At 45.4% G+C, this 130,050-nt stretch overlaps 4 protein-coding genes across 5 annotated transcripts; 3 read left to right on the forward strand and 1 right to left on the reverse strand.

Moving 5' to 3' along the window:
* Positions 10,263-53,392, reverse strand: LOC100522942 (zinc finger protein 398). 2 transcript variants are annotated; one of them, XM_005667768.3, is made up of 6 exons: positions 53,289-53,392; positions 35,440-35,835; positions 28,463-28,589; positions 27,807-27,917; positions 17,652-17,765; positions 10,263-15,594 (listed from the first exon to the last, which is right to left on the reverse strand). In XM_005667768.3, the coding sequence occupies exons 3-6, from the start codon at positions 28,494-28,496 to the stop codon at positions 14,462-14,464; spliced, it is 1,392 nt and encodes a 463-aa protein (XP_005667825.1). In that variant the 5' UTR covers positions 28,497-28,589; positions 35,440-35,835; positions 53,289-53,392; the 3' UTR covers positions 10,263-14,461. The 2 variants fall into 2 exon arrangements, with proteins under 2 accessions (XP_005667825.1, XP_003130329.3); XM_003130281.6 differs by lacking the exon at positions 53,289-53,392 and adding an exon at positions 39,147-39,450.
* ZNF425 (zinc finger protein 425) lies at positions 51,995-66,996 on the forward strand. Its single transcript, XM_021063965.1, is given in 8 exon segments — positions 51,995-52,150; positions 53,481-53,540; positions 57,214-57,340; positions 60,404-60,553; positions 64,256-64,668; positions 64,956-65,727; positions 65,730-65,809; positions 65,811-66,996. Coding segments are annotated over 8 exon segments (2,289 nt in total). The 3' UTR covers positions 66,342-66,996.
* ZNF786 (zinc finger protein 786) lies at positions 72,094-85,632 on the forward strand. The gene is made up of 4 exons (XM_005667769.3): positions 72,094-72,269; positions 76,752-76,878; positions 81,704-81,856; positions 83,300-85,632. Exons 1-4 carry the CDS (start codon positions 72,252-72,254, stop codon positions 85,174-85,176), a joined length of 2,175 nt encoding a protein of 724 aa, XP_005667826.1. The 5' UTR covers positions 72,094-72,251; the 3' UTR covers positions 85,177-85,632.
* Positions 99,482-118,888, forward strand: PDIA4 (protein disulfide isomerase family A member 4). Its single transcript, NM_001267834.1, is given in 10 exon segments — positions 99,482-99,693; positions 105,988-106,171; positions 107,224-107,429; positions 109,277-109,415; positions 111,573-111,778; positions 111,883-112,041; positions 113,821-113,972; positions 116,251-116,407; positions 116,686-116,919; positions 117,679-118,888. Coding segments are annotated over 10 exon segments (1,941 nt in total). The 5' UTR covers positions 99,482-99,605; the 3' UTR covers positions 118,095-118,888.

Genomic DNA, 130,050 nt, shown 5'->3' on the forward strand with positions numbered 1-130,050 from the left:
GGAAAGGAGCATGAATTCTCAATTTCAAGAAGGGCCCACCGGAGGGCAATGGGCATGCCTCAAGCATCTCTGACCAGCGTGCTTTCAGGTCTGTCTCCAGCCACGTTCAGGTGAGCATACACAAAGATAACCAGTGACAAAGGGTCATCTGCAGGTGCCCAGGGGAAAACCCAAGCATGAAAAGCTATAAAAATTTGCAGACGCCCAGACACCTCAGGGGGGACTGGGAACAGTGACAGCAAAGGCTCCCAGACAGAACCTGTGGGCTCTGTGGAAATAGGTGGAGATCAGCCTCATTGCAGTGGAACATTCCAGACAAGGTTGTTAAAGTGGCTTCAGCCTTTGAGGGGACACTGAGGATGGGCAACAGGGAGCCAGCTATGTTCGTGAGAAGGCCTGATGAAACAAAATCAACCGCTTTGTTTCCAGGTGCTTGTCTTCACCACCAGACTTAATGTTGAACTCTAGAGCTGCCCAGTATTGGCTGCTTCAAAGTAAAACTTTTCCTACCAGTTATCTGCCCCTAATCTTCCAAGCAATCTCTAAGCAGGTTGGGGCAAGAATGATGATCTCGGAGTTCCTGTCGTGGCACAGTGGTTAACGAATCCGACTAGGAACCATGAGGTCACGGGTTCGATCTCTGCCCTTGCTCAGTGAGTTAATGATCCGGCGTTGCCGTGAGCTGTGGTGTAGGATGCAGACGTGGCTCGGATCCCGCATTGCTGTGGCTCTGGTGTAGGCCGGGGGCTGCAGCTCTGATTCGACCCCTAGCCTGGGAACCTCCATATGCCGCGGGAGCGGCCCAAAGAAATAGCAAAAAAGACAAAAAAAAAAAAGAAAAAAAAGAATGATGATCTCTCTGTGCTTTAAAAATGATGAAATAGGAGTTCCCATCATGGCACAGTGGTTAACGAATCTGACTAGGAACCATAAGGTTGCAGGTTTGATCCCTAGCCTCACTCAACGGGTTAACGATCTGGCGTTGCCATGAGCTGTGGTGTAGGTCACAGATGTGGCTCAGATCCCGAGTTGCTCTGGCTGTGGTGTAGGCCGGCGGCTACAGCTCCGATTAGACCCCTAGCCTGGGAACCTCCATATGCCACAGGTGCGCCCTAGAAAAGACCCCAAAAAAATTCAATTAAAAAAAAAAGGATGATGAAATAGAGGCATAGAGAAGCATTCTCTGGCATCTCAAGGTACTGCCAACTGGAGCAGTTCTAGGTGCTGCAGGTAACAAAAAAACAGAGTTCAGGTAACTGCTGCTGCCATCCTTCCCAGCAGGATGGTAGCCAAGGGAGATACAGGGAGCCTGAATAAGACAGCTGATGAGCAGCCTTTTCTCCCTGTGCAATTACATATTCATATTTTATGAAATAAAATGGGTCTGCCAAAAAGTGCCATTCACTGAGAAGGGCAGAAGGGGACATTACCTAAGAGGAAGAGGAAGCCTCATAGCCCCCTCCTGCTCCCTGGGGGAGGAGTTCCCAAAGGCCCGGGCCTTCCAGTACCTCCCAGCTCTAGGTCCTCACCCTAGAAGACAAGACCTCATGGGTATAAAGTAGGAGCCAAGCTCTATGACCAAGAGAGGATGGTCCTAGTACACTGGTGACCTGGAAACTGGCCCCATACTATACCAGCACCCAGGGCTGGTTGGACAACAGTAGGGCTGATAGTGGCCTCTCCTTTCTATGTGGGACAGGAGGAGGCATCACCTCCTGTTCTATTGCTGCTGAAAAGGCTGTCAGGCTGGGCAAAGTGGAGACCTATTACTTAGAGGTGAGCTGGACAGGTGGGGACAGGCATGCTAACTGCCCTCTCTAACTCAGAGCAGCTGTGACAGCCAGGGAGGGACATCACACAGCTTCCAGGGAATCATTCCTGACATGGGAGAAAGGGCAGGGCTGAGGACCCAGACCGTGATCTGTAAGAGGTGGCAGTAATCCCAGCACGGCCATGCAATGGGGGTCATCCGGGTGTCACTCCAGCCTGGCCCAAAGAAGGGGACAAGGGCTGAAAGTGGAAGTTCAAAAAGTCACTGGGCCCAGTTTACTTTTCGCAGACGCTGAGGAAGAAAAATTTTCCTTTTACCCTTCTGGGTTCTATAGCTGGTCTAATAGTCAATCTGACATAAGACAGATTAACATAAGAAAAATAAAGTCTAATAACATGTATACCTCCTGAATACATGGGAGAGAGCCAGGAAAACTGAGTTACTCACCAAAAAGGCCTGAGGTCCCACCTTAAATACCACCTTCTGCTAAAGACAAAAGATGGGGAGTTCCCATTGTGGCTCAGCAGTAATGAACCCAACTAGTACCCATGAGGACACAGGTTTGATCCCTGGCCTCAATCAGTGGATTAAGGATCTGGCATTGCTGTGAGCCACAGATGTAGCTCAGATCTGGCGTTGCTGTGGCTGTGGCAGAGGCTGGCAGCTACGGCTCTGAATCAACGCCTACCCTGGGAACTTCCATGTGCTGCAGGTGTGGTCCTAAAAAAATATACATACATACATACATACATACAGGGAGTTCCCATTGTGGTGTAATGGAAACAAACCCATCTAGTATCCACGAGGATGCAGGTTCAATCCCTAGCTTCACTCAGTGGGTTAAGGATCCAGTGTTGCCATGAGCTGTGGTGTAGGCTGGCAGCTGCAGCTCCGATTCAACCCCTAGCCTGGGAACTTCCATATGCTGCCGGTGAAGCCCTAAAAAGCAAAAGTAATAATAATAATAAAAATAAAAGATGATGGTGGGGTTGGTCAGTTATGGGAAATTACCAGCAAAACGACAGCATAAAAGGGTAAGACTATTATGTGATATAAATCTTTGCCTTCTCCATTGATGAGAGTTTTTAGAGATCGAGTCATCCCCCTCTCCCTGGTACAGCGGTGGAGACTTCCTTTTACAAAGGGTAACTCTTACTTGGTTTTCAGAGCTTCTTCTGTGCATGCAGTTTCTTTAAAAGAACCATCTTAATCCTTGTACCAAAGAGGCTATCTGGGGGCCACAAATTCTGCTCCCCTTCACAGGTTTGGAGACCGAAGGCTGAAAAATGATCAAACATGGAGTTCCCCTAGTGGTGCAATGTAAACGAATCTGACTAGGAACCATGAGGTTGTGGATTTGATCCCTGGCCTCGATCAGTGGGTTAAGAATATGGCGTTGCCATGAGCTGTGGTGTAGGTCACAGACACGGGCTCGGATCCCACATTGCTGTGGCTGTGGCGTGGGCCAGCAGCTATAGTTCCAATTGGACCCCTAGCCTGGGAATCTCAATATGCCATGGGTGTAGCCCTAAAAAGCAAACAAAACAAAAAACAAAAAAAAAAAATCAAACATAACACAGCAACTCCTGGCAGACTTGTCAGAACCAGGCCAAGGACAGAGTGGACCTCTGCAGGGTCCAGCCCATGGTCAGCTCCCACACTCTCCTCCAGGCAAAGCCATACAGGCCTTTCTCAGCATCATGTCTTCGTGAGTTTTTTTGTTTCTGTTTTGTCTTTTTAGGGCTGAACCCATGGCATATGGAGGTTCCCAGGTTAGGGATCCAATCAGAGCTGTAGATGCTGACCTACACCACAGCCACAGCAACGCTGGATCTGAGCCGCCTGTGCGACCTATACCACAGCTCATGGCAACACTGGATCCTTAACCCCCTGAGCGAGGCCAGGGATGGACCCTGCATCCCCATGGATACCAGCTGGGTTTGTTAACAGCTGAGCCACAACAGGAATTCCATGTCCTCTTGTTTTATACACAGCTCTGGAGCACTAGCTCTCAAACTCATCTGCACCCTGAGATCCTTATGGACCTTTCAGAAATGAGTGCTGCCTACTCTGCACCCCAGAGACGAGGATGCTGATTTAACCAGGTCAGGACCAGGCTTGGCCGTCAGGAGGCTTCAAAGCTGCTCAGGTGATTCTAATGTGAGGCCAAGTTTGCCCACCGCTGGAAAGAAGGCAAAGTCACCTTTCATTGGCCCCTTCCCTCCATCACACCTGGTGCAAGGGAAATGTGAATCTCTCGTTGTACTTGGTGAAAGATGGCAATACAACATAAAAAATCTTTCCGCCCAAGTGGCTGCAGTGTAACATGATGAGGTGTCCCGAGCACACACATCCCCAGCCTGGCTGGCTGGCGCTGAGGTATGAGGTAGGTGGGCCCCTGGGCTGAGAACAGCTGGGACTTGTTAGGTCAAGTAAATTGGGCCTTGCTTCACTTTGACACCTGAAAGAAAAAGTTAATTGAGGAGCTGAGCTCAGTTGGAGTAAAAAGATAAGATGACCACTTCAATCACTCCCGGGGTCAAGGAGATCTCCACAAACACAAGTGCGCAGTAAGACTCCTAGGGTCAAAAAAGGGAGGGGGTGCCAGGCTATAAATTTTAAATCCTGATACTATTCCGGCATCCTTTGCTTTGGAATTCATCTTTGCCAAAAGATGCACGCGCCTATTGAGGAGGGTCCTGTGTCCATTCATGTGTGAAAAAATAAAACAAGATAAGTGGCTAAACTTAAACAAAGGTCCTGGTGTGCGCCTCACCCCCCACCTGAACTCCTCTTTAGGGTGTGTATTACTCTTTGCTTCTGACTTAAAGGACTTCTCTGTGCGCTCTAACTGCTGTACTCTGACTCTAAACTTTATACCTGTTTTCGCAGTCTTTGCCTCCTTGAAACATTCTTACTTTCAACAGGGGTCAAGAATCAGGGCAATTATGCGTCTAGCCTCTAGTTAGTCTAGTGCCCAGGATTCCTGGTTTTCAACCAGGCTGCCCAGGTTCAATTCCCGAGCAGAAAACTGAGATCTCTCTCCAAGCCATCACTCACCTCTCTCGTTGAGATCAGCAGGAGTGCCTCCAGCCACCCCTTCGGCGGACTGACGCGCAGGCCAGCCAGCTGGGGTTGGAGACACGGTCACGGTTGGGCCAGGGTCCCGGGACTGCGCGTTCTTGGCCAGCGCCCCTCCTCCCCTGGCTCCAGCTCCAGCTCCCAGCCTCGCCAAAAGGCAGGCAGGTGGCCTGCCTCCCCGATGCGCCGGCGAGGCCTGCGAGACCGTCTGAAGAGCCTACCAGGCCAGCCTGCCCGTGCCCCGGCCAACCCGGCCTGCATTTCAGCCCAGCGCGGGTGGGCTCCCCAGTCAGCCCCCGCCCCACCCTGACGGCAGGCGGACAGCCAAGGCGCCAGGCGGGGGCAATTACCTGCATGGGGCGGCATTCCCTCGACCATTTCCCCGCGCAGCGCCGGTCTTGGTGGCAGACCTCCTCCTGGGGCAGAGCCTGCGCCCAGCTCCAGCTCCCACTGTCCAGCCCCAGACCCTGGATACCCAGCTGCCGAGATTGTGGCCATGTTGAGACACAAACTGCATCCTGGGAGCGCTGTTCCCAGCTCGCGGGCCAGGGAGGTTTTTTCTAGGCGCCTTCCCCCTCGCCTGCCCGACAGCTCCATCTACAGCCCAAAGGTGCGAACAATCCCCTTCTGCTGCGCTCCCGCCCCTCCGCCGCCAGCGGGCCAGCCAATGGCCTCAGAGCTCCCGTCCGCTGGGGGTACCAGCGGGGCCACTCCCCCGCCAGGGAAGCCATCGCCGCTTCTAAAGTGGCTCTGTGTGACTGCGCTCGGTTGAGCCCCTCAGTCTGGGATGGCCTACCCTAAAGTCCTAAACAATTCAGGGTCCTGAGCCATGGGCTGTTTCTATCAATTCTGCTAATATGTATTGAGCATCCCAAAGGACCTGATCTTTGCAATTTGCAAGGGTCTCCAGACAAACTCGTCTCTTTGTTCTGGCCTCTTCTCTTCCCTCATGCCTTTGCAGGTTTCACCTCCCCACTCTTCCCTCTTCCAACCCAAATTTACCTAGACCAACTCCAGGCCTTTGTACTGGTGTGGATAACAGAAAAATGACCTGGGTGGGGTCAGAAGAGGGCTGAGCTATTCTTCCCAAGTAAGATGCCCTGCATTGTAACAACAGCCTCTTCCAGAACCTTCAAATGCTGGTCAACTCACTTTGAAATGTCAGGCCAAGTCGGAGGAGTATCTGGGAGGGGACAAGGTAGGCTGATGGAGAAGGTAAGTGAAGAGGGAAAAGCAGTCATTCAGTCCACAGATATTTACTGAGCACCTACCAGGTGCCAAATGCCCCTTAGACAGCAGGTGGGCTTCACAGTTGGATATACCTGGGTTTAAATGCCAAATCACCATTTACTAGCTGTGACTGTGAGCAATTTCACTTCTCTGGGCGTCACTCGGTCTTTTCATATATAAATGAAGAAAATAATGCCTATTCCACAATTATAAAATCAAATGAGATAAGAACAGTGCTTACAGGCACTCAACAAAGGTAATTACCCTCAAAAGGTAAGTCCTTGTAATTATCCTCAAAATAGTGTCTCCTCTATCTTCCTAAATGACTAGTCCCCATCTTGGTGAGACAGAGATCTCCAACGCTTATTTATCACTCCGTGTGGAAGCAGACCTGCCAAAGAACCCCCCACCCCAGACTAGTACTCTTTTGTTCCACTGCACTTAGTGAAATAAAAGGCATTATCAGCCCAAGTGAGACATGTGCTTAGAGCACCATATTCAGAACGATTGTCAGGTACTTTCTCCATCAGGCCTACTTCCAGGATACAAAATAGGTATCTCACAGAGTTAATACTACCCTCAAGGAGCTTACAGGTTAGCAAAGGTTATGTCCCAGAAGTTAGTGATTTCCTTCCCTATGGTCCCTGGCCATCCCCTGATTCTAAACATCACATCACTATTATCAGGGAACCAGGCAAGTGGAGTCTGAAAAGCTTCAGGTAAATTCATTTCCACCAGTGAGACACATTTCAGAGCACACATTCTGACCTATACATCGCCAACATCTTCCCTCTTTCCTGGAGGTGGAAGAGAGGCAAGGTTAGTCCCAAGGGCTTAAGCTATCTTTTCAGTAAAAAGCAGTTAAAACTACTCCCCTTTCTAAGCCTTAAACTAATAATGATAATTACCTCCTTTTTTACACAATAAGATACCACACAGGACATCCACTTTATATTACTCCTTCATGGAGGGTGCATTTTCACACAGGCATCACACTTTCACCCCTGGTGGCTAGTTCACTGCCATGAGATATGAGCAAAGCTACAGAATGTGCAGGAAAATGTAAATTCACAGGCTTCAGGGTACCAGCATTATTTTATAACAGCCAACCCTGGCAACCACAGGTCATAGGACACACTAGTGGATATAGCAGATGGGTGGTGAATGCAGGGGATAAGGGGACATTTCCCCAAAGAAAAACAAGGTTAGGGAAAGGTGGCCACTGCAGCATCACAGGCGATGGACCTATGGACTCCTGTGATCAATGGGCTGATGGGGCTGAGATGCCAGAGCGGGAGAGAACCTTACTGGAAGTGGCGTCCAATTGTCACACTTGCTTCTGTGAATCACTGAGTAACTACGAGGGAGTTATCGAACTTATTGGGAACAGAATGAGCAACAGGATGAAGTGGATCCTAGATGTCAATTATCATTGTTAACAGTTCCTGTGGAGTTCCTGCCTTAGCACAGTGGGTTAAGAATCCAACTGCAGAGGGTCGAGTCACTTCGGAGGCAGGGGTTCAATCCCCAACCAGTCACAGTGGGTTAAAGGATTCCGAGTTGCTTCATAAGTTGCAGCTGCAACCCAGATTCAACCCCTGGCCCAGGAACTTCCATATGCCATGAGTGTGGCCAGTTTTAAATTTTTTTCTCGTAATGGAAGGACCCAAAGCTAGTCCCTCAGTCTCTCAGGTGGGACTTGACTGCTTATCTCCTCACCCAGGAATTAGACAGCTTCTGCTCTAATGTTATGGACAGGGTATTTGAAGTGATAGATGCTGAAAGAAAAGATATAGGAGAGGCCAAAGGAGAGGGAATTCAAAAATGCCAAAATGTATGCGTTGCGATGGTTGATTTTACATATCAATTTAACTGAGCCAAGAGATGCCCAGTTAGCTGGTAAAAACATCATTTATGGGTATGTCTGTGAGGGTGTTTTCAGAAGAAATTAGTATTTAATCAGAAACTGATTAAAGAAGATCACCCTCACCAAGATTAAAGAAGAGGCATCATCCCATCTACTGAGGGTTTGAATCGAACAGAAAGGCACTGGAAGGACAAGTTTGCTTTCTTCTTGAGCTGGGACATTCATCTCTCTGCCTTTGGACATCAGCAGTGCTCCCGGTTCTTGGGGCCTTGGACTCAGAATGCATTACACCACTGCTGTCCTGGTTTTCCAGCTTGCAGATGGCAGATCATGGGACTTCTTAGCCTCCATAATTGCTTGTCTTAATTCCTATGATAAATCTCCTCTTAGGTATCTCTGTATACCATCTTGGCTCTATTTCTCTGGAGAACTTTGGTACTATTCCCTAAGAATTCCTGGTACCCTCTATGCATTGTGTCCTTTCAACAACTACAACCTTTATTTGAGGAGGAAAACTTGTAGATTTGCTCTTGTGAAGAGGATTAGCAGACTTGCCCTTCTTAGTATCTCTCCATGCTTCAAGCAGGCTAAAGGATTACAGTGTAATCAGTGGGATAGGGCAAAGAGGTCAGCCTCAGATACTGAAGCCCCCTCACTCAGTGACTTGTCCATGGTTACAACTTCCTATCTTTAGGACACTGTCCCCAGTTACACCAACCCCCAAGGAAAGATAACACCTTAGGTTTCCACGTCATTGGCATCCCAAGTACGAGTGAAAATAAGGCAAGATTGCAGGAAAGGGCCAGTGGCTAGGGTAAGGTGACAGAGCACCAAGACTACTTAGAAGAGGCAGAAAGGGTTAATGTGGGGATTATAGTCAAATATTTTGTAGTATCAAATTTTAAGGTCAATTTTCTCTTGCTAATGAATTTTTAATATCCTTGCCTTCTTCCCTTATGCGAACATATTAATTCAAATTTAATTGCCCAAACACACACACATACACATACACAAGATCTGCCTCTCTCCCTGTCTCAGTAACTTCTGGATGTTTCTGCTTTATACTTATGCAAGTTTGGAGAAAATACCTTTTTCCTTCTGGATTTTATTCTCAGCCTACTTTGAATAGGCATTTCATCACTTTCTTTAAAGTCCTGACCCAGTAGTTGGGTAACGTTCATTGGCTTCTCTTCAGTTCTTAATGACTCTCTGGTATTTCCCTCAATATGTGATTGCTTGGTGACTAAGCTACTCAGAAGTCCTGACACACAGGCACTTGAGGCTTGGAAACCCTTCATGTAGAAGACGTGTTTAAGGTAAATTTTTTTTTTTGTCTTTTTGCTATTTCTTGGATAGAAGACATGTTTTATGTTGGTGATAATTGCAGTACATTCTCTTGAATCTTTTCAACAGGCAAGGTTTCAACTTCTAAATGTGGGCTGATTATTTAAAATGGTCAAAATTCGGAGTTCCCGCTGAGGCACAACAGGATTGGCGGTGTCTCTGCAGCCCTAGGATGCAGGTTCGATCCCTGGCCCTGCACAGTGGGTTAAAGGATCCAGTGTGGCCACAGCTGCTGTGTAGGTCACGCTGCAGCTTGACCTGGCCCAGAAACTCCATATGCCATAAAACAAAAGGTCAAAATTCATTCAAAATCAAGTCCAGCTGGGTTGTGCAGAATAACACTTTTTCTAAACACCACAAATCAGGTATTTAAACTGCATGTTGTTAAATCTGAGCTGGTAATGATGTCAGCACAGTCCCTTCTGGTTCTTCAGCAAACTGCTCTTAGAAAGAGGGGCTCACCTCACCACGACAGAGATTAGGGAGATTTGCGGTGCAGGCACTGGTATCATTTCCATCTGTACTCATCCACCTGTCTGAGGTATTCCTTCTGCCATGTCAAAGCATCACTCAATGCGGCAGAATCTGGGGAAAAGCCCAACAAGGAAAACGGACCAGGAAGTAAAATCTTAAATTCTATGATTTTAAGTTGGAAGGGACCTTGCATTACCACCTCGTTCAACCTGCCCACTAGACTTAGAGAAAGGAGATCTACACGACTTAGGTGGCTTGCTCCATACCAAGGAGAACATCCAGCTATGACCAGAGTCATTTTTAACACCTATGAGGCAGTCTTCCCACTGCACAGTTATCTGTCAAGCACCCACATCCCTGACAGCATGTGGTACCAGGTGGAATACAATATAAGATACAGCCTCAATTCTTGGGTAGCTTAATTTCAGATCAGCTTCAAGATTTTACAGGAAATACTGGGTTTGCCTATAGCAAACACAAAGCCACATAGCCAAATGAGGTTTTACCAGATATTTTATTTGAAATGTAACCTGGCAATCTTAAGAGCATTGCAGCACAGTGCTTTGAGGCCTCTCTGATTTGACTGCATCTCTCTGCATTCTTTAGTGGATGGTGGGTCCTAAAGGGTGAAATAATTGAAGAGGCAATTTGACCAAGTTGACAAGCGTCACTGTGTATATGTGTATAGGATTATGGCCAGAGTTACATATTTAAAAAGAACTGTGGAGCAGGGCGAGAAAGAAGGAATGACACCCAAAAAAGTAACAACTTCCTTTTGCAAGATACAGAAACAGCACCTTCTAGGCCCTTTACGCAAGAGACCATGAGCTCTGGCCTACAACAGAGCCGATGAAGCAGAAGTCTCTCAAGGAACCCAGACCCAGGAGAAACAGATTCTTCTTCTCCTGGCAGTAATGGAAACGCCACACTGTGCCGCCATTTGGCCATTCTCAAGTGAGTCTACCAGGCCCGCAGCTCCTGCGCAGGGCTCCTAGGACCTTCCTTCCTGACTGCAGCTTTCAGAACCAAGATGAGCCTGTCACCCAAGGGCAGCCAGTCCAAGGGCGGGCTGGAAACTTCTGCAGCCTGGTATAGAAAGAGGAGCTGGACCAGATCCCACACTCTAGAATCTAAAGAAAAGTCAAGAGAATCAGAGACACATGGTGTCATGGCACTCAGAAACTTTGGGAGCCAGAAGATACAGACAAGATAGAGTAAAAGAACAGCAATGGAAGCAAACAATAGTAGGCAAAAGCTAAGCCACTGAGCAACCACGAGCTTCTGCAGCGCAGCCTCAGTTCTCCACACTTTCCCCTCTCCGGTTTGTCCTACACCTTTCCCGAGGGCGGTCACCCTGAAACCTCCGTGTGCCAAGCTCACTCACAGGCTCCCCTAAACCCTGACATCTCTGAGATCAGTATCATTTTATTTTACAGATATGGAAACTAGGCTCATGATGGTTAAATAATGTAAGTTATGTTACTTCTTATGATGTCAGGACTTGAATCTAGGTCTCAGAGGCCATGCACTAAACCACTAGGCTATGCTAATCCACATGACATGTCCTTATAAGGCCTGAGCACTCAGTACCCATCTCCTACCAGTGTGACCTAACGTGAGGATTTTGCTTCAAAGAGCCTGACACTTCCCAAGTCAAAGGACATCCTCCATTTAAAACACTCTGAGAAGACTGCTTCCTTTGTAGAGTGGAGGACAGGGTCAAAGGTATCCACTGAGCACAGAAAGAACATAGCTCTTGGAGGTAACAGAGCTCCTGGTCTGTGAGAAGCTTGAGGGAGACCCACTTTTCCTCGTGGCTTCTGAGCAGCCCTCAGGCAGCTGAGGAGGATGCTTTTCGTTGTCTCAGAAGCGACAATATGGGATGTGGGGGTGGAATAGTGTCCTGCCCTTCCTCAAGAGGAAGTCTGAGCAGAAATTTAGAGTCTCCATCCCATTTGAAATAAACAGATAAAGGAACTTGGGTCCTTCATTTTTTTTTTTTTAAACCAACAACACTTTTGCTGATTGAGGCAATGAACAGTTTTTACTCCCTAGTAAGCCATAGGGTCTAGTCCTGGTTAAGATAGACATGGACACCCAAATATTTTAAAATGCTCCAAAAAGAAGGCCGGCAGAGTCCCCCAACAGGAACGCTACAGACTCTTATTAGCAATGAGGTAAGTTATGTTAAGCACTGCTAGGAAATGAAGTAAGGTAACTAAAGCCCAGCTATGGTGTCCCAATAACAAATATCCAACAGAAAAGATGAGTCATTTTCTTTCACTTTCTAGAGAGTCAACTCCAAGTATGTTCATCTTACAGTGACATCAAAAAATCTAGTAAGAAGAGAGTGAAGCTGGTTACTGCCAACAGCTGGAGCCGCTCCAAGGAGACGGTGCCTGTTTACGTGTGATAGGACAGACCCATTAGCCCAGAGGGCACACTGATGAAGAGCACATTCAAGGTTTTCCTCTTCCCTAATGGGTCTGGTCATGATGACCAATCCTCAGGTACTGTTAAATACCCCAGGAGCCTTTGATGGACCCATTTTCTCCACACACTGGAACCCTTCTGTTGGACTTATTCTTTCCACTGCTCTATTTTACCCACTTTTGAATCTCAAACAAACTCTGAAGACACCACAAAGACACTGCTTTGATTCTCCCCCCATTTTCATTAGGTAGATCAAGATACAAACCAAAGCTGACTTCACACTCAAGTTCCTAGTGGGTCACCAGTGAAGCTAGAATCCTGGGCTTGGGACCCCCGGTACCCCAATTTCCCATGGTTTGGCTCCAAATCCTATAGAAAACTCTTAACCCCAATGTGCCAGGGTTCTGTTTGTCACCTCTCTTGGTCTGTTCTATACCTTTACCTTCAGACTGACTATAGGTTACAAGGTTGACAGTAGAATAGATCACATGCACGTTTCTTAGGACTCCCATGATCCCTGGGGTTGTGAATATCACAGAGCAGATATTTTATAAGTGCAATTATCCTAAACAGCAGCATGTTCAGACAGAGGCTTCCCAGGAGCAAAGCTAGCTGGGGTAACACTTTTTCATAGTGTGGTTACACAGAACTAGGCAGGGTGACGTTTGGGCTGGGTGATCGGGTGGAGAGTGGGTCCTTCCCTTATCACTTCATCAAAATCATGTCTGAACACTCACAGGCCTTATCACAGCCATCTCAGGAGATTCGGGGGAAAGAAGAGGGCACAGAACAAACAACTCTTCTGCCCAAGACTTAGGGCTTCTGCATTCCCTGTCTTCTACCACAGTCTCCAAGCAAGAATGAAACAACAGATCAAATGGATTTCAGTCACATTTCAGCAGGAATGTCTCTGCTTTGATTTTGCTATCTTACTTGGCTTTGCCTGGATAAAAGCTAGAGACAGAGATAGGATTTTTGGCAGGAGAAGGAATGCATCACAAGATTTTTTTTTTTTAATTCTAAGAATTCACCTTTTTTCCCTTCACCAGCCTCATTTTGCAGAGGAAAATCTGAGATCTGTAAAGGGAGATGCAGCCCCAGTGCAAAGCCACTAAGGAGTGGGGCCAGGCTCAGATGCTCCCAGGTAACTGACTGACCCTGACAGAAGGACATGTGGTGGTCAAAGTCCCCAGGAGCAAGGCCAGCAGGAAGAGGCTGTCCTCCTCTGCACTCTCAGGGGTCCCAGAAGCCCCTCAAATTGTCCATCGCCAGGGGGCGAACACTCTACCAGCTCAAGAAAGCTGCATTGTAACTGTCATCTTGCTACAGAGGAAGTAAAAGCTGAGAGTTACTGGCACTTTCTGAAACCCTGTAAAGCTTCTGGAAAGTGCCGTGACCTTTTCCGCTGATGATTGTCAGAATATCAGACACCAGAAATGGAAAAGCCAGCTTACTAGCTTGGAAAAGAAAAGAGTCTGACATAAGTTGATACAAGAAACATAGTTCAGGCACAAATTCTAGGCTGCTCTGTCATTTCTCTGGGATCTCTAGCTTTTAAAGCTGGGGCTGAGAACAGTGCTCCCAATTTTTAACCAGGAGGCCAAAATGATTTCCAGCAGTTTAAATGCCAGTAAAAGCCTGAATGCTTCCAACCAAGCCAGCGAAAGAACTGTTCTCCTTAAGAAGCCTTTAAAGTCAGATTTCTTGCTCACTCAATCTTAAACACAATCATTAGAACAGATCTAGGAGAGCTTGGAAGGCAGTCCTGAGTCCTCATTTCTGGAGAGGCAGTACCTAGCAGACTGTAGTTGCTGGCTGGGAGGAGAAGGAGCTGGGGCCCAGGCTCGAGCACTTTCTTCCAGCCACCACCTTACCATGGAGGAAGTAATGAAAGGCTCAGTTAAATGTTCTCTGCCTCACCGTGGGCTTCAATCCTTGGAGGCTCTTCCAAGCACCTGATTCTACCTGGAGCTCAACCATTATCGACCTATTACCCTGTTTGTGATGGATCACCTGAGGACAAACCTTGCTTTCCAACCTCTCTGCAACATTCTGATAACTTCTGCTTAGGTAATAATTTTGAAAAGATGGGAAAGCTGAGCTTTTTTCCAGGTCTTCCTGGGTTTCAAACGTGGTGCTCTTGTGAAGTTCCAAACACGAGTATGTCTCCAGTCAAGCACACAGGACCCCACATCCATCGATGGGCCAGGCAGTCACTACTGCAGGGGTGGAGGGGCTCCAGGGCTTTCCTCCTGCCAGATTTACAAAACTCCGCCTCCACTCCCTTCCCCATACCACTGATTGGCCTCTAGACCTTCAGTGCTAACCCCCAGGCCGGAGGTGTCCAGCCCAGTTAGGAGGGGCCCCGGGGGGTCCGGTGGCTGTCCCGAGGGGTCGCTATTACCCCCGCAGGCTCCACCGTGGCCTGAGCGCAGGTGGTCCTTGAGCGTCTGCTTGTAGCGGAAGCTGCGGCCACAGGAGGCGCAGGGGTAGGGCCGCTCGCCCGTATGGATGCGCTGGTGCTTCATGAGGTGGTGCTTTCGGATGAAGCTCTTGCCGCAGTGTGCGCAGCTAAAGGGCCGCTCTCCGGTGTGCAGCCGCCGATGGTTGAGCAGGTGCTCCTTGCGCATGAAGCTCTTGCTGCAGTCCGGGCACGGGTAGGGCCGCTCACCTGTGTGGATCATCTGGTGGCGGATCAGGGCCGAGTGGCCATTGAAGTCGATGCCACATTGCGGGCAGGAGAAGGGCCGCTCCTGTGCGTGACCCCGCTGGTGGAGCAGCAGGCTAAGCTTCAGGCTGAAGCTCCGGCCACACTGCGAGCAGCGGAAGGGCCGTTCGCTGGCGTGTGCCCGCCGGTGGCTAGCCAGACGCGCCTGGTCAGCGAAGCGCTTGGGACAGTCAGGGCAAGGGAAGGGGCGCTCAGCGCTGTTGTGGACCCGCAGGTGGTAGGTGAGTCTCGATGGGTGCGTAAAAGTCCGGGCGCAGTGCGGGCAGGTGGGGGGCGTCTCGCCGGCAGGGGACTGCTGGGGCAGGTGCTTAGGGCACTGGGCGCAGGGCCCCGGAGGCTCAGCCGGGGGGCCGCACTCGTGGCTCAGCAGCGTATCCTGGCTGAGGGTCTTGCCGCAGTGGTGGCAGGAGAACACCTGTTCCCCGGCCGGGGGTGGGAGGGGGTAGCTGCCCAGCTGCGTGAAAGTCACCTGTCCCTCTGAGGCTTCGGCCAGGTCAGTGGCTGGACGTCCAAAGGGCGTCATGGGCGCCGGCTGCTGGCTTTTGAAAGCCACATCTGGAAAAGGATCCTTAGCTGCTGCTGCTGGCGGAGAAGAGAAGGGGACAGGAACCTCGGGGCACAAGGACGCTGTGGCAAGGCCCTCAGCTTTGATGACAAGCTCCTCATCTGAAAGAAAAGACTCAGAGTCACACCTGTCAGCTCTCCTGTACCCTGCCCAGCTCCAACAGACTGCCGCGGAGCTCTTCCCTGGCTGGGACAAGAAAGTCTGATGGCTGAGATCATCATCAGAGCATTTACTACTGAACCTCTTCAATGCTCCCAGTTTGGAAAAGGACAAATCCTAACATCCATCTCCCCAGCATTACTTTCATTATGTTTCTCCTCGGCTTTGAAACATTCTCTGTTGCCTATTATGACAAGGCCTAAAATCATGCATTTATCTAATCTCATTCCTTTTTATTCTGCCAGGTAAGTCCTTTGCTATAGTTTGCTGTCTCTTTACTTTTCTGAAAAATAAAGGACACATTTCTGCTTATATGGCTCATTCCGCCCTCCTTTTGGAGAATGCATCTCTTCCCATCTTCCCAAATTATACCCAACCACATCATACCAATTTTCTAAGGCCAATTCTAGCTTCGCATCCTTCACTAGGCCTTACCTAAATATCTAAACTAAAACTGATATAATGTTCTCCAAACTTATTTCTTGTATGTGAGTCATCCACCCCATTCACCCTTGACATTCAATAAAAGGCATGCCTAGTGTTGATCTGTGTGTTCCCAATATAAACTTCTTGAAGGAGTTCCCATTGTGGCAGAGTAGAAAAGAACTTGACTAGTATCCATGAGGACACAGGTTCGATCCCTGGCCTCACTCAGTGGGTTAAGGATCCAGCACTGCCATGAGCTGTGGTGTAGGTCACAGAAGCAGCTTGGAGCCAACATTGCTGTGGCTGTGGTGCAGGCCAGCAGCTGCAGCTCCGATTCCACCCTAGCCTGGGAACTTCCATATGCCACAGGTGCGGCCCTAAAAGAGAAAAAAAAAAGATAAACATTCTTAAAGAGAGAAACTGTCTTATTTTTCTTAATTTTTATTTTCCAGGGTCTAAACACAGAGCGTAGATGATAAACAAGTTGCATAAGTGATCATGTCTCTTCTGACCTTAAGATTCTCTTCTGTTCAGATGGCAAAATACAGATGGTGCTAAATGTCTTAGAAACAGTCTCTTGGAGTTCCCGTCGTGGCGCAGTGGTTAACGAATCCGACTAGGAACCATGAGGTTGCGGGTTCGGTCCCTGCCCTTGCTCAGTGGGTTGGCGATCCGGCGTTGCCATGAGCTGTGGTGTAGGTTGCAGACGTGGCTCGGATCCCGCGTTGCTGTGGCTCTGGCGTAGGCCGGTGGCTACAGCTCCGATTCAACCCCCAGCCTGGGAACCTCCATATGCTGCGGGAGCGGCCCAAGAAATAGCAACAATAACAACAACAACAACCAAAAAGACAAAAGACAAAAAAAAAAAAAAAGAAACAGTCTCTTCTATCACTGTTTTTCTGAGGGAGAGCTCCTCACTAACATCCCCATTTGCACCTCTCCAATGACACTGTCATCTCCATTGCTTGTCTCTCCACCCCACCCCCACTTTCACTCTGTCCTTTCTGCATGATCTTTGAATGTTCTCCTGTCTTTCCCCATCCTTATACTTTTGGTCCATCTGTGGCACTTCTTTTTCTTCTCCTGACAATTCTAATTTGTCTTTACACTTAAGAATGTTTTCTCAGGAGTTCCCATCGTGGCGCAGTGGTTAACGAATCTGACTAGCAACCATGAGGGCGGGTTCGATCCCTGGCCTTGCTCAGTGGGTTAAGGATCCAGCGTTGCCATGAGCTGTGGTGTGGGTTGCAGACGAGGCTCGGATCCCGTGTTGCTGTGGCTCTGGCGTAGGCCGGCGGCTACAGCTCCGATTCAACCCCTAGCCTGGGAACCTCCATATGCCCCAGAAGTGGCCCTAGAAATGGCAAAAAAGACAAAAAAAAAAAAAAGTGTTTTCTCAGTTAAAATTTATCTTAGTTGGATTTCAGGTGCACTTCTAACTTACGTGAACATGTCTTTTTTTCCCCCTTTTCCTCAATCATCACCCACTTCCTTGCCTCCACAACCCCACTTCCTCTGTGGTTTCTTCTCAGTGGTCCCTAAATAAGCTGGCTCTGGGCGGTTCAGTACTCACCAGCATAGGTGCCCTTGCACATATCACTCTCCTTGGGCTCCTGTGGGGCACCAACCTGGGTCTCTTCCTCTTGTTTAATCCAAGACAGAATATCCGATGTTGAAATACTGGGGTCTATTTGTAGGGAAAGAAAATGGCCTTTAGGGCTTGACTCAAAAAGTGGAAATAATGTTAGTCTGCTAAATACTACATTTTGTCCAAATATTTATCTCTAATTAACTAAAACAACAAAACAAAACCAGCCTTTAAAAAAAAGGATATAACATCTAAATAATCAGTTCAAAATGAAACCAATTTTTTTTTTTTTTTTTTTTTTTTTTTGGCTGTGCCCACGGCATATGAAAGTTCCCGGACCAGGGATTGAATCCAAGCTGCAGCTGTAACCTGTGGATCCTTAACCCATGGCACTGGGCCTGAGATCAAACCGACACCATCACAGAAACACCACCAGATCCTTAACCCACTGCACCACAGTGGGAATGCCAAAATGAAACCAATTTATGAATTTTTACATGATAGACTCAACTTGATTCAGTATTTTTGGTGGGCCCCTTTCAAAACAAATCAATTTTTTATTTTGGAGATGACACCCTGAAAATCCAAAATCAAGAGTACCTTTCATTTCATTAGCACACTTACTTTCAATGTGTTCTTACCTCTTTCTTTCGCAGCTTTTTTATGAAAAAATGAAGCAGGGAATATTTTCTCCATTTAAGTAGAGAGAACCCACAGAGGTAAAGTAAATTACCATTAAGGAAGTATTTACAGTGAAATACCATATTATCAAAGATTTGCTTTAAAATACAGCAACACTGACCAAAAACTTTTATAAATGTTAATTTTAAAACATAGGGGATTTCTCATTTTGGCACAGCTGAAACAAATCCAACTAGTATCTATGAGGATGTGTGTTCAATCCCTCCCTTGTTCAGTGGGTTGGGGATCCGGCGTTGCCGTGAACTGATGTGTAGGTCGCAGACGCACTCAGATCTGGCATTGCTGTGGCTGTGGTGTAGGCTAGTGGCTATAGCTCCAATTCGACCCCTAGCCTGGGAACTTCCATATGCCACAGGTGCAGACCTAAAAAGCAAACAAACAAACAAACAAAAACACACATGGGAGTTCCCTGGTGGTCTAGGGGTTAGGATATGGCACTTGCACTGCTGAGGCCTGGATTCAATCTCTGATCTAGGAACTGAGAACCCACATCAAGCGGCTGCACACAAAAACAAATACAAAAAAAGACAAATACATTACCAGAATTACAAAGTTAGGTCAGTTTAAACACAGATCTGACTGCTCAGAAATATTTTTCAGGTTTCCAATTCTTGATTCTTTCCATAAGATACTACCTTTGTCTATCAAATGATACATATTTTTGTTTCCTGAACCCTGGATGTGAGGAGAAGAATATTTGCAAGTCCCTCAGGCCATGGGTATTCTTTTGGAAAGAAAAAAAGAATGGCCTCTAAAAGCTTTGCACATAACATGCCTCATTTGATCTGTACAGAAACAGCTGTGCTTGGAGTTCCTGCCATGGCTCAGTGGTAACAAATAAGACTAGTATCCATGAGGATGTGTGTTCAATCTCAGGCCTTGCTCAGTGGGTTAAGGATTTGGTGTTGCCGTAAGCTGTGGTGTAGGTCATGGATGGCCTGGATCCAGCGTTGCTGTGGCTGTGGCATAGGCTGGCAGCTGTAGTTCATATTCAATCCATAACCTAGAAACTTCCATAGGGTAACTTTTTCTTAGGGCAAGTGCAGCCCTAAAAAAAAAAAAAAAAAAAAAAGACAAAAAGAAAAACAGATGTAGTTCATATTCAATCCATAACCTAGAAACTTCCATAGGGAAACTTTTTTTTAGGGCAAGTGCGGCCCTAAAAAAAAGACAAAAAGAAAAACAGCTGTGCTTGCTATTCCAGCCAAAGCCTATATATAACCTTTTTTAGCCTAAAAGGACAAGCTCAAACACTGACAGTGTCTCAAGAGTAAATTCAATCTCTCTATAGTGTTTATCAAAAAAGCCTTATAGGCAGGTTATGGTTTTACTTCTAGAAAATGAACAGAAATGTTTTGCTCAATTCCTTTTAAATCAATTAGGGAGTACTGAAATCTAAAGGTGTACCCAAAGCAGAAATAAGAGGCTGGTCAAGACTAAGGCCCAAAGACTGTTAGTTTATGCAGACAGATGGGAAAATACAGGTTTTAGGGCACATGGCAAGTTGCCTTTCCACCTTCCTATTTTGAACTCTAAGGCAGTAACGTATTAACCACAGTCCAACCTTATCATTTTTTTCTATAAGACTTTATAAACACACACATATACATAGAAAAAAAAAAAACAGGCAGGGAGAGACTGGATATAAGGACATGGATCTTTTAAAAGATATCCATAGGATGAACTTTCTATCATCAAAAATATGAGACTTTTGGAGTTCCTGTTGCAGCTCAGAGGTAACAAACCCAACTAGTATCCGTGAGGATGTGGGTTCAATCCCAGGCCCTGCTCAGTGGGTTAGGGATCTGTCATTGCCATGAGCTGCAGTACAGGTCAAAGATGCAGCTCGGATCTGGTGTTGCTGTGGCTGTGGTGTAGTCTGACAGCTGCAGCTCCGATTAGACCCCTAGCCCGGGAACTTCCATGTGCCACAGGTGCTGTGGTAAAAAGAAAAATTAAAAAAAAAATAAAACATAAAATAAAATGCTTAATTGTTTCATTCATCAATTTTCTGAATAATGAGTTAGTGCTCTAGAAGTTCCAAACGTGATTCAAGTGGTTTTGAATGTTTTTGGTTTACCATTATGATAAGCTCCACCCCTTTCTCATTTGCTAATTATAAGTTTGTTTTCTATGTCTGTGAGTTTGTTTTGTAACTTAGTTCAAGTAATTATTCTTTTTATCATTCAATTTGCCGTTTTTGGCCAGCGACAGCTCCTTCAGATCAGCTCTGTCTTTTCACATGATCAAAACATCTAATTTCCTTCATTTCTGGTATGACAGAGTGGACCGTGTTCATCTTATACATTTCCTGCTCCAAGCACACACTCAGTAATCACTCTGAGAAACAGAATTGAGAGACCACAACCTGGAAGACGAGGATGTGAATTGCTAATAGTTTGTCACTGCTTCTAAGTTCTTTCAATGGACAGAGCTATAAAATAACACACCTCTCAGAAAAGTGTTATGAGTTTATATTAATATTTATGATTCACATTTAAGACTACAGGATTTTAATTAAGTCCTTTCATTTTATATTTGTATCTTTTCTCCCTTATCCTAAGAATCTTGGTTCCTAATGACATTAATCTTTCCTTTATCTGAATGTGTATTTCAAAACTATATCAATATTATTAACAAAAATATTAACTCAAGATTTCTTTGTGTTTCTTTTTCTTAGGATATATTCCTCTAGGGATAAACTGTTAAAATATATATTTTAAATTTTGTATTGAAATATATTTACAATATTGTTTAATTCCTACTATACAGAAAAGTGATTCCCAGTATATATACATATTCTTTTTTGTGTTTTGTCTTTTTAGGGCCACACCACAGCATATGGAGGTTCCCAGGCTAGGGGTCAAATCAGAGCTGTAGCTGCTGGCCTATGCCATAACCACAGCAATGCCAGATCCAAGCCACATCTGTGACCTACACCACAGCTCATGGCAACACCGGATCCTTAACCCAGTGAGCAAAACCAGGGATCAAAGCTGCGTCCTCATGTGTAATAGTCAGATTCGTTTCCTCTGAGCCACAATGGGAACTCCAGGTACACATATATATTCTTTTTCATATTCTTTTCCATTATGGTTTACCACAGGATATTGAACATAGTTCTTTGTGCTATACAATAGGACCTTATTGTTTATCCACTCTACATATACTAGTTTGCATCTGCTTATCCCAAACTCCCAATCCTTCCCTCCATTACCCTCTTGGCTACCACAAGACTGTTCTCTGTGAGTCTGTTTCTATTTCACAGATAAGTTCATCTGTGTCATATTTTAGACCAAATACAAGTGATATCATATGGTACTTTTCTTTCTCTTTCTGATTTAACTTCATTTAATATGATAATCTCTAGGTCTATCTACATTGCTGCTAATGGCATTATGTCATTCTTATTTATGGCTGAGTAGTACTCCATTGTGGGGGTGTGTGTGTGTGTGTGTGTACGAACACGACATCTTCTTTATTCATGCTTCTGTCGATAAAGACATTTAGGTTGTTTCCGTGTCATGGCTATTATGAACAGTGCTACTACGAACACAGGGGTGCACCTATCTTTTTAAATTATAGTTTTATCTGAATATATTCCCAGGAGTGGGATTGCTGGATCATATAGCAACTCTATTTTTAGTTGTTTTTTGTTTCTTTTTTTAGAGCTGCACCTGCGGCATATGGAAGTTCTCAGGCTAGGGGTCGAATTGGAGCTGTAGCCACTGGCCTACACCACAGCCACAGCAACACCAGATCCGAGCCGCGTCTGCAACCTATACCACAGCTCATAACAACACCAGATCCTTAACCCACTGAGCAAGGCCAGGGATTGAGCCCTCATTCTAAAGGATACCAGTCAGATTCATTAACCACTGAGCCACAATAGGAACTCCTATTTTCAGTTTTTTGAGGAAACACCATACTATTTCCCATAGTAGCTGCACCAATTTACATCCATACCAACAGTGAGGGTGGGTTCCCTTTTCTCTACACCTTCTCTAGCATTTGTTATTGGTAGACTTTTTAATGATGGCCATTCTGACCAATGTGAAGTGGTACCTCATCGCAGTTTTGATTTGCATATCATATTTTAACATCATTTGAGAGAAATCCACTATATGTATTTATGTCAGCAACATGATATATAGTCTAGTTATTTCAGAATGTTTTTATTTCATTTTTTAAGTTATTTAAAATATTTAGAAGTCTTCAAAATCAAAACTATAAAATAAGGTACAATCAGAAAGGTCTGGCTTCCATCTCTAATCTCTCTCTCCCTGTATAGGTAGCCATTCTTGTTGGTTTTGTTTTAATCTTTTATTGTTTCTTTGTGAAAATATAAGCAAACAGGTATACATCTTTATCTTTTCCTTCTGTATGTAGCATACTACACAAACTGTTCTGTGCTCTGTGATTTTTCACTTAACAATATATTCTGGACATCTGTCCATAGCAGTATACAGAGCTCTTTCTCATTCCTTTTTGTAGCTGTGCCATTGTTTATTCAAGAGTCTCCTAATGATGGGCATTTGGATTCTTTCCAATCTTTTGTTAGAATATTAGTCAGCAGCCAACCATAAACTCTATGGAGAGCTGAAATAATAAGACAGTTCTCCAGAAATGTGAGTGGCCACTGTTATCACAGCCATGGGCTCAGTATGTCTTTCCTGAACCTGGTGAACCTCAGGAAGTAACCCTTCTTTTTTGGCTACACCCATGGCATATGGAAGTTCCTGAGTGAGGGATCAAATCCAAGCCACAGCTGCAGCATATGCCACAGCAGTAGCAACACCAGAGCCTTAACATGCTGTGCCAATGGTAACCATTCTGTTTGAATAATAATGATAATGTTCCTCTGGTCATTTAACTATCTCAGTACAACGAAGTACATATTTATTTATTAAATAATTGGGTCTTAGCACTGTTGTCACTGACAACATGTAATATGGTTGTGCCTACACTTGGTGGGAGTGGTAGAAGGATATAGCTGAGGTCCCTCTGGAGGATCTGGAGTACTGGAAGGCTAAGGCGGTCTGATGCAGTCACCCGCCTGGTGATAGTAGGGCAACTGCTGGCCCAGTTACCACAAGAGCACTCAGCGTACATTCCTCGCAGGCCTGAGGAATCCCAAAAGTGGACACTTAAAAAGACAAAAATGAAAGGAAAATCATTGGCTCATGCAAGCAGTAGGCTGTGGAGAAAGCCAGAAAAGAGAGAAAAACTGAATACTGATCAGGTAAGAGAAAGCTGCTAAATGCTGAGGTTTTAGGTCTGAGAGGTAGTTAAAATAGAAATGCTGATCACAGGAAAATATAAAATTGTAATGTCTACACTGGCTGAATGCTATTTTAATGACAAGGAAATCTTTTTTTTGGGGGGGGGCCTTTTTTTTTTAAGGGCTGCATATGGAGGTTCCCAGGGTAGGGGTCTAATCAGAGCTGTAGCTTCCAGCCTATACCACAGCACAGCAACTTGGGATCTGAGCCGCATCTGCCACCTACACCACAGCTCACAGCAAAGCCGGATCCTTAACCCACTGAGCGAGGCCAGGGATCTAACCTGCATCCTCATGAATACTAGCCGGGTTCTTTACTGCTGAGCCACAACAGGAACTCTGAGGAAATCTTACTGTGTGTTTAAGTGTATGTTTTAAACAGGTAAGGGCCCACATTGTCTGAAAAGAAGCTGGAACCTTGAGTTTGTGATGTGTATAAAGGTATTATGAACTAAGTTGGATAAAATTGGTGCTGAGATCTGAATTCCTTTTTAATGAAAATATAGTTGATTTGCAATGCCGTGCCAATTTCTGCTGTACAGCAAAATGACTCAGTCATATGTATATACACTTTTTTAAATATTATTTTCCATCATGGTCTATCCAAGCCAAGATTTGAATTCTTTTTTTTTTTTTTTTTTTTGTCTTTTTTTTTAGCTATTTCTTGGGCCGCTTCTGCGGCATGTGAAGGTTCCCAGGCTAGGAGTCGAATCGGAGCTGTAGCCACTGGCCTACGCCAGAGCCACAGCAACGCGGGATCCGAGCCACGTCTGCAACCTACACCACAGCTCATGGCAACACCGGATCGTTAACCCACTGAGCAAGGGCAGGGACTGAACCCGCAACCTCATGGTTCCTAGTCGGATTCGTTAACCACTGCGCCACAACGGGAACTCCCAAGATTTGAATTCTTAAGCAGACAATAAAAACACCTGGCACATGAAAGTACCATTGGTAAAGAGAGAAAAACGTTTTTTACAACGTTTGTGAAACAGGTATGGAACTGTAACATAGTAGGTGAATGTGTTGGATATTAGTGTAATAAGTTACAACTTCTAAGTTTTATTTCCAAGATAATTCTTGTCTGCAAACGGACTAAAATAAAAGGAATATATTGGGCTGTGCCTTAGTTTCCAATTTTGTTTAAGAAAAGGTAGCCTTGCTTGACAAGAGTGAACGATGAGTGATAAAGGAGATGAGGGTGATGCAACTGAGACAATGATGATCAAGGAGTCTCCCCAGCACTATCGGGCTTGGGAATGAATTTATTTCACTTTTAGGGCATTCTAGGATCTTGGCTCTAGTCCACAGCTTCCAAGCTAGAAGAAGGGCTAGATAAAGGTTTTGATAATTATTCCACCTGAACTTCTTAGTTAAGGCTTTTCTCCAAAGAATCCCAAAAAACTGGAGTTCAATATTAAAACTATTGCTGACCAAGTAATGGCCACACGCACAGAGCTGGTCCACATTTGGGCCCTAGTAATAACGTTAAAGAAGAATCTCAGGGAGTTCCTGTCGTGGCGCAGTGGTTAACGAATCCGACTAGGAACCATGAGGTTGCGGGTTCAGTCCCTGCCCTTGCTCAGTGGGTTAACGATCCGGCGTTGCCGTGAGCTGTGGTGTAGGTTGCAGACGTGGCTCGGATCCCGCGTTGCTGTGGCTCTGGCGTAGGCCAGTGGCTACAGCTCCGATTCGACCCCTAGCCTGGGAACCTCCATATGCCGCGGGAGCGGCCCAAAGAAATAGCAAAAAGACAAAAAAAAAAAAAAAAAGAAGAAAAAGAAGAACTTCAGGAGTTCCGGCTGTGGTGCAGCAGCTTAAGGATTGGGAGTTGTCTCTGTAGGAGCTCAGACCACCTCAAATGTGCAGCTTCCATCCTCTAGCAGGCACAGTGGGTTAAGCATCCAGCCTTGCTGCAGCTGCAGCTCACATTCAATCCCTGGCCTGAAACTTCCATATGCCGTGGGTAGGGCCAAAAAAAGAATTTCAGAAAATCTCAGGTGTGTATTTTTTGTATTCTCCCATTCACAACTAACTTCTACCAATTGTAAACAATCTTATCTAAGATACTAGGTTTCAATGACTATTCTCTAGGAGGAATAATTTCTCTTTTCCTTCATCAGATTCACATGATGTTGATGGAGATAAAGTATAAAATTAATCCCAAGATATTTGGACATAAAAAGGAGAAGGTGCCACATGGTACCATTACTATCCCCAAGTCTATTTATTCTACCTATGTATATTTTTATTTAATTATAATGCACAATTCTTCCTAAAGCTCTAGAATGAAATATAATAATAAATTATGGGTTTTATTTTAGAAAACTGTTTCTAAAAGCATATCTATATTTTAATATAAACACACTGGTCTAACAACAAATTACAAGTTGTGTTAAAATTAATTTTAAAAAGATGATGTTAAAGAAGAGAGAAACTGCTTGCTCAAAAAAAGTTTTGATTCTTTTTTTCTAAAAGAACAAGCTGGGAAAAATGATATAAATAGTTAGAGTTAAAAATAACCTCTGAATAGGAGTTCCTGTAGTAGCACAGCAGAAATGAATCTGACTAGGAACAATGAGGTTGTGGGTTCGGTCCCTGGCCTCACTCAGTGGGTTAAGGATCTGGGGTTGCCATGAGCTGTGGTGTAAGTCACAGATATGGCTAGGATCAGGCGTTGCTGTGGCTGTGGTGTAAGCCGGCAGCTGTAGCTCTGATTAGACCCCGAGCCTGGGAACCTCCATATGCCATGGGTATGGCCCTAGAAAGAAAAAAAAAAATCTGTGAAAAAGACATTAGTTCTGTCGCTAAAGCGGTCCAGCATTAGTGTGGAACAGTCTATTATGCACCTCAATGGCCAGATGGTTTAATACTATTCTCTACTGAAAGGAACCAGGATTTTTTTTTTTAATGTGTCAGGAGAAGGAAAATCTAATACAGGCCTGTATTAGCACAGCAGACTGAGACAGCCTATTCTGAGAAAGCCTGCTTGCAAGGTTGGCACTTGGCTGGCAAATAGTTCCCTGTGCTGACATCAAACTTTGCTCATTGTTAAGAGTGCCTCACGGTGCCTAAATTTTTTGTACAGTGGGGCTCATGCTGAACATCCACTTTCCTTCTGGGAGTCTGGGATCTTGGTACATGCCAGACACAGGGTGCCTATGTGACGAGCCCAGGACACTGAGTGTCCAGCAAGCAGGCTTCTCTGGGAGACAGCACTCTGCACGTGTTGTCACAGCTCATGCTGGAGGAATCGTGTCCTATGGGACTCTACTGAAAGGGGACTCTACTGAAAGGGGACTCTACTGAAAGGGGACTCTGGAATCCTGCCCCTGGTTTTCTCTAGACTTTGTCCTGAACACCTTTTATCTTTGCTGATTCCTCTTTGTGTCTTTCTGCTGTAATAAATCTCAGCCCTGAGTTCCCACTGTGGCTCCGTGTTAACAAACTTGACTAGCATCCAGGAGGATCTGGGTTTGATCCCCAGTCTTGCTTAGTGGGCTAAGGATCTGGCATTGCCATGAGCTGTGGTATAGGTTGCAGACACCTCTCGGATCCAGCCTTGCTGTGGCTGTGGTGTAGGCTGGCAGCTGCAGCTCTGATTCTACCCCTAGCCTGGGAACTTCCATATGCCACAGGTGCAGCCTTTAAAAAAAACTCAGCCCTGGAGTTCCCGTCATGGCGCAGTGGTTAACGAATCCAACTAGGAACCATGAGGTTGCGGGTTTGATCCCTGGCCTTGCTCAGTGGGTTGGGGATCCAGCGTTGCTGTGGGCCGTGGTGTAGGTTGCAGACGCAGCTCAGACCCTGCATTGCTGTGGCCCTGGCATAGGCTTGGCAGCTGCAGCTCTGATTGGACCCCTAGCCTGGGAACCTCCATATGCCGCGAGTGCGGCCCTAAAAAAGACAAAAAAAAAAAAAAAAAAAAAAAAACTCAGCTCTGAGCATGACTATATGCCAGGTCCTGTGTGTCCTCCTAGCCAATTACTGAGCCAAGGAGTAGTCTTAGAAACTCTCCTGTAATAAATTATATGGAAAGAATATCCATATGTATAACTGAATCACTTTGCTGTATAGCCCTGCTTACCTTAGTTCTGAGCCATCGTCTCTGATCAGGACAGGGAGACAAGGAATGGAGAATCTCTTCTCCCACTTACCTTCACTGGGATCTGTGGGAATCTCACTTTCCTCTGGCCCTGCCTGGTCCTCTGTCTGGCCTCCTTCTGGCTGGATCTGAGATAAGACATCAGGTTGATTCATGGCATAATCTAAGAGAGGAAAATGGGAAAGAGGGGATGACAAAGAGATAAATGAGAATGACAACTAATGGCCATCAAAGCTGAAATGAAGGCTCTGAGGTCCAGAGTCCCAAGGAATTCCTCTGAGTCTAAATCAATTCTCCCCATCCACTCACCTCCAACTATGTATGGAACCTACTAGGAAGACAGGTAAGAGGAGAGGTGAGGTGTGGGAAAGGTACACGTGCTACATGAGCACCGTCTCCCTGCTTCCATCGGCTAAGAGTGCATGTGTCTGCAGGAGGGGCAAGGCCCATTCGAAGTGAAGGATACCATGGAAACCACCATGGCTGGCACACCCATAACCCCGAACTGCCTCCTCTCTCTCATGATTTGGCAGAAGGAGAGATCATGATTTCCTATTTTGCAGGGGTGAACTGGAGTTTTTGGCTTGGAACCAGGATCTGAAGTTTGTGAGGGCAAAGTGGAACTGAGGACCTTGGAAGACAGGGGACCAATCTAAGACCGCTTGGAGCTTCTGTCACTTCCTTCAAAAGGTGCCAACTTAGCCTCACCCATGGAGATGAGAGACTCGTAGTTGCCCTTCATGATATTCTTGTAAAGTTCTTTTTGCCATTCTTCTAATTTTTCCCACTCTGGGGTGGAGAAGTAGATGGATATGTCATCAAATGTCACAGGCACCTGAAATCACAATACACTGGGGTTAGTTTCTCCCACTGCAATTCAATCATTCAAGAGCTCTCTACTAAGTGCCTGCTAGTCACCAAAAAAACCCTATGTGAGGTACTGAAAGGATACAGGCAAAACTTAAGATGCAGATCTGACCCCAAGACTTGATAATGTTTTCATTGTGATATACTTCAGGGCTATGAGTTTTAGGAGGGTGGAGGACATTGCTTATAAAGAGTCACTCAATACAAAGCAGTATTTAATTCACAGAACACAACATGTTGTGACTATCCACCAAGTACAAGGCTTATCATAGGCACCAAGAATATATACACGATTTCTGCTTAAAAGGAGCATGTGATTATATTCAAATTAATGACATGGACAAGAAATTTTGAAGATAGAGCTGGAATGGGGCTGGAATGGGTTTAGAAAAAAATGGGACTTTGGCTAGTCCTAAAAGACAGGTAGGTTATAAAAAGGCCAAATGAGAATGAGAAAAACATTTAAGCATGGAAAATTGGAGAATGCATTCAGAGAACAATTATGGATTCAACCTAGCTGGGAGTTGGAGGGAACAGTTATATACAGAACAGAATCGCCCCACCTTCCAGCATGGCTTCATATAAAGCTAGGAGCTTATCCATAGGCAAAAACTGGAATGTTTTTCTATAAATAAGTACAAGAGTTGCCTGGGGAATTAAGGTACCAAGTGTGGGCACTATCCCCTAGTGTAAAGCTTTTCTTTCTGCCATCCTCATAATAATGGCTAGCTCTTCCGTTTCCCACCCAACAGCTTTTATTATTAAATATGAGCTAACTTCTAAGTATCAGTGACCATTTAGAGAAATCTGGCTGCATGATCAAAAAAGACTAAAATAAAAGGAGGGGAAAATGACTGTGGAAAAAACAGAAATCGATTTTTTAAAGCCTTAATTAGTAATTCCATAAAGATTTCAGAGATATTAATCCATAAAATAAAAAGAGGATGCTATAGAAAAAGCAAAGTCAGAAACATGAAAGACTCCTGTTAACTAATACATATACATGTACTTTTCCCCAAAAAATTAAAAATTCAATAAAAAGGTACTCATCTTCATAAACTTAACATACCCTTTAAAATTCAAAGATCTACACAGTTCTATGAGGCAATTAATTTTCTCCCGAATTTCATTTGTGTCATCTTTTTTCTTCCCCAAGCAGAAATTTTGTTCCTTTGGAGCTAGAACCATAGATTACTCATTTTACATCCTGCTCAGCATCTAAAATCAGCAGTAACAATGATGAATTCTTAAACGCTAGGATATCAGGGAAGTCCTCAACAGTTAATTTTTACCTAACCTCACTACACAAAAGATTTGTGATAGCTTACAAGGAAACACATATGATAAAACAATGACAAAAATAAAGGATCAGGATGGCCTTCTGGTTCAAGATTGTGTACTAAACGCACATGAACGTCCCAGCCACCCAGGGTTCCACTGAATTGACAGTAAATAAAATCAGGAAGGACGAAATAACAGCACCAAGAATGAGAAGGAGCCCATCAGTAGATCAGAATTTCTGATGAGTTTCTCAATGACCCAGAGGATGTGCCTGTGCTGGGGTCTGAGGGGACAAGGACGCTACACCTCGGACAACACACAGGAAAGGACTGAGGTGAGGAATCCAGAGAATGCCAAGCTCAGAGCTGGCAGAGACACTGAGTAGGAGTAAAAGTGGTTATAAACTGCAGTTTGAAGGTCTATCTTTGGAACAGTAAGGGCCCCCTCCCTTGTCCTCATCAGGCCTGTAAAGCAGCATTTACCCCAAAGGTGAAACCCAGACCTCATCTCTAAAGAAATTTAAAAACCTGCCTGGAGACAACATGGGGTCCCAGTGTGATGCTGACAACTTAGAGTACCACCTTACCCTGACGTCTGCACTGTTTGCTCCCTGCACGGCACCTTAAAGTGAAACCTACCTGTATCGGGCACCTATGGAGAGAGTCTCTCCTGCAAAGGAAAGACCCTTTGCTTAAACATTCACATGGTAGCAGAGAAAACATGACAGCTTCCTCTAATTAACCTACTAGTCAAATCCTTCACCTACAAATATGAATAAATAACCAAAGCTTACTCAACATTTAAACAGTACAATAGAATCAAGACGAACACATACTACAAACAATACTAAAGGATAAAAAAGAAAAATCAAACAAAGCTCTAATACATATTCCTAGGGACACTCAAGTAGATACTGCACCCATTTTTTTAAAATTCAGGCTGCTTTTTAAAAAAGCAGGTGTTCCCATTAAAAATAGGTGTTCCCACTGTGGCTCAGCAGGTTAAGAACCCAACATAGGTGTGGGTTAGATCCCTGGCCTCACTCAGTGGGTTAAGGATCCAGCGTTGCTGTGAGCTGTGGTCTTGTTTGCAGAGGAGGCTCAGATCTGGCATTACTGTGGCTGTGGCATAGGCTGGCAGCTGCAGCTCCAATTGGACCCCTGGCCCAGGAACTTCCGTATGCCACAGGTGACCCTGAAAAAAAAGAAAATAGAAAAAAAAAAAAAAAAAAAACGGTCTTAATTTTAAAAAGGAGAAAATAAATATTTTTGAAAATTAAACATATAATTGTTAAAAATCAGAAAGGCTGAAAGGTCATAGAACTCTCATTCAAAGGGTGAAAAATATGAAAAAAAAGTTAAAGAAACAAATAATCCCTTAACTGTCAAAAGTAATTCAAGAAAGAACATTATAAAAATGTGTAAGGATGGAGTGGAAACAAATCCAACTAGGAACCATGAGGTTGTATGTTTGATCCCTGCCCTCGCTCAGTGGGTTAAGGATCTGGCATTGCTGTGAGCTGTGGTGTAGGTCACAGACGAGGCTTAGATCTAGCGTTGCTGTGGTGTAAGCCGGCAGCTGTAGCTCTGATTAGACCCCTAGCCTGGGAACCTCCACATGCTGTGGGTGCTGCCCTGAAAAGACAAAAGACAAAAAAAAAAAAAAAAGTGTAAGGAGGAATAAAAAAACTATAAAAATAGAATCTGAGAAGAAAATTTCCCAGAGCAAAAAAGACATCAATCTTCTGATTGAAAGGTCACATCAAGCACCCCCAAAAATTTAAAAAGACCCATACCCAGATATAACCTAAACAAATTTTAGAAAAAGAAGTACAAATAGAAAAAAGCTTCCAGAGAAGAAAAAAAGATTTCTTAGAAACAAATGAGAATCGATTTTGAACCTTTCATCAATGGCATTTGGTGTTATTGAAAAAAAGGACTTTTAAAATTGTGAGAGAAATCAGAGTTCCCATCTTAGCTCAGGGGAAATGAATCTGACTGAGGATGCAGGTTTGATCCCTGGCCTTGCTCAGTGGGTTAAGGATCTGGCACTGCTGTGAGCTGTGGTGTAGGCTGCAGACGTATCTCGGATCTGACACTGCTATGGCTGTGGTATAGGCCAGCAGCTACAGCTCCAATTCTACCCCTAGCCTGGGAACCACCATATGCCGTGGATGTGGCCCTAAAAAGACAAAAAATAAAAATAAAATAAAATAAAACTGTAAGAGAAATCGAGTCTTATTCAGCCTTAAAAAGGAAGGCAATTCTGACACCTGCTCCAACATGCATGAACCTGGAGGATGTCATGCTGAATGAAACACACTGGGGCAGATACGGTGTGATCCCACCTGTATGAGGACCTAATGGAGTCAGATTCACAGAGATAGAAAGCAAAATGGGGGCTGCCGGGGCTGAGGGAGGGGGAATGGGAGTTGTGCAGTTTGGGAAGTTTTGGAGATGGATGGTAATGATGGTTGCACGACAACGTGAAGGTACTTAATGCCACTGAAATGTACGCTTAAAATGGTTAAACTGTTAAATACTTTTTTCCCTTTCCCGTACCCTTAAAATGATAAAATTTATGTTACATAAATTTTGCCACAACTTTAAAAATTAAAATCAAGAAAAGAATTCTGAGGGAAGATTACTTTGAACTTGGCTTTCAAAAGAAATGGCAAAATAAGAGCATTTAATCTTTGAAAGAAATCACAACATTATTTTATATATAATTTTGGAGTTTAAGACAGATGGTTTAAATGTTACACATTTATCCAGATAAGACAATAAGTAACTCCCCCCCACCTCCACTGCCCTGAGGCACATGGAGTTCCCAGGCCAGGGATCAGATCCAGGCTATAATCACAACCTATACCCCAGGTGCAACAACGCCAGATCCTTTAACCCACCATGCCTGGGATTGAACCTGTGTCCTGGCACTGCAGAGATGCTGCTGATCCCGTTGTGCCACATCAGGAACTCTAACAGTAAGTAACTTTAACTTACTTTTCTGCTATTCTTATGGCAAATACTAAGTTTAAATTATCCCAAATCACAGCAGAAATTGACACAGCATTGTAAATCAACTATACTTTAATAAAGTAATTAGTTAATTAAAATAAAATAAAGTACCCAGGAGTTCCCATCGTGGCTCAGTGGTTAACGAATCCAACTAGGAACCATGAGGTTGTGGGTTTGATCCCTGGCCTTGCTCAGTGGGTTGAGGATCCGGCATTGCCATGAGCTGTGGTGTAGGCTGCAGATGCCGCTCGGATCCCGCGTTGCTATGGCCACGGTCCGGCGGCTACAGCTCTGATTAGACCTCTAGCCTGGACCCTCCATATGCTGCAGAAGCGGCCCAAGAAATGGCAAAAAGACTAAAATAAAATAAAATGCCAAAGACCTTCAGGAGGCACTACCAATACACAAACAAAACATGGTGGGGAAGGTTCTTTCTCAGATGCTGACTCTGACCCCTGTGGCTCCCTGCAGGTACCCCTGCTCGTGGGGCTCCCCTCCCCTGCAAACCTTGATGAGGTCTCCAACTTCCCTCTTCCCATTCACTCTGCGACCCACTCCACTTGGCCTTCTGCCCCCGCACCCCCCCCCCCGCCCCGCCAACCAATTGCACTAAAACAACTCTCACGAGGTCACCAGCACCGCTCTCTTGCCAAGCTACCTTCACTACTCTCATCTTTCTAGACCTCTCAGCACCACATCAACCCTCTCCTTCGACCCTGTGACCCACACACTCACCAGCCGCCACTACCACCCACGGCATTTAGTCCTTAGATTCTTTCTCCTGCTTTTTCACATTCTCTGCCAAAGTAATCACTTCCACCCTTGTGACTTACAATACACTCTGGATGTCTACAATTCTCAAATATTTCCCACCTCTGAGCTTCAGAGACCACTTAACATTTCTCCTGAACATATCCCAGGTGTCTCAAACCTAACATTGCTGAAGGAGCATCCCCACCTCTGTAAGTGTAACACCATTCATCCAGTCCTTCAAGTCTAAGGCCCAAGAGTCGGTAGTTAAGAACATATGCTCTGGAGCCAAGTGGATCACAGTACAACTCTGTCATTTTCTTGGGTAAGTTAACATCCTTATGAAAGTAAAGAGTACTTACAACAGTAAATGCTAAGTAAATCAGCACACAGTAAATTTACAATTATTGTTGTTCTGAATTCTTCATTCCCTAATTCCCGTCAGTAATTTGACCATCGAAATATCCTGAAGCTGTCCACTTGTCTCCATCTCCACTGCTGCTACCCTCATCCAAGCCACCCTTGGCCACCTACTATTCAAACTGCCTTATTGTTTTCTCCCTCCTGGTTCTTAACCCCATAATCCATTCTCCACATAGCAGCCAAAGTGACTCTTCCAAAATGTAAAACAGATATAGCTCCTCTGCATTAAACCCTCCAATCTTCCCAGTATCCCTAACATAAAGTCCAAATTCCTTACCTTGGTCTCCAATGCCCTGCGTCCATGGTTCACAACCCTAGTCACAGGTTAGACTCGTCTATGGAGTTTTAAGATTCTGAACCTGTTAAGTCAGAACCTGTAGGTGTGATGCTCATCAAAACTTAAAAAGCCCTTCAGGAGCTCAGGTTGTGGCTCAGTGGAAACAAATCCAACTAGTATCCATGAGGATGTGGGTTCCATTCCTGGCCTTGCTCAGTGGGTTAAGGATCCAGTGTTGCTGTGAGCTGTAGTATAGGTCAAAGACATGGCTTTGGATCTGGCATGGCTATGGCTGTGGTGTAGGACAGCAGCTATAGCTCCAGTTAGACTCCGTAGCCCGGGAACTTCCATATGCTGTGGGTGTGGCCCTAAAAAAAATTTTTTTTAATTTAAAAAAATTTTTAAAAAGCCCTCCAGGTGATACCCATGTACAGCCATGGCTGAAAAACACCACCCTAAATGAGCAGCTCCCACTTCTCCAGTTGCGGTCCTACTTATTCCCTACAGAACAGCTTTTCTTTCTCCTTCCCTCAGCGTCCCAAGTTTGTGCCTTTAGGACTCTGCGCTTGGTGTTTTCTGCCTGGAAAGCTCTTCCTCAGATCTCACAGTAGGGTCCTTCCTATCATTTAGTCTCAGCCTAAATATTAGCTCCTCTCTGAGAATTTCTCTGACATCCAATCTAAAGTAAATCACCAGAGGAGTTCCCTCCTGTCTCAGCGGGTTAAGGATCCAGCTGAATTGTCGACAAAGTCAAATTGACTGAGTTAAAGGACATTTAATTTTGCTTCCAACCAAGTTGTGGCAGACAGGTTAATAAAGAAAAAGTGACATGGGGCGAGTAATGAGGAGAAGCAAGCAAAAGAGAAAAAAAATCCAACTGCCAGATAGGTGACTTTAGACTGGAAAGAGTGATCTTCGCATGATCACTGAATTGAACCGGGAATGCTTCCCAAATAGACAAACACAAAACAACTTCACAGTTCCTTCAACCAAACTGACTCACCAAGACTACCCCTGACTGACAGCTAAGGACTTCTGGTTCCACCTCCCAGTAGAAGTGAAAGTATTACCTTTGGGATATCTCCTTTAATACCCGGGGGCAGCCGCAGGATCCAGAAGTTCCGGTTCCTCAGCAGGTTCTCCAAGTTCTCCAGGCGCCTCTGCAGCAGCCCGTACTCCTGCAGCAGGGTCCCCAGCACCGCCCACTTGCCCTCCAGCTGGTTCCCCAGATCCGCCACTGTCTTTTCACAGCTAGCCAGCTTCTTCTCTGCGGTCCCTGTCCGTCCTTCCAGGTGCAGGAGTCGCCGGCTATGGACCTCCACCTTTCTCTCTATAGCCTGCACGGCTGCCACCACGGTCCACAGGGAGATGGCTGCTGTCTGCAGGTGCGCTTCGTTTGCCGCCGGGGCTGTGGGAAGAGGCAGAGCCTGCAGGGATGTGAGGCATTCGGAGTCCCATTCGGAAGTCTGTGGGCAACGGAGAGACGAGACAAGACGTGGAGTGTTAGGAGGAGCCCTAATCCAAACTAAAACCAGATAAGGAGTACTTAAGTGGCTGACTGAGATTAATCTAAATATAGTTTAGTACTGCCTGCATAAGGCTTATCTTCAGGGAGCTCATTGGCATCAAAAACCAAGAGGATGGTTTGGGTGATTCAGGGATGGATTAAGTAAGAGAGTGAATAGGTGAAACCAGATCAAGAAGCAGCTGACACATTCCCTGGGCTGTAGGGTGCTCTAGCCAGTCACCTAGAGGCTCAGGTTGCTGTTGTATCCTCTGTCTCTCGAAGAAGCTTAAGTACACCAGGATCTTTCCAGGTTTCACTGAGCTCACTGCCCTCTGATGAACCCCTTACTGACAGAGGCTCTGGTCTGGGCCACCACCCTGCTGACAAACCACAACCATATTACTCAGTAGTGGTTGAATAAGCTGAGAATGTCTAGTCTGGAGAAGACATCACGGCTATTTTCAAATATTTGAGGCTTATAAAACAGAAAGCTGAACAGACTTGTTTAATCCTATACTGTGTTATTCCAGAGGGCAGAACTAGAACCGGCATGGAATTTTCAGGAAGGCAAACTTTGGCCTATATACATAAGCTAGATCTTTCCAAGAAAATAACAGGTTGCCCCCTCATTGAACATATTTTGAAATAGAGTGTATAAAAAAATTCCTACAACAAATAGGAGGTTGAACGAGGATAACCTCTACAGTTTTTAACTATGAATCTGAAAACCTGCTCTCTGGCCACTACCTCCTGTCTCTCCAGCTCTCTCACTACCTTATTCTCATTTCACCTGCTCTGCAATTCCACTGAACCCTTGACCCTTCCATTTGCTCCTGGCTTATCAGCCTGCTTCAAGCTTTGATTTCAGCCAACTCTAACCTCTTCACTTATCTGTTTTTCTGCCTCACCTGCTCAGTTAACCTCCAGCTTTGAATCAGTTCAACTGTTCTCATTCTCTGCTCCTGCAGGTAGGCTGGTAAGCCTACAGAATGAAGTCACACCACTGGGTAAACTGGTGTCGCCACACACCAATGGTCTCTGAGCTCAGCAGGAATCAAACACTTCCTGGCACCACCCATGCTACGTTTCCCATCCCACAGAGGGCACACACCACAGCCCCTGGCACTCTCCTCCAACTTTCAGCACAGCACTTCTCAAACTAATGTGCATAAGCACCACCTGGAGACCCTGTTAAAATGCGGATTTCAATTCAGTGGGTCTGGGAGGAAAACTGAGGGTCTGAATTTTAAAAAACCTCCCGGGTAAAGCTGAAGTCACTGGTTCAGGGGAAGCCGCTGCTCTCAGGAGATAACTCGTCCTCCACTTGAAGAAGATGAGAGTAATTACATCTCACCTCTGTTTCTTTGCCCACCTTTCACTTCGAACTCATCAGTAACTTAGTCCATGCTTTCTTCCTTTCTTCCCTCAGGAAAAAGGTTTTTCCTAATTAAAAGTAATCTCTCCACTTCCTGCTCTGAATGTCAACCCCTTCCACATTTTTAGGTTCACTGAGCTTTTCTCTTTTTTATGGTCAATATTTCAATCTCTCCTGATTCTTCTCCGTGAGGTAGCTCTGCCCTGTTCAATATGGTAGCCATGTGTAGCTATTGAATTTGAAATGTTATTTGCATTGAGATGTGTCAGGAGTATAAAACACATGCTAGATTTTGAAAACTTAGTATGGGGAGAAAATTTTAAACTTCATCAATAATTTCTTAACAGTAATTACAACTATTAGTAACTGAAATATTTTATAGGCACTGGATTAAATAAAGCATATTGTTAAAATTAATTTCATCTACTTTTTTTCATCTACTATTACATTTACTTTTTTCTTTTTAGGCCAAACCTGTGGTATATGGAAGTTCCCCAGCTAGGGGTTGAATCAGAGCTGCAGCTGCCAGCCTATGCCACAGCCACAGCAACAAGATCCAAGCTGCATCTGCAACCTACTCCACAGCTTTGGGCAATGCCAGATCCTTAACCCACTGAGCAGGGCCAGGGAGGGAACTCGCATCCTAATGGACACTAGTCGGATTCTTAACCCGCTGAGCTGCAACTGGAACTCCTCTCTTTACTTTTAAAATATGAACTCCTTCCCTGGTGGCTCAGTGGGTTAACGATCCAGCCCTTGTCACAGCTGTGGCTTGGGTCATTGCTGCGGCAGCAGGTTCAATCCTTAGCCCACAGAACTTCTGCATGCCACCGGGCGGCCCCCCAAAAATAAAAATAAAAAAATGTGACTCAGAAACTGTAAGGCTCTATATTGGCTTCCATTACATTTCTATTGGACAGGGGGGCAGAGACACATGATCACCTCTACCATATTGAAAAACAAGATTGGAAAGGGAAAAACAGGTCCAAAGGCAGAGACAGCATTCCCTCTGCTCTATTCCCCACCCCATTGCTGCTGCTCCCTCTTCTTCCTCGTCCTCTCACAGTCTGGCTCTTGACCCACTACAATGGCTCTCCTTGGGGTGAGCAAAGGCTTCTTAGCTGGCACATCCAAGGCATCGTTTGGGGTTCTATTACTTGACAAGACTGGGGTTCTGCAGGGGTCGTGTGTGCTGTCTTGGTCAGCTCTGCAGGCTTAGCAACTGATAGAGGTTTGGCACACTGCAGCCTGCAGTAAACATCCGTTTAAGGAATAAACACGCAGAAGGTAATCCCGCCCTCGGAACCTGCACCAGTCGTTCAGTCCGCAGCCCCGACAGAGGGCCTCCTGCGTGTCTGGCATGGTCATGGGAGGGGCACTGGGGATCCCTTTCCTCCCGCAGTCCTTCCACACACCTCATCTGTGGCTGTGCGAGGCTCCGGGGGAGCTGCACAGAGGCCGATTTTGTGAGGTCGGCTCCCAGGGCTGGAGAATGGCCGATGAAAACACCAAGCCAAGCCAACCCCAGTGCCCCGCGTCTGGAGCGGGGCTGACGCCAGGCAGAAGGATCTCCTCTTCACTCCTTCCCTTGCCACTGGCCTAACAGGCTCTCTCCAAACAGGATGAGGGAGCGGAACCTCACTCCCAGGCGCAGGGACCGCACGAAGGGAGAGGGGGCGAGCGGTGCCTTGGGGGTCCTATGAAGGCCTTTCCCCTGCCGGCGGGACCCCGGGGGATGTCTGCGCTCGGCCGCCGGGGCTGCGCCCTGCTCCGGGGCCCCGCGCCTGACAGGCCGGGCTCCCCGCCCTCCTCCCTTCCTTCGGGTCAGGGTCGCAGAACCCGAGGCGTCCCGACCCTTCCGGGCTCGCTGCGCTTGGCGCGCGGGCCGCCCTTACCGGAGCCGGGGCCGCCTCGGCCATGGTCCTGAGCTCTCCGGCCCGGGCCGGAGTTGCCGCCGCGCCACCCCACGCAGGCCGTCCCCCGGCCTCTCAGCGAAAGCGCCCGCCTGGCCCTGCCTTCCCCCAGGGCTCTCGCACGGCCGTCGGACCCGGCTGCTCCGGTCGCAGGGACGCGGCAGAGGGGCGGGGCGGCCGACCGCTGGAGCTCGGGTGGCGGGCAGACTCAGCAGCGCTCCGCCCGCAGCGGCCCCTCAGCTGGCGCTTTGTGGGCACCGAGCGCACCCCGGGGACGGCTCCGGCCTAGACGCGCCGCCCGCCCGCCGCGGCAGCGCGCCCCCTGCCGGCTCCGGCGGCCACTTGCGCCCCGCCCGCCGCCTGGGCTCCGCTGGTGTGCGATTTATTCTACCGATCCAAGTGGGGTCTGTTTTCGCACAAACTCAGATTGGTGCTTAGGGCCCAGCTACAAACCAGGACTCATTCTGGGGAGTGTTTTTCTTCCTGGAGGTGCAATCGGCCGGCCCTGCCGAAAGGGAGGCTCCAAGGGACGGGCAGCCCGAGGTAGGAAGGTGGAAATGGGCGGAGAGGACCAGGTGCCTGGCAGAGCGTAGGGAGCCAGTGGGTAAGAATGAGGGACCAAGAGGCACCGATCTGTAACGAAGACGAAGTTCACCATGTGCAGAAACTGCAAACGTGGCTGCCAAGGTAAAGCGGTTCGCATCTCGTGTGGCCGGTGTTAGGACCAAAACTTACTGTACAGTGGTCTTTACATTTCGGATTATTGGAGTTTTGTTTCCCTGGGTCTCTGCTCACAGACAGCAAAGAACCACTTGTTATCTACGGAGGCTAAGTGTTTCAGGCAGACAGAGCGTGTATTACAGTAAGAAAACCACATAACGCCCTTATCTCAAACATACCGGTCATGAGCCACAGTTCTCCCGAAACTGAATTTCAGCAAATGAATCAAGTCAGTGCCCATGCAACAGTCCGAGTATCTATAAATCACAAAAGTATGAGAACCGTCCTATTGGAGCACCGGCTCTTGAGCCTAAGTATGTAATTTGCAGTATGTAATTTGAGGTCTACTTCAAATTAATATATATTTTGGTCAAATGGTGAGTGATGGTTAAAAATGGCTGTTCTCTGAATCAGAATATCACCATAACAGAATGAACTTCGGCGGGGGGGGGGGGAGATTTGAATTTTCTTAGAAAGGAAATTCATTTATGTAATTTTATTATTAAAAATTATAGTACTATCAACTATACTCCAATATAAAATAAAAATTAAATTAAATTGAAAAAAGATATTGGTAAAAAATGTAGTAGTTAAAAGTTTAAAATTTGAATTTATAAGAATGGCAATTGCTAGCCTGTCAACTGCTGAACACTCCATGACCATTAAACAGGGACATATATTACTAAATAAGACACTTTCAACTGAGATTTTGGAGCATAAGGCTAGTTCTGCCAGCATAATATGGTAACATCACTAATAAATGTTCTTTCCTTTCATAGGAGCTTATTAAGGTAAAGACTTTTTTTAAATTCTTGTCCTTGAAAATATGGGGAGATAGCGATGGCATTTCATGCAAGCAATTTCACTGACTCAAGTTTTATGCACCATTTCAAGAAAATCCACGGTATTTTCAGAAGCAGATTTAAGATGGTTGTACTAATATTTTATTTCTAATTTCTAACTTTTCTCCCCAAACCGATGGTATGTGGAAGTTTCCTGGCCAGGGATTGAATCCGAGCAGATAACTTCAACCTATGCCACAGCTGGCAACACAGGATCCTTAACCTACTGTGCTGGCCCCAGGGATCAAACCCTTGCCTCAGCAGCCACCCAAGCCAATGCAGATGCAATGCTGGATCCTTAACCTGCTGCACCACAGCAGGAACTCCTAATTTCTAACATTTTTGTCTGTCTGGCCACTTTAAATAATTACTGGAGAAAATTTTGTTCTTAAAGTTTGGATCTAGATATGAGTCAAGGGAGCAATTTAATAGATTTTCATCTGCATCTTAGCTTTCCTTGTACACCTACCAGTTTCAGCATCTTCCCTGGAGTAGAATCAAAGGGAAATCTTCTCAACAGCAATCGTGGAGAAAGTACTTGCATTCTGAAGGCACATCAATTTATTCAGCAAGTTCCAGCAACTGCTTTCTATGCAAACAACTATTGATCATTAGTAAGTCTCGCTATGTTAGTAATGTTCTCTGGAAAATATAAAATTAAGGCCATCTTTATTCTATAAGCTTTCGAAGGATTTAATCACTGCCGATCCGTGTTGCTTAAATATCTTGCATGTGTCCATGACAAGATAATTTCAAGGAGTTCCCGTCGTGGCGCAGTGGTTAACGAATCCGACTAGGAACCATGAGGTTGCGGGTTCAGTCCCTGCCCTTGTTCAGTGGGTTAACGATCCGGCGTTGCTGTGAGCTGTGGTGTAGGTTGCAGACGCGGCTCGGATCCCGCGTTGCTGTGGCTCTGGCGTAGGCCAGTGGCTACAGCTCCGATTCGACCCCCAGCCTGGGAACCTCCATATGCCGCGGGAGCGGCCCAAGAAATGGCAAAAAGACAAAAAAAAAAGAAAAAGATAATTTCAAAAGTCCTTGTGTAGCATATAATTTGTTATTCGCTGAAGAAAAATTGTGGAAATGGTCTACAATCTTTCTGCTTGAAGCCAGTTATTTGCTATTACAACTTTTTTTTTTTTTTTTTTTTTTTTGGTCTGTTGTTGTTGTTGCTATTTCTTGGGCCGCTCCCGCGGCATATGGAGATTCCCAGGCTAGGGGTCGGGGTCGAATCGGAGCTGTAGCCACAGGCCTACGCCAGAGCCACAGCAACGCGGGATCCGAGCCGCGTCTGCAACCTACACCACAGCTCACGGCAACGCCGGATCGTTAACCCACTGAGCAAGGGCAGGGACCGAACCCGTAACCTCATGGTTCCTAGTCGGATTCGTTAACCACTGCGCCACGACGGGAACTCCTGCTATTACAACTTTTAAAGCTATAATCGGAGTTCCCGCCGCGGCGCAGTGGTTAACAAATCCGACTAGGAACCATGAGGTTACGGGTTCGGTCCCTGCCCTTGCTCAGTGGGTTAAGGATCCGGCATTGCCATGAGCGGCTCGGATCTGGCGTTGCTGGGGCTCTGGTGTAGGCCGGCGGCTACAGCTCTGATTGGACCCCTAGACTGGGAGCCTCCATATGCTGCAGGAGCAGCCCTAGAAAAGGCAAAAAAAAAAAAAAAAAAAAAAAATTAAAGCTATAACCATTTTTGGAATATAGAACTGAAGGGCGTAAACAAATTATAGTATGCTGTGCCTTCATCATACTTATAATCAACGATTTTGTGCATATCTCTTTACAGATTTTACATTCCATAAATATTTCTCAGAGTCAGAATCACTATGTGTGTGATACCTCGGAATCTTTCAAGTAAGGAAAGAAGAAACATAGTTGAATTAATCATTAATCCTCTATGTTGCCAAACCTAAAAAAATTAAAGTTGATTTTTCATATCCATTTGTCACACATACCAGATATGTACTGTGATAGCGTACTTAATAATTTCAATAACATTTTGTGCACAGGAAAATATAAATTGGGAAAAAAATTAGGAATGTTCTCTAAAATAATTGAATATTTAGAATTCACAGCTTGGGCAAATCTCAAAAATCCTTTCTCTTCAACTGCTGAAAATGGTTAACAGTCGGAGTTCCCATCGTGGCTCAGTGGTTAAGAACCCAACTAGTATCTATGAGGATTTGGGTTTGATTCCTGGCCTCGCTCAATGGGTTAAGGATCCAGCATTGCGGCATAGGTGGCTTCTATCCCACATTGCTGTGGCTGTGGTGTAGGCTGGCAGCTGCAGCTCCAATTCAACCCCTAACCTGAGAACTTCCATATGCTGCAGATGTGGCCCTAAAAATGGGAAAAAAAAGTACCCTTCAGGAGCCCTCCTACACTATTTTAGGAATGTAAGTTGGTGCAGCCACTGTGGAAAACAGTATGGAGGTTCCTCAAAAAACTAAAAATAGAGTTGCCATATGATCCAGCAAGCCCACTCCTAGGCATACGTCTGGACATAAATACTGTTTGGCGGAGTTCCCATCGTGGCGCAGTGGTTAATGAATCCGACTAGGAACCATGAGGTTGTGGGTTCGGTCCCTGCCCTTGATCAGTGGGTTAACGATCCAGTGTTGCGGTGAGCTGTGGTGTAGGTCGCAGACACGGCTTGGATCCCCAGTTGCTGTGCTCTTGCGTAGGATGGCAGCTACAGCTCCGATTAGATCCCTAGCCTGGGAACCTCCATATGCCGCGGGAGTGGCCCAAAAAATGGCAAAAAGACAAAAAAAAAAAAAATACTGTTTGGCAAGCTACCTTTATTATTTGATATGCCTGAATATCTTCTTTAGCATTAAATAGTCTTCTAAAACATAAGTGTTTACATGTTATTTCATTGTACAGGTGTTTATCTATTTATACATTTAGGTTCTAATTTTTCAGCACTTCATATATTTAAGATGACTCTGCTTGTCCATAAGTCTTTTTTTTTTAATTTTATGTCCACACCCTCTGCATATGGATGTTCCCAGGCCAAGGACTGAATCCGAACCACAGCTGCAACCTTTGCTACAGCAACACCAGATCCTTCAACCCACTTCGCCAACCTGGGGATCAAACCCACACTTCTGCAGCAACCTGGGCCACTGCAGTCTGATTCTTAAACCACTGAGCAATAGCAGGAACTCCTCCAAAAATCTTTATAAGCTTTTTTGGTTGTTTCCTTAGATACAGTTTCCATCAGTGGAAAGGATATGATTATTTTAGACTCTTGAGACATATGGTTAAATTACTATCCAGAGAAGTTCTGCCAGGAGTTCCTGTTGTGGCTCAGCAAGCTAAGAACCTGACTAGTACCCATGAGGATGGTGGTTCAATCCCTGGCCTCACTCACTGGGTTAAAAGATCCAGCCATGGCCATGAGCTTCAGTGTAGGCTTAGATCTGGCGTAGCTGTGGCTGTGGTGTAGGGTGTGGTGTAGGCTTAGATCTGGTGTAGCTGTGGCTGTGGTGTAGGTTGACAGCTGCACCTTCGATTCGACCCCTACTACAGGAACTTCCATATGCCACATTGTGTCCCTAAAGAAAAAAAAAATTATACCAATTTTTATTTCCACCAGCAATATACAACTCTCATTTTCTTTTTCTTTTTCTTTTTTTTTTTTTTTTTTTTTTTTTTTTTTTTTGTCTTTTCTTTAGGGCCACACCCACGGCATATGGAGGTTCCCAGGCTAGGGGTCAAATTGGAGCTGTTGCCGCTGGCCTACACCAGAGCCACAGCAACACCAGATCCGAGCTGCATCTGTGACCTACCCCACAGCTCACAGCAACGCCGGATCCTGAACCCACTGAGTGAGGCCGGATCGAACCCAAAACCTCATGGTTCCGAGTCGGATTCGTTTCCACTACACCACAATGGGAACTCCTCATTTTCATTTGTTGTTGTTGTTGTTTTTGTGTCTTTCAATGTTCCAACGCTTATTTTTATGTAGTCAAATCTGTCAGCATTATCCTTATGCCTTCTAAATTTGTGTTTTGCCCCCTTATTCTGAAACTATAAAAATATTCTAACATTGTCTTTTAGCTGTAGAAAAAAATATCTTAAAGTATTTTTCCATTGCAATCTGTTTATAGCAATAGCTGCTAACATTTATTGAATACCAAATGCCAGGGACCATGCTATGCTCACATGTATTATGTGATCTAATCTTCTCAACTGTTCTATAATGGAGATAACATGCCCTAAAGATTAAATAATTTGTGGAGTTCCCCTCGTGGCGCAGCGGAAATGAATCTGACTAGGAACCATGAGGTTGCGTGTTCAATCCCTGGTGTCAATCAGTGGGTTAAGGATCCAGTGTTGCTGTGAGCTGTGACGTAGGTCACAGACCAAGCTCGGAGCCTGCATTGCTGTGGCTGTGGTATGGGCCGGCCGCTGTAGCCCCGATTCAACCCCTAGTCTGGGAACCTCCATATGCTGTGAGTGTGGCCCTAAAAAGCAAAAAACAAATCAAAAAAAATGATTAAGTAATTTGCTCGAGGTCACAAGATTAAGAAGTAAGTCAGGATTCAAATGTAAGATCCTTTGACTTCACAGCCCACGCTCTTGACCGAGAACTCTGCTGCACGCCTTGAAACCAAATGTTAATGTGAAATTGTTAACTGAATGAGGTAAGGAGAAAAAGCCCACCAAGCAGAGGTGGCTGAAGATAGGTATAAAGAGAAGACATTACCATTTGAAATATTCAATGATATCCAAAATTGTCTTTTCACTGCCAAGTGAACCACTTTTGGGTTTTGGAAAAGTCATCAACAATCACTGACACAATAACATTTCTTTTAGGTTTCACTGTCACTTATGAGTGCCTCCATGTGCCAGATATTGTACAGGGGCTAAAGAATAGAATAAGACAAACACTTTTTTCTTTCCTAAAGCTATGGCTTTACTTAGGAATGGAGATCGCAAGAACGCAAATAATTCCTGTTTTTAAATTTTCTTATTAAAGTATAGTTGTTTACAATGTTCTGTCAATTTCTGCTGTACAGCAAAGTAACCCAATCATACATACACCTACATTTCTTTCCCGCATAGTATCTTCCCACCATGTTCTATCACAATTGATTAGATACAGTTCCCTCCCTGTGCTATACAGCAGGGCCTCATTGCTTATCCTCTTTAAACGTGAGAGTTAAGAAAGCAAATAGTTTCACCTCAATGCATAATGTGTAGTGATGTCATCCTGTATCTGTTTCCTAGGGCTACCACAACAAAGTGGCATAAGCTGGGGAGCTTAAAACAACAGAAATTTAGTTTCCTACAATTCTGGAGGCTGTAATTCTGAAATTAAGGGGTCAGCAGGGCCTTGCTCCCTCTGAGCTGTTGGGGAAGGGCCTTCCTTGCTCCCATCCAACTTCTGGGGTTTGCTAGCAATCCTTGGTGTTCTTGACTTGTAGAGGTACCACTCTACAAGCTAAATGAATTGTAGAAACTTGACAAAAATTAAAAACAGCAAATAACCAAGTAGGTAAGAAAACTAACCAAAAACTATATATATCATTGAACTAGAGATTGTTATTTGGGGGGCACTTTATGCAACCCTCTGATCTAACCCTTGCATCAACCACATGATGTAGATTTTTTTTTTCTTGGCTGCCCTGCAGCACATGGAATTCCCAGGCTAGGGATCAAATCCCAGCTGCAGTTGCCACCAAGTGCAGCTGCGGCAGTGATGAATTCTTTAACCCACTGTGCCCAGCCAGGGATCGAACCTGCATCCTGGCCCTGAAGAGATACCACTGATCCCGTTGCGCCAGAGCAGGAACTCCTGCAGATGTTTTTTTACTCCATACTTGATGTGAATCTTGGTGGACAATTCTCCACAGTGTTTTTCCATGTCTTGGGGCAGTTTTTATCCTGAACTGGCTTTTCAAGGGTACTTGTATGGCAGACAACCTGGATAGACAGACATAGCATCTCCACTGAGAGGCAGTAAGCAGATTTTTTTTTTTTTTTTTTTTGTCTTTTTGTCTTTTTGCCATTTCTTGGGCCACTCCTGTGACATATGGAGGTTCCCAGGCTAGGGGTCTAACCGGAGCTATAGCTGCCAGCCTACGCCAGAGCCACAGCAACGCAGGATCCGAGCCGCGTCTTCGACCTACACCACAGCTCACGGCAACACCAGATCCTTAACCCACTGAGCAAGGGCAGGGACCGAACCCGCAACCTCATGGTTCCTAGTCGGATTCGTTAACCACTGCGCCACGACGGGAATGCCCCAGATTTATTTCTTGACCAGTATAGTAAAGATATTGTCCCACCCCAGGTCAGAGTTTGGACAAGTATTTTAACATCCCCCTTAAAAGACTAGGATAGGATTGCTAGATGAAATATAGGAGGCCCAGGGAAATGTGAATGTCAAGTAAGCAAGATGTAATTTTTAATGTTAATGTGCCCTGTGCAATATCTATATTAAAATTATTTATTTGAAATTCAAACTTCACTGCATGTCTGTATTTTTACTTGCTAAATCTGGCAGCCCTAGGTTAGGGGTTCCTAAACTCGCTGTTCCTTGGCACAGATCCACTGTGCTGGGCCATATTCTTTCACCCCCAGGGGTGAACTGACAGAAACATGAAGCTCATGCTTCCTGCTGCTCTCTGAGTAATAAACTCCTCTGTCTCTGAGCCAGGAATCTCTTGTCTTATCCAGCATCTATGGAAACTATGACAAGTTAACTTGTGAACTTGCAAGTAGAATAAAACCCTTGGTAGTTCCTTACTTGACACCAATCCTCTATTGAGGGACACAGATTTTTTTCTTTTTTCCTTTTAAGTATAAAATGTTCATTTTTTAAAAAAAAGGTTTTTTGAAGTATAATTGATTTACAATGCTGTGATAATTTCTTCTGTACAGTAAAGTAATTCAGTTACACATGTACACACATCCATTCTCCTTCAGATTCTTTTTCCACATAAATTACCACAGAATATTGGGAAGAGTTCCCTGTGTTTTACAGCAGGTCCCTGTTGACCAATCATTTCATATACTACAGTGTACATATGAAAGTCTCAAACCCTCAGTCCACCCCTCTCCACTCCCCCACCCCTGCCATCTGTCCCCTTTGGTTGTGGTGAGTTTGTTTTCAATGTCTGTAAGTCTATTTCTGTTCTGCAAATAAGTTCATTTTATACTTTTTTTAGATTCCTCATATAAGTGATATCATATGATGTTTGTCTTTCACTGTCTAACTTCATTTAGTATGATAATTTCTAGGTCCATCCATGCTGCTGCAAATTCTTTTTATGGCTGAGTAATATTCCATTTTATTTATATACCACATGTTCTTCATCCATTCCTCTGTCCATGTACATTTAGGTTGCCATTTAGATTTTTTCTAGTCTAATTAGATAATATTGCTATTATAAGCAATATTGTAACAAATATCCTAGAACATTATTCTTTGTGCATAGGTTTAAAAAAAATCTGTTGGAAAAATTCCTAGAAGTGGAATTGCTGAGTCACAATGTATGTACATTTAAAATGTTGAATTATATCAATGAATTGTTTGGCATAGAACTCTCACTGAGGTATAGGAGAGTACCTGTTTTCTCCCACACTTGCAGCCCAATGTATTATGAATTTTTTCTTATCTTTGCTAACCTGATAAGTAAAAAATGGAATCTTATTTAGTTTTACTTTTTATTTATTTTATTATGAGTAAAATTGAACATTTTAAGCTTAAAAGTGTTGTGAATTCCCTTCTCTGTGAACTGTAAACTTTTAAAATGTCACTTTTCAGAGTTCTCTTTTGGTTCGATAGGTTAAGAATCCAGCATGTCACTGCAGCAGCTTGGGTCACTGCTGTGGTGAAGGTTTGATTCCTGGCCTGGTAACTTCCACGTGGCCTGGATGTGGAAAAAAAAAAAAAAAAATAGGAGTTCCCGTCGCGGCACAGCAGAAATGAATCCAACTAGTAACCATGAGGTTGCAGGTTCGATCCCTGGCCTCGCTCATGGGTTAAGGATCTGGAGTTGCTGTGAGCTGTGGTGTAGGTCGCAGACGTGGCTCGGATCTGGCTGGCAGCAACAGCTCTGATTAGACCCCTAGCCTGGGAACCTCCATATGCTGTGGGTATGGCCCTAAAAAGGATAAATATATATACAATTTTTCTGTTTTGTTCATATTTTCTTACTGAGTTATATAGCACAGAAATTTTTCACTTATTATGTATACATTCCCTAGTTTGATATTTGGCATTTCACATCTTGCCAAACAGAAATTTTTAGTTTTTATATAATTGACATTTTTGGTCTTTTCTTTTATGATATTTGGGTTGGTGCCTTGCTTGGAAAGTCCTCTCTCTTCTCATGAGTTTTTTCTCCTTTTTTTAATCCCTCACATTTTGGGAAGAAGTCTTCATAAAGGAAACAGTAAGTCAAAACTTGAGCCTCACTTTCAAGGCATTTTGCCCTCATCTCTGGGGGACGTTGGTTCATGGACACTTTCACAGCATAAAGCATTCACTAAGGTGCACACTTGTGGACCTTCTCAGCATGGGCACAGCAGAGGCTGCTTTGAGATTCATCTTGAATTTGGATACTGGTTATTTTTTATGGATAGTAAACCCAATTTTATATTCTATAATGCAAACAGGTACTTGTTTCTAAATAAAACTGTTTACATTTAAAAAAAAAAAAAAAAAGCTCTATGTCCCAGGGGAGCGCTCTCTCTTTCTAAAGTGAGAACTTGACACTGGATTTCTCCAAGTTTCATTCCCAAAGAGAGTTTTTCACCACCATCAAAGCACAGTATAAGCACAACAACAAAATTCATTTAATTGTGACAAGACAGTGAAGAAACAACAGGGTCCCATGGCTAGTTCATCCAAATCCACATTTTATAAATTTATTAGATGCCTCTGAAGGGAGTTATTTCAGGCACTCTCTATCTGTGTCGTTATATTTTTTCCAACTGTTACAGGTAGAGAGCCTTAATTGACATATTTGACATATTTTTCCCCACTGTTCCCTACAGCTCATGGAAAAATTTTGTCAGTGCAAGACTAAGAATGCCAGGAGTTCCCACCATAATGCGATGTGTTGAGAATCTGACTGCCACAGCTTAGGTCCTGCAGAGGGTTAACAGACCTGGCATTGCTAAGGTGGTGGTCACAGCTGTGGCTCAGATTCAATCCCTGGCCTTCCATATGCTGCAGGTGAAGCCATAAAATTAAAAAACAAAAACAAAAACAAAAAAGACTAAGAGAACCAGATCTTTAGAAGGGAAGTGCTAATCTGACTGTTAGGGATGAATATGCACGTGGGCACAGCTAGTGTGATTCCCAAATGACACTCTATGCCAATGGTCTGTTTTTTTGTTTGTTTGTTTGTTTGCTTTTTAGGGCTGCAGCCACAGCACATGGAGGTTCCCAGGCTAGGCATCAAATCAGAGCTGTAGTCACTGGCCTACACCACAGCCACAGCAATGCCAGATCCAAGTCAAGTCTGTGACCTACACCACAGCCCATGGCAATGCCAGATCCTTAACCCACTGAACAAGGCCAGGGATCAAACCCGCAACCTCATGGTTACTAGTTGGATTTGTTTCTGCTGCGCCACACCAGGAACTCAGCCAGGGGTCTGTTAATATGCAGCTGGGGACCAGACTGCCACATTCGCCTCAAATTCCCAGATTCAACACAGACTCCCCCATTCATTTCTGATTGGAAAACAAGATTTTGCCTCCTGCTTATTAAGGAGAAAATATCAGTGTTTGCCTGTAAATAGTGATTCAAATCAGAGTTCAAACCTGACAAATGCAATGTTACAATCTAAGCTGCAATTTAGGATGTGGTTTCTCTTCGGGGGTTGACAGGCAGTTTCTTCATTTCTAGCACCCACCAGAGGTAAGAGCAATGAAAAGGGAATCTTAGTAATTTAAACAGATCCTGGCTTAGCCCCTGAAAAGAAAAAGTAAAAAAAAAAAACAACAACCCACTATTATAGGTAAAGTTCTTCCTCCATGTGTGTGTGTTTGTGTGTGTGTGTATGAGTGAGACAGAGAGAGAGGGAGAGGGAGAGAGAGAGAGATTTTTCAGAATCCTGTGTTTCTTCTAACCAGATATTTAAAAGAACTGGTCATATACTTTTATGTAAGTGTATATGATGTCTCTCAATGAAATAAGAAAGGCAGTTTTCTATCTGGGATTCTATCCTGGGATTTTAGATCCTTTATCTGCTTCTTTTAAAGAAGATGATAGAAGCAGTTGATGCAAATTGAGCGCTTACTATGTGCCAAACTGTGCTCCAAGGAGCACGTTGTAGCTTTTAGTTTTTACAGCGCCCCCAAGTGGCAGATACTTCTCATGTCACATCAGATACTTCTCATGCCACATCCTGTTGCCTCCAGTAAGTGCTTAGCGGAGGGAGCTAAACAATAAATGAATCTATTGACTGAGGAAACGTTATAGAGGTTTAGTTATTATTAATGTGGAATGGAGGAGGCCCAGCAGACATGCAGCAACACTTTCGATTTCCCTACTCATTGGTTCACCACCCCCAGATGTTCCATGACTATCTTAGAGGCAGAATATTTTGCATGTGCAGACATCTGTAACTGGACTTCCTTTTTTTTCTTCCTCTGGTCTAAATCACTGGTTCTGAAACATTAGAGTGTATACAGAGTTGTATAAAATCATGTATACAATGATTAGCAGCAAGTTAGAAGGTGTGAAGGTAATTTTGACTATATATGATTTTTGCCTAATATGCTTTAGGCTGAATTGTTTGCAGGGAAACAACACAGGATTGGGAGGTTCAGGCTAGGAGAGAAAATACGACTCAAGAGAAGAGAGCCAAAGAGACTTCCAGGTTGGGCAAAGGAAGCACTTTTTTGCAGACCAGGTCGAGGGAGGTGGGAGAGGGGCAAGGCCAGGAGGAATGAGTGCCAGATACTGTGGTAAAACTGCCTTATCTATGTCCTTTCACTTAATTATTATTATAGAAACTCCTCAGATATGAAACTAAGGTTCCAAGTGTTCAAATGTCCTGCCTGGTGTCACAAAGATGGTCGAAGTAAAGCCAATATCCAAAACCAGCTCTTTCTCACTCTAACGAAGTGAAAAAGCTCTCTCCACTGTAGCTGGCTTCCTTGTGGGACAGAAGTTGCTGAAGTCAGCCAGAAAGAACTCTGGGGGAAATGGACATGTCCAAAGGGTTTGGGGTGGCCTAAAACTTGAGGCAAAACTGTAATCACTTGGAAAAAAAAAAAACTATGCCCCCCAACTCTGAGGACCCAGAAGCAGCTTTAGAAGAAATAGCCAATGGCTACCCCAACAACTGTGGAGACAAAGAGCCAACACTGACACACTTGTTGGTGGCAGCAGAAGGGATGGCACTGGAGACACTACAAGAGCCGCTAAGGAAGTTGGTGAGCCCTCCAAATGTACCTAAAGATGAAGGCTCATAAACCATACAAGTTAAGGGCGCAAAGTAAATTTGAATTTCACTGGAATAGAGCAAAGGCTGTCCAGGGAATACAAATGGATATTAGAATAATAAGAACTACTTTAGATTCATATCTAACACCATAAACTGGATAGTTTTATATAGTCAAAGAGTTTATTCAAAGAAAATAAATTTGTATCTATTACTTACTGTGTATATAAATTCTAAATACCAAAGAAGCACTGGATTATATCAAAAACCAAAATGAGTGAATCTGCATAGATACATTTTAAAAATCTGATAAGGAGCTCCCTTGTGGTCTCAGTGGGTTAAGGATCAGGCTTTATCACTGCATTGGCTCTGGTTGCTGCTGTGGCCAAGGTTGGATCCCTGGCCTGAGAACTTCCACTGGGCTGTGGGTCATGGCCAAAAAAAAAAAAAAAAAATCTGATAAGTCAAGCTACTGAGTAAGAAATATATGACAGGGGTTCTCATTGTAGCTGGGTGGGTTAAGAACCCAGCTAGTACCATGAGGATGCAGGTCTGATCTCTGACTTTGCTCAAGGGATTAAAGACCCGCGTTGCTATGAGCTATGGTGTAGGTCACAGTCGCTGATGGGATCTGGCATTGCTGTTGCTGTGGGTAGACCAGCAGCTGCAGCTCCAATTGTACTCCTAGCCTGGAAACTTCCTATGCCACAGGTGTGGCTCTAAAAAGAAAAAAAAAAAGAAGAAATATATGACAAGCATCATTGGATTATGTGATGTGAATGTGATGCAATGTGATATGAAATTTATATAAATACCTAAGATCATTTTCTAGTATCAAATAGGGAATGAAGAAAGAGTTGCAAAAGAGGAAAAACAAATTAATTCGTAGAAAATCCTATATCCCCATAGAACTAAATGCGCACACACACAAATGAGTACAAATAAAACATGGGACCTCTCTGCATTACTTCTCATAACTGTGTATGTCTACAATTATCTCAAATTTTCCAGTTTAGAAAGTCTATAGCCTCAACAGTCATTAAAGAAATGCAAATGAAAACAAAATTAAAATAAGATTACAAGACATGAAGAGACATTTCACCGAAAGGGGTCTGTAGGTAAGAACTCACGAGAAAGGGCTCTGGACCGCTTCTCCCGTCAGCGCAGAGGGCGTCTTCTACCGAGGATGCTGGCGCCGCTGTGGGGGCGGGGCGGCCACGAGTCCCAGCGTGCACCGCGCCCAGGCTGGGTCTATGGATCCCGGCGGAGCTCGGTGTCGCCGTGGGGAGGATGCCGCGGGGTTGTGCGGCCGCTGGGAGTAGGGGGAGACGGGGCCGGGCGGGACCGCAGAGGGCCAAGGCGGAGCCGGCTTTGGTAAGAAGGTCGGTGGAAAATGCACGTTCTGCCGTGTCTCCGGTCCTTGTCGCCATCTGGACTGGGTCCCAGCTCTGGGCGTGAGGCGGTGGGAGCCCCGGCCGGGGGATTGTCCGTGACCCGGACTGTGCTCCCAGCCCGGGCGGGAGAAGGTGCGGTTTGGGCGCTCGAGTTGTCCTGCAGTCGATCTGGAAGAAAGGAACCCCGTGGAGAAACCAAGGGTCTCGACCATGGTCTGCTCAGGTCCATCGCTGTCCCCACACTGTTCTGGGCCTCTTTGAACGTCCTGGGTCCTCTTGGGCTCACGTTCTGAACTCTGCTGATGGATGTAATGTGGCCTCAGAGAAGCACATACCCATCAGCAAGTGAGTTAGGAGAAATGGCTGGAGACTGCTTCCTCTAGGAAAGGACAGAAAATGCGTAACCAGTATGGGTGGTTATCCTAATTCATATTTACCAGAATACCGGTTTTAATGGAAAACTTAAACACTGGTTTTAGAGTTTGAAAGGCACATCCTGAGCCTAATCCAGGAAAAGACATTCCTAAACTACCTACCTAAATATGCAAGTTTTCCTTGTATCCCCACTGAGATTTCTTATCTAATAATCTGACTAATGGAATGCAGTTTCTTCCCTTCTGCTTCTCCCCTCTCTCCCCCAGCATTCTTTGGCAGGTACAAATTCTGTTTAGATTTCTTCAAAACTTGTGTCTTCGACCTCCTGGAATATCCCTCTCTGTTCTGTGAACAGTGGTTTGTGGTAGTTCTTCTCTGGCTCGAAATTTCGGTCCACAGGGGAAGCTCAAACAATGTCAGCTTTTTGGGGTAGGCACAGAGAAATAGCATTTTCTGGTAGATTTCCTCTTCCTTGGAGCAGTTTGGTGCTAATTATGAGTGTATTCACAGAAAAGTCTTTTGTAGGTAGCATGTGGGTGAGTTGCAGGTAAATAGTAAAGGAACTTCTTTAAAAGCCCCACCTTATAAAAACAAGTTTACCTGATGGGAGGGGGAGGGAATGGGAGGGATCGGGAGCTTGGGCTTATCAGTCACAACCTAGAATAGATTTACAAGGAGATCCCGCTGAATAGCATTGAGAACTATGTCTAGATACTCATGTTGCAACAGAAGAAATGGTGGGGGAAAAACTGTAATTGTAATGTATACATGTAAGGATAACCTGACCCCCTTGCTGTACAGTGGGAAAATAAAATTAAAAAAAAAAAAAGAATAAAAGAGTCTGAGAATCAAAAAAAAAAAACAAGTTTAAATTTGCTATACTACTGGAAACTTCAGCTTTGGGGGCCTGTAACAGGTTTTGTTTCATCTATGGCCTCATCTTCAGCATATTGAAGTTTCCAGGCCAGGGACTAAAATCAAGCTGCAGCTGCAGCAAGCTGGGATCCTTTAATCCACTGTTACAGGCCAGGGATCGAATCTGAACCTCCCAGCAACCCCAGCTGCCGAAGTCAGATTCTTAACCCACTGTACCATGGCAGGAACTCTGGGCCTGTAATAGTTTTGATGATGGCATTTTATCTCTGCAGCTTTTCTCTCCAGAATCCTGAGTGTCAAATAGCCTTGGTTATCAAGTTTCTTAGATTCCTTGGGAGAGTTTACTGTGTAGCATTTGGGACCAACATTTTTCATATACTGGGGAAGGGCCCTAGCTGTCTTGTGAGTTGTCCAGCACTTGCCTTTTAGGCTCTCATCTACATTTGCAGAACAGAATCTGAAAGGAGTGAAGTGGGATTTTCATAAGTTAAATTATATACCTTCTCTTCCTTCCCCATTGTCACAGTGCATCTGACCTTAGAACCTCCAGGAAGAGCAGCCCTGTTTAGTCAGCCCGTATTAGAGATTGTAGATTAAAGGTTCATGAGCCAATTGTGGCTTCAAGATGTGTGTTTGGGGGTTTTGTATTTTTGTTTAACCATCCCTTGTTAAAATTGTGAGATTTAGTTGCCAAGATCTACAAATCAGGAGAGCTCATATAAAATATGAAAATTTCCAATATTCCTTTAAAAACTCTCACATCCAAATGTAAAATGTTAAGCTATAAAACCTATAGAAGGATAAAAACTTTTGGGACCTAGGGCTTGGTAAAAAGTTCGTGGATGTCACACCAAAAACAAATCTATAGAAGAAAAAAAATGTTAAGTTGGATGTCATCAAAATTAAAAACATTTTCTCTGGGAAAGATTTTATTAAAAGAGTGAAAAGACAAGCTACAGGTGTGAGGGGGTGCGTCTTTGAAAACCACATATCTGACAGGATTTAAATCTAGAATATATAAAGACTTCCTAAAACTCTACAGTGAAAACAACAGCAAAGAATCCAATTAGAAAATGGGCAAAAAACAAGAAGAGACATTTCACCAAAGACAATGTGTGGATGAGAAATAAGCAAATGAAATGATGCTTGTCATCATTATCTGTTAGAGAAGTGCAAACTCAAACCACAATGAAATCACTGCGCAACTATTAAAATAGTGAAAATTAAAAATAGCAACATTACCAGGTACTGGTGTCGATGCTGAGAGATGCTCCTCAGGTACCGCTGTAGGAATGTAAAATACTTTCTTAAAAAACTAAACATATACTTCTCACATGACCCAGCAGTTGTAGTTCTGGTTGTATTCCCTTCCTCCCCAGTGAAAATATATCCCCACTCCAAAACTTGTACATAATTGTTGGCAGCTTTTTTGGCAAGAGCCAAAAAACTAGAAACAATTAAAGTGTCCCTTAGTAGCTAATGTTTAACCAAACTGTGGTCCATCCATGCCACTGAATACTTACTACTCAGCAATAGAAAGAAATGAAATATTGATAAACCATAAACACAACCTGGATGGATCTCAAGAGCATTACGATGACAGAGAAAAAAAGTCAATTTCAAAAGGTTGCATACTATGACTTCATTTTTATAACAGTCTTGAAATAAAGTTATAAAATGGATAATAGATTAGTGGATGTGATTATGAAGGTGTAGCCCAAAGGTGATCTCTGGTGATGGAGTAGTTTTGTTTGTGATTGTAGGATAGTCACATGAATCTGTACATGTGATGAAATCACATAGAATTATAAACACACTGTCAGTTCATGGTTTTGATAGTGTACTGTCATGATGTACCTCATGACCATTGGGGTAAACAATGTGAAGGGTACAAGGAACCCTTCAGTACTACCTTTGCATCTTCCTGTGAATCTATAATTATTTCAAAATAAGTTTTCTTAAAAATGGACACATCTAAGGAGTTCCCACTGTGGAACAGTGGGTTAATGATTCAGCTTGTCTCTCTGGAGGCTCAGGTTAGATCCTCTGGCACAGGTGATTTAAGGATCCAGCATTGCTGCAGCTATGGTATAGATCACAGGCACAGGTGTGGCCAAAAAGGAAAAAAAGAAAAAGAAAAGGCACATCTAGCAACACGTGCCCAGACTTGCATAGCAATAATTGGTTGCTGCTAAGTAAAGGACCCATCTTTGAGCACTTGGTACAAGTGCTCAAAGGCCTGCTATTCATTCATTCACTTTACATAGTTCTAATAGAACTGTTTATTGTGTTCATGGCCCCATCCAGAGATAACTACCTTAATATTGCTTCTTCCTGTCTCTTAAAGACATGAACATTGAAAAATACAGCATCCTTAAAGAATATATATATGTCCTGTTTGTGATTTCAGTTAACCATGGCATTTGAAGATGAGGCCTTCTACTTTTCGGAGCAAGAGTGGGAAATGCTGGAGAAGTGGCAGAAGGAGCTGTATCAGCAAGAAGTGAAGACCAATTATGAGACCCTTGATTCCCTGGGTAAGACAGGTTTCTAAGGAATTGCTTCTTGGGAACCATCCTAATACTATTAGGCTTTCCTCCCTTTATTGTCTGTTGGCTGCTTGAATATGATACTGTGCCCAGTTCACATTCAGAATGTCACCTTAACTTCCTCTTATGACCTGGGAATATTGTCCCTTTTAATCCAATGATATCTGTGCCCTGCAGCCTTATTAACACTGAATTCTCTATCTCCTTCTCCACCCTTTCCCCGTTTCTCCCACAGTTAGAATTGCTTCTATTTTAAGCATGTTTTACTTCTTTAACTGATACTTTAATACCTGCTTATGTTGCCTGAATACAATGCATCCTTATAAGAACTATGGCTCTTATGAAGGGTAGATATAATATAGTTATTATATTAGAATAAGCTGAGGCCCCGGCACACTTTGCAGTGTGGATACAGCAGGGAAGGAAGTTCTCTGGTAGAGAGAGAGAGAAGAGAGCAGTGGGATGGGATACTTAGTACCTCCAGGGAGGTACTCAGGGAGTAGATTGAAAGAGAAATTTGGATAAATTGTACCTTGCTGCTTACCCATCTTGCTCTGATTCAGCCTTGTATCAAGATCATTTCTCCTCTTATCAATTTAATAGGTGATCTTAGTATAACCTGAAGGATTCTTTCCCTCTTTGGGGGTTTATAACTTATTCTGGCTGAGATATGAATGACAGGAGTCAACCACGTGAAATCAGGGGAAAGAAGTGTCTAAGTATGGGGAAAACTAGTGCAAAGGCCCAAAGGTTGCAATGAATGAATTCAGTACGTAGTAGGAACCACAGCGACGCCATCATGGCGCATGCGCAGAGGGTTAGCACGAGAGCGCAATAAGGTGAGCACGGAAAGGTCGGTGATGGCCACGGTGAGAGGCTTCTAGGCTGAGACGTGGGATTGGATTTTGTCCTAAAGACAAAAGGAAGATGATAGAGGGATTTAAATAGAGGAGTAATATATCTTTAAAAAACCAAACAAAACAATGACTGGTGTTGCTCATGGAGAATGAATTGTAGTGTGTGGAATTAGAGGAGAGACTCGCCCCAAGAACCTAGGCAGTACTGGTGAGTCTTTATGGCAACTGACCAGGTAGGTAGTGATGAAGATAGAGAGCAGTAGGCAGTCTCCAGATATGTTTTGGAGGTAGCATCCCAGATTTTGCCTGTGCCTTCCGTATGAAATCTAACTGTGAAAGTAGAAGCAGTCTCTAGATTTTTTTTTTGGGGGGGGTCTCTTTAGGGCCGCACCCTCTGCATATGGAGGTTCTCAGGCTAGGGGTCTAATCGGAGCTGTAGCCGCCAGCCTATGCCACAGCAACAGCAACAGCAACACCAGATCCAAGCCACATCTGCGACCTGCATCAGCTCACGGCACTGCCAGATCCTTAACCCACTGACCAAGGCCAGGGATCGAACCTGCAACCTCCTGGTTCCTAGTCGGATTCGTTTCCACTGCGCCACAATGGAAACTCCAGTCTCTAGGTTTTTGACTTGAGGTTCTTAATGGCACTGGTTTTATTCACTGACATGAGGAAGGCTTGGAAGAGAGTAGATTTGGGCCACATTAAGTTTGAGATGCTTATTAAACATTTATGTGGAAATATAAAGTAGGTAATTGAGTATGTGGGACTACAATTCCAGTTGAAGATCAGGACTGGATTCACACATTTGGGGTCATTGTATAGATGATATTTAAACCATAGGGCTGGCTGGGATCATCTAGAGAGAATATATGGCTAGGACAGAGCCCCAGGGAACCCCAAATTTGGGGTCAAACTAAGGAGACTGAGCCTGTAGGATGGAGAAACTAGACCCCTGTGCTGAACTAGTGTTGAGTTTTGAGTTATTGCAATTAGTGTCCTTGGGCTTGGAGAATGCAGTCTGATTTTCCCAAATTTTAAAAACCAAACAGTATTAGACAAAGGGATTAAGAAGATGTGGTACATATATACAATGGAATTCTAATCAGCCATAGAAAAGAATGAAATAATCCCATTCACAGCAACACGGATGCAACTGGAGATTATCATACTAAGTGAAATGTCAGAAAGAGGACAAATACCAAATAATATCCCTTATGTGTAGAATCTAAAAGATGGCATAAATGAACCTATCTACAAAACAGAAACAGACCCACAGACATGGAGAACAGACTTATGGTTGCCAAGGGTGGGAGGAGGGAGTGGGATGGACAGGAAGTTCAGGGTTAATAGATGCAAACTTCTTAGAATGGATGAGTAATGAGTCCTACTGTACAGCACAGGGAACTATATCCAATCTCCTGGGATAGACCATGATGGAAAATAATATTTTTAAAAAGAATATATATAAATGTATGAGTGGGTCACTTTGCTATAGCAGAAATTGGCACAACATTGTAAATCAGCTATAATTTTTTAAAGTATTGTTTGCAAATGATTTTCTTTACAAGATGTCCAGATTCCAACCCCAGGGATAAAGATTTAGCAGGTCCAGGCTGGAGCCCAGGAACCTACATTTTTAACAAGTACTTCCAGTACTGCTAATACTGGTGGTACACAGTTCAATTCAAGAAAGGATGATTCGAGGACTGAGCTATAGGTGACACCACTGCAATGTAGTTGGTGCATCTCCTAAAACCCTCCACTGCTCTGTAACAGTCCTTCTTCCCTTCAGGCTGATGTCATGAGACACATTACTCTCTACCTCTTTATAGTCACTGTCATTTATTAGTTTCCTTGGATGTGAAGGGTCTAATCAGAAAAGTTTAGTCACCTGGGTTCCCTCATTGACCATCCCCTACCCCCTGCTGCTTTTTATTCTACTCACATTATTCTCATAATGATCTCTTTTGAATACTTTCTGTATTCCCCCAACCCCTCCGATGCCTTTAATTTTGTGAAATTTTGCCAGAACATTTGAGCTAAAACAGTCATTCATGTAATTTCAAGGGTTTCCATTTTTTTTAACTTAACTTTGAACTCATGTCTCCAGGAATATTCCGTGGTGAAAATCATTTTTAGTTAAGTACTCTGGAAACCCGAACTGTGTCTGTGTTGTGTCTCTTTGCAGGCTATGTTTTTTCCAAGCCAGATTTGATCACCTGGATGGAACAAGGAAGAATGCTGTTAATCAGAGACCAAGGACACTTAGAGAAACCACGAATGACATTTAGCCCTTCTACTGAGCAGTTGGACTTGAATGGCAAGTTGCCATGTGTTGGTGAGTAGATGGATATGGGGACTGAGTCATTTCATTCTCCTAACCTTGTTTGCTGATCTTTCTGCAGAATCAGCAGAATGTATTGAGTAAGAAATATTATTTTTGGGGAATTCCCGTCGTGGTTCAGTGGTTAGCGAATCTGACTAGGAACCATGAGGTTGCGGGTTCGGTCCCTGCCCTTGCTCAGTGGGTTAAGGATCCGGCGTTGCTGTGAGCTGTGGTGTAGGTTGCAGACGCGGCTCGGATCCCGCGTTGCTGTGGCTCTGGCGTAGGCTGGTGGCTACAGCTCCGATTCAACCCCTAGCCTGGGAACCTCCATATGCCGCGGGAGCGGCCCAAGAAATGGCAAAAAGACAAAAATATATATATATATATTATTTTGATGGATAATTTTTTTTTATTCAAGCTGGTAGCAAAAATAAGAATATATTGCTTTTTAAGAAGGAAGTTGTATGTATTTCATTAAAAAAAAAATACTACAACCCCCAGGAGTTCCTGCTATGGTACAGTGGAATGGACAGTGTCTCTGCAGTGGCAGGGATGTGGATTAGATTCCTCAGCCCAGTGGGTTAAGGAGCTGGCATTACTGCAGCTGTAGCATAGGTCACAACTCCTGCTCAGATGTGATCCCTCGTCCAGGAACTCCACATGCTGTGGGTTAGCCAAAAAAGAAAGAAGAGTTTAAGAAACAAAAACCTACAACTCCAGAAGAATTCCCTATAAGAGAACAGTAAATGAAATTGGCACAACATTGTAAATCAACTATAATTTTAAAAATTAATTTAAAAAGAAAAACAGAAGTTCCCGTGGTTGTTCAGTGGCTAACGAATCTGACTAGGAACCATGAGGTTGTGGGTTCAATTCCTGGCCTTGCTCAGTGAGTTAAGAATCCAGCGTTGCCGTGAGCTGTGGTGTAGGTCGCAGATGCGGCTCGGATCCCGTGTTGCTGTGGCTGTGGCGTAGGCCGGAGGCTACAGCTCTGATTGGACCCCTAGCCTGGGAACCTCCATATGCTGCGGGTGCAGCCCTAGAAAAGGCAAAAAGACAAAAAAAAAAGAGAAACAGTAAATGATCCCCTTGTCTGGCCCCAAGGAAGACCACCTTCCCCAGCACATCATAATGTCCATTTGATTTTAAGGAAATGAGAAGCCTCCCAGTTTTGTACAGTATTTTTTTTTTTTATTGTACAGATTTTTAGAACCTGGGATTTCTTAAATTCCTTTTGGAGGATTACTTTCTAAATTCCTTGTATCACAAGGAAAACATTAGAAACATTAACATTTTAAGTATTTAAGGCAATGTACCATTTTTTAGAGTATGTGAATGCTTTACTAAATGGAGCGCTGCTGAGTCCCTGGGACTAAAGGACTTTCCTGAAGAAGAGGGGATTTAAACCTAGGGAACCCCTGTGGCTTGCTCCATCAGAGGATAAAAGAATTCCCCAGGGCTTCATTTCATTGCTACTATCTATTAATTCACTCATCTAACCAGGAGTCATTACCATGTTCATAGGACTCCGTTACCTTTTTTTTTTTTTTTCTTTTTTTGTCCTTTTGCCATTTCTTGGGCCACTCCCGCAACATATGGAGATTCCCAAGCTGGGGTCGAATCGGAGCTGTAGCCACCGGCCTGCACCAGAGCCACAGCAACGCGGGATCCGAGCCGCATCTGCGACCTACACCACAGCTCACGGCAACGCCGGATCCTTAACCCACTGAGCAAGGGCAGGGACCGAACCCGCAACCTCATGGTTCCTAGTCGGATTCGTTAACCACTGCACCACAATGGGAACTCCTCTTACCTATTTCTTAAGCCAGGGTTTGGAGGGAGTGGGAGGCAGAGGAGTTGGTGGGGTACGTATACATATACAAACAACATTCTAACAGTTTACTGTGTTCCTGACCTACTGAATGGCAGTTACGTTAGTCAATTATATTGTACTGGATTAGTCAACTATAAAATAAGACTGTTTACAACTTATAAATAATAAATGGCAGTGCTAATAAGCGCTACAGGGATTTAGAGGAGGAAGAGCAGAGGAGAGATAGCAGTATCCCAGGAGGGCTTCTAAAGGAATCAGGTGCAGCTCAGGTTGCTGCTGTGGCGTGGGTTCGATCCCTGGCCTGGGAACTTGCTCATGCCCCCGGTTCAGCCAAATATAAATAAATAAATAAAGGAATTAGGATTTAAATAGCAGAGAATGGGCAGATGTAGTTAGGCAAACAAGATTCAACTAGGGTTGGGGTGCGGGTCATACATGAGCTGAGGCTCAGAGGTGGGAACAAGCCTGTCATACTTAGAAAATGGAAGACATCAAGTACAGCTGAATGTTATGTTCCACTGGGACATAGTGGAAGATGGGGGGGGGTGATTAACTGAGGCAAAAATGCCAAAGTGAGAGTGAAACCTCATCCCTTAGGAAGGGCCTGGAAAGGTTTTTGAATACAAAAGAATGAATGACTTTGGTGGCTGTCTTTAAAAACAATTGTTCCCTTTGTACCAGGTGGTACTCACCCAACAGTTACTCCCCTGCTTGGGGTAAATAGTAAGTGACAAGAAAGAGGATTCAAGTGACAGGCAGGGATTTCCCTTCTGGCGTGGCTCTGCGGTTAACGAACCTGACTAGGATCCATGAAGATGCCGGTTCAATCTCTGGCCTTGCTCAGTGGGTTAAGGATCCACTGTCGCAGTGAGCTATGGTGTAGGTCACAGACTGCGATTCAACCCCTATCCTGGAAACCTCCACAGGCCGAGGGTGTGGCCCTAAAAAGCAAAAAAAAAAAAAAAAAAGAGAGAGAGAGAGAGAGACAGGCAGTATGCTTTTGTCATGATCCAGGCAAAAGCTATGGGGCGCTAACTTAGTAAATGATGTCATCCAGCTGGAAACATAACCTATGTTATTGTTGAGATGACCTCAGAGCATAATCAGAATCTTGCTCTGGGGGCAGGCCTGATAGGTGAGGTTTCCTCTTGTTAAGAGATTAAAAATGGAGAGTCTGGTGACCCAGTTCAACAGGATCTGAAAGAAAAAGAGCTTCTGAACTGTAGCAGCTCAGGTGAGCATAGGGAATTGTCCTCTCCAGGTGTAGTAGGTGAAAATAAGGTGCTAACTCAGCTCCCTCTCTTCTCTGTAGTTGGGGCTTCTACTTTGGGAACAGTAGTGACTTTCTTATAATTCACAGTTCCCCCAGGAAAGGGAATTATTCCTCAGTGTTCTTTGTGAATTCAGTAAATTGCCATTTTGACATTCCTAAGAAGATACTTCCTACTAGCATTTTTTCCAGAAAACCTTTCCAGAAGTCAGTGGTAGAAGAGGGCAACAAAATGACCCAAAGCCTTCCTACTTAAATACTGTACTTTTATTTCACATATTTAAGGAAATGTTATGATGAAATGGTCAGATTCTCAGAGTAACTTATTTTCTTCCAACTTCTGCTTACCCTCTGAGGGTCCTCATAGGTTCACAAGATGTGTTTGTGAATACATATAAACATGCTAAGCTGTTTCTTAACACATGATGAAAGGATTTGTTCATCAAAGTTAAACTTCAGTACAATTCACCTGTGGCAGGCAGAGTCACAAAGTCATTGGGACAATGAGATTCCCTTTCCCACATTCTTAGTGATGGGAAGACAGTCCTTGACCCACCTTTACCCCACAGACATCACTGATGAGGGTGGATCTTCTTTTTTATCACTTCAGGTGACCAGGGAACTCACTGGGCAAACAAGGAGGAATGTCATTTAAATGATCTCCAAGACTGGGGTTCTTGTAGTCCCTTAACCAAGGAGGAAAGGAAGACTTTTTCAGATGAAAGAGCTGCTTTACAACATCCAAGCCTCCAGGAAACAGGGATTTTATATAAAAACCTCGACATCACAGCATCTAATCTGGACAAGAACCATCGAGGGCATACGCTGATGGGAATCCTGGGTCACCTGGAAATTCCACCAGGGCAGAGGTTTTATTCCTGCCCTGACTGGACCGTCTTCTGGGGAAAGAGAGACCTGGTGAAGCACAGAAGCAACCACTCCAAAAACCCATCTGGGAGTTCCCGTCGTGGCGCAGTGCATGAGGTTGCGGGTCGGTCCCTGCCCTTGCTCAGTGGGTTAACGATCCGGCGTTGCCATGAGCTGTGGTGTAGGTTGCAGACGCGGCTCGGATCCCGCGTTGCTGTGGCTCTGGCGTAGGCCGGTGGCTACAGCTCCGATTGGACCCCTAGCCTGGGAACCTCCATATGTTGCGGGAGCGGCCCAAGAAATAGCAACAACAACAACGACAAAAAGACAAAAAAAAAAAAAAAAAAAAAAAAAAAAAAAAACCCATCTGGCCGGTGTCCAAAGCAAGAAAACGAGCCCAGAGGGAACGCTGAATCCAGGTGGCTCCAGCTGCCCGAGTGTAAGAAGCCTTTGCAGAGAGGCGGGTTCGAGAAGAGCTGCTGTCTCCAGGGCAGCCTGCTCCCTCCCTCAGGGGCTCACACGCAGCAGGGGCCCTTGCGGTGCCCCGGTACGCCGTTTTCCTGCGAGGCTTGTGCCAGGGGTTTCACCCAGCAGTGCAAGCTGGCCGAGCACCTCGGAATGCAAACGGAGGAGAATCCCTTCCTGGGCTCGCAGTGCGGTCAGAGAGCTTTGCCGGGAAGGCGGCGGCCAAGGCCCAACGGCGGGCCCATAGTGGCAAGAAGCCCTTTCCCCGTGAGCACTGCGATAGGAGGTTCACCCACAGGGCCAAGCTCACCGAACATGCCAGAGCTCACGCTGGGAAGAAGTGCTTCCAGTGCCCTGAGTGTCAGAGGAGCTTCCGCCTCCAGAGCAACCTGCGGGCCCATCTCTTTCAACGCAGCGGGCAGAAGCCCTTCCGCTGCCCAGACTGCGGCCGGCACTTCTCCCGGTGGAACGTCCTGAGGACGCACGAGCGGCTGCACGGCCGGGAGAGGCCCTTCTCCAGCGGGCGGTGCGGCCGAGGCTTCATGCGGCGCTCAAGGCTGGGGCGCCACGGCCGGGTCCACGCCCGGCAGAGCGAGTTCGCCTGCGAGCGGTGCGCCAGGACCTTCCCCCGACGGTCAAGGCTGACCCAGCACCTCAAGGTCCATGCCAGGGAGAAGCCCTTGCCCTGCACCCAGTGTGGCCGGAGCTTCAGCCGCCGCGCGCACCTCGCTGAGCACAGGAGGCAGCACCCGTGGCCGAGCCCCTCCGCTGCCGCGAGTGCGACAAGAGCTTCTTCTGGAAGGCCTCCCTGAAGCTCCACCAGCGGCTGCACCCGGGGTGAGAAGCCTTTCGCGTGCGGGGAGTGCGGCAAGGCCTACCCTCAGCCATCCCAGCTCACAGAGCACCGGAGGATCCACAGTGGCGAGAAACCCTTCCAGTGCCCCGAGTGTGGCCAGAGTTTCCGTCTCAAAGGAACCGTGAAGAGTCACCTGCTCCATCACAGCGGCCACAAGCCTTTCTCCTGTGCAAAGTGCGAGAAAAGTTTCACCCAGCAGTACAGGCTCACGGAGCACATCCGCGTTCATAGTGGCGAGAAGCCCTTCCAGTGCCCGCAGTGTGACAAGAGCTGCTGCATCAGGGAAAGTCTGAAGGTGCACCTGCATACGCATAGTGGGGAGAAGCCCTTCAGGTGTCCCAAGTGTGGCAAGAGCTTTCTCCAGAAGAGAAGTCTGAAGACTCATCTGCACCATTACCGAGAGGAGAGGCCCTTTGTTTGTACCAAGTGTGGAAGGAGCTTCACGTACATGGGGGCACTCAGCACCCACCTCGCAGCGCATGCCAAGGAGCAGCCCTTTAGGCCCTAGGTCACACCTCACAGAAAGCAGTGCCATCCTTGAGGTGGAGCCAGCAGCCCTGACAGAGGCAGAGTGAAGAAATCATCCAACAGGCTTCACATGCACTGGCCAGGTAGCAGGCAGGCTGCATCAGTTTCTTGACAAGAGGTTCCAGATAGTTCAGGCATAAGGCAAAGAGACACCTCCCCTCTAATGCTCATGGGCAAGTCTTGCCAGTCACAGGGGAAACATTTCATTCTGTTCTCTTATTTCATGAGTTTTTTTCAGTGTCGTCCAAGAGCATGGTGATCCGTTTCTTAAATTCTGAAACCACAGACCGATGGAAGAAATGTTACAGACTGAATTGTTTCCCCTAAAACACACCAGTCTGCCTTCCATGACCAGGCCTCCTTATTTAAATTTGTGTTGAGGGAGTTCCCTTCCTGGCTCAGTGTAAGGAACCTGACTACTATCCATGAGGATGTGGGTTCGATCCCTGGCCCTGCTCAATGGGTTAAGGATCCGGGGTTGCCCTGAACTGTAGTGTAGTCACAGAAGCCGCCTAGATCCTGCATTGCTGTGGCTGTGGTATAGGCCGGCAGCTGCAGCTCTGACTGGATGCCTAGCCTGGGAACTTCCATAGTCTGTACCTGCAGCCCTTAAAAACAAACAAACAAACAAACAAACAAACAGGAGTTCCCATCGTGGTGCAGTGGTTAACGAATCTGACTAGGAACCATGAGGTTGCAGGTTCGATCCCTGCCCTTGCTCAGTGGATTAAGGATCCATCGTTGCCTTGAGCTGTGGTGTAGATCGCAGACGCAGCTCAGATCCCGCGTTGCTATGGCTGTGGCGCAGGCCAGAGGCTACAGCTCCCGATTCCACCCCTAGCCTGGGAACCTCCGTATGTGGAGGGTGTGGCCCTAGCAACACAAAAAGACAAAAAGTGGGGGGGACTATACTGTGTATAATCTGCAACATGCTTTTTCCCTCACCATTATGTTAATTCTGTTCATTCATGCTGCTTTTAGCTATACTCCATTAATTTTTACTGCTAGTTTTCAGTGTATGGGGAAGAGACCCAAAGATATCCATCCCCTAGGTGACTGGGCTTTTATTTTCACTTTTACTCTTAAAATGATGCTGCTTAAGAGATTCTAGGATATGGCTCTTGTGTAAATATGCAAATATAGCTCCAAGATAAGTGCTGGATAACAGGATATGCACTTCTTCATAAGCAGATGTTGCATTTCCCTGACTCACGATGAGATGGAACCTTTCTTGTGGGTATTTTTTTGCCTGTTTTTTTCCCTTTCTGTGAATTCATAATTTTGAACATTTTCCCTTAGGGTAGTCTGTGATTTTTAGGTTATTTATATGCTATTCCTTGTAAATATCTTTTCCCAATCTGTGACCTATTTTTGGCTATTCTATCATATCCTTTTTTTTTTTTTTGATGGCACCTGTGGATCAGGGATGGAACCTGCACCACAGCAGTGACCCAAGCTGCTGCAGTAGCAATGCCAGATCCTTAACTCGATGCGCCATAAGAGAACTCCCCCTATCATGTCTTTGATGCAAAAAAAAAAAAAAAAACTTTTAAATCTTTTTTTTCCAATTGAAGTACAGTTGATTTATAATACTGTATTGGTTTCACATGTACAACATAATGGTTCTTATTTTTATGGATTATACTCCATTTTAAGTTTTTACAAAATGTTTCCCATATGCACAATATATCCTTGTTGCTTATTTATTTTATTTTTTGCTTTTTTTTTAGGGCCACACCTGCAGCACATGGAGGTTCCCAGGCCAGGGGTCCAATCGGAGCTATAGCTGCCAGCCTATGCCACAGCCACAGCAATGCTGCTTTGCCGAACCGCGTCTGCAACCTACACCATAGCTCAGGGCAACGCTGGATCTTTAACCCACTGAGCTAAGCCAGGGATTGAACCCAAAACATTAGCATTCCTAGTCGGATTTGTTTCTGCTGTGTCATGATGGGAACTCCTGTTTCTTATTTATTTTATATGTAGTAGTTTATACCTCTTAATCCCCTACCCCTCTGTTGCCCCTTCCCCCTTCCCTGTTCCCATTGGTAACCACTAGTTTGTTCTCTGTGTCAATGAGACTGTTTCTGTTTTGTTATATACATTCGTTTATTTTATTTTTTAGATTCCACATATAAGTGATAAAAGAGGGTATTTGTTTTTCTCCGTCTGACCCATTTCAGTAAAGATAATACCATACCTCTAGGTCTATGCACACTGCTGCAGATGGCAAAATCTCATTATATTTTACAGCTAAGTAGTATTCTATTGTGTAAATATACCACTTTTACTTGATCCATTTATCTACTGGAGAACAGTTAGATTGGTTCTATATCTTAGCTTTTGTAAATAATGCTGCTATGAACATTGGGGTTCATGTATCTTTTCAAATTAGTGCTTTCATATTCTTTAGATATACACCCAATAGTGGAATGGCTGAATCATATGGTAGTTCTATTTTTAATATTTTGTGGAATCTTTGTATTGTTTCCCACAGTGACTGCACCAATTTATATTCCCACCAGCAGTGTACAGGTGTTCTCCTATCGCTGTGTCCTTGCCAACAATTGTTATTTGCTGTCTTTTTGATGATAGCCATTCTGACACATGTGAGGTAATATCTAATCGTGGTTTTTATTTGTATTTCTCTGATAATAATCTAATAATGATACAGATTTTCTGTCTGGATGATCTGTCCATTGATGTAAGTGGTCTGTTACAGTCTCCTGCTGTTGTTGTATTACTGCCAATTTCTCCCATTTTATCTGCTAATATTTGCTTTATATATTTAGGTGTCCCTTACTGGGTACCTGTATGTTAATGAGTGTTTTATCCTCTTGTATTGATCTCTTTATTATTATGTAATACCCTCCTTTGTCCTTTGAAATAGACTTTGTTTTAAAGTATTTTTTCTAGTATCAGTATTGTTACCCCCTACTTTCTTATTGTTCCTATTTGCTTGATATGTTTTTTTTTCCATCTCCTCACATTCAGTCTGTGTGTTTCTTTTTCTTTTTTTTTTTTTTTCTTTTGTCTTTTTGCCATTTCTTGGGCCGCTCATGCGGCATATGGAGTTTCCCAGGCTAGGGGTCAAATCGAGCTGTAGCCACCAGCCTATGCCAGAGCCACAGCAACGTGGGACCCGAGCCGCGTCTGCAACCTACACCACAACTCACGGCAACGCCGGATCCTTTAACCCACTGAGCAAGGCCAGGGACTGAACACACAACCTCATGGTTCCTAGTTGGATTCATTAACCACTGCGCCACGATGGAACTCCTGTGTGTTTCTTTAGTTCTGAAGTGAATCTCTTGTACGCAACATATAGATGAGTCTTGTTTTTTATACCGTCAGTTACCTTCTGTCTTTTGATTGGAGTATTTAGTCCATTGATATTTTAAGAAATTATTGATAACTACATATTTACTGCCATTTTGTTGCTCATTTTCCAGGTGTTTTGTAGTTTTCTGTTCTTCTTTTATTATCTCCCTTTGAGTTTGACAATTTTCTTTAATGGTATGCTTGTGTTCCTTTCTCTCTAGTTTTTGTGTATCTATAGGTTTTTGATTTGTGGTTACATGGGGTTCATATATGTTGACCTATATTTGTTTTAAACATGTAGTCATTTAAGTTCAAACACATTCAAGATCTACATTTTTTTCTCCCTTCCCACAAATTTTATGTTTTGATATCTTTTACATTTCCATCTTTATCCCTTTACTGATTATTATAGTTATAATTAGTTTCACAATTTTTTGTCTTTTAATCTTTGTACTAGCTTATTTAAGTGTTTGATCCTCAGCCTTTACTAGTGGTATTTGTGTCTTAACTAATGGGATTTTTTCCTTTCCTATAGATTCTTCTTGTTATAGACTTTTCCACTTGGAGCAGACTCTTTAACAGTTCTTTTAGGGTAGGTTTACTATTGATGAACTCGCAGTTTTTGCTTATCTGAGAAGTTCTTTAATGCTCCTTCAATTCTAAATGATAATCTTGCTGAGTAGAGTATCCTAAATTGCAGGTTTTCCCTTTCAGCAAAAAATTAAAAATCTTAAACGAATTGAATGTATTGGTCTATCCTTTGCACTTTGTACTTTTTGTATCTTAAAACTATGTGTATGATAGACAAAAAGACCAAAAAAAAAATGGTGCAGAGGAAACAAATCCAACTAGAAATCATGAGGTTGCGGGTTTGATCCCTGGCCTCACCTGGTGGGTTAAGGATCTGGCACTGCTGTGAGCTGTGTTGTAGGCCGGCAGCTACAGCTCTGATTGGACCCCTAGCCTGGGAACCAACATGTGCCACAGGTGCGGCCCTAAAAAGACAAAAAAAAAAAGAAAAGAAAAAAGACTACATGTATGAATACATTCAAGCAAATTATTTATGGCCACAAATTTTTTAACTACCCCTAAATATCTGACACTCCTATACCTGTTATGGGCTGAATTTTGTTTTCCAAAAATTCATATGTTGAAGTCCTGACCCTCAGTACTTCAGAATGTGACTATATTTAGAGATAGGGCTTTTAAAGAGGTAATGAGGCATTATGGGTGAGCCCTAATCCAATATAAATGGTGTCCTCATAAGTGGAGATTGGGACCTAGAACACCCAGACCAAGGGACAACCATGGGAGGACACAGGGAGAAGGCAGCCATCTGCAAGCCAAGGAGAATCCTCAGAGGAAATCAACCCTGCTGACACCTTGATGCTCTGGCCTCCACAACTATAAGAAAATTTCTGTTGTTTATATGCCTAGTCCATGGTACTTTGTTATGGCAGCCCTAGCAGATTAATACACTACCTTAAATCACAGCCATTTAAGAGTGTAATTATGAGTTATGAGAAACATGAAAAACTGATGTGGCAAGTCAAAACAAAAGAAAAAGACACAAAATGATGTGTATCTCTGAACCATGCAAAAGGAGATGTCTGTGGACAGAGGCTGGAAGTCTATATGAAGCAAAATTGAACATTTATTTAGAGTACCAGAATTATGAACAACTTTCATGTCTTTTAAAATCTGCTTTATTGTTAAATTATATACATATTGTGTTTAAAAATTTATTAAGGTAGGGATAGCAATTACATATATCTAAGCAATTCAACCATTCTGACGGCTTAAGAGTGAAAGGCATGTAAATTTAAGATCCATTTCATATTTAGGCTATATGTCATTTCTCATGCTTTACAGACTAGGAGTCATGTTCCTTATTTAACTCCATGGGGTCAACGGTCCCATTCCTCTGCCTGACTTCCTGAGGATGAATACCCAGCCTCCTCGCCCTTGCCAGGACCATCGTGAGGGGTGGTCTGCACCCTCTCAGAGTCCCCAGCAGGATGGACTCCCCCCTCCCATTTGCCCACGGGTTAGGGGAACATGTTCAATAATGCCCCTCACCTCTTTCACTTGATTCCTGGTATCAGGACATAGATGACCCCTCCAGCCTAATCCTTCTGGGGTCGGCTCTGGAGAGGATCCAAACCCCTGCATGCCCTCTCACTGTCTCCATCTCAGTGAAGAGCGCGTCTCCTCTCCATCCGTTTGCAGCTGACTCTGCATTTCCCTCTCTTTCCGTCTCCACCTCTGCCTCCTTGCCCTGGATTTCCTGAGAGGGCGAGGATGGGTCACCACCTTCAGCTGCTGCTTCCTGAGCTGGTGCCCGCCCTCACTGCGTAGGCAGCTCCTGCGGGCGCCGCTCCCTCCTCCCGGTCGCAGGGGGCGCTGTGGGGCGAAGTGGACGCAAGTGCCAGCAAGCACCGTGCCCAGGCTGGACCTGCGGGTCACCGGGGAGCGCTAGACGGCCGCGGGGAAGGTGACCGTACGCCTGGTCGCGGGGCGTGGAGGTATCCCGGGCCGGAGCCGGGGCCGGGCGGGATTTCAAAGAGCCATGGCCAAGCAGGCTCCGGTAAGAGGGCCTCCCTCTCAGGACCGGTCCTCGGGTTCCGGCTCAGCAGGCCGGCATCCTGGGGTCCTCGCGGGGCGGTGGCGGACGGATGGGGCAAGGTCGTGAGGGTCGCGTTAGGCTCCGGGTATGGGGTCTGGACGCTGACGGAGCCGGTGACCGCCGCTCCTGGGGCTCGTCGATAGCCAAAGCCCTAAACAAAGCCGAACACAGAACTGGCCAAGTCAGGCGGGGGCGGGCGTGCGAGGGAAAGGATCAGAATTGGTCTGGGGCCGGCTATGGGTGTTACAGTTTAACCAGTTTTACGTTATGGTTTTTGAATTTAGGACAAGTGTTTTAAAAGATTTAAGATCACGAATGGTTGAATGATGGTTGGCATAAGATTAAATGTTAGAATTTAATGCTAAAGGGTTGAAATTTGTGTTGAGTGTAAGAAGGAAGGAGACTATGTTGGAAAGCTAGGAGAGGATATGAAAATCTAAATGGGTAAACATTATTTGATTATTTCATGTTTTGTTGAAATCGAAGTTTTATGTTTTTCTGCATTTTATAAACCTAGATATTGAGTCTTTGTGCAGGTTACTAAATGAATTCATGAGATCATCACTTTTAAGTTACCTTTAACAGTCAACAAAAATAATAATTCCTATGCCCAAATAAATAAAAGATATGTAAGAATTTTATAGCAAAAATTATAAATGCAGGCATATCTCGGGGGTATTTGGGGTTTGGTTCCAGATCACTGCAATAAAGCAAATATCACAGTAAAGGGAGTCACCAACTTTTTGGTTTCCCAGTGCCTCTAAAAGTTATGTTTACACTGTACTATAGTTTATTCAAGTTTGCAATAGCATTATGTCTTAAGAAGCAATGTACATCCTTAATTAAAAATACTTTATGGGAGTTCCTGTTGTGGCTCAGAGGTAACAAACCCCACTAGTATCCATGAGGATGTGGGTTCAGTCCCTGGCCTCATTCAGTGGGTTAAGGATCCATCCTTGCTGTGAGCTGTGGTGTAGGTTGCAAACACAGCTCAGACCTGGCATTGCTGTGGCTGAGGTGTAGGCTGGCAGCTACAGCTCCAATTTAATGACTAGCCTGGGAACTTCCATATGCTGCAGGTGTGGCCCTTAAAACAAACAAACAAACAAAAAAAACACTTTATGGCTGAAAATACTGTCATCTGAGCCTTCAGCAAGTTGTAATCTTTTTGCTGGTGGAAGGTCTTGTGTCCATGTTGATGACCGATGGATGATCAGCGTGGTGGTTGCTGAAGGTAGGCATGGCTGTGGCAACTTCTTAAGACAACAGGGCAGTTTGCTGCATCCATTGACTCTTCTTTTCAGGAAGAGTGCATTCTCTGTAGTATGCAATGCTGTTTAATAGCAGTCTACCGAGTACACTTCCTTTCAAAGTTGAGTCAGTCCTCTTGAACCCTGACACTGCTTTAGCAACTAAGTTTATCTGAACTTCTAAAGCATTTTTTGTCATTTTCAACAATCTAAATGGCATCTTCCCCAGAACTAGATTCCATCTCAAGAAACCACTGTCTTTGCTCATCCATAAGAAGCCACTCCTTATCTGTTCAAGTATTGTTATGAGATTGCAGCAATTCAGTCACATCTTCAGGCTCCACTTCTAATTATAGTTCTCCTGCTATTTCCACCATATCTGCAGTTACTTCCTCCACTGAAGTCTGGAACCACTCAAAGTCATCCCTGAGGTTTGGAATCAACTTCTTCCAAACTCCTGTTGATGTTGATATTTTTACTTCTTTCCATGGATTATGAATGCTCTTCATGGCATCTAGAAGGATAAATCCTTTCCAGATTTTTGATTTACTTAGGTCAGATCCATCAGAGGAATTGTTATCCATGGCAGCTGTAGCTTTAATAAATAATAATCTTAAAAAATAATCAGATTTGAAAGTAGTAGTTACTCCTTAATCCCCGGGCTGCAGAATAGCAGGCAGAAAAATAACAATCTTGTACATCACCAGAGTTCTTGAGTGACCAGATGCATTATCAATGAGCAGCAGCAGAAGTATTTTGAAGGGTATCTTTTTTTCTGAGTGGATAGGTCTCAACAGTGGGCTTAAAATTTTTGATAAACCATGTTGTAAACAGATGTGCTATCATCCAAGCTTTGTTGTTCCATTTCTAGAGGACAGGCAGAGTTGATTTAGCATAATTGTTAAGGACCCTAGAATTGTCAAAATGGTGAATGAGCAGTGGCTTCAACTTAGAGTCACCAGGTGCATTTAGCTCTCAGCAGGAAAGTCACCATGTCCTTTGAAGCTTTGAAACTAGGCATTGACTTTACTCTCTAGCCATGAAAGTCCTCGAAGATATCTTTCTCCAATATTAGGCTGTTTTGTCTACATTGAAAATTTGTTGTTTAGTGTAGCCACCTTCATTATAATTACCTTAGCTAGATCTTCTGAATAACTTGCTGCAGCTTCTACACCAACATTGCTTCACCTTACTCTTTTATGTTTAGGAGTTGGCTGCTTCCCGTCAGCTAGCTTCACACTTTTTTTCTGCAATTTCTTCACCTCTCTTAGAATTGAGAAGAGTTAAGGCCTTGCTCTGGTTTAGGGTTTGGCTTAAGGGAATATTGTGGCTGGTTTAATCTTCTATCCAGACCCCTGGATAAAAATTGTGTCAGGAATAAGACTGTTTTGCTTTTTTATCATTTGTGTTCAGTGGAGTAGCACTTTAATTTCCTTCAAGAACTTTTCCTTTGCATTCACAACTTAGCAAACTGGCACGAGAGACCTAACTTTCGTCTTGTCTCAGCCTTCAACATGCCTTCCTCGCTAAGCTTAATAATTTCTAGCTTTTGATTCAGAGCCACTGATGTGTGACTCTTACTTTCGTTTGAACACTTAGAGACCATTAGTGTTCACTCGAAACACTTAGTAATGTAAGGTTATTAAGTGGTCTAATTTCAATATTGTTCTGTCTCAGGGATTAGAGGCCTGAGGACAGGGAGAGAGATGGGGAAATGGCCAGTTGATGGAGCAGTCAGAACACACACAACATTTATCAGTTAAGTTTGCCATCCTATATTGATATGGTTTGTGGCACCCAAAAACAATTAGTCAGAGATCACTGATCGCAAGTCACCATAACAAATATAATAACAATCAAAAAGTTTGAAATATTGTGAGAATTACCTTTTTGGTAATTCACTTTTTGTGACACAGAGACATGACGTGAGAAAATGCTGTTGGGAAAACAGCACCAATAGACATGTTCAACACAGGTTTGCCACAAACCTTCAATTTGTAAAAAATACAGTATTTGCAAAGCACAATAAAATGAGTTATGTCTGTAGATGGGAGATAAGTCAGGCCCATAGATGAGAAGACAAATATAATAAAGATACTTTTCTTCCAAGTTAATATATAAGTTCACTGCAGCTTCATCAAAAGGGCAGTAAGATTTTTGTGAATTAGACAGAGTCTAAATTTCATTTGGAAAAAAAAAGGTCAAAAATATGATTCTAGGAGTTCCTGTCGTGGCTCTGCAGAAGTGAATTTGACTAGCATTCATGAGGGCACAGGTTCAGTCCCTGGCCTCGCTCAGTGGCTCAGGGATCCAGCATTGCTGTGGGCTGTGGTGTAGGTTGCAGACAGGCTTGGATCCTGAGTGGCTCTGGCTGTGGTGTAGGCCAGCAGCTACAGCTCTCATTCGATCCCTAGGCTGGGAACTTCCATATTCCATGGGTACGGCCCTAAAAATAAAAAAATAAAAAAATTTTAAAAAAGAGAGAGATAAACTAAGAGGAAGTATTTGTAGCCTAATGTAGTCAATTAAAACACAAATTATGTAAGGAAATCTTAAAAGTGAAAGGAGAAATGACTCAGTAAAAATATAGGTAAAGGATATGAAGAGGCAGTTTACGGAACTAAAAGCAATGGTCAGTGGATAAAAGAATGCATTAAAAAGGGCAAAGTCTTGGAGTTCCTGCTGTGGCACAATAGAATCAGCAGCATCTAGGGAGCACTGGGACGCAGGTTAAATGCCCAGCCCAGCACAGTGATATGGCATTGCTGCAGCTGCAGCTTAGCTTGCAGCTCAGCTTGGATCTCATCCCTACCCTGGGAACTCCATATGCCGCAGAGCAGCCAAGAAAAAAAAAAGATAAAAAGATAAATTGACCTGGGGAGATGACATATTCAATGAAAGAAGTTACAGTTATTTGTTCCCATTTTTATTTTAAAGAAAGCGTAAAAATGAAAAAGTTCCATACTGTACACATGCATACATAGTTGGAGCAGGCAGAAAGAACAAGTAGAAGAGTTGGTCGTGGGTACCAGCAGAACCACATGATTGGAGTAGGGGAAGGAGCAGTTCCCAAGGAAGAAGCTGCCTAACAGACAGAAACACTGACTACTATAAAAAATCTTTTAAATTGATAAGAAGAAACTGGGGTTTTGAAACAATTAAGACTGTATATGCATTTTTTCCTTAATTTCAGTTACCTCTGACTTTTGAGGATGTTGCCATTTATTTCTCGGAGCAAGAATGGCGGAACCTAGAGGCATGGCAGAAGGAGCTTTACAAGCAAGTCATGAGAACCAATTATGAGATTCTTGTTTCTCTAGGTAAGAAGTATTTAACTCTGGGTAGGTCATGAGACTGGTTCCTGTTAGAGGTCAATCAGTCAATACTCCCGTTTGTCAGGGAGCCAGGTTTTTCAGGCATTAACTCAGAAAGTTTTTACCCCAGAGTCTTTTGTTAATGTCTGTAAACCATGCTAATTCTTACTCAGAGGCAGACATTGTTACATGAGAGTATTTGTGACAGCATGTAATATAAGGTAGTGAGAGGCGACTACATATATGGCAGGGCTTTTAGTCTCTACATGCTCACAGGCTGCCCTGGTTTTCCACATGGATGCATGCCTAGCCTACATGCCATGCTCTATAAAGTACCCTCTAAATCTTTAACCTAGGATGTCCCCACATGTCATCTTTTAGAGTGGTGTCCATATGCTTCAGAAAAGCTAATGTTGAAATTCCCATCGTGGCTCAACGGTAATGAACCCGACCAGTATCCATGAGGATTCAGGTTCGATCCCTGGCCTCACTTAGTGGGTTAAGGATCCAACATTGCTGTGACCTGTGGTGTAGGCCACAAACACGGTTTGGATCCTCCATTGCTGTGGCTGTGGTTGTGATGTAGGCCAGCAGCTGTAGCTCCAATTCAACCCCTAGCCTAGGCCTAGGAACTTCTACATGCCACAAGCCTGGCCTTAAGAAGCAAAAAAAAAAAAAAAAAAAAGCTAATGTTATTTTTCCCTGTAATGAGATTTCAGAAGATTAAGGCGTTTAACAGTTGTTTCTGTATGGCTATGGTAATGGTAGTCTTTTCCATCTTTTTACTTACTTGACCTTTATACTTTTTATTACTAAATATGACTTTTTAAAAAATCAATCTGGGAGTTCCCCTGTGGTAGAACGGGATTGGCAGTGTTTCTGCAGCACCAGGACACAGGTTTGATCCCTGGCGCACACAGTGGGTTAAAGGACCTGGCATTGCCACAACTGCAACATAGGTTGCAGCTGTGGCTTGGATCTGCTTCCTGGCCCAGAGACTCCATATGCCATGAGGAGGCCAAAAAAGAAAAAAAAAAAAGTCTGTTGGGAGAAGAATCAAAATGAATGGTAATCTCATACTGAGTGAAGTAAGTTGGAAAGAGAAAAACAAACACCATATGATATCAGTTATATGTGGAATCTAAAATTTGGCACAAATGATCTATCTACAAAACAGAAAAGATCATGGACATGTAGGACAAACTTGTGTTTGCCAAGGGGGAAGGGGAGGGAGTGGAATGGATTGGGAGTCTGGGGTTAGTAGATGAAAACTCTTTCATGTGGAGTGGACGGGCAATGATCCTGTTGTATAGCACAGGGAACTGCATATCTAATCACTTGTGATAGAACATGATGGAAGATAATTTGAGAAAAAGCGTGTATATGACTGGGTCACTTTGCTGTACAGTAGTAATTGACACAACATTGTAAATCAATCAAAATGAATGATAAGGAGTTCCCTGGTGGCCTAGTAGTTAAGATCCAGCATTGCTTCTGCTGTGACTTCAGCCCCTGGCCCTAGAGCTTCCATGTGCCATAGATGCAGCCAAAAAAAAAAAAAAAAAAAAAAAAAAGAAAGAAAAGTCTCCTGCTTCAGTTAATTCCCCAAAGGCAACCACTTTTAACCATTTCTGTTTTCATTCTTACTGTGGTTTCCTTTGGTCTGTCAGGCTTACACCCATTTTTCTTGGTTTATGTAGTTGAGGCAGCATTAATTCTTACTATGAAAAATGAGAGTTTCACTCACTTGTGATTTTCCTCTTCTGTCTCTTTCTTCCCCTTCTTCCCAAATTTTGATAATTTTTTGATCCCTCTATTGGCTACTTTTTTTTTTTTTTAGGGCCACACCCACTACATGTGGAAGTTCCCAGGCCAGGGGTTGAATCAGAGCTGTGGCTGCCTGCCTACACCACAGCCATAGCAATGCAGGATCCAAGCCACATCTTTGACCTACACCACAGCTTATGGCAACGCTGGATTCTCAACCCACTGAGTGAGGCCAGGGATCGAACCCACGACCCCATGGATCCTAGTTGGGTTCATTAACTGCTGAGCCACAAAGGGAATTCCCAGCTACCTTTTAATTTAAGTAATAAACTTCTAGATTATGTTCCATCAACTTTATGTCTCTTGATTACATCAGTCTATAAAGGTAAGATAATTATTTCTCCGACATTCCCTCTACTTCTGCCAGCTTCTGACAGCCATTTCACTTCCGTTATACTGCAGCATCTTTAATAGTTCTGTTACTTTCAGTTTCCATGATTAAGTTGTCCAGTCTCTATAGAGTGTTTCTAAAGCATTAATCCAAGAGAGTACATTGTTTTAATTGTTACTGAAGAACCAATTAAAATAACTGAATCTATATATAAAGAAGAATAATCCTATGTCATTAACCCTGTGTCACCTAAAAAGAATGTTCCAAGCATCAGGATCAAATGGAAGTGAAGTGGTATATCATTGTGGTTTTCATTTGTATTGCCTTAATGGTTAATCATATTGAGCATCTTTTCATTTGTATATCTTCTTTGGAGAAATGTCTATTCAAATACTTTGCCTATTTTTAAAGTAGGCTATTTGTCTTTTTATTGTTTGTTAGGTTATAAGAGTACTCTATTTCTTTGGAGTACTGGACCTTTAACAGGTACAAGATTTGCATATGATATTTTCTCTGCTTCTTGGGTTGTCTGTTCACTTTTTGATGGTGTCCTTTGAAGCAGAAACTTAAGTTTCGATGAAGTCCAATTTATTTTTTTCTTTTGTTGATTGAGCTTTTGATGTCATATCTAAGAAACCCAAAGTCACAAAGATTCACTCCTATGTTTCCTTATAAGAGTTTTATAGTTTTAGTGCTTATATTTAGGACTTTGATCCTTTTTTTTTCCTTCTTGGATCTATTTTGAGTAAGTTTTTTGTTTGTTTGTTTTAGAGCCATACCTGTGTCATATGGAAGTTCCCAGGTTAGGGCTCAAATCAGAGCTGCATCTGCAACCTATGCCACAGCTTGCAGCAATGCTGGATCCTTAACCCACTGAGAGAGGCCAGGGATTGAACCTGCATCCTTGTGGATACTAGTCATGTTCTTAACCTGCTGAGCCACAACAGAAGCACCCTCAGTTAGTTTTTTTACATGGTGTGAGATAAGGATCCAATTTCTTTTGCATATGGCTGTCCACTTGTCCCAATACCATTTGTTGAAAAGACTATTCTTTCCATCATTGACTTATCTTGGCACCTCTTTGGAAAACCAGTTAACCATAAATGTCAGAGTTTACTTCGTTATTCTCAATTCTGTTTCATTGATCTGTCCATCTTTATCTAGTAGCAGTTTTGATTACCATTGCTTTAGGATCAGTTTGTCAGTATCGGGGCAGGGGGAGGCTGATGGTGTTTGGAGAATATTGTCATCTTAACAATACTAAGACTTTCACTTCATGAATGAGAGATATGATTCCATTTATCTAGGACTTTAAATTTTTCTTTCGACAACATTTTTGTGATTTTTACTGTGCAGATTTTACATTTTTTTCATTAAGTTTATTCCTACTGGAGTTCCCGTCATGGCGCGGTGGAAAGGAATCTGACTAGGAAACATATAAGGTTGTGGGTTCGATCCCTGGCCTCTCTCAGTGGGTTAGGGATCTGGCATTGCTGTGAGCTGTGGTGTAAGTTGCAGACTCAGCTCAGATCCCGAGTTGCTGTAGCTGTGGTGTAGGCCAGCAGCTGTAGCTCCAATTTGACTCCTGCCTGGGAACCTCCATATGCTGCAGGTGCGGCCCTAAAAAAGCAAAAAAAAAAAAAATTTCCTAGTATTTTGTTCTCTTTTATTTTGTTGTAAATGGACTTGTTTCCTTAAATTTTGGGGGGGAAAATAATTTAAAAATATGCTTAGAGTTCAACTCAAATGAAGACTGAGAATAGTTGTATGGATTTAAATAAAAGATAGTTATTCCTTTTTTCATGAGCGCAGCCTTGGAATTCTTTTGGGATTGAAGTCAGATTTCAGAGGTCTACTGAGGAATCTGGAACAGTGTGATTCCACATGTGCACAGTCTCCACATGTGCATGTCCACTCTTCCATTTTATCCCTAAAGCATTTTCCAGCTAATCCTCTTTTTCTGATCTGGACCATCTACTACTCTCCCTTTAGCAATCCACGAGGTATATTTCTGATTCTTTTAAATATATATGAAAGATACTTTTACTTGAAAATACATAAACTTTTCTTATAGGGGAACAGGGTCATATACTAGGAATCTTACAGCTATTTTAATTGGTTCACTTCATTCATTGCAACCTCTCTTTCTGTTCTAGCAGAACTCAACTATGTTTTAGGCTGTGATTAGCACTGTCACTGGAAGTACTTCTCAGAATATTTTAGCTGGAGCTACCTACTTTGAAATTTCCTAAGGCAGTCATTCCAGTTCTTATTTTCACATACCCCCCCCTTTCCCAGGATATCTCCAGTTGTCTCAAGAGTTGTTCCACCCTTCTCAAAGCACACCACTGGTGAGTTTTAAGAAACGCATGACAAAATATATCATATATCTAGCACTGTTAGATATATATGGGGGACCAAGACAAAATTAAACACTCAACTCATCAAACAGGTCTAGGTAGATTAGGAAGCACTGTTGTAATATGTGGGCAGTTTTGCTTCTCTTTGTGTAAACTTATCTGTTTTTTAACATCTCACATACCTTTTCCCAGGAGTAAATTTGAGAAATTTAAAATGACTCATTGTGCTTTATCAAGGAAACCAAACGACTCATTGTGCTTTGAATTTAGTGTTCAAGGAAACCACACTACCCTGTCTGACTCCTCTGTACAGGTGAAGGACTTCCCAAGCCAGAACTAATATCCTGGATTGAACAGGGGAGAGAGCCCTTCAGGAATTGGGGAGAATCACAGAAATCAGGAAATACAAGTTACTCCTCTACTGATGTGTATTTTGATCCAGTTATTGAGGGACAACTGTTTTGGGGTGAGTATTAAGAAATACGAGCCCTGTCCTTAAGAAATCACATTCAGGTTTCTTAGTTCCAATTATCTGATCTTCACTTCCTGTTTGAATGGACTGAGACTTAAATCTGTTATATTCTAGAGAAAGGCTGTGAAGCATAGTAGTTAGGATTGTGGGTTCTAGATCCTGAGTCTGGGACTTGCCTTTTCCAGGTGACCTTGGGTAGTTACTCAACCTCTTAGTATTTCAATTTCCTGACCTATAAAATGAAGATAATAAAAGTACTTACATTTTAGGATTCAATGGGTAAATATATAGAAATTGTTAACATGATACCTGTCAACACAGTAAGAATTCAGAAAATATGAGCTATTCTTAGTAGTAGGGTGGGGAAGGGAATCAGAGATTCATCTTTTGTTTCTTGTCATGATGGGAGCATCTGACATTTTTGGATTCGTAAGAGTATGTATTAAAATATGGAAAGAGGAGGAATTCCTGTCATGGTGCAGTGGAAATGAATCCAAGTAGGAACCATGAGGTTGCAGGTTTGATCCCTGGCCTTGCTCAGTGGGTTGGGGATCCCGCGTTGCTGTGGCTGTGGCATAGGCCAGCCGCTACAGCTCCGATTGGACCCCTAGCCTGGGAACCTCCATGTGGCGCGGGTACGCCCTAAAAAGACAAAAAATAAAAAATAAAATAAAATAAAATATGGAAAGAAATTCAAATCGGAGCATCATTCCAGGAAATCTTGTCCATAGTTTTGGTTTTTAGCTGCTTCTTTGAGGAGAGTAAAAGTTTTTCTAAACAAATTATTTCACTTTTACCATCTGTTATCAGTTCTTCCAAGAAACCTTTTTACAGGGTTGGTTGGAATAGGGGTGAGGAGAGAGGAATAGTTGGTCTTGAGACAGCTCCTAGAGTATATGGAAACATAGTGTTAGCCAGGGCCTGTGGGTAACACTGCCATCATTATTTTTTGACTCCAGAAATGTCTGCACACCCAGATGGCATGGATCTGGTGGTCCTGAGATCATAATAATGGTGAACATTTATAGAGTACTTGCAGCATGCCAGGTCCATGCTAAGCCCCGTACACACATTTACTCATAGAGTTCTTACAACAATCTTATGTAATACTCCATTTTAAAGGAGAAGGAACTGAAACTAGAGATTACCGTGACAAAGGTTGCATGGTGGACAGGTGGGTTTCAAACCCAGTCTGATTCCAGAGCTTAGAACCTATATTTGTGACCTGTATTTCCTCTTTCAATATTATCCTGTTCAGTTCAGTTCCAGCAGACTCTCACCAAACTCTTGGTCATGAAATTGACCTTCACCGAAAGGACCGGCTGCTTTAGTTCAGTGAAAACTGGGCTTCCAGGCTACCTCAGGTCACCACTACTGGCGACAGCCTTGTCATGCCATAGACTGGAATACTGACTGACTTTTTGTTTTCAATTTTAGGAAGCCAGCAAGCTGTGAATTCAGGAGCAGCTCATTGCCACTTCCAAACAGATCCTCTCCAGAGCCAATGTTCCTCTGAACCCTTATTAGGAAAAAGTGAAGATGTTTCCTTCAGGCTCAACCAAGTCGTCATCCTCCTGAACCCACACAGACATGATACATGGTCTCTAGTTCCAGCCGTCCACAGCTCCAGGAGACCCTCCCACAGAGAAAGACTCCCAAGTCCCGGGACCCAGGGCCTCCCAGGTTTCCAGGAAATCTCCTCCGGGGAAGGCGTCCAACACCCTTGCCCTGTCTGTGGGGAAAGCTTTTGGCAGCAGAGCCTTTTAGAGCTACATCAAGCAAGCCACTCAAAGGACCAGCCACACAAGGCTCAGAAGCAATTCAGCAAACCAGCTGATGTACAGCAGCCGCGGAGCATTCCTCAGAGTCAGAGGCACTTCCGCTGTCCGGAGTGTGGGCGGGGCTTCCGCCGGAAGCAGTGTTTGCGGAGCCATCAGGCGGTCCACGCGAGGGAGAGCCCGCTACAGGGTAGCGAAGGTAAGGTGTGCAGTCACCACCTCCGCGCGGCGGAGAGACCTTCCCTATGCCCCGGCCCTGACGAGAGCGTTCCCGGGATTCCGCCCGACATTGAGAGGCCAGACTCCCGAAGAGAGAACGTCAGGGCTTCCGAGAAAGCCAAGCTTCCTCGCGCGCGTTCGGGTGAGAAGGCGGGCCTGAGCCGTATTGGCGAGGAGTGCGGCCTTGGGGCGGGAGGCCCGGAGGCTCTGGAGCTCGGCCCCGGCCTCGGTGGGGAGAAGCTGTCTGCCTGCAGCATGTGTGGCCGGCGCTCCTCCCGGCAGTGCGGGCTTGCGGACCACGCCCGTGTGCACGGCGTGGAGCGGCCTTTCCGATCTGCCGAGTGCGGCCGTGCCTTCTGCCAGCGCGGGCAGCTGCGCCGCCGGCGGCTGCACTCGGAAGGGCAGCCCTTCGCTTGCCCCGACTGCGGCCTGGCATTCCAACTGAGGACCCTGCTGCGGGCCCATAGGCTTCGGCACAGTGGCGAGAGGCCGCTCTCCTGTGGCGAGTGCGGCCGTGGCTTCGCCCACCCGTGCAAGCTGCGCGAACACCTGCGGGTGCATAGCGGCGAGCGGCCTTTCGGCTGCCCCGAGTGCGGCAAGAGCTTTCGCCTAAAGGGCATTCTGAAGGCTCATGAGCGCACACACAGTCGTGAAAGGCCCTTCCGGTGCGGGCAGTGCGGCAAGGGCTTCACGCGTCCGTCCAAGTTGGCAGAGCACCTCCGCGTGCACAGCGGTGAGCGGCCTTTCGGCTGTCCTGACTGCGGTCGCCGCTTCCGCCTTAAGGGGCAGCTGCGGAGCCATCAGCGGCTGCACACGGGCGAAAGGCCCTTTCCATGCCCTGACTGTGGCAAGAGGTACCGCGTCAAGGCCGACATGAAGGCACACCGGCTGCTGCACGGCGGCCGGATGCCCTTCTCCTGTGATTGCGGCAAAGGCTTCGCCAAGCAGTCCAAGCTCGTGGAGCACATCCGGACGCACACGGGCGAGAAACCCTTTCAGTGTCCACAATGCGACAAGAGCTTCCGCTTGAAAGCACAGCTGCTCAGCCACCAGGGCCTGCACACGGGAGAGAGACCTTTTCACTGCCCTGAGTGCAATAAAAACTTTCGGGAAAGGGGCCACATGCTTCGGCACCAGCGCATCCACAGGCCTGAGAGGCCGTTCGCTTGTGCAGACTGTGGCAAGGGCTTCATTTATAAGTCGAAACTCGCCGAACACATCAGAGTGCACACAAAATCTTGTCATGTTCCCAGTGAGCCTGACGTTAAGAAGAGGCTCAGCCAGCTGTTTGCAATGATCGAGGCTGACTGGAGTTGAGGCCGAGTAGGGCGTCCAAAGCGTTCAGCAGTGTTGACATTGCCTGGGCATCACAGCAACCGTAGCCAACCCCAAAATCTGGTAGACAGATTGTAGGAACAGGGCCCCTTTTTGAGGAAGAATGTATTACATCGTTTAAACCATCTCTAGCTGTTGTTTTCTATCCATTGATAAGAAGTATTTCTTCATATCCTCTTAAGGAGTAATTCCTCCCCTGTGCTAAGCTAGCTCTAAAATCCCAGCTTGAATTTAGAAAGCAGGAAATCCCTCCAGTACTGTTCTTAAAGCTAAAAGGATAGGGTGGCTATGCAGTGTCAACTCTACTTTTCTTTTTAGTATGACCCTAAGCAAGGGGTTCAACCCAGCAAATTTTGTTGCAGACCTGATAATGATATTGGATTTAGTTCTTACTGATTTATTGTGGAGCTAATAGCAATAAAACAAGTCTCTCAATCATGGTTTGTTTATTTATATGAATCCTGAAGTTTCACAGCAGGTTCCATAGCGATTATGCATGGTTACTCCTAAGGAAAAGCTGATAATTTAAGCACAATTCCGTTAATTTGAGTTGAAGAAAGTAAAACTGAGGATGCTAAGATGTATGGGACTAGATTTTATACAAGTGACTGGGACAGGCGGTAGATTTGGCAGATCTAGAACACAGGGGCTGTTTACAGCTGAGAGTGAAGATTTCCAAGAGTGACTTTCTAGGCAGAAGATAAAAGTCCTGAGATAAGACAAAATAACAAAGCTAAAGGCTTTGCTAGGGAGCAACACAGGCAACAACAGTTTCCTGTAGAGAGTTTTCAAGCAGATGGTAAAAGTAAACATAGTACAAATAGAAGTCCAGGAAAATACCCCATTTGTTACATTAGGTGAAGATTTTGTGACTACACAATGTTTATGTCTCAGACAGTTGTTTTCCACCCAAAGAATTCCTAACTTTCACGGATTTCATGTTGCATGTAAAAGAATGGCTGATGTGAAATTCTGAGGGTGACAAGAGATGAGATGTCAGTAAACTGTGATAGATGTTACTATAAAGCAATGATGATTTCACAAATGTTTTTCTCTGGAACACTAGTTCTGAAAATATTCTGGGGGGAAAAATTATATGTCAGGTTTAAATAAGTAAAAGCTCCCCCCCACATTCACACAGTCTGTGACTCTTTAAGAGAAAGATATAATGTATATTCTGAATATATATTGCTCTTAGGATTCCTTTCTCCCCCACCCCCAAGAAGAAAGCACTGCGATCTTGTGGACATAGAATTCTGCAGGACTCATTTTGGAAAACATAACTCAAGAAGGGTACTGGCTCCAGCCAAGTAGCCCTTAATCTGTTAAGAATGCAACTATGGCATCGCCATTGTGGCTTAGTGAGTTAAGGGTCTGACGTCTCAATGAGGATGTGGGTTTTGATCCCTGTCCTGGCTCAGTGGGTTAAGTATCTGGCATTGCTGCTGCTGTATTCTAGATCACAGGTGTGGCTTGGCTCTGGTGTTGCTCTGGTTGAGGCATAGGCCACAGCTGTAGCTCCAATTCAGCCCATGGCCTGGGAATTGCCACATGCTGCAGGTGCAGCCATTTGGAAAAAAAAAGAATGAGACTTACCGGGATGAAGGCTTTTAGTTTTAGGTGACGCAACTGAACTTTCGTCAAATAAATAAAAAGTTCACATCTTTCATTGGTTTTAGATCACCTTCATTCATCATCTGATAGGACATTAAGAAAGGTGGCCATCAGGGGTGATATGATTTAGACAGGTTTATAATCACTAGAAACACATGGTTATGTGTACTGTGTTCATGGGGCAGCTGAACTCACAAAGCAAGAAGAAAGGGGTGGTGGCCCTGCTGCAGATGAGGGCTCGTGGTGAGGAAGCAGGAGGAGGAGGGTCCATGGTAGAGGAGATTGAAGAGGAAGAGGAGGTCTGGAGGAGGAGGCAATAAACAATGTAGAGGCTTTGAGGGTGACAAAGCCAAGGCCTCTAGTTTGGTGTTCTCACACATTGCCTGTTATAGTTGAAGGTTCTCAGAAATAGCGAAAGATCTGAGTGTTTGAATTTTGTTAGAAACTGGAAATGTTTTGGAGGTAGTTGAGAGAAAGGGTACAGCCCAATAAACCCAAGTACTCCAGGCTGCCCACACTACAAGTGAATGATCTTTAAAGACTAGAGGGGTTTCTGGGAAAGAAGACATTACAAGCACAGGTTCGAAAAGTTCCTTTCCTACCCAAAATTCTTAAAAAAAAAAAAAAATCAATGCCAAGTAAGATACTCAGGGGGAATCTCTGAACTTGGAAACAAACAAAAAACCCTGTCACCTAAAAAGGAATGAAAAAACCTGACTGGCCCAACAATGAATGTATTAAAGGCACAAAATGGTAAAGGAAAAATTAATGTCAAGAAGAAGACAAGGTCTCTGTTGAGCCATTATTTAACATTATGGAGTGTATCACATTATCGCATACCTGGAACATCCAAAAGAATCAGTTCAGTAACTATTACAAGTGAGAAAAATGATCCTATTCACAAAAAGCCAGTTATTTAAAATAAGAATTGAGTTACAGTTGTGGCTTAAGAACACAGTAGGATGCAGGTTCAATCCCTGGCCTGGACCACTGGGTTAAGGATCCAGTGTTGCTGCAATCTACAGTTAGTTGGTAGATGCAGCTCAGATCTGGCATGGCTGTGGCTGTGGTTAAGGCCTGCAGTTGTAGTCCGATTTGATCCCTAGCCTGGGAACTTATATGTGCTGTGGCACTAAAAAAAAAAAAAAGGAATTACACACGTTTATATTTGTGTCTTCTGTCAGTATCATATCCTATTGAAATGATAGTAAAGGGATTTTGTTTTCAGATGCTGTAAATCCTCAATGAACAGATCACCAGATAAGAAATGTTGATACATTTCAGAAAGCTATTAGAAGAAAAGTATCTAATCAAGAGAAGCAGATGACTGAACTGGGAGGTAAGGATTTGCTCAGAAGAAGCCCAACCTGGGAGCCAGGCAGGATGGAGGCCTGACATTAAGACCTTAATTGAAAGACTATTACAGTGAATAGTCCAGCCCCACTCCATCCATTACGATTACCAACACAAAGTTCCAACTACAACAGCGGGAAGTATGTCTGGAGGCTGAGTATTTACCTTGCAAGGAAAAAAAGAACATATAGGGTATAACTAGGACAATGTAGAAGTTGTTGGAGATAAAAGCCCTCTTCATTCTAGTATTTAGAAGACTCCGTAGCAGTCACTCTGGAGTAAAATGTCACACAAGACCCACCTGTGGACACAAAGATCCTAATTAACTTGTCTACTGCTACATTATTTTTCTTTCTTTTTTTTTGGCCACGCCCATGGCAAACAAAAGTTCCCAGGCCAGGGATTGAACCCTTGCCACAGCAGTGACCCTCTAGATCCTTAACCTGCTGAGTCACCAGGGACCTGTGGTTTTCTTTTTCTTTTTTTACTTTTTTAGGGCTGTACCCGAGGTATATGGAGGTTCCCAGGCTAGGGGTCAATTCGGGGCTACAGCTGCCAGCCTGTGCCACACCACAACAACGCTGGATCTAAGCTGTGCCTTCCACCTACACCACAGCAATGCTGGATCCTTAACCCACTGCACAGGGCCAGGGATCGAACGCGCATCCTCATGGATACTAGTCAGACTCTTAACCTGCTGAGCCACAAAGGGAACTCCCTCAGTTTTCTTTTAAATTAAGTAATAGTTTCCACACTACCTCTTTAACTAGTAAACACTCTTGTTAGCTATGCTAGCAGGGTGGTCTGTGGTAGTGGGATGCCCACTGTTGAAGGGTAGCAGACTATGCCACCCCCGAGATATGCCACTTTGGCATAAGGGTTATTTTGAGCAATTGAGAGGATGCAGATAGGAGAAAATCTCACTCTCCTTTCATTTGACTGAAAAAGCAGGACATAAATTTTCAAAGATGTGCCTCTGAAACGAGGCTTTGGTTTCTACCAATGCTTATCAGGAGGGACGAGAGTTATTCCCCAGGGACAACTATGGGCCCTTTCAGCCTGGAGACAGCACCACAAGAATCCACATAATGTTACTAACCAGCCTTTACCCACCATTAGTTTACCTTCTCCAGTTTGCTGCCCTTATCACACCTCCCACATCCCGGGTTCCTTATAGGGGCCTAAGGAGGTGAATTCAAGGTAGCTCAAATCTTCCCTGAACCAGTGAAAACCATCACATGAGTAGGTGGTTGGCAGAGAGGTGGATGAAGTAGTAAGCCAGCTGTGTGATGACACAATTTCATTTTGAAGGTGATGAAAGCAAGTTTTTTGGCTGCCCCAAGGCATATATAGAGTTCCTGGGCCAGGGATGAGATTTGAGCCTCAGTTGTGACCTAAGCCACAACTGCAGCAATGTGGGATCCTTAACCCACTGCTCTGAGTCTGGGATTGAACCTGTACCCACTGCTCTGAGCCTGGGATTGAACCTGTGTCCCTATGCCCCCAAGATGCTGCTGATCCCATTGTGCCACAGCTGAAACTCTGAAATAAAATTACTTTTAAGGCAGGACCGGGAAGAAAAAAAATTTTTTTGGCTGTACCTGGGGCATATGGAAGTTCCAGGGCCAGGGATTGAATCCCAGTTGCAGCTGTGACCTACATAGTGGTGGTAACTCGGATCCTTAAGTGGCTATGCCACAGCAGGAACTCTAGGACAGGAAAAAATTTTAACTTAAAATTCTCTGTCCTTTGAGCCACTACACTCCCTCTCCTTTAGCTGTGCATTGTGCACCCATATTACACATTAACTAGACCCCATTATAAGACACAGGAATGCCTACTTATCAAGAAAAAACAACAACAACAAAAGTTTCCTCCTATCTCCAGCAAAGTAATCATTCGGAGTTAATATTGCTTTCTCAATCCTGTATGGGGTCACAGTAACCCACCACTTGCCTTGGTGGACCATGGAAACTGTCAATATACTTTGATATATAACCCTTTGTCTCAAAAACCTGTATAACTGAATTTGACTTTTGACAGGTGGAACAGTCTTCAGACCTTTCGGAAAGACTGTCACCCAGGTTATAATACTCAAGTTGATTCAAATAAAAATTTCCACTTCTTTCTTAGATCGACTTACTGATTAATTTTTTTCATTTACAAGGAGCACTCTCTAGTACCAAAAATTGAAGCAGAAAAAAGCAACCTTACACATGATCCAATTCCCTGACTTATGTGCCCGTCAATTTTAGGTCCAGCCTTGCGTAACCTCCAAAGGAGGAAGGGACCAGAGTTTGCAGTCCTCCCAATCCAGAGAGCCTCGGAGATATGGACGCAATGCCAGGAGGATGCTCCTAGAGGCTCTTGGCTCCCCCTACCTGCAGGCGGCGCCGAGTCATTGGACAAGAAAGGCAACATTTCCGGGATCCCCTGCGTGTCCCCATGGCAACGGGCACCGCGGAGCGGAACTGACCCCCGCAGGGCTCAGGCCTCACTCCTAAGCAGTTTTCCGCCCTGGTATAGAAGCGGCGGCGGCGGGAAGTAGTACCTCGCATCCATCGGAAGCTCAGAATCCGGATGGAGAGCATCCCGGGGGCAGGTTCAGCTGCCCCGCCCAGGGTCTCAGGCTATGCATCTGTACAAGTGTCGTCAGGGGTGAGACCTCTCGCCGGGCAGAGGGGGCAGCCTTCTTCCGCTGGAAGAAAAGCCTGCTGGGGAGGGAGCAGGGCTCGAAGGAGGCGCTGTCTGGGAATACTGCCACTGACTGTGAAATCTGCAGCCCTAGCCCTACAGTCTAAGCCGCGCTTTCGAGCTGGGGTCCCCCAGGGTGCGGTACGGGGAAATATGTGCGCTCAGCGGTGGACACTGAGTTTATTGAAGCAGAGATTGAGTTTTTGCTACTCATTCAGTGTGTTGCCCCAGTGGGCCCTATACGAACATCTGTGGAATTAATGAATGAAAGAGTCCTACCCATAGCCACTGATTTTACAGTCAGCCTTAGGGCTTTCTGAGTGTTCCTGTTTCTCTGAAGCTCAGCTTGTACGCTGGGAGTACTGTTGGTAAGATAGAGAATGGGAGAAAGAAGAACAGAGGGAACTACGGCTGAGAAAAGGAAAGGAGTCTCAATGGGGTACGTATAGTATAATACTAAGTTGCAGTGATAGGGCCTGTCACTTTAACAGCAGTTTTTTGGAAAATGGTAATGACGGTTTCAACTCTTTTTTAAAAATGTGATTAAAAAAACATTGGATGTGTATTGGCATAGCACCTGTTATTTATACATGTCAACAATGAAAATGAAAATGCATAAACTGATTAGCCAGATAATAATCAAGTTAGAATTTGCACCATGTTTTACATCCATTACTCCTCAAATGTTGGCGTAAATGGCTTATTCTGTACTGCCACAGTTTCAAATTTGATGGTTGCAACTCTTATTTTAGTTCAAGTCTTTCAAAGATCACTGAGTGACAATAACTCAACTTCCTGATACTTAGCTTAAATTGACACAGTTTCCTAAGAAATATGACAATTAATTTCTTATTGCCTTTTTCACTAATGCAAGAAAATTGTATTCAGAATAGAATAGAATCTGGAGTTCCCTTCGTGGCTCAGCGGCTAACGAACCCAACTAGGATCCATGAGGATGTGGGTTCAATCTCTGAGCTTTCTCAGTGAGTTAAGGATCCTGTGTTGCTGTTAGCTGTGGTAAGTCTCAGATGTGGCTTGGATCCCATGTTTCTGTGGCTGTGGCATAGGCTGGCAGCTGTAGCTCCAATTCAACCCCTAGCCTGGGAACTTCCATGTGCTGTGGGTTCAGCCCTAAGAAGAAAAATAAAAGTATAGAATCTTTAGATTTTTTTTTTCTTTTTAGGGATGCATCTGTGGCACATGGATGTTCCCAGGCTAGGGGTTGAATCAGAGCTGGCTACTCCACAGCAACACTGGATCCAAGCCGCATCTGTGGCCTGTACACAGCTTACAGCAACACCTGATCCTTGACCCACTGAGTGAAGCCAGGAATCAAACCAGAGTCCTAACTGATACTAGTCAGATTCATTTCCGCTGTGCCACAACAGGAACTCCTTTAGATGTCTTTATTCAATTCATTTTATAGATGATTAAAGAGAGTTACAGAGAGGTTAAAATGACTTGCTCCAGGTAATATAGCTGGTGGTTGAAAAGACAGCTAGGGTTTTTTTAAAATACTTTTTTTTTTTTTTTGGCCACCCCTCAGCATATGGAGTTCCCAGGCCAGGGACCAGATCCAAGTCACGATTGTGACCTAAGCCAAAGCTGAGGCAACACCAAATCTGTAATCCACTGCTGGGCTGGGATCAAACCTGTGTCCCAGTGCTCCCAAGATGCTGGCAATCCCAGTGCGCCACAACAGGGACTCCAAAATACATTCATTTGTTATTTTTTATTATTAAAGTGTAGTTGATTTACAGTGTTGTGCCAATTTCTGCTGCACAGCAAAGTGACCCAGTCATGCATGTGTACACATTCCCCTTCCCATATCATCTTCCACATGTTGTCTCTGTGAGGATGCAGGTTCAATCCCTGGCCTCACTCAGTGGGTTAAGGATTGGCATTGCCTTAAGCTGCAGTGTAGTTCACAGATGCAGCTCAATCTGATGTTGCTGTGGCTGTGGCGTAGGCCTGCAGCTGAAGCTCTGACTGGACTCCAGCCCAGGAACTTTCATATGCCACAGGTGCAGCCAGAAAAAAGAAAAAGAAGAAGAAGAAACTGGGGAAAAGAGTAAGTGAAACCTAAACAGGAAATAAAGATTAGATCTGTAATAAATGAAATGGAAAAACAGTAAGGAAAATCATCAAAACCAAAAGCTGGTTCTTTAACCAGTTTTTTAAAAATTATAAACCTCTAGCCAGACTAATCATAAAAAAAGATAAAAGTTCTCAATATCAGCAGTAAGGGAACTGACCACTACAGATTCACTATACAAAGTATAAATAAGAACACCGGAGTTCCCGTCGTGGCGCAGTGGTTAACGAATCCGACTAGGAACCGGTTCGATCCCTGCTCTTGCTCAGTGGGTTAACGATCCAGCGTTGCCGTGAGCTGTGGTGTAGGTGGCAGACGTGGCTCGGATCCCGTGTTGCTGTGGCTCTGGCATAGGCTGGCAGTTACAGCTCCGATTCGACCCCTAGCCTGGGAACCTCCATATGCCGCGGGAACGGCCCTAGAAATGGCAAAAAGACAAAAAATAAATAAGTAAGAACACTGTGAACAACTTTATGCCAATAAACTTATGTTAAATGGACACATTCCCACTAATTACCAAAGCTCCCTCAGGAAGAAATAGATAACCTAAACAGCCCTATATCTATTAAAGAAATTGAGTTTATAATTAAGATCTTTACCCCACAAAGGAAATTTCAGTAGAAAATTGTATCAAACATTTAAGAATTTTTTTAAAAAATCAATTCTGTGGAGTTCTTGTCATGGCTCAGTGTTAACAAATCCTACTAGAAACCATAAGGTTGTGGGTTCTATCCCTGGCTTCACTCAGTGTGTTAAGGATCCAGCGTTGCCGTGAGCTGTAGTGTAGGTCACAGATGGAGCTTGGATCGCATGTTGCTGTGGCCCTGGTGTAGGCCAACAGCTACTGCTCCAATTAGACCCCTAGCCTGGGAACCTCCATATGGTGTGGGAGCAGCCCTAGAAAAGGCAAAAAGACAAAAATAAATTTTAAAAAATCAACTCTACACAAACTTTTACAGAAAATTGAGAGAGAACACTTCCCGACTCATTCTATGAAGTCATCAGTACTATGATATCAAAGCCAGATAAAAATTAAAGATCAGGAGTTCCCGTTGTGGCGCAGTGGTTAACGAATCCGACTAAGAACCATGAGGTTGCGAGTTCGATCCCTGGCCTTGCTCAGCGGGTGAAGGATCCGGCGTTGCCGTGAGCTGTGGTGTGGGTCGCGGACGCGGCTCGGATCCCGCGTTGCTGTGGCTCTGGCGTAGGCCGGTGGCTACAGCTCCGATTCGACCCCTAGCCTGGGAACCTCCATATGCCACGGGAGCGGCCCAAAGAAATAGCAAAAAGACAAAAAAAAAAAAAAAAAAAAAAAAAAATTAAAGATCAAAATTCTTTATACATAAATGTATAAACTTTTTTTTTTCTTTTTTTGGCTGCCCCATGGCATATGGAGTTCCTGGGCCAGGGATCAGATCTGAAGTGTAGTTGCAACCTACACTACAGCTGCAGCAATGCTGGATCCTTTAACCCAGTGTGCCAGGCTGGGAACTGAACCTGTATCCTGGGGCTTCAGAGACACTGCCGATCATGTTTCACCAGCGGAAACTCCTAGATGTATAAACTCTTAACAAAAGTTATCAAATCAAATCCAACCAATATATAAAAATGAAAATACATCATGATCAAGTGCAGTTTGTCTCAGGAATGCAAAGTTTGTTTAATTTTTGAAAAGCAATCAAGTAACTTAGGAAAACAAAGTAAGGGAGTTCCCATTGTGGCACAGAGGAAACGAATCCAACTAGGAACCTTGAGGTTTAGGGTTTGATCCCTGGCCTTGCTCAGTGGGTTAAGGATCTGGCGTTGCTGTGAACTGTGGTGTAGGTCACAGAAGCAGCTCGAATCCAGCGTGGCTATGGTTGTGGAGCGGCTACAACTCCAATTGGACCCCTAGCCTGGGAACCTCTTCCATATATGTGGGTGCAGCCCTAAAAACAGACACACAAAAAAAATAAAAAATAAAAACTGAGAAAACTATGAATTAGAAGGGAACTTCCTCAACCTGAAAAAGCACATCTACTAAAAATATATAGTTAATTTCATATATAATGGAAAAAACTAAATTCTTTCCCTAAGGTCAGGAATAAGGCAAGGATATCCTCTCTCACTACTTCTCTTCAATACTATATTGGAGATTCTGGCCAGTGAAATAAAAAAAGCCAAAAAAATGAAAGGCATCTGTAACAAAAAAAGAAGTAAACTGTCTCTATTTGCAGATGACATTGTAGAAGATCCAGTGGGATCCACAGCACAGCTATTAAAAGTATTGTTGAGTTTGGTAAGATTGCAGGATACAAGGTCAATACACAAAAATTGACTGTACTTCTATATGCCTGAAATGGACAATAAGAATTTGAAGTTTTAAAAATTCACTTTAGCATAAAATATTACAAAATATTTATAAGACTGCACACTGTATACAACTTGTTACACAATAGGTACTCAATAAATATTGAATGACTAGGGTCTTCCCGCTGTGGTGCAGCAGAAACAAATCCGACTATTCTCCATGAGGATGCGTGTTTGATCCCTGGCCTTGCTCAGTGGTGAAAGGATCTGGCTTTGCCATGAGCTGTGGTTTAGGCTGCAGACGTGGCTCAGATCTTTGCTGTGGCTATGGCTGTGGCTGGCAGCTGTAGCTCTGATGGGACCTCTAGCCTGGGAACTTCCATATGCCGCCAGTGAGGCCCTAAAAAGCAAAAAATAAATAAATAAATTGAATGACTAAATAAATCTTGTAGGGAACAAACTTTAGGTCATGCATCTGACTCCAGAACCTCTACTTCTAAGCTTTCACAACAAACATATGAAATATTTTTGTTTCCAATATAGAAGTATCCTGTCTTCAAGTTTTACTATTTCCACAAAGGTATTGGTCTTTTTAGTAATAGTCACCAAATGCCTGTATCCTTATTATATTTGGTGACAATAAGGCTCAAATACTAAAATGATCCCTGTTTGAGTATTACAATTTGTTAAGAATTCCTTCACCTTAGGAGTTCCCGCTGTGGCCCAACAAGATCTGTGGCACCATGGGAGCACTAGAATGCATGTTTGATACCTGGCTGGGCACAGTGGGTTAGGGATCCAGCACTGCAGCAGCTGAAGCTTAGGTCACAACTTTGGTTCAGATGTGATCCTGATCTGGTAGAATTCCATATGCCGCATGCAGCCAAAAAAAAAAAAAAAAAAGGAATTCCTTCACGTTAGACCAGTGTGAAATGGTGGCCAAGACCACTGGATTAGCAAATAAATGACTGCAAAGAAAAAGTAAGAGGAATTCTTGTCGTGGCTCAGTGGGTTATGAACCCCACTAGTTTCCATAATGATGCAGGTTCAATTCCTGGCTTCTCTCTGTGGGTTAAAGACCCAGCGTTGCCTTTAGCTGTGGTACTGGTCATAGGCTTGGCTCGGATCCTGAGTTGCTGTGCCATGAAGAAAGAAAGGGCTTTGCAAGTTACTTTTATCTGCCAACTAGGAAAGAATGTCTGGTCACAGACAACCTGCAAAAATGTCAGCTTAGCCATCAGTTTCAACGGTTGGCCACCCCTATATGTATGAACATTTCCCTATTTTGAATCATATTAAGGGCAGTAAATACTCGTTATTGGAAGATGCAGTAAAAGTTGCAGCAGCTGAAATATCATTACATTCCAAAAGATAATGATAATATCTGAGCACGAGATCTCAGCTATGCATAGAATGGGGTTAAAGAATAGAGGAGACATTCTCAGGCAGCTGGCTGAGCACTTAAAAGAGGACTAAGTGTGGGCATGGGACCTCATTTCAGTTTCTAATCTTCATGAATCAGGGTGGACCCTTCAAGGGAGAGCTCAGTTCCCTCAAAAGACAATGTAAGAGCACAGGAAAATTAGTATGATGTAATATTATTTAAAATGTATGATAGGGGAGTTCTGGTTGTGGCTCAGTGGAAACAAACCCTAGTATCCATGAGGATTCGGGTTTGATCCCTGGCCTCACTCAGTGGGTTAAGGATCCAGCGTTGCTATGGGCTATGATGTAGACCAGCAGCTACAGCTCCTATTTGACCCCTAGCCTGGAAACTTCCATATGCCATGAGTGTGGCTCTAAAAAGACCAGAAAAAAAAAAAAAAGTACAAGAGAAGAGTACATGCAGATCGTACCTCTGGCTACAGTAGTTTTTGCCTGAAAAGGCAGAGATTTCTGAAAACAAACTTCAGGTTTTCCCTTTTCTACTGAAAGAGAACTACATCAAAACCATGGGACCATTCCTGAGTTCTCCAGCACATAGAAGAAATGGTTTCATCTCAAAGGGTTTAACTCCCCCAAAAGGTTGATCATAAACCTCCTGCCCTCAGGGCATGCAGATGTGCAGCTGCTTGGTTTCAGTTTACAGTTTTCTGACCATACATTCTTGGCTTGTGAAAGGTGACATAGTACCAAGATTGGTAAAGACATTGTCACAGATCCACCTGGAGACTAGATGCAGAAAATGACTTCCCCATAGGCCACTTCTCTAGAGGGCGCTGTATAGAAGAGGGAAGCACATGTTCAGGCTGACTTATAAACATAACCTTATCCCTGGGGACAAGCTGGAGGCCAGTTCTGTGACTTAAAGTCAGCTTTACTATGTCCACAACTAGTTATGAAGGTCTTAGAGATAATCACAAAAATCTCTCTCCATTCTGACCCTGAATACAGTGGTCTTCCAGCCTACGGTGTACCCATAACCAAATCGGATGAGATTTATGGATAAAGAAAAAAAGGAAGAGTTCCCATTGTAACTCAGCAGTAACAAATCCGACTAGTATCCATGAGGATGTAGGTTCAGTACCTGGCCTCGCTCAGTGGGTTAAGGATTCGGTGTTGCTGTGAGCTGTGGTGAAGGTCGCAGATGTGGCTTGAATCCTGTGTTGCTGTGGCTGCAGCAGCTCCGATTTAACCCAGAGCCTGAGAACTTTTTACATGCCACACATGTAACCCTAAAAAAAAGAAGCAGAAAGCAAAAAAGGAGTTTTTAACTTGATAAACTAATGTTTTGCTGTTGAATGAATTTCTAATATACAGTAAATGTTTTTTAAAAAATGAAATATTACTTTAATTTCACAATATGATACTTAACTGATTTCATATGTTTGTGTGTATACAGACATATATATGCTGCATCTTAAGAGATTTCCTTTTCTATCTTGAACCAACAAAGGACAGTGAAACTGTATTTGTCCCACATTTGGTCAAATAGGCTCTCAGTCCTCAGTTTAATAAGGTTTCAGAGAAAACTACCATGAAATATAAAAATTCTGCCTGGGCACAGAAGAAAAATATCTTTTGAAGAGCTCCTTAAAATGATGTTGAACTGTTTGATATTCTACATTTATAGCATTCTGATAAATCAGTATATATTTACTCTTTAAAGTGGATTGTGTAACATCTTCCTGCCCAACAAAATTGAGGGGGGGAACCATCAGATTCGGGAGTTCAATAAAAATTTATTAAATTTAAAAGATCAAATAAAAAATTTCTAATTGCTAAATTCTGTGAGTAGCCAGCTTTCTTTCCTGCTGACTTAATGTGTATACACAGTAAAATACTCTAGACTCTCCAGTTTTGACCTATTTCTTTTCTGTGACTCTTCAGGCATACAAATCCCCAAGTGTTAAAGAAATCTCAAATCCTAAGACACATCACAGACTTGACACACAAAAATCATTACCTTAACCTAGTTTTTCCCTCCTAAATTGTCAAGAGGGAAAACCTCAAGTCTATTTTTAGACTTATGTAAACCTGTTATTTCACTTTTGCAAAAAATCAGGAGAGAAATAACATGAAGCAAAGTTTAGGATTCAGGGTTTCACAGGAAACCCTGGAGAAAAGCTTCCCCATATCCTAGTTCTGGATTCACTTTCACTGCATGCGATCCCGGCCCTCAAGGCCAATTTGTGTTTTAATATAGGAAAGAAATGCAGCTTTCAATCAGGAACGGAAAAGGTCACGAACATGAAGCCAACTCAGGAGTCCCATTTTCTCCCTTTCCCATCAACAGACTAGCTCGGACCCCTCTGCTACTTCGCTCCTGGGCCTCCCCTGTTCCCTGCGGTCTGCACATTAGTCCACTATCCATTACTCCCGTAAGGACACGTGTTCTTCTTGCCCATTTCTACAGCCTGTAACCCCGCCCTCCTCGGTTCCCAGGCCCCTCCCACAGCACCACCGGCCAATAGCTCCTCGAGGCGTAGCCCGACCCCTCCCCTCCCGCCCTGGCCCGCCGCCTTTGTTCTCCCCGCTCTCTCTCTCAGCCTGTGCGCTCCGGGTAAACCGAGTGGCAGCCGCTGATTGGAGGCCGCGGCGCAGCCAATCAGAAGGGGGCACCTCACGTTAGGACTCAGAGCTTTAAACTCGCAAGCCGCCGGGCGCGCGGTGGAGGCTGGGGTGGAGGATCTGAGCTGTGGGCGGTGTCGCCGGGCTCATACGCTCACCCAGGCGCTCACCGCCCGCGCCTGGAGTCGGACTGGGATTGGCCGGCCAGCGGCTTCCCCCGCCCCCAGTCAATTGCTGGCGAGGTCTTCCGGGGGGTTTCTTTCCCTCCCTCTAGGTTCGTTTCGCGAGACCAGGGCCTGAGGTCCAGGAGCGCCCGGCAGTAACTGGAGTGAGGAGGCCTCTCCGCACCGCAGCGATGAGGCCCCGGAAAGCATGCCTGCTCCTCCTGCTCCTGGCCCTGGCTCAGCTGCTGGCCGCGGCGAGCGCCGGGGGCCCAGACGAAGGTGAGCGGCCGGCGGCGGGTCGGGCCTCCGGGCCCGGGGGCACCGCGCGCGGGCACCGGCGACTTGCTGGAGTTTGAAGGTGGTAGCGCGGGGCAGGGTCGCTTAGGAGATGTGGAAGAGGAGGGCGGCGAAGGGGCCGGGGCTGCCCCGGGGCTTAGGATGTGGAGAGGTGTAAAGTGCCTTCTTTGCACGCTGGCTCCTTCGCCCAGATTCTGTTCATTTTCCCTCGGGTCCGAGGCTGACTGCCGGTTCCTGGGAAGGGGCGCTTGGGAACTGGTTAAGCGTTTTAGGCTAACACGCCCAGGGAGGGTGAAGGGAGAGGGGCCGTTGATTTCATAACAGATTTTAGAGAAGCGGCGAGGGCGTGAAGACCCAAGTGGGAAACCTCTTAAGCATTTGCGTCTTAAAAATGTGGTTTATACGTTCAGATATTATTAACTCAAGGGTTGTGGTTTGAGGGAGAAAGGGGTGGCTTGGTTTGCATCTTGTGGAAACTTGGAGGTAGCATTCTTTCTGCAAGCATTATTTCAGCACTTATTGTATGTGCCTATCACCGCGCTGGGTTCTGGAAGTTAAGTGTGGACCCTGCCAGTAAAGTGCCCGCTCCGCGAGAAACTTTGGACAGCTACTTGTCATGGCTCCTGCATTGTTCTTTGGAATCAGCTAGCTGGAAACAAATGGTATAAGAAAACTTGGAAAATTGGAAAGTTATAGTCGAGAGAAAAATGCTATTCCTAGAGAACAGCTCCTTGCTGGTCTTAACCTTCTTCCTCCCTGGACTTTCTCTAGATGACTAGAGTTTTTTCCTGTTGAGTTTATTCCAATATAAATACCCCCCCCTTTCTAATGTTAGCGTGTAGGGGAAGTGTGAACTTTATACTCTTTCAAACAGATTGAGTAACTTTTATGCCAGTCACTGATTCAAGGGTCTTTACCCACATAGAAAAGGAAGTTAGAAACCACCTCTTGAAAAGAACACCTGCCAGCAGAAACTAGAGAGCCATGTCACCTACCGGTGTGTCTTAGGACCTTTATCCAAATCACCTGGTGCTTATTTGAATACAGAGTCCCAAAATAAACCTAGCAGAATGCAGGGGTGAGCCCTGAAATCTTCATTTCACAACATTCTTCACTGATATGAAGGGCAGAATAACTTTGGGAGGCATCTTGAAAGTTGGAGAACCAGTAAAGGGGCGGGGCTAGTTTTTGGATCTGAGCGGAAAAGCAGACAGCTTTGTCTTGGTTCTGACCTAGTGGTTCTGTTTTTCGGGATTCTTAAAAGGCCTGGAAGAATGGCAGTCATGGGTGGGCACCACAGGCTTCTAGGACAAGTGAATTTGTCATTTGGGTCACAGGTCACTGATGCCATATGTAGTGATGGAGTGTAGGTCCTAGGAAGCAGTCGCCTGTGTGGTAAGTGGGGGATTCTCTGGGGTCTCGTGGGGTGGGGCTTCTAGTTGTTACCTTGACTCTTTCCCATCCCTAGCCCTTCACATTTAGCTTCTAACACAGATAACTGTCCTGTGGATTTATTTTGGAGCCACACTTTCCTCTCCCCTAGATGTTCCCAGTGTTCAGGGTTTTTTAACCCCCTCTTTTTTGCCTCTCATATTTTAGATTCAAACAGCCCATTGGTGCCTGGGCCCATAAAGGCCCCCCCAAGAATATAGTTACTGAACAGAACTTAAGCGCTGATGACATAAGCCTCAGGTTGTTGGGCTTCTTTTCTCTGACTAGAGGCCACCTGTACTCCACGTCTTTTCAACCAAGAGAGTAAAGAAAAATATTTGGATTCTGGTTCTTGCCTGCTTTTATTGGGGATTGGTTTAGATTTTAAAGTCAGGGAAAACTCACTTCAGTGCAGTGCTGAGGAACTGTTCAGCTGCCCCTCTCTTCTCATTTCTAGGAAATAATTATCAAAGGAATCCGCGTAAAGGTTAGGGCACCCTGGGAAAAAAGTCTGATGTGACAACAAGGCATAGCAGCTGAGTGTTCAGGACCCTGCTGAGTAGCTTGTGATCCTTGAGCAGGTGACTGAAGCTCTGTTCCTTCATCTGTAAAGTGCATGTAATATGTTTCTCTTGGAGGATGAGACTCAGTGCTTAAGTGCTCAGCACAGAGCCTGGCACATGAAACATATCAGTTAAATGGTGTTATATCTGAGAACAAAGTTCTCTTTCTCTGTTCAGTATGGACCTAATGGTAGGATTTACTCAACTTTTATGGGCACTTCTCTGATGGGGAGAGAAGTGTGACCAGCTAAGGAGGTTGGTGGGGACATCCTGGAGGGAGCTGTCTGCATCCAGGCTGGGCAGGATCGAGTGTTGTCAGGTGTACTGGTGAGAATGGACAGGGGTGGCAGTGGCCTAATTAGAGGAGTGGCCTTACAGGTGGATGTGTGGAGCTGAGGCTTCATTCACAGCGTGCTGAGGAAGATGGCACCCTTCCAGAAGGTACTGGAAAGCTTTGGATATATTTCTATCCTAGAATGTCCAACTTTAAAAGTGAAGCCCAGTGAAGAATGGTCTCCCCATTAATATGTGAGATATTTTCCTTGTAGGGATGTGTGGGGTTTTAATCAGGAGGAATATCGAGCCAGCACCTTCTCCAATTGCAGAGGAAACCTTCTCCTGGGGATTGACAGTTTGGGGAGGAGTGGAAAGTGGGGGCCATGAAGTTGAGGATCCTTAATCATGTAGGGGATGTTCTGTCATTTTGCTTATCCTTAAAAATAGAAAACGAAAACCAATTTTCTAAAAAGTATGAAGAAATGAGTTCACTGTTAGGAGCTCTGTCCCAGGATAACTCACGGACATCCATTTAATCATGAGGGCCCCATCACTAGGACTCACAGATCATTTCTGGAGGAAAGCATCTTTGCTTTTGCTTTTCTTAAAATTCACCTTATCCCTGTGCTTTGAGCAAATAGCCCAGTCCCTCTTCTCTTGCTGTGTTTCTTAGCTTGAAGAGAGGATTAATTCCCCTGAGCTTTCTTGCCAGCCTTCCTCCGATCTATCCATCTGCCTGCAGGTAAACTTTATTTTCCTACTGAGCCAAGCAGCCAGGTGGTGAGAATGGAGATGCACCGCCTGAGGGGCTTGACTAATCGATGCAGGTCTTCCAGGCTGCGTGAGCGCCCAGATCTGGGGCAAGGCGTGTGGTGCTTCCTAGGTCTCTTGACAGGAGCAGAGAACTTGCAAAACATCCCTGCATCAAATCCCAGGTTTACAGCCCTCGTGTAGGTCACTTGGAGTGGGACTTTGGTGGGGGGCGGGTCAGGCTAGCCTTTGGAAAGCCACCAAAGTGATCAGGGTCCCTCAGGCCAGCAGAGGTCAGCTAGTCCTTGCCCTGCAGGGTTGCTGTAGGCAGTGTTCCTGGAAGTCCTGGGAGCCCCGGGCTAGCTGAGGTTAAATGCAGAGGTTCTCAAGAGTGTTAGGTCCTCAAATTTCTGAGGACTGGGGTATATAGATAGTATTGGCTGCTGGTGTCCAGCAGAAGGGGATTCAGTGTGATGTGAGTGTAAAGAAAGGAGCTGAGGCCACCAGCCTGAGAGGTGGAGACGGTGTTGAGCCCAAGTTGTCTTCCTCTGGGTCCTGCCCTGCTATAACGAGGAGCCCGGTTCTCATCGCTTCCCCCAAGCTCCTGCAGATAGTGCTGGGGGGCCTGGGGCTGCTGCAGGCCTGTCTGCCCCCAGGGTCCTGGCTGGGGAGGAGGGAGGTGGCAGGGTAGCTGAGATGTGGGTGTGTTGGGGAGCTGGGCCCAGGTGTATGCGGAGGGCAGGAGAAAAACTGAGGGCTGGGGAGGGAACTCGCCCGGGAAGCATAGGAATCTGCTTGGTTTATACTCCTCAAATCAATGGGTTTTCATTTTGGATTTTAGAGCTGTTTATCCTGCCCCTGCAGTGGAGGGACTTGGGCCTGAAGTTGGAGAGGGGAATGTGAGAGGAAAGAGCAATGGGTGTTTGAAGGGACAGTGTGGATGATGAGGTGGAGTGGGGTAGGTTTGGGGTTTCTTTTTGTCAGTAGTGTGCAGACAGGTAGATTTTAGAACTGCAAAGCTGCCGCGCTGCCCAGACCAGTTCCTGGCTTGTCTGAACAGATGTGGGCCCAGCACTGGCTTAGGGTGGGGGCGGCTAAGACCAGCAAGTCCCAGGGGTTTCAGCGTCCCCAGGGCAGGCTTTCAAGCTCTGACCTCAGCCCCACCATCAGTGCTGCCTTCTCTCCTGGGAAGCATCTCCGAAAATGAGTAATTGGCCCCTTGAAACATTCTGCCTTCAGAGTTAATGAAATCGTGCTGGCTGCACTTCTGTTCACTAACGTGACAGCAGCTGGGGAGCTTGGGTGACAAGAACTGCCATTCCACAGATTTCTGGTACCTGTAGTTCAGCAAAAAATTCAGTTGGACCTTGATAATAAGCTGTACTCATATTCTTGCATTCCGGGAAGAGAACGTTGCTTCCAGGCAGGGTGTCGGACAAAGCTGTAATTTGTGTGTTTGATGCCCGGTGGCCTGTAAATCCTAAAATTCTTCATGGGATAACTTCATCCTGGAGATTACTTGGGCTGACTTGATAATAAAATATAATTCCTCACCCTCCTCCCTTTATGCTTTGGCCTTTGCTGGAGGAGTATAACACCTATGGGGCTGTTTTTTTATGTGTATGAGGTAGAATGCCACCCCTTTCAGAAGTGAAATAGGAGTCCATCCTCCATAATGAAAGGTTGAGACCCAGTGCCTGTTTCCTGTTCATTATGATTTGGGGGCCAGGCAGTCATTCTTTGGTGGGTGGGGGTGGGGTGGGGGGAATGGAGAGACTGGATATGAGCCTCCTTGTAGAAGGCAGAGAGGATGAGGAAGAGGAATTCCTGAAAGTTAGCCTGGCCTTTGAGTGCAGACATGGGGGAGGCACAGAGTGAGCGCCTGAAACGCACAGTGTGGGTGTGGGTGAAGGGCTGGCGAGCAGGGAGCCCTCCCTGGGCCTGGGCAGGAGGCATGCAGAGCAAGGGCGAGTGGCTGCATTTGGAGAGGGGCCGGTCCTGCCCTCTAAGTCCTACTTTGGCCTTTAGACTTTAAATCTAGATCTGCTCTTTTTTTTTTTTTTTTTTTTTTTCCGTCTTTGTGTCTTTTTAGGGTTGCACCCACAGCATATGGAGGTTCCCAGGCCAGTGGTCTGATCGGAGTAGTAGCTGATGGCCTGTGCCACAGCCACAGCAATGCCAGATCCCAACTTAGTCTGTGACCTACACCACAGTTCATGGCAATGCCGGATCCTTAACCCAATGAGGGAGGCCAGGGATCGAACCGGCAACCTCATGGTTCCTAGTTGGATTTGTTTCCGCTGTGCCCCGGTGGGAACTCCTAGATCTGCACTTTTCAGACTTTTTTTGTTTTTTTGTCTTTTTAGGGCTGTACCAGTGGCATATGGAAGTTCCCAGGCTAGGGGTCGAATTGGAGCTACTGCTACTGGCCTATACCACAGCCACAGCAATTCGGGATCTGTGCCACTTCTACGACCTACACCACAACTCACAGCAACGCTGGATCCTTAACCCACTGAGTGAGGCCAGGGATTGAACCCACGTCCTCATGGATTCTAGTCAGGTTCTTAACCTGCTGAGCCACAACAAGAACTCCAACATTTTTTTTTTAATAATTTAATGTATTATTGGATCAGGTAACATTATTGTCACATACATGAATCACTATGATTCAGAGGTCTGTCTCTTAGTTGAACTTATTTCAACTCTGGGTTTTAGTAGCCACTGTAACTAAGCAAACGACCTCAGACATCTTTTAGTCACAACCTCCCTTTAAATGAAATCTTTTTTTTTTTTGTCTTTTTGCTATTTCTTTGGGCCACTTCCGCGGCATATGGAGGTTCCCAGGCCAGGGGTCTAATCGGAGCTGTAGCCACCGGCCTATGCCAGAGCCACAGCAACGCGGGAGCCGAGCTGCGTCTGCAACCTACACCACAGCTCACGGCAACGCCGGATTGTTAACCCACTGAGCAAGGGCAGGGACCGAACCCGCAACCTCATGGTTCCTAGTCGGATTCGTTAACCACTGCGCCACGACGGGAACGCCCCTAAATGAAATCTTAAGTGGCCACCCAACATGCAAACTTAGAGCAGAATTTCTGTGGTTTGGGGGGCCTGAGGTCATCACCTCTTCATGTGGTAGCCCCACCAGGGATCACTCTGGACACAGGACCATTCTGAGGGTTTAGCGTTCTAGGAAAGTTTTTAAGGAGAGGAGTCACCAGTTTCCTAAGCAGTCTTAATATGTTCTGCTCAGATTCTTCTCATAAAGAAGATGCTCTTGAGGAGGAGGAGGAGGAGGAAGAGGACGACGATGAGGAGGAGGACGACGATGACTTAGAAGTTAAGGAAGAAAACGGAGTCTTAGTCCTAAAAGACTCGAACTTTGATAACTTCGTGGCTGACAAAGACACGGTGCTACTGGAGTTCTACGCTCCGTGGTGAGGCCCCACGCTCCACTTCCATCAGCCAGCTACGCCAGGGGTTCCTCTCTGTCACAGGCTTGACCCCTTGAAGTCATCCAGACCCCACAGGGCGGTAGTGTCGCGGTGCAGGACCCCAGACTCCTGGTTCAGGAGCACCAGGAGCTTAGCATTCTGCCAGGTTGCATTGTATGTTCAGTGAGCCAGCCCTCTCTGACTGGGGCCCCATGCACCTCAGAGTCCAGTGGTTAAAAAATGTGAACATGTCCTCAGATAGTTATAGCTGGGGGTGGCTAATGAGCTGTGATGACACAGAGACCCGTGCAGGTGACACACCCCTTGTGACAGATTCTGCCCCCTCTTTCCCCCTGCCCAGTGCAGCTTGGCCCCAGGGTGGTGGTGGCAGTGGGGCTCCAGTAAAAAAAGCGAATGGACCCTGGGGCAGTAGCCTTTCACCCTCATGGTGCAGCATGTCATGCTTCTTCCCCAGCCTCTCTTCTGTGTTTTTAACCTTCCATAATCCCATCTTCTCTTTCTCCTTTCTCCTGCCTTCCTGGGTTCACTTTAGAGACAGAATAGTCAAGATATACTTAATGTTTGTCCAGTGTAGTATGAGATGTTTTATATAAAACATCTTAAGTCCTTTGAATCAGCCTGTGAGGTTGTATTTTTCCTGTTTTATAGATCAGCCCTGCTCAAACATCTTGGTCTCAGGACCCCTTAACCCTTAAACATTGAGGACCCCCAAGAGCTTGTTATGTGGGTCATGTTTATTATTAGTTACCATATTAGAAATTAAAACTGAGAAGTTTAAGAAATGCATCTTGGAGTTCCCTGGTAGCCTACCAGTTAAAGACTCAGTGTTGTCACTCCTGTGGTGCAGGTTCAGTCCCTGACCCAGAAGTTTCCACATGCCTGTTTGACTTCCAGCCGCCTCAACCTCCCCTGTTGTACGTCTCTTAACCACAAACATTTCTGGTCCCAGTGCCCTGGGTTTTGTTTGCGTTGCTGGATGTATGTCTCCTTGGGTCTGGTTAACCTGCTTCTCCTCCCCTAAATCTCATTCTTAGGTGCGGACATTGCAAGCAGTTTGCTCCAGAATATGAAAAAATTGCAACTACCTTGAAGGAGAATGACCCTCCCATTCCTGTCGCAAAGATCGACGCGACCTCAGAGTCGGAACTGGCCAGCAGGTTTGATGTGAGCGGCTACCCCACCATCAAGATCCTTAAAAAGGGGCAGGCTGTTGACTACGAGGGCTCCAGGACCCAGGAAGGTGAGCAGTCCTGAGCTGCTGGGGAGGTCAGGGCCAGGACTCTCTTCCTCTGGACAGGAGAATGGAGGTGATGAGGAGAGGAGAATTTGGATGGTAGAGGAAGGAAGCCAAGTTGAGTGGGCTGGGAGTGACCCCTGCTAGAGTGTCCAAGGTAACCTTGTCCTTGGATGGGAGGAGGTACCTTCTTCCACTGATCACCATAAAGCTCCAGGTCTGGAGCTGGAGTGTTAAGTGACACTGGAGGCCACGGGCCTTGGTGTTCTGCAGCAGTGCTTCTGAATGTCTAGCTTGCATCAGACTCACCTGGGGCGGAGAGGGGGACTTCGGTAAGGCAGATTGCTGACCCCCGTCCCAGAGCTGATTCCCTAAGTTTCAGGTCTGGCTTAGAAATGCAAATTCTTGTGAATGCCCAGGGCTTGCCGAGCCTGTGAGTCCAAAGCCTCTTGTTGGAACCGCTGGTGTGGGGAGCATTTGTAAAACCAGGTCTGATGGATCCCTGCCTGGCTCACATCAGGCACTAAATAAGTTTCGTTAAATGAATGAACAAATAACACTGTGGTAGCCTTTAGCGCATCTCTTGATCACTTTCTTAAAAAAGGGAAGATTGCTTTCTGCATTTTCCATTTTCAGTATGGCAAAGTGAGAATAGCACTGAACAGGTTTGGGGTCTCTCTAGCTATTTCATAACCCTGTGTTCCCTGCAAGGGCTCCCTTTCTGCACATCGGGTCTCTCATCATGGAGTGTGAGGTTTCATGGACTTGCTCTCACGATTCCCTTCCAGTGGGTGTGAGAGTCTGTCCTGTGATTCTCTGAGCACTGGAGCCCACATGCGACACACAGAGAAAACAGATCAGTGCTTCATGGCTATTATCTTCACATTATATTGACTGGATAAAGTGTTTTCATGTGGTTCTGAATTCAAAGAGGTGGACAACCAATAGTGTTTTGACCCTGACCCTGGTTATCCAGCTCCCCTCCAGGAAGGTGGCTCGAGTAAGGTTTCTCCTGTGTCCTACAGGTGCTTTGTACACATCAAAGCAAATGTGTCTCTGTGGGTGTGTCATTTTTACACAGTTGTTTGCATATCTTACATTGTCTGCACCTTCATGTCTTTACCTAACAAGTACGTCTTCGCCATCATGGTGCACAAGGAGCTGAATCTACAAACAGGTTGAAAGTGGTGTGCTTGGTTGTTTAGAATAAGGAGGCTTGTGTACTTGGAGGTCTGCTCCACTGGCTCCTTGCTGGATTCTAAAGCCAAAAAAAAGCAAAGGTTTGCAGCTGCTCCTCCTAAGAACCACTTGGAAAGTGTTTTATGAGAATGTATTCAGTGTCCCATGCCTGGCATTGAATCTGTCCCCAGGGACCAGGCCATAGATGGGCCTTTTTATCTTGGTTTCCCAGGTGAGGCCAGTGCAGCCTGAGCAGCGTGGGAGCCGCTGCTCCTCGTCTCATGTTTCTCCAGTTTGGTCCCATTTTGTGACGTGCCTACTATGCCAGTGCTAGATGTGTGCGTCTAAATACATATGTATTTCTACATACTATGGCTAGGCACACGTGGGGACCTGTTGGGCTTCACTTGGAGTGAAGTGTCTGGTAGGAAGTGTCACTCCTCAGATTGGGCTTGGACTGTCCCATGCAGAAGGCAGGGGGACATGTGCAGTGGAAACGTGACAGGTGCTTGTTGGAAACAGGTAGAGTGGCCCTGACTGTAGATGCCATTGGGTTTCAGGAAACCACACGTGTCCTGTGCTGTGGCCCCACTTCCTCTTTCTGCCCTTCCCCTCCTGCCTCTGGAGCGAGGCTGGGGCCCTGTGCATGCCCAGTCTTGTATGGTTTCTTCCAGAAATTGTTGCCAAGGTCAAAGAGATCTCCCAGCCCAACTGGATTCCCCCACCAGAAGTCACTCTCGTGCTGACCAAAGATAACTTCGATGAAGTGGTGAATGACGCAGACATCATTCTGGTGGAGTTTTATGCCCCATGGTAAGGTGGTGTCCGTCTTGGCGCTGCTCAGATACTGATCAGGCCCAGCCTGCCAAGTCTGCTCACACTAGGCATGTGCCAGGGGAGCAACCCCAAAGGAACTGTCTCTGTGACAGCACGGCTCTTTAGGCAGTGGGAGGTGACACCCCTTCAGTCTGCAGGAGGCATGGGAGGAAAGAACAGAGCTGCCCAACAGCAGGTCAGGGGTGGCAGTTGGGGCCTGTCCCAGACTTTGTCACCTGAGCCTCGCTGCCTCCCTCCTGAGGTGTTTGAATCTCGGTTTTATCTCTCTTCATCTCTGGTCATGGCTCTTTGTTCCAGAGTGAATCTCAGAAGATGACCTTCAGCCTTGCTTTACACTCAGGAGGCACCCCTTTCTTATGCTGGAGCCTCAGGGTCCCCACAGCTTTCCCGTCTTTTTTTTTTTTTTATTTGGCTTTTTGGCTTTTTGGCTTTTTTTTTGCTATTTCTTTGGGCCGCTCCCACAGCATATGGAGGTTCCCCAGCTAGGGGTCTAATCGGAGCTATAGCCGCCAGCCTACGCCAGAGCCACAGCAACGTGGGATCCGAGCCGCGTCTGCAACCTACACCACAGCTCACGGCAACACCGGATCCTTAACCCACTGAGCAAGGGCAGGGACCGAACCCGCAACCTCATGGTTACTTGTCGGATTCGTTAACCTCTGCGCCACAACGGGAACTCAAGCTTTCCCGTCTTTGTCCCCTCCCCCCATTCACCCTTCACAGGCTTGTGTCCACTTCTTGCCCGTCCCTGTGACCTTGGAGAGACAGCAGTGAGTGATGGCCTGGAGCAAGATCTTAATTTTCTGCTCAGGAATTGAACCTGGGCAGCCTGGATGAAAACCAGGAGTCCTAGCCACTAGATTAGCTAGAGGCTAAAAGCAGAATTGCCCTGATTCTTGCCCCCTGTTGAAAACAAGCATGTTTCAAGGAGGCAAAGACTGTGAAAACAGGTATAAAGTTTATTGTTAGAGTCACAGTACAACATGTGGCAGAGCACACACAGAAGTGGTTTATTTATTTAAGTCAGAAACAAGTAAACACACCCTAAAGAGGAGTGCGGGTGTGGGCATCCCCCTCAATGAAGAACGTGCCAGAGAGGTGATTTAAATCACTTATATAAGACAGTTTTTCCAGGTCTTTGTTTACCTTTGGCCAATTATCATGTTTTTTCACCCCTGACTGGACCTAGGACCCTCCCCACTATGTGTGTGCATCTTTTGGGAAAGACGGATTCCGGAGCAGAGGGTGCCAGGATGGTGTCAGGACTTACTATGGCCTGGTGTCCCCTTCCTTTCTGATCCCTAGAAAGTCTTACTGTGCATGTGTAATTGGGGAGATCTCCTTGACCCCAGGAGTGATTGAATGGTCATCTTTCTTAGGTGGAAAATGAAACAAGGCCTAATATTGAATAGGCGCATGCAGCAGACGAGTTTCCAAAGACCAAGATAGCCCCAAGGCCACAGACTACATGGCTCAACAAGACGACCCCTGTCTTTATAAAAAAACCCAAGCACTCTCCTGTGGCTGGGGAGCCCATGTCTCGCCTGCTCAGAGCTCCCGACCACTCTGTTGGTCAACAAACTCCGCTTACAGTCTCGTTGCTCCAGCCTCTGCCTCCTCCTTCCCTGCCATTCTAACAATCTTATCTCTCTACTCCAGCTGAGCTCAGCTCCTCAACGAACTTTTTCCTTGAGGCGGAAACAAGGCCCAATTTTACAAGTCCCAGCTATTCTCAGCCCAGGAGCCCACCTACCTCCTACCTCACCTCCTGTCCCAGCTCAGCCCTTACATCCTGTATGAAGACATCCCTGACTTGTATTCTTACCCGCCCCCACTCTCCAACCAAGAAGATTAATCTTGGCCTTTCCTGCATCTTACCCGGGGCCACAGTTACACCCTTGGATGCGTGCGTGCGTGCGTGTGTACATCTCCTGTGTGTCAAGTCCACAGGAGGAGGCCATATCCTGCTGGCCTCTCAGGAACGGCCTGGGCAGTGGCCTCATAGGGAGCAGCGAGATCGACTGGATCTCTCCAAGTCTCTCGAGAAGGCAGGCTGGGTTTTTGCACTGCACTTAGCTGGGAGGCTGTGTCTGCACTAGAACAGGCTCCTGACAAAACTGCTTCCTCTTGCAGGTGTGGACACTGTAAGAAACTGGCCCCTGAGTACGAGAGGGCTGCCAAGGAGCTGAGCAAGCGCTCACCCCCGATCCCCCTGGCAAAGGTTGACGCCACCGCAGAAACTGACCTGGCCAAGAGGTTTGATGTTTCCGGCTATCCCACCCTGAAAATCTTCCGCAAGGGGAAGCCCTTTGATTACAACGGCCCACGGGAAAAATACGGTACTGCCGCCTGCTTCTCCTGCCTTGGTGAGGGGGGGAAGCTCCTGGCGCATGTGGGCGCCCTGGACCCCTGAGCCCCTCTCAGGCCTGTGATCTGCTCCCAGGGATTGTTGACTACATGATTGAGCAGTCGGGGCCGCCCTCCAAGCAGATCCTGGCCCTGAAGCAGGTCCAGGAGTTCCTGAAGGATGGGGATGATGTCATCATCATTGGCGTCTTCAACTCGGAGAGTGACCCAGCCTACCAGCAGTACCAGGACGCCGGTAAGGAGAGGCCCTCTGGGCTGGACTGAGTGCAGTTGCCCAGGCCATCTGAGGTGGCAGGGGAGTCTACTACCTTTGCATAAAGCTCCTGGGCATGGATTTAGGGGGTGGCTTGATGGAAGCATTGAAATTGCATATGTGGGAATGGGCTTTCCTTTTCGCAGTCAGGGGTGGGGATTGGTTTTCTGCTGCCTTAATTACACATGGATGATATGATTTCTTACTAAGTAGACAAAAGGACTATGCCATCCTCTTCCCCTTTCAGGAGCCCCTTCCCAGAGCCAGAAAGTGGGGGTTTCTCCATCAGTTCTGGCTTTGCTGGTGGTTAGCAGCACTGTGACCATAGTCGGCAACTCGATCAGCTAGTGACCTCATATCCAATATGACAACCTGTCCCACTTGGAAGGCTGTTAGATCAGTTGAGATAATGTGGAGGAAGTGCCTAGCCAAGTGCCTGGTGACACTAAACACTCAATGAATGCTGGCCTGGGAAGTGACTTGGTCATGCACGGCTGTCAGTGGTGTCCAGCAAGGCAGGTGTCCCAGCCACCCTGGACGGCCCCTTGGTTATGAATGAAAGGTGGTTTTTCAGGGACAGGGATCCTCTTGGTCTCCATCATCTCCTCCGGAGTACCCTCCATTCCCTCACCCCAACTCACACACCCCAAGATGGCTTGGGTTTCTACTGTAAAGTAGTGAGTAAGTAATCTGTTAAGTGCACTGCTTGCCACTTAGTGCGGACTTCTATGATGTGCAGTAGGGGTTGTATGTGTGTCCAGTGCAGATTAATGTAGTAAAATTTAAGCAGAGCTAAACTCATTCATGCCTCCTCAGTCTTCCGTTGTGCTAGAAATTTGTAGGGGGTTCCCTAGCCCATCCAGGGCCATAGGCAGCTGCCGAGTCCTCAGACCCACACCTTTATGTGATGCCGATCCCCGGGGTCTTGTCAAAATGTAGGTTCTGGTGCTGTCAGGCTGGGTGAACCTGGGTGCTGCCTGTACTGCCAGACCAGCCACCCTACTCCCAGTCTGACTCATGTGACTCCACCTGGCTGGCTGGGCGAGTCTCAGTCAGGGGTGAGAGTCACTGGCCCAGGTGTGTGGACTGTGGGAAGGAGCCAGACACAGCCCTAGGGATGCAAGGTGGGTGACAAGGAGGCTGGTGGGAGGGGAGCAGTGGGGGAAAGAATAGACAAGTTCTTGAAGTCTCTCTGTCTCTCCACCCATGGTCACCTGATAACAAATGCCAAATACCCAAGGCACCTAGTGGCTTAGGACAGGTAGAGACTGACCTGCACCTGCCTTCTTGGGGGGGAGGATCTTATTCCTGGTCTGTCGGGTCCTCTGTTGTATTTCTACAAAGGAGGGGCTGGGGCTCGGGGAGGTGACTAACTAGCATGCCTGAAGTCACACAGTTATCAGGTTGAAAATTATTATTTGAATCTAAGTCTGCCATCAATTCCAAAAGCTCTGAGCGAGGCCAGGGATTGAACCCGCGTCCTCATGGATACTAGTCGGATTTGTTTCTGCTGCATCACAACAGGAACTCCCAGTTTATTTTTAAAATTAATTCTAAGACATACAGGTTTTAACTATCCCAAGTTTTTAAATCCGAGCTCCTTTCACGTGTTTAAGCTCTGGGTATTGACCACACTGAGTTCATGGCAGTCATTACACTATTTACTAAGCGTTTGCTTTGGTTGATGTGGGCAGTGAGTTGAACCCAGATCACTTAAACAGTTGAGTAAATTGTGCCTTTCTCCTTCTGTTAATTTCTCAGCTAACAGCCTGAGAGAAGATTACAAATTGTACCACACTTTCAGCACTGAAATAGCAAAGTTCTTGAAAGTCTCCCCAGACAAGTTGGTCGTCATGCAACCTGAGAAATTCCAATCCAAATACGAGCCTCAGAGCCACGTGCTGCACATCCAGGTGGGTGAGGGATGCCAGCCCCTGGGCGGCTGATGGGCATGAAGGTCCTGGTCCAGCCAGCAAGGTGGTTTTGAAACATGGAGATTTCGCTCCATACATAGGGTCTAGAGTGCCTTTTCCCCCTCTCTCTGCCCCTCCAGTAAAGGCACAGGTTCCTGGGAGGCTCAGGATGGAGCACAGGATATGGGAGGTACAGGGATGGCAGTGTCTCACATACATGGTGGCTTCTGCCAGAAAGGCTACCTTACTCTTCATATCTCCTGGTGGTCCAGCACTGACCTGCATGGCTGGTGTGGCTCTTGGCCAGGCTATGCTTCTGGGTCTAAGCTAAGCCACACTTTTCCATGCGGCAGCTTGAGCGCTGGGTAAAACTGTAGGGTATGGCATGTGGACTTGGCCATTCTTTCCGTTACCTGCCCCCACTCCCTGTCTTTGTGAGGGGTGTGACACTCACCTTGAGGGGCAAAGGGAGTTCCCAACCTAGGGTGAGCTCAGGTGAGCTCAGTGTTCCGAGTGCTTCCCGGGGGCCCCTACCCTCCACAGAACAGATCTTCAGGTTTGGAAGAAACCTTACAGCTGGAATCCAAAGATTTTATTTGATAGAAAGAGACTGGGCTACAGAGAAGTGAGCTAGTAACACTGGGGGTACACAGCCAGTTAGGAGCAGAATAAGGGGAGAAGGCAGGTTTGCTTCTTCCCCGGCCAGAAAGTATAAGGTGGTTGCATCTCACTCCCTCTGCTCCGGCTTCTTTCTCCCTCTCGCGCTCTCCCACATTTATTCATTTATTTATTTTTGGCTATGCCTGCAGCATGCAGAAATTCCTAGGCCAGGGATTAAACCCTCGCCACAGCAAAGACAAAACTGGATCCTTAACTGCCAGGCCATCAGGGAACTCCCTCTTGCTTTTTTTTTTTTTTTTTTTTTTAAGCATCCAGAGATACTGACCCTGGGTCCACAGAGGAATCCTGATGAGCTTGGGGTCTGGGGACCACAGGAATCAGGCACAGTTCTGTGTGCTGTGCATGTTCCCAGGAAAGGGGTCTGTCTGTAGCTTTCAGTAGATTCTTGAAGGGGTCCTTGATGCCAAAAGGTTGAGATCTACACATCACTGTTATTTTACTCTTTTTTTTTTCTTTTGCCTGATCATGCATTTAAAATTTTTTAAATGGATTGGTGTTATTTATGTATCATCTTTGTTCCAAGAATTATTTAAGGCTGCTTTACAAAAATTCACACAACACAATAAAGGCAATTTAAACAAAAGTGGATTTAGAAATTAGGACAAAGGGAAGACAAGGGCAGGACAGATAAATGTGTGTAAAGTCAGCAAAGCACTGCTGTGAGACGGGTCAGTCACTTACTTACAGATGTGAGGAGGCCTTTGGCCTTTCAGATTTGGGCCTGTGGGTGCTGAATGCTCAGCTCTGGAGCACGTGTGTCTTGAGTCACTCAGCTCTACTATTTTTTCCCTCCACACCCATGGCATGTGGAAGTTCCCAGGCCAGAGACTGAACGCATGCCACAGCAGTGACCCGAGCTGCTGCAATGACAATACCAGATCCTTTACCCTCTTTGCCACAAGGGAGCTCCACTTGGCTCGCCTTTCGAGTGTGCCTTCTGAGTGACATTTGGTCCAGGGGCTGCCTGACTAAAGACGCCCCATGGCCTCTGCTTCCTCCTCCCACCTAGCCAGACCTGCCATTTTTCAGTGCCATCTTGGGGCACCTGATCCAGGCGACCCTGACCATCCATCCAAATGGGACTAGGGCTCTGGGGGAAGAGAGCAGTGATCATCCACAACTTCCTGCTGGGCAAGCGCCTAACCTCGCAGTGGCTGGGTTTCTTCTGCCCTGTGAGGTCCGCCTTTGGGTGGTTCTGAGGCTGGCATCTGGAGGACCAGAGGAGATAGGGTCTGACTGCACACTCACCCCAGCTTTTGATGGGCATTCCGGCAGGCTTTCTCCAGGCAGAGCTCAGAACCCAGGCCACTTCCCTTCACATCTCCTGCTGTGTCCCTGACAGGCTGCTGTGAGGGTCAGACCAGGGAGGATTGGGTGTCGGTATGGTTCCGTCCACGATAAGGGCTGCAGTCATCCAAGAGCCAGGAGATCCAGACTGACCTGGAGGGCGAGCCCTGACCCAGAGGGACAGGCATTTGGCTCTGTGGTTGCCTAAGAGGCCCACTTGGGGACGGGGTCCCAAGCCCGTCCCTCAGGGCAGACGTCTTTTCCCATGACAGTGACAGAGAGCTGCGCCTCACCCACCCTCCTCTTGCAGGGCTCCACGGAGGCCTCTGCCATCAAGGAGCACGTGCTGAAGTACACCCTGCCCCTGGTCGGCCACCGCAAGGCCTCCAATGACGCCAAGCGCTACTCGCGGCGCCCCCTGGTGGTCGTGTACTACGGCGTGGACTTCAGCTTCGACTACCGGGCAGGTGAGGCCGGGTGGGCGCTTGGCAGAGATGTGGACCTAAGGGCTCCAGGGTCTCCCCACTCCCCTGCGCTCCTCCCTGCTAGAGCTGGAGGGGCGCCTCGAGGTGAGGCAGCGAGACAGACCCCTGAGCCCCGACTCTGGGCGGGCAGAGCCTCACATTACGACCTTTCCTGAAATGCTCCTTCGGGCTGCGGCCTGAGCCTGGTTGGAGGGTCCGAGCGGCCGCATCTGGGGCCCGGCCTCTGTGGCTTCGCTCACAGCCTTCGGTTCCATCCTTAGCCACTCAGTTCTGGCGGAGCAAGGTCCTGGAGGTGGCCAAGGACTTCCCCGAGTACACCTTTGCCGTGGCCGACGAAGAGGACTTCGCCACGGAGGTGAAGGACCTGGGGCTCAGTGAGAGCGGCGAGGAGGTGAACGCAGCCATCCTGGACGAGGGCGGCCGCAAGTTCGCCATGGAGCCCGATGACTTCGATGCCAACGCCCTCCGCAGCTTTGTCACTGCCTTCAAGAAGGGTGAGCCTGCCCGGCCTCCGAGTCCCTACCCCCTTGTTCCCAGGAGCTTGGCCCAGGGTTTCCTTCTGGACCTGAAAGACAGGAGGAGGGGGATGGAGAATCCCTGTCTTTTGCCTTTTCTTGTTTTGTTTTCGTCTTTCTTTTCTTTCTTTCCTTTCTTCCTTTTCTTTCTTTCTTTCTCTTTCTCTCTTTCTTTTTTTCTTTTTTTCTTTCTTTTTCATAGAAGAAAGAAAGCACATATCTTAGAAGTCTCACGGAGCCTTATTTGAAAATATTTAAAGTACAGCAGGCTTTTGGATCTAGAAGTGTTTTGTGTGCATGGGAAACTTGCTTTGGCATCAAACAGAGGGAGTGTCTTTCTGATCTGGTTCGAGCACAGAGCCCTGGGTCCTCAGCACTGGCAGCTGGTGGGCAGACCTTCTCCTTCTTTCTCTGCCTGTGGCACCTGCTCTCCTAACCCTTCCACCCCAGCAGCATCTCTTGTGACGGCCTCACTGAACAGGACCCAGTGCCTGTTAGGCCTTGGGAGTAACCACCTGCATCTTCTCTGGGCTTTGCAGGATTTGGGAAAATAGAGGATGTGAGAGAAACGAGAGAAATAGGAGTGGGCTTGTGGGGCCAAGGTCTTGCCTGGCCCTGGCAGCGTCTGACTTGCCTGTCCTGCACGTCAGACCAGCCTTACTGCCTAATCCAGTCAGAGCCACCAGGATTCAGGCCTTTTGGCTCTCACACCCCTCCTCTCTTTGCTTTCCTCCTCAGGAAAACTGAAGCCCGTTATCAAATCCCAGCCGGTGCCCAAGAACAACAAGGGGCCAGTCAAGATCGTGGTGGGGAAGACCTTTGACTCCATTGTGATGGATCCCAAGAAGGATGTCCTCATTGAGTTCTACGCACCCTGGTGCGGGCACTGCAAGCAGCTGGAGCCCGTGTACACCTCCCTGGGCAAGAAGTACAAGGGCCACAAGAATCTAGTCATTGCCAAGATGGACGCAACATCCAATGACATCACCAATGACCGCTACAAAGTCGAGGGGTTCCCCACCATCTACTTTGCCCCCAGTGGGGATAAAAAGAACCCAATTAAATTTGAGGATGGAAACAGAGATCTGGAGCATTTGAGCAAGTTTATAGAAGATCATGCCACAAAACTGAGCAGAACCAAGGAAGAACTTTGAAGGCCTTGAGAGTCTACAGAGGGCAAGCACAGAAGAGACCAGACACACTGCAGCTTCCAGCAGTCGGCAGGGGAGCCCGAGCCAGCCGTGAGCCTGACAGGTTTCCTCAGTGGCAGTATCTCAAGGTGTTTTTGTTTTGTGTTTTAATTTTTTATACTTGGGTATTTCACCTCATGTTCTGAATACTGCATAGGTATGAATGACTCAGTAGATTAGTCCAGAATTTTACAGAGGATACATCTATTTTTATTATTATTTGGGATTTGATTTTTTTAACCTTTCACCTTCTTTAATATATTTCTTCAAAGCAGACAAGTTGAATCTCTTCTGTGTGAATTTTTTCCCCCTTTTTTTTAATTTAAAATGTAAGAAGCCTTTGCCAAATCACATTGCCTTTTACCTTTTTATTTCATCATTGTCTGAGGGATCATTAGCTGAAGATCGGACTGTTGGTGTGTGGGTTTTGTTTCTTCCTGTTGTGGTACAAAGTGAGGACTGTCGCCAAACACCCTGCCGAGGACATCATTTCAGTCCAACTCGGAGCCGCCGCTTGGTCCAGGGAGAAGCAGCATCTCTGCAGGCCTGGGTATCACTGTGCCTTCTCCTCCCAAACCAAGGACTTTGGGTGGGAGCATTTCCCAGGTGCCCTCAGGCTCAACCTCCAAGAGGCCGCCTGCCTCTTCAGAATTGACCTTGCCAAGGAGGCCTGAGCTGGGGCACAGGCGGCTATTTTAAGGTGATAGGAAGGCTAGGGAAGACTTTCATGATGGAATAAAGAAATGATTGAAAATGAATCTCCGTCACTGTCTAGAGAGCATCGTCCCATCCCAGAGCCTCAGTGCACTGGAGATGGAGAGGCGGGGGGGTGTGTGTGTGTGTGTTGGGGGGGCAGTGCTCTCCACCCTGAAGAGTGCAGGTTGCCTCACCGACCCTGAACGCCCAGGGTGGGATGGCATCCTGAGTGGGGGCGGGGCATTGGTTGGCTCCACTCTTGGTTATGTGGGAGTGGGCAGTGGTGCATTCATTCCATCGTGAGGGGGCAGGGATGGAGGACAAGGCCCTGAGCTTCTGGGGGCTGAGAGGAGGGGATGGAAGCTGGATGGCTGTCAGGTTCTGGACAGTGTGTGTGATGTGAGCTTCAGTTGCTGTCTCCACTCACCTGTCTGTAATTTTGCTGGAACAAGTGATGCGGGCAGCTGGGGACAGCACTTTCTGCAGTGGCTGGTGTGGTTGTTGCAGGGGTTGGGTTGGGCAGGGAGCAGCTCTTATGGAAAGGGACCTTTCCAGATGATCTGTTTTCAGGTTGAGTCTGGCCAAGGCGGACTGAGAATTGGAAATGGGTAGGGGGGAGGGGAGTAGTCTGGTAAGTCCTCATAATCTCCAGTGTGACAGGAAGTCTTCAGTACCATCCTGGATGTCCTCTTCCCTCAGGAGCATGAGCAGGCACCCACCATACCTCCACCCCAGGGACTTTGTGCCAGAAGCTCACAGGAGTAAATACGGGTGTGAAGCTTAAAGGCATTTTCTTCAACCGAGAGGCACAGTCATCCAGCATGGACCAGGGTGGGGATACTTCACACAGCATATGTAAGGCCATATTCACATGTGGCCTCATTTGAAGTGAGGTGTCAGGAAAGCCTGTTTTGAAGTGACATCGGAGCCCAGCAGAAGAGAGGAGTGAGCCATTCTTGCTGTGATCCCAGGACCTGCAGCATTGGCACTACCTGGATGTTTGTCAGAAATGCAGAATCTTAGCTGGGCCCCAGACCTGCTGAATCAGAATCTGCACTTTAAGGAGATCCCAGGAGATTCATGCTCAGTGAATGCAAAGGCCCTGAGGCAGAGATCAAAACATATCCTCTTCTGAAATACAGTCTGGAAGCCAAGTTGCTCAATGGAGTGTCGGGTGAACTCACCCTATGTTGACTGTTAAGAGCCGACCCCTGGGAGAGAATTGACCCCAGACTGGTTAGGGAGCTGGTAGACTGGTGGTGAGTAAATCCATTACAGTCCAGTGCATTCAGTGCCAGGGCCCAGCCTGGAAACCTGAGCAGCCCTTCAGAGAGACTGACTGGGAGCCAAAAGGAGGTGAACCTGCCAGGTTGAGGCATAGCAGGTGCAAAGGGACAGAGGCATGGAAGTGCAGAACTGCACGTACTGCACAGAATATGGGAAGAAAGCAGTGATGCAAAAGGAGGTGAGATGAGGCTGGAAGAGGTGGGGCCTGAAGGTGGGGATCCTCCTGTGGGAAGCAAGGAGTTTGACTTCCAATAAGTTTGCGGGAAACCACGATGGTTTTAAGCAGGGAAGTAGTGTAATCAGGTTGAGATATGAAGAATGAGAGTAACAGTTAACAGTTATTGGGCATTTAGCAAAAGCCAGACCTCGTGTCCAGCAATTTGCTGGCTTATCCCAGTTTCAGTGGTCTGCGAGGTAGGTACTTTACAGCTGAAGAAGGGAAGGCGGGAGAGGTTACCCAGCCCCAAGGCATGTCTGTAAGTGCAGGGCTGTGGTTTGTGTGCCCTCAAGTCTTGCTATTGCATGTCCCTTGTAGAAAACAGCCTTCTGGTAAAAGGGGAGCCAGGGCCAGCTGCAAGGGTGTGGGCTGCATTTTGAATGCTAAGTGGGCTCTTAAGCGGCAGGGCTTGCAGGAGTCTGATGGAATCTGAGGGTGGGTGAATGGACCGGAGAAGCCTGGTATGGATATCCGGTTTCTGAATAAGGTTTTTCATTTTTAATTACTTAGCTTCTCGTGTCCACAAGAATGAAAAGAATAGAAAACTCCATGCCTGTTACTCATCACCCACCCAATTACCAAAATTTCACTAGATTTTCTTTCTCTTCCCTTTTGATGTCATTTCCCCCCGTATACTTGAGAATGCACTCTTCTACAGAACCTCAGTGCCTTATCACAGCCACCAAAATAAGCAATAATTCATCTAGTACCCTGTCCAGATTTCCCCAATTGTCTCAACATCTTATTACAGTCAGTCTGTATGAATCATCAGCAAACAATGTGCTTTCAGTTTTGTCTCTTAAATCTCGACTAATGCAGTTCTACCACCTCTTTTTTTCCCTCGGCCAACTGTCCCAGTTTCAGAAACTGATGAAGGATCACTTGGGCCAGTTGAGTTGTGTTTTGCACAAGTCTCAGGAATGTTCGACGGTTGGTGGCTGTCTCCGCGGTGTGTCTAGGAGTATAGGGAACAGCCCCAAGTCCTTTAGGACTGAAGGTAAATGTGTTGACTGGGCACCTGTTAGGTATCAGGGACCTGCCATCTGTTCTTAGTCATCAAAGCCTCAATCCAAGCTGCCTCTGCCTCTGGGCTGTGTGACTTTGCTCAAATTACTTAACTCCTCTTGGAGTTTGTTTTCCCATCTGTTAGGTGGAGACAGAGCCTCCTTTGCAGAATATTGTAAGGATCTGATATGATTTCGTGTGAAATCCCCTAATTTTTTAAAGTGTCAAATCAAGTTAAGATGATAATATCAATAGCAGTAGACCAAAGAAAAGTCATCTTAGGGCTGGATTTGGTTAGAAATTGCAGACGTAATAAACCCCACTTTTTTTTTTTTTTTTTTTTTTTTTGATGGTTTTACAATCACAAGAAGCAAACTAGCACAGAGGATGCTCTGATTGTAACAAAGTCTTAACAATCAAGTTCCTTTAGACATGCTGAAGGGTTGAGTAGGTGTTGGAATTTGGAGTTTGGGCTGAGTCAGATTATTTGGAGGGATTGCTGGGTCCACAACATGGTCCAGGCTTCAACCATGTTTGAACAAGAGGATGGCCTCTGGGCCAGGCAGAAGCTCTCCTTCATGGGTCACCTCGACATGATGCCCAATGCAGCTGTACTTGACAGAGCCCTTCCAGTTTTTCCTCTGGCCCCCTGGGAGCACACGCCACTGCCTTTTGGTTACCCCAAGGCCATCCCTGCTTCTGTTTCAAGACTTTGTAATTTCAAGTTTCCTTTCCTTCATTGAATTAGCACAGGGGGAGACACTGCTGTCCCCACTGCTGCCTCCAGCCCAGGCTTCTGATGCTGTGACTTCATGGCTGCCAGGCTCCAGCCCATCATGTGGCCCTGCATACTTCGGGGTCTCTGCCTCCCCCTCAGCCTCCTTCCCTACTCCCCTCTGGGTTTAAAGAGGCCTGTTGCTTTCAGAGGGCCTTGGGTTTTTTTGTCTTTTTGTGTTTTTTTTTTTTTTTTTTTTTGTCTTTTTGCCTTTTCCAAGGCCACTTCCCACGGCACATGGAGGTTCCCAGGCTAGGGGGTCTAATTGGAGCTGTAGCCACCGACCTACGCCACTGGATCCGAGCCACGTCTGCAACCTACACCACAGCTCACGGCAAAGCCAGATCCCCAACCCACTGGGCAAGGCCAGGGATTGAACCCGCAACCTCGTGGTTCCTAGTTGGATTTGTTAACCACTGCGCCACAACGGGAACTTCTCAGAGGGCCTTTTATTGGCATGCTTGTCACGTAGGAGCTCAGAGAAAGGTGGAAAGGTGGGTCTGGCTCTCAGGAAAAGCTTTGAGAAAATTTCCCTGAGGGAGATGAGATGATACAGGTAGGGCCAGACTGGAAGGAGGGCTGTATCCTTGTGAACCTCTCCAAGGGACTATTCATCCAGGCTGGCACCTGTGGCCCTTCCCTCTAGACTGAGGTTCTGGGCTTGGTTTGTTTGGAGATTTGTTTGTTTATGCCATGTAGAAATTCCCAGGCCAAGGACTAAACCCGTGCTACAGTGTGGACCTGAGCTACAGTAGTGACAACACCAGATTCTTAATCCACTGAGCCACCAGGAAATTCCTAAGGCTCTGTTTTTAAGGAGGACAAAGGAGAGGGCCTCCCTACGAAAAGGATAGAGTCTGAGGGAGAGAAACCTCAGAAGCTGAGGTCCTGAAAAGGAGGTGGTAAGTCCAGGCCAAGTCTATTCAAATTCTAGAGAAGTCTAAGGAGGGCTACTTTTATGTGAGTTAGGAAGTGCTGTCTGAGATGCATCGAGTGTACAGTATCCTAGGGAACACCAGGGAGTCACCCAAAGTCACTAAAGATCCCTGTCCCCACACCCACCAGTCACTAGATTGGCAGGTGGCAGCACCTTGTGCAGGGCTGTGGGGAAAGGGAGTGCAGGTAGGCCCTTCATGCTTAGAGGGATTAAGAGGAAGGCTGCCAATCCATGGACTCAGATGCTCAGGGAGGGAGGGCTCCCTGGGTGGGACCCAGTTTTCTGTACTGGCTCGAGACTGGAGTGTCAGTTATGTGCATCTAAGGGGCTGAGGGCTGCAATCTCAGGGGCCTGAGCAGGGAGCATCCAAGTGGATCTGTCCTCACTCCCAGCACCACTCCAGTCTGTGCAGCCATCTGGACAGTAAAAGCAAATCCAAGCAGGTACCACTGTTATGGATTGAATGTTTGTGTCTCCTGACACGGTATATTGAAACCCTAAACCCCAATGTGATGGCACTTAGGGGTGGGGCCTTTGGGAGGTAATTAGCTTTAGATGTGGTCTTGGGGGTGGGGCCTTTATGCTGGGATTAGTGTCCTTATAAGAAGAGACCAGAGCCTCCTCTCTCTCCATGTGCTCTCACCAAGGCCATGTAAGGACATAGCAAGAGGAGGCTGTCTGCAAGCCAGGAATCGAGTCCCCATTAAGAACTGAATGGGCCGGCACCTCAACCTTGAACCTCTGGCCTCCAGGCTGTGAGGAATGCTTGTCAGTTGCTTAGGCACCAGTCTGTGGTGTTTTGTTATAGCTCCTGAGCCAGTGAAGACAACTAGTATTACTGGTCTGATGGCACCATCCTCAGGTAGTGGACCACTCAGACTCCAGGGGAACTCGTCGGCTGGATGCCCAAATCAGACAGACTCATGGGACTGTGGAAACCCTGCCTGGGGTGTCTTCTATTTATTTCATTTTTGTTTTTTAAATTGTTATTTGGCTTTATTGTCACAATTCAAAGGCAAGAGGGGCTAAATAAGAGAGATGTTTGATGTTCGGCTAATTCCCCAGATGGATATTGGTGAATTATAAGACATGACCTCTCTTCCCAAATTTTTGGTTGTTTTTTTTTTTTTTTTTTTTTTTTTTTTCTCCTGCAGCATATGGAAGACCATCAGAGCTGCACCTGGAAGCTACGCCACATCTGATCCTTTAACCCACTGCACAAGGTTAGGACTTGAATCTGCGCCACAGCAGTGACTCAAGCTACTGCAGTGATAACACCAGATCCTTAAACCCCTGGGACACAAGACAGCTCCACCCCCGGATTTTGGTTGTTTTTGTTCCCCTACTTCCCTGTGATCCAGGGCTGTAACATATAAGAAGGCTGAGAGCAGCTGAGACATAGGAGAGTCCATTCTGTGCCCGGTCTGAATTCTGACCTGGTGAAGGAGGCCTCTGACCTCAGTGCCCCGGGTCCTCACTCACCCATCTGTCTCGGCCCCAGGAATGCCTCGGTTAGAGGCTTTGAAAATCAGGAACTGGGAAAGTATGGTGGTGACCATAGGCTCCTGACTGTTTGTACAGTGGGACAAATAGTCTTGTTGGACGTTGAGCCCCATCTTGTAAACCGCAGGGAAGAGGAGCAGATGTGGCAAAAATGGGACCTGCCACAGGTGGATTTTGAATGAAAGAAAGCACAAAAAGTTTGAGAGAATATCACCTGGTTTATTTGAGAGAATGTCACCTGCGAGGGCACATAGACGGAATAAAAGAAAAAAGGGGAAATCCTATTATTATTATTATTTTGCTTTTTAGGGCCGCACCTCTGGCATATGGAAGTTCCACTTCTATGGGTTGAATTGAAACTGCACCTGCCAGCCTAGGCTTCAGCCACAGCAGTGCCGGATCTGACCTACACCACAGCTCATGCCAACACCTCATGGATCCTAGTTGGGTTCATTACCACTGAGCCACAATGGGAACTCCATCTTTGAATTTAAAAAATAAAAATGAAATTAAAAAAAAAAATTGAGCCGAGTTCCTGTCGTGGCGCAGTGGTTAATGAATCCAACTAGGAACCATGAGGTTGCGGGTTTGATCCCTGCCCTTGTTCAGTGGGTTAATGATCCGGCGTTACCGTGAGCTGTGGTGTAGGTCGCAGAGGTGGCTCGGATCCCGCGTTGCTGTGGCCCTGGCGTAGGCTGGCAGCTACAGCTCCGATTAGACCCCTAGCCTGGGAACTTGCATATGCCGCGGGAGCAGCTCAAGAAATGGCAAAAAGACAAAAAAACAAAAAAAAAAAACCTTGAGCCCTGGGCTCTGGGCACTACCTGTCTGAGCATACCTCAGGGATACAATGACCTGTGAGTAACTATACTAGGATCTGCACTTTTACTTTTTGAGATTTTCTTATCTGGTACCTGCTCAGATTTTCATTTTGTTTTTAATGGAAAAGGGAACTCTAGTGCTGTTAATTTGTGTCTGTTATCTTATTAATTTGTATCCATTTGTTTCTAATTAGTTTGTGCCTGTTGAGCCAGAGAAAATATTTCTGAACCTTGAGAGCTAACATTCTCATAGGACCTTTTTTTTTTTTTTTTTAATGTATTTGAGTGAATTCTATGGCTTCTCATTTAATCCTCCCAATCTCCTACAAAGTAGATATTCTGATTATGTCCATTTTAAAAGTGGAGAAACTGAGGTTCAAACAAGGCAAGCAACTTTTCCAAAGATATATAGCTAGTTGGTGGTGAAGACTAGAACTCAGTCCCAGTTAATGTAATATGAGCCCATCTGTCAATTTCATGCCTTCCTGATTACCTGTTGTGTCATCAATACATTTAATCAGCTCATTTCCATATCTCATTCATGTGAATTTTCGTCAAAGGAAGGACGGAAACAGATTAGATGAGATCGGGCCAAGGAACAACCCCGAGGCACTGCACCAGAGACCCCCTCTGCCAGGATGGCCTCAGAAGCATCCAGATGTTTGGGTGTTTCAGATGCCTCCTCCTTCCATTCCTGTGATCTTTCGGGGGTTTTTTAATCAGTTGAGATTTGAGGAGAAGCAGATCTTGGGCGATAGGGAGGCACTCCTGCTCTTCTGAAGGGAGCCGACCCCAAGATGGGAGCACACTGGTTCCAAGGTTTGGGGTCTGGGGACTAGATCTGCTCCAGTGCACAGAGTTTTCTCCAGATCTGGCAGAGCTGCCTGGAGGTCACATGTGGTAAATAGACAAAGGAGCTCAGCGCCGATTGGACAGCTCTGGATCCTGTGCTGGCAGAGCCTCTACAGACGAACTCCACTGCCGGGAGACACCCTGGTGACGAGATGCTAATTTTGCATGTCTCTTTCCCAGGATGCTCAGTAGTGCTTCTGATTCTTGTTGTTAAATACACTTTGCTATTTATTGATAAATAGATGCACGGAAGGAATTGTTAGAGGATGCATATCATCCATACTGCAAATGTTGTTTGTAAACTCGATTTGAAATATCACTGTAAGGGTAAAATGAGGAAATATGTGAGCTTTAAATAGTGTACACAGCAAGCAGAAGTTTTGGCTGGTCCGAAGGTAGTGAGTTATCTCAATTGATTGTTCACAGTCAGTTACAGGTCGAACTCCTCGTTCTACTCTTTCCCCCCTTCTCACTACTGCACTTGACTAGTCTTTTGCAGGGCTGTCCCCGTCTAGATGTAAAATACACTTAACTTGTCTTCATCTTAATTTAAAAAATTTGAAAGTCAATATTATTATTGAGATTAAAAGCTAGGAATACAAAATTTGTTTAAAGTAGCCGTTTTCCTTCAGAGCTAACAACAAATATGGGAAAATTCATCACAGAAGCTCCCAGCTACACCCTCCCCCCCACTCGCCCCAATCAAATAGGTATGGTAAAAGTAGATATTCTGAGACCAAGAAAAGGAAATGAGGTAATGGGGTGGGGTGATTAAGGATTTTATTTTTCCCACTTTTTAATAGAGTGGGGTTTTATTTAATTTCCACATTCTTTAAATCATTTCCAAAAAAAGAAAAAAAAAAGTCTTTTAAGATATGAGTGGATTGAAGTTCCTGTCATGGCGCAGTGGTTAACGAATCCAACTAGAAACTATGAGGTTTCGGGTTCAGTCCCTGGCCTCGCTCAGTGGGTTGAGGATCCGGCGTTGCCGTGAGCTGGGGTGTGGGTTGCAGATGAGGCTTAGATCCCGAGTTGCCGTGGCTCTGGCGTAGGCCGGCAGCTATGGCTCCGATTCTATCCCCAGCCTGAGAACCTCCATATGCCCCAGGAGCAGCCCTAGAAAAGACAAAAAAAAAAAAAAAAAAAAAAAAAGATATGTATGGATTTTTAAATGTTTCAATATCAGTAAGATAAAAGATTAATATTTGGTAGTACAACACTTAGTAGACAAAATTAGGAGATATTTCAAAGTTGACAGTCCTCTTAAGTTTTGAAGATAAAGAGAAAACATTTTGGAGGAAGAACAGCTAAGTCCAAGATTCTGAAAATAGAGAAGGTGGGAGAAGAGCAGAGTATATCGTGGGACTCACCGGTCGGGGCTTAGAGCTGCTCTCTCATCCTGGTTCTGCCCTTACTTGTTGGGGGTGGTGTGTGTGCCTACTGTATGCCAGGATCTAACCCATGCCATAGCAGTGACAATGCCAGGTCCTTAGCCCACTGAGCCACCAGGGAACCCCTGCACTTTCTAGTGCAACCTTGAGAAAGCCATTCTGCTGCCTCTTCATCTAAGATAAGGTGTTATGACAGTGATCTTCCTACTCTTTTGCTGATTGAAATATAAATTCCTAACAGCATCAGAAGCAAGATGCAGTACTGTGTAACTATCATAAATGTGTATATAAAAAGGAAATGATTTAGTTTATCCTTATAGGTGCAGACAATTCAATGTACCTTGAGAGCACACTGGAGTTCCTTGTGCTTCCATAAGTATGGTTAATCTTGAGGCGACAATACAAAGAGGTAAGAAGTACACTATCAGGAACCCAGGGCTCCCTGTGGGTGCTCTCAGTCTAGATCCTGTGCCCTTTCGTGTTTGCCTCTCTGCTTCCTCAGTAATGAATAAACACAAGGTGAACCACTTTGATTACAGTGGATTGTTCAAATGATGATCATAACACCACCAGTTAACACAGGCCTATTGCATCTGAAGAATAATTGCTTTGTTTATGGGGTTTGGGTTTGTTTTTTTGTTTTTTTGGTCTTTTTTTAGGGCCACAGGTCAGCACATGGAAGCTGACCCAGGATTTGACCCAGGCTAGGGGTTAAATCCGTGCTATGGCTGCTGGCCTACACCACAGCCACAGCAATGCAGGATCTGACCTGCATCTGAGAGCTACACCACAGTTCACGGCAATGCCAGATCCTTAACCCACTGAATGAGGCCAGGAATGGAACCTGTGTCCTCATGGATACTAGTCCGTTTCATTAGCACTGAGCCACAATGGGATCTCCTGAAGAATAATGGTAATAAACAAGAATAACCACCCATTGGGTACAGTCAATGTTCTATATTTGCCAAAGAGAACCTTTATCTTTTTGTTTGTTTGTTTTGTCTTTTTGCCATTTCTAGGGCCGCACTTGAGGCATGTGGAGGTTCCCAGGCTAGGGGTCCAATTGGAGCTGTAGCCACCAGCCTACGTTAGGGCCACAGCAACGCAGGATCTGAGCCGTGTCTACAACCTACACCACAGGTCACAGCAACGCCAGATCCCCAACCCACTTGGCAAGGTTAGGGATTGAACCCACAACCTCATGGGCTCTAGTCATATTCGTTAACCACTACGCCACGAAGGGAACTCCTAGAACCTTTATGTTTGTATTGTATTTTATAAGGTGCAAAGTATTATCAGATTACTTATTTCATTTAGTATCTTTACAAGCCAGTCAAAAAAGTATGACAGACATTACCATTTTACAAATCAACTGTTTCTAAGAGACCACATGGGTAGCTCAAGGTCAGCCAGAGTTCATAGTTCATTACTTGCAGGGCCAGAATAAATTTTCTTCTGCAAGGGTTCTCCCTGATACCCACCCGACGATGAAAAACTGATGGCAAAACAATGGCATGAAACCAGTTGGTGTGGTGTCCTGATCAATGGATGCATTGCAAAAAAGAAGGACAAAAATAAATAAATGGATAATAAATGAGATAGGAAGAGAGAGAGGAGTACTTGGTGCTGGAATGGTATGAACATGGACATTAAGAAACGAAGACTGAGTCAGTTTCTCTGACTTAGAAAGTTCTCATTTTACAGGTGAGAGACTCCACAATTGCATCCATCTTGACCTATATATCCTGTCTCCAGAAGATTCTTAACCAGATAATAATAACTGCAAAGCAATAATGGCCAGTGAAACAAGGAGACCAGTCTAGAGTAATATGATTAATCTAGAAAGAAGAGTTCGGGGATAGTTCTTCCCTAAAACTTGTATGCTAAAATAGGGTTGCCAGATAAAATACAAGATGCCCAGTCAAATTTAAATTTCAGATAATAACGGAGATTTTTTTTTAATATGTGTACCCCAATATTGCATGGTATGTCCTGCTGTCATTGCATACACCATAATTTGAAGCCGAAATAGTCTTGATTTGCAAAAGCTCATATTTAAGAGAGAAAAGTTTTCTGGTTTTCCGATACGAAAATCTTTTAACGCTTTATTAAAAATGCAAAGCTTGGTAGACTGTTAAGCCAGTACAATGATCTTCCTGCTCTCTCTCCTTCACACCTAGAGCACCCAAACCTTTGGACTTCCCTCTTCTCAAGGAACAATCCAAAGACAAGGGAAGCTCCTTTTCTTAATCTGTTGCCGTCCTCCAGTTATCCTCGCTGGCAAGTTAGTTTCGCACAATGCACTTTATGGCATATTTAAAGACAGGACCTAAGTACTTAGATGTCCTATAGAAAAAAAAAAGAAAAACAACTCATTAAAAAATCACGAGTTTTTCTTTCTTCCGCGAAGTGAAAAGGCTAGTCAAGTGAAGCAGT

The sequence above is a fragment of the Sus scrofa genome, chromosome 9, assembly GCF_000003025.6.
Source record: "Sus scrofa isolate TJ Tabasco breed Duroc chromosome 9, Sscrofa11.1, whole genome shotgun sequence".
In the NCBI taxonomy this organism is placed as follows: domain Eukaryota; kingdom Metazoa; phylum Chordata; class Mammalia; order Artiodactyla; family Suidae; genus Sus; species Sus scrofa.

Excerpts from the sequence above, each read along its gene's own strand:
- LOC100522942 (XM_003130281.6), bottom strand. The coding sequence starts at position 39,170 with ATGGCCGAGGCGGCCCCGGCTCCG. Across the intron at positions 28,590-35,439 it reads TTAAAGGAGATATCCCAAAG|GTGCCTGTGACATTTGATGA; the intron begins GTAATACTTTCA and ends TTGTGATTTCAG. Across the intron at positions 27,918-28,462 it reads CGAGTCTCTCATCTCCATGG|ATTATGCCATGAATCAACCT; the intron begins GTGAGGCTAAGT and ends TTCCTCTCTTAG.
- ZNF786 (XM_005667769.3), top strand. Across the intron at positions 76,879-81,703 it reads TGAGATTCTTGTTTCTCTAG|GTGAAGGACTTCCCAAGCCA; the intron begins GTAAGAAGTATT and ends TCCTCTGTACAG. Across the intron at positions 81,857-83,299 it reads TGAGGGACAACTGTTTTGGG|GAAGCCAGCAAGCTGTGAAT; the intron begins GTGAGTATTAAG and ends TTTCAATTTTAG.